Source organism: Oncorhynchus clarkii, chromosome 13 (assembly GCF_045791955.1).
Source record: "Oncorhynchus clarkii lewisi isolate Uvic-CL-2024 chromosome 13, UVic_Ocla_1.0, whole genome shotgun sequence".
Classification (NCBI taxonomy): domain Eukaryota; kingdom Metazoa; phylum Chordata; class Actinopteri; order Salmoniformes; family Salmonidae; genus Oncorhynchus; species Oncorhynchus clarkii.
The window spans coordinates 52326722-52448617 of NC_092159.1; the positions used below are offsets into that span (position 1 = coordinate 52326722).

General features: G+C 43.6%; 11 protein-coding genes across 15 annotated transcripts in view; 8 read left to right on the top strand and 3 right to left on the bottom strand.

Annotated features, from left to right (window-relative positions):
• LOC139365053 (acid-sensing (proton-gated) ion channel 2) overlaps positions 1-4449 on the top strand; it is a 503859-nt gene extending 499410 nt beyond the window's left edge. For both annotated transcript variants that reach the window (XM_071102405.1, XM_071102404.1), the window contains exons 9-10: positions 806-874; positions 1566-4449. In XM_071102405.1, the coding sequence (XP_070958506.1) occupies positions 806-874; positions 1566-1667 (171 nt within the window). In that variant the 3' untranslated portion in view covers positions 1668-4449. The remainder of the gene's footprint in view (positions 1-805; positions 875-1565) is intronic.
• Positions 4450-38846: 34397 nt separating this feature from the next.
• LOC139365054 (RNA polymerase I-specific transcription initiation factor RRN3-like) lies at positions 38847-45986 on the top strand. The gene is made up of 17 exons (XM_071102406.1): positions 38847-39309; positions 39435-39491; positions 39589-39678; positions 39777-39906; positions 39990-40049; positions 40558-40621; positions 40750-40819; positions 40908-41006; positions 41120-41215; positions 41326-41455; positions 41555-41685; positions 41796-41926; positions 42063-42247; positions 44390-44498; positions 44639-44791; positions 44933-45023; positions 45134-45986. Exons 1-17 carry the CDS (start codon positions 39214-39216, stop codon positions 45284-45286), a joined length of 1845 nt encoding a protein of 614 aa, XP_070958507.1. The 5' UTR covers positions 38847-39213; the 3' UTR covers positions 45287-45986.
• On the bottom strand, positions 45985-51809 carry LOC139365055 (zinc-binding protein A33-like). Its single transcript, XM_071102407.1, has 7 exons — positions 51753-51809; positions 48000-48435; positions 47438-47533; positions 47121-47354; positions 46974-46996; positions 46750-46868; positions 45985-46595 (listed from the first exon to the last, which is right to left on the bottom strand). Exons 2-7 carry the CDS (start codon positions 48402-48404, stop codon positions 46024-46026), a joined length of 1449 nt encoding a protein of 482 aa, XP_070958508.1. The 5' UTR covers positions 48405-48435; positions 51753-51809; the 3' UTR covers positions 45985-46023.
• On the top strand, positions 51794-54740 carry LOC139365056 (tubulin beta-4B chain-like). The gene is made up of 4 exons (XM_071102408.1): positions 51794-51976; positions 52677-52785; positions 53179-53289; positions 53390-54740. The coding sequence occupies exons 1-4, from the start codon at positions 51920-51922 to the stop codon at positions 54445-54447; spliced, it is 1335 nt and encodes a 444-aa protein (XP_070958509.1). The 5' UTR covers positions 51794-51919; the 3' UTR covers positions 54448-54740.
• Positions 54741-58206: 3466 nt separating this feature from the next.
• On the top strand, positions 58207-60930 carry LOC139365057 (tubulin beta-4B chain-like). The gene is made up of 4 exons (XM_071102409.1): positions 58207-58351; positions 59049-59157; positions 59374-59484; positions 59591-60930. The coding sequence occupies exons 1-4, from the start codon at positions 58295-58297 to the stop codon at positions 60646-60648; spliced, it is 1335 nt and encodes a 444-aa protein (XP_070958510.1). The 5' UTR covers positions 58207-58294; the 3' UTR covers positions 60649-60930.
• A 754-nt stretch (positions 60931-61684) lies between these two features.
• LOC139365058 (protein crumbs homolog 3-like) lies at positions 61685-66739 on the bottom strand. Its single transcript, XM_071102411.1, has 4 exons — positions 66317-66739; positions 65255-65480; positions 63158-63201; positions 61685-63043 (listed from the first exon to the last, which is right to left on the bottom strand). Exons 2-4 carry the CDS (start codon positions 65352-65354, stop codon positions 62834-62836), a joined length of 354 nt encoding a protein of 117 aa, XP_070958512.1. The 5' UTR covers positions 65355-65480; positions 66317-66739; the 3' UTR covers positions 61685-62833.
• Positions 66740-68488: 1749 nt separating this feature from the next.
• LOC139365059 (histone chaperone asf1b-B) lies at positions 68489-71962 on the top strand. The gene is made up of 4 exons (XM_071102412.1): positions 68489-69035; positions 69898-70013; positions 70437-70613; positions 71109-71962. Exons 1-4 carry the CDS (start codon positions 68927-68929, stop codon positions 71298-71300), a joined length of 594 nt encoding a protein of 197 aa, XP_070958513.1. The 5' UTR covers positions 68489-68926; the 3' UTR covers positions 71301-71962.
• A 777-nt stretch (positions 71963-72739) lies between these two features.
• LOC139365060 (cAMP-dependent protein kinase catalytic subunit alpha) lies at positions 72740-94218 on the top strand. Of its 2 annotated transcripts, none has more exons than XM_071102414.1 (10): positions 72740-73777; positions 83837-83898; positions 84455-84583; positions 84835-84933; positions 87170-87252; positions 87418-87544; positions 88587-88682; positions 88949-89071; positions 90436-90600; positions 90946-94218. In XM_071102414.1, the coding sequence occupies exons 1-10, from the start codon at positions 73732-73734 to the stop codon at positions 91069-91071; spliced, it is 1056 nt and encodes a 351-aa protein (XP_070958515.1). In that variant the 5' UTR covers positions 72740-73731; the 3' UTR covers positions 91072-94218. The 2 variants fall into 2 exon arrangements, with proteins under 2 accessions (XP_070958515.1, XP_070958514.1); XM_071102413.1 differs by lacking the exon at positions 72740-73777 and adding an exon at positions 81662-82021.
• A 692-nt stretch (positions 94219-94910) lies between these two features.
• On the top strand, positions 94911-101780 carry LOC139365061 (atherin-like). 3 transcript variants are annotated; one of them, XR_011626535.1, is made up of 7 exons: positions 94911-95340; positions 97534-97885; positions 98376-98570; positions 98695-98779; positions 99358-99472; positions 100099-100610; positions 100680-101780. XR_011626535.1 is itself a non-coding variant. In XM_071102415.1 (6 exons), exons 1-6 carry the CDS (start codon positions 94987-94989, stop codon positions 100246-100248), a joined length of 1251 nt encoding a protein of 416 aa, XP_070958516.1. In that variant the 5' UTR covers positions 94911-94986; the 3' UTR covers positions 100249-101780. The 3 variants fall into 3 exon arrangements, 1 of the variants encoding a protein (XP_070958516.1); XR_011626534.1 differs by having other exon boundaries at positions 100099-100587; positions 100657-101780; XM_071102415.1 differs by having other exon boundaries at positions 100099-101780.
• Positions 101781-101984: 204 nt separating this feature from the next.
• On the bottom strand, positions 101985-108711 carry LOC139365062 (very-long-chain enoyl-CoA reductase-like). The gene is made up of 11 exons (XM_071102416.1): positions 107933-108711; positions 107060-107111; positions 106197-106241; positions 105938-106041; positions 104884-104999; positions 104503-104608; positions 104204-104276; positions 103731-103774; positions 103273-103330; positions 102877-102965; positions 101985-102454 (listed from the first exon to the last, which is right to left on the bottom strand). The coding sequence occupies exons 1-11, from the start codon at positions 108092-108094 to the stop codon at positions 102281-102283; spliced, it is 1023 nt and encodes a 340-aa protein (XP_070958517.1). The 5' UTR covers positions 108095-108711; the 3' UTR covers positions 101985-102280.
• Positions 108712-110890: 2179 nt separating this feature from the next.
• On the top strand, positions 110891-115435 carry LOC139365063 (dnaJ homolog subfamily B member 1-like). The gene is made up of 3 exons (XM_071102418.1): positions 110891-111464; positions 112064-112662; positions 114446-115435. Exons 1-3 carry the CDS (start codon positions 111254-111256, stop codon positions 114674-114676), a joined length of 1041 nt encoding a protein of 346 aa, XP_070958519.1. The 5' UTR covers positions 110891-111253; the 3' UTR covers positions 114677-115435.
• Positions 115436-121896: the final 6461 nt, after the last annotated feature.

Here is a 121896-nt window from a genome sequence, read left to right on the forward strand (position 1 = left end):
TCATATCAGAGACACCCGTCTAATAGGTTACACACACATTTCTCCACAGACTCAAGGCCAATCACACACACACATATTCACATTCACATTTCAATTGTTGAGACGAAAGAGCCTTGCCATATATCTGTCTGGGCTGAGTGATTGAGGTGCGTGATCAGTCTTTTCATTAAGTCAGCTCAGCCGTTGGTCTCTCTCTCCTACTGCTTTGGTCTGCTTGGAGCTCTGCCAAGGACAAACCAGTCATTCTGTGCCCTCTGGGCTTTAGAAATACACATGAAAGTCAAACCTTTCTCATGTTTTAATGGGGAGCCTGTGCGGGGTGTTTTGTCGCAGACAGAGAGTGCTGCTGCTCTGGCTGTGGTTTAAAAGACCGCCACGAAAATAACAGCCACGGTGATGTTTGGCCTTGAGTCAAGATATTATTACAGATGCTGATGCCTAGTCACTTTACCATGCCTTCATGTATATCTACCTCAAATACCTGGTACCCCTGCACAGTGATCCTGTTCTGATACTCCATGTACATAGCTCCATTCTTGTGTATTTTATTCCTCTTATATTACTAGTTTTCTTTTTATTATTATTTTTTAACTCTGCATCGTTGGGAAGAGCTCGTAAGCAAGCATTTCATGGTAAAGTCCACACCTGCTGTATTATTTATGGTGCCAATTATAACAGTTCAAATTCACCTTCAACTAAATTGGTCATAAGTTACCACAGCATGTAAAAAGCACACTTCATGAATCATTTTGTGATACTGTATATGTCCTGATGACCCTGATGATGTGTGTTGATATGTTGTCAGATGGTGAAGGACAAGTTGCTGGACCTACTGAGCCGAGACGACGAGGAGGAGAGCCACGGAGAGGACGTGGTAAGGTCATGAGGTCAATCAGATGACAAACTGGACTGTCACACTGTTTGGAAAATGTTTTATATTGTATAGTTTTAGCATCCAGCCAAACCTCAATATGATTTATGTTATTCTGTGCCAGACAGCTATTCCAATGTAATTCTCAGTTATTGACAAGAAAGGAGATGAGATCTCTCCAACTGAATCGTGTCAAAATGTCACTCAGTGTATTTGTTATTGTAATTAACCAGGTAAGTTGAATGAGAACACATTCTCACATACAGCAACGACCTGGGGAATAGTTAAGGGGGAGAGGATGGATCAGCCAATTGGATGATTAGGTGTCCATGAGGGCAAGTTTGGGTATGTAGCCAGGACACCAGGGTTAACACCGCTACTCTTACGATAAGTGCCATAAGATTGTTAGTGACCACAGAGAGTCAGGACACCCTTTTAACATTGCATCTTAAAGATGGCACTCTGCACAGGGTAATGTCCCCAATCACTGCCCTGGGACATTTGGGATCTTTTTTCAGGCCAGAGGAAAGAGTTCCTCCTATTGGCCCTCCAACACCACTTCCAGCAGCATCTGGTCTCCCATCCATGACAAACCCTGCTTAGCTTCAGTGGCAAGCCAGCAGTGGGGTGCAGTGTAGACGTGTGCATGTGTATAAGTGTACTACACGCATATGTGTGTGTCACCCTACCTCAGAGTTCCTGTGACCCGGAGGGGAACCACTCGGAGGCCATCAGCCACACGGTGAGCGTCCCCCTACAGACCACCCTGGGCACGCTGGAGGAGATCGCCTGCTGAGTCTCCAGCCCAGCTCCACACACACACCAGGCAAGGCCACTGTGAGCCACCACCACACGGGGAGCCAGTGAGCAGAAACCTCTTCCACAGGCAACCAGGACAGAATGATAGTGACTTTGGTGGGGAGGATGGGTGGCTGGTCAGAGGAAAGGGTGGCTGGGTTGGGCTAGACTGGGCTGGACTGGGCCTCCCCTCCACACTTTCACTGCAGCACTAATGGGGATTAAGGAGCTGTCACCTGGACTTACTGGTGCTCTCTGTTACTGGAACTGTTACTGTACTGTTGGAGGAGGACAGCCACCTCCCCTCCCCCTCACATGCTCATCTACCTGACTCATAGGTCTTCTCCAGTTCACAGACAGACAAACTGCACTGTAAACCTAACGGGAAGGGACTCATCTCTGTCCTAGACATGTGTATTCACTAGTCACCCATCGGTCAGTACTGCCAGACATTGTACCATAACAGTTGCTGTGAACTGTCCAAGTTGCATGCGCTGCTTCCTCTCGGAGACGGTTTCTCTCTTTGGTGATGCTGCTTGGCTGACGCTGGACTGCAGTGTTGCTTTACTCTACATTTGCCCTGTCTCTCTCTCTCTCTCTCTCTCTGTCACTCTCCGTCTCTCTCCGTGGCCTATGGGATGAGGCCAGCTATAGAAATAGAATGTATAGATTGAACATGGTTCACTATAACATATTTCATATGACACATGCATCTAAGGCAGTTTCATTTTGTTGATGCACTGTTTTCTTAGGTGGCAAGTTGTATATCTACGGGAAGGGCTGTTGGGACTGTATTTGCATTCATATTGGGAAAACATGAGCATTCTAAAGAATCAATTCCAAAATGACTGTTTTGCATTTGGTTATTTATTTAGTTGTTTAATGCATCCGTTCTATTGATTCCACTCCTATCAATTTACCACAAGGTGAGTACCCCGAGGGAAGGCAAGGTACTGAGCTGCTTCTCAACAACATATTAAACAGGTGCCATATTCCTATGTGTAAACTCATGTAAATGATTAAACGCTTGCCTCTTGGCGGCAGTGCCTCAGTGGGGTAAAAGCACTCATTGATGACTGAGGCTGAGCCAAAACCAGAGAGGTGGAGTATGACATTGTTTACCTGGCAGAATACAAGCAGAGTACAAATGTTGCTCATAAATGAAAATGCTGAGGGGGTTTAGTTTCATTTCAGCTGCATGATGTGGGTGTGTTGTCTGGTGAGAACTGACGGACTCACAACTCATCATATTTTACATAATGGACTTGGCCCTTACATAGAGATATTCCAGCTAGAAATTGAATTGAATTGAACATGGAATTTCCATGATAATCACTGTTCTATTAATGGAAATAATGTTTGGACGATAATAATTGCACTGATGTAGATTCAGATGAGGGGAAATGATGTTCTGATTCATTTGAGGATACAGGGTGTGTTGTATTGTGGTGTTAATATTGGTGTTGTAGTACAAAAAACCAAAACGGGTACGAGACAGTGTTCTGTCCTGTCTACAGTGGACATGTTATTGAAGAAGGACTTACATGAACCAACTCATGACTGGTTGACATTTTGATTTGAAGCAAATACAAATTTGCTAACAGAGCAGGATAATACTAACACAACGGATTCAAATAATCAAGCCCAACATGTAAAGCCTGTCGTTTGCAGAAACGGTAGCCTGCAGAGTTTGCCGGGACTATTGTCCATCTCTGACTGAAAGACAATTTTCAAATTGGAGGTGATTTTAAGCCCAATATTTTTTTAATAGACGATAGCCCCAACCAAACACATTTAATAACCAATTAAAATCAAACTCACCAAACCATGGGTGGTGTGAAAACCACAGGAGGTGTTTTTCTGTTCTCAAAAAAAGTGACAAAGGACTATCCAAAGCCCTGACATGAAACGCTGACTGGTCTGAGTCCAACTCAAAAAGGATTTGGTTTGTTTCGTTAACACCCCTCCCATCTAGTGCCATCACACTAAAAAGGGCCATATTGCATCACTATGATATGACGAGTACATCCATCCAGAGTAGCATATCAATTAGCCAGACAGGCGGCAGGTAGCCTAGCAGTTAGCGTGTTGGGCCATTAACCGAAAGGTCGCTGGTTTGAATACCCAAGCCGACAAGGTGAAGAATCTGCCGATGTGCCCTTGAGTCAGGCAGCTAAACGTAATTAGCTCCAGGGGCGCCGTACTACTATGGCTGACCCTGTAAAACAACACATTTGACTGCATCTATCCGGTGTATGTGACAAAACTTCTACTATGTCATCGTTATAATGTACAGTACAGGTGGGAATGAACTCCAAGTGCTTTGTGAACTATGATTTCCTGTCTGTTGTTGACCTGCTGTGTGTAATCTAATCTCTCATGTATGGCTTATCATGTCTCCTTTAGCAGTGACCTCAGCCATCTCCAGGGGCGGACTTGCCATCTGGCATTTGCCCGAAATGCCAGATGGGCTGGTTCATTTTTAGCCTAGTGGGCCTGTCTAACGGGAAAAAAATATTTTGCTAAATTATCATTATTTGACCTTGAGGAAAAATATGGACCGGTGTGAGGACCTCAAGGAAATAAATGGGCCGGTATATTGCAAATGCAAAAGCCAATTTCCGGTCCCAGTCCTCCCCTGCTTCTCACCTACTGTATAGATCTGTCCATGGAGAGAGGTGAACTACTATGGGACACATACTGAGTCTCAGTGAAAATGCCACTGGTTGTTTCTTCTCTTTTGGTTTCTATTGTTATTGCAGGACTGCTTTTTCATTTTGTGACGCAGCGTACAGTACGTGTTTTTAATGTGAAACGATTAAAAACAAGGTTTTTGCTGCGGGGTCCTGTCGTGTTTGCCTTCTTGTGTAGACGTATCACTCATTTCTTCATAGCTTTGTAAGAGGATCCATCGTGCAGAACACAAGCACAATACTCTGTCATACAGTGCTTGTGGTTTGTGGGGAGGGGTGGGAGCTTGGGAAAAGGCATCAGCGCCTACAGTGTGTTGTGGTGTTAGAAATGTAAAGGGGAGATCCTATTTCACTTTGACATCTCTACTACACAGACTGAATGTGCACTGAAATGTCCTCCTCTCAGCTCCCAGTGATAACAGCAGTCAGGACACCAGAGGACTCCAAGCAGAGCAGTACTAGTAGACAGACTGAGGGAGATATTTCACTTGAAAGCCATTTTGTGCTGCTGGTCAGGTTCTATTTTGCATCAGCACTCTCCAGGAACTCCTGCCAGCTATTTGCTCTGTCTGTATCAGGAGCTGTGTCTGTGTCTTCCCTCTGGGTGCCCTGTTGTTCCATGAATACAAGTGTCTTATAATATTAGAGTTCAACCCCAGGATCTACAAATCATATTATTTATGGATGACAACGTCTTACACAACACAAATGTTATGCAGTTCATTTAGCTCATGCTGCTGATACAGTGAATTGTGTGTGCACTTGATTTACTTGTAGAGTATTGCCAGAAAAAGCAATCTGCCAGCAGACGGTGACCTGAGAATATTTACACATTGATTAGGTTGATGGATGTGTAATTAAGGAACTTTGTTACCTGCATAGATTTTTTTTACTTAGGTTATTGCATAGCCAGTGTTAAAATGTGTTAGCAAAAGATCTTGGTGAGGATGCACCAACACACATGGGCAAAGATGTCAGTCGAGCATACAATTTAGATTAAATGGGGAAATAGATTATACATTTTGAAACCGTTTTGTGGATGTTTTGTTCAAACCAGGGTTAAACAGAGAGAACCTGTGTGTGTTCATGACTTTGTGATGAAACAATATGACAACCATTTTTGCCCAGGAGGTACAGTATGAACACGTGAGCCAGTGTCTAAGCTGCAGTGTCCTCTCAGAGACAGAGACAGGCCTGGGTTCATCCGGAGTTCACTGGGCATCTTTTCGGCTTTAGACAGACATTGCCGGAGGTCCTTCGGTGGAGACTGTTTTCATGCAAGGCAGGGTGGAAATGTAGAGGCAATTTGCCACTGCTTAGAAACCTTGACACAGAGGCCTATAGATTTGTACAAAGTGAATGCATAGTGTGAGGCAGCAATTCTAGATCATCATGAAAGACTTAATTAGGGCTTAGATCATGAGACTGCTGTTATCATTTTTTGTTTACCATGGTGCTTGATATTTCTTTTGTTGCATATACATTTATTTTAAATCATCTGTTGGTAATGTTGAACAGCAATATTTTGCAAGCAGCATATGAAAAAAATTGTTGAATCTATCACATGCAACACATCTATTCAGGCTCTATTCAGGCTCTGACAAACAGAAGGTGTGATGGGTCCGCACTCAAAATGATGTCACATGATTTATTATTGATTTATTATTATTTTCACAGAGCGCGATAGTCCCCTTTTGATGATCTATTCAAGCTCTGCACAGAGTTAATTCATTTCCACATGGATAGAGATACCATCAGTCAGCCGAGAAGCAGGAGGCAGGGGGCTGGGGAGTTACAGAGGAGGGAGATATGTGCATGTTCCCCACTCACCTTATGTTGGATATGGGGTTTAAGATAGAAAGACATGGGGAGAAAAAGAAAAGTCAAGCTGAACAAAGCCACTAGTACAGGTCAGGCCATGCAGTTATCATAGTTTGCTAAATAAAAATAGGCAGGAGGAATATTTCAACATTTCAATTTTTTTGTGTTGTGCCTGTCAGTCCACAAACTGCCAGAGTGAGAAGTAATGAACCTGAGATACACCACCATATTAGGGTTTTCAAATACACTACATGACCAAAAGTATGTGGGCACATGCTTGTCGAACATCTCATTCCAAAATCATGGGCATTAATATGGAGTTGGTCCCCCTTTTGCTGCTATAACAGCCTCCACTCTTCTGGGAAGGCTTTCCACTAGACGTTGGAACATTGCTGCAGGTTCTTGCTTACATTCAGCCACGAGCATTAGTGAGGTTGTGCACTGATGTTGGATGATTAGGCCTGGCTCGCAGTCGGCATTCCAATTCATCCCAAAAGGTGTTCGATTGAGTTAAGGTCAGGGCTCTGTGCAGGCCAGTCAAGTTCTTCCACATCGATCTCGACAAACCATTTCTGTCTTGGCCTTGCTTTGTGCATGGGGACATTGCCATGCTGAAACGGGAAATGGCCTTCCCCAAACTGTTGCCACAAAGTTGGAAGCACAGAATCATCTAGAATGTCATTGTAGCGTTAAGATTTCCCTTCACTGGAACTAACAGGCCTAGACCGAACCACGAAAAACAGCTAAAAGACCATTATTCCTCCTCCACCAAAGTTTACATTTGGCACTATGGATTGGGGCAGGTAGCATTCACCTAGCATCTGCCAAACCTAGATGAGTCCGTCGGACTGCCAGATGGTGAAGCATGATTCATCGTGCTCCAGTCCAATGGTGGCGCGGTTTACAGCACTCCAGCTGACGCTTGGCATTGCGCATGGTGATATTAGGCTTGTGTGTGGCTGCTCGGCCATGAAAAACCATTTCATGAAGCTTCCGACAAACAGTTATTGTGCTGACGTTGCTTCCAGGGGCAGTTTTGAACTCTGTAGTGAGTGTTGCAATCGAGGACAGACTATTTTTATGCACTACGCATTTCAGCACCTGGTGGTCCTGTTCTGTGAGCTTGTGTGGCCTACCACTTTGCGGCTGAGCCGTTGTTGCTCCTAGACATTTCCACTTAACAATAACAGCACTTACCATTGACAGGGGCAGCTCTAGCAGGGCAGACATTTTAGGAACTGACTTGTTGGAAAGGTGGCATCCTATGACGGTGCCACGTTGAAAGTCAGTAAGGCCATTCTACTGCCAATGTTTATCTATGGAGATTACATAGCTGTGTGCTAAATTGTATCAGTTGTCAGCAACGGGTGTGGCTTTTATAGCTGAATCCACTAATTTGAAGTGGTGTCACATACTTTTGTATATATAGTGTACTTACTCGCACAACTGATATTGGTATCATAATAGCATTTCTTATGCAAAGACAGCTTAAGGTATGAAAGCTCTTTACATTTCCTGTTTATCAGAATGTCTGCCATTTGCATTGGGATCGAAGGAAAAATTCAAACTTGAGTCATACAACTCAAAATCATCCATTATTTACATTACACTATTTCAATTTCTCCCCGTTTGTGACTCACCTTGGCAGCAGTTCATCCTTCATGCCTGAAACCGAATGAATTCCTTTATTCAACATAACTCACTTGTGGTTTGTCAGAATGAATGAAGGATTTGTTCACCTCATCAGGCCATGACAAATAACCTCCACTATAGATAGGAACTTACCTGCCACTGGGCACAGACGTCATTTCAACGTATAGTTTTGGTTTACATTTGGTTGAGTTGTCAACTAACATGAATTTAACTTGAAATCAACAAAAATTTCACCATGTCATTGGATGTAGGTGGAAAAAAGAAATTCCCTGACATTGATGACTTTTTGCAAATCCAATCAGTTTCCCACTGTGATTCAACATCATCACATGACTTTTTTGTCAAAATGAGCGAGGAAACAACGTTGAATTAACCAGTTTTTCCCAGTGGGCAGCCTCATACTGCTCAATGTATTGTCCGTGCCTTTACAAACACCTCAGACAGTGAGGACTAGTTGGATAGCAGGTGCCTGGGAGACTGCTGTTGAATAGGGTGACTTTCTCTCAGCCATGACCACGTCACTAACCAGCCTGTGCTTACAGCCGTCCAGTGGTATTCAGCCTATCCCTTATTCCACCCAGCAGCATGTTGTCTCTGACCAGAGGTTAAGTCATATTTAATCACTTGTCGCTCCTGTTTATGGCTTTGAAGAGCTGACTTAATGGGCATCTTTATAACTTTAATCTTAATGAGGCCCAGGGAAATCAATGGCATTTGATACAGGCACCTAGCTGGGCTAATGAAGCACTCTGCTAATGAAGAAAAGGGGCACCCACTTTACCAAGCCCCTAGCATAGAAGGATTGTCACAGTCACTTTGCCTCAGGGACCATTTCTGATAATGCCAACATTAGGATGCCAATATACAAACCAACTTCGACAAAAATTCACCAATACTGGATTTTTAGGTAGACTAGCTCAGTTTTTACCTGATGCACGTTGAGAGCCCCACAAGCAGCAGTGAAAGGTTCAGGGCCTGATGACCTGGTTAGCAGAGCTCTTTGATATTCAATATTAAGATAATGAGACAAATACAAACTATCCAGTCAAACCTTTTAGTTGTTTGGTACTTCTGCCATCTAGTGGCCATCGGTCATAATGTAAGACATACATTATGAGCCTGCTAACTGAAATCCTCATTCAATTTGCAGCCCCAACAATGGGAGAGCATGAGCAATGTAATGGTTTTACTTACATATTGCTGTCCTTTTCACCAATATTCACATTTAGTGTGCATCCCTCATTTCAACCAATTTGCTGTAATATTCCCTCATGGGTCTCAACCCAGCTCTTGGTGGAATCCACAACAGATCTGTAAAACTCCTCCAGAGACTTGGTAGAGGCCACAACATCAAATTCACTCTCATCGCCACCAATAGTGTGAGGGACATGCTCAATCTATCCAATGGTGTGGTAACCATAAGCTCCAAAATGCTGCAAGGTAATTAGTGGACGTCATAACCTTGGGAGGGGCCCTTACCAGGTACTGACAGTAGGGCCAGCTGAGCCTGGGACTGGCGTAGGGCAGGGACGTCGCTCCCTTAAGTTCGTAACACTCACAAACTACCCGCTATCCAAAGAAAAAGCAACAAAGAAAGCTGTAGCAATAATGATTTATATGCAATTATATTAATAACAACAATAAAAATGTAATGTTACTTGCATAACCCAGGTTCTCTGATATTATAAATGAGATATCACACATGGGATTCACCCGAATCTCAGAAGCTCGAAGAGCCAATTACACACAACTGTTGGAAACAAACAGGTCAAGTGCCGAATGAGGTGAGCCCCTCCCCTCATAAGGAGCCAATTGCCCGCCTCCGATCATTCTCAACCATGCTGAACTTCCTCACACTCTTGCGAGTAAGGGTATGTAGTGAGATATCTCACTCATATCAGAGAACCTAGGTTACGCAAGTAACCTTGAGTTCTCTTTCAATTATTTGTTTCGATATCTCATATGTGGGAGATAGCCGACTCGCAAATCGTATCGCAAACATGCTTTCCGAAGCCAGGTAGTCTCAACATATCAACCCTCAGAGGCACTGACACTGAAGACAGTATGCGCCAAGGTGCAGTGATGTCAAGCCAGTAGAACCTCATAAATGTATGAGGGGATGCCACAGGAGGTTGGTGGCACCTTGATTGGGGAGGATGGGCTTATAGTAATGGCTGGAATGGGTTTGATACCACTCCATTCCAGCCACTTATGTGCCATTCTCCCCTCAGCAGCCTCCTGTGGGGGATGCCCAACAAGCTGCATCGCAAATATCCTGTAAGGAGATACCCTTGAACAGTGCCCAAGAGGTACTGTAGCCATACCCCTGGTGGAGTGAGCCCTCAGGCCCTCCAGAGTCTGTAACCCCTTGCTATTATAGACCAATATAATAATTCCACAATCCAATTGATGAGAGAGAGGTCTCACCCTAGCAGGGAGGGGCCCAGGACACACAGAGTTGTTGCTCTTGTTCAAAGCTCTCGCTTAATCCAGGTACATGCACAATGCATGTACTGGACACAAACAGTGGAGATGCTCTTCTACCATAGAATGGAAGGGCGGCGGGTGGAAGTCACAAGCTCCAAGGTGAAACAAATGTAATTGCCTTTGACCTTAAGCATAAATGCGAGGTTGGCAACAAGGAAACCCTGGAAAAACCCATGGCAAACTTTAGGCACGAATGGTGAACTGACTGTGCATGCAGCTGACTCACTAGCTTTGCGGACCTAATGGAGACCAGTAAAGTGGTCGTAAAGGAGAGAAAGTCAATAGACATGTTGCTGATAGTCCATCTCTATATGATCTACACAACCTAACCAAATAAAGTGTTACCCATTTCAAAAATACAATAATAATAACAGAAGGCATTACATTTTGTTTGCATAGTTTTAAAATTCCATTCAACATGCTTACGTACATCTTGGAACAAAATCCTTAATATAGCAACTCTATCTTACTTACATCTTTAACAAACTCCTTCAAATGCACTATTTTTAGGTGTCACTCTGGATACTTTTTAGAGGACCATGGCCTAGATTTAATCACATCAAGCATCAACCCCATTATTTGTATTTCTACTTTGCACATTCTTCCACTGCAAATCTACCATTCCAGTGTTTTACTTGCTATATAGTATTTACTTTGCCACCATGGTCTTTTTTTTTGCCTTTACCTCCCTTATCTCACCTCATTTGCTCACATCATATATAGACTTGTTTCTACTGTATTATTGACTGTATGTTTATTTTACTCCATGTGTAACTCTGTGTCGTTGTATGTGTCGAACTGCTTTGCTTTATCTTGGCCAGGTCACAATTGTAAATGAGAACTTGTTCTCAACTTGCCTACCTGGTTAAATAAAGGTGAAATAAAAGCATTAACCAGTGATAGCCGACACTCTTATAGCTGGGGTTTTGGCAGTGTCAGATGTTGTAACTTGACTTCAACATTAATCTGAAGACTGTTATTTATTAATTAACTAACCATGTTTAATTGTTACCCAATTAACTTAATCATGTAACGATTAACTCATTAGGATCTGGGGCACCACGAGAGCGATTCTTTAACCTTTTTGGGATAGGGGGCAGCATTTTCACTATTGGATGAATAGCGTGCCCAGAGTGAACTGCCTCCTACTCTGTCCCAGATGCTAATATATGCATATTATTATTAGTATTGGATAGAAAACATTCTGAAGTTTCTAAAACTATTTGAATGATGTCTGAGTATAACAGAACTCATATGGCAGGCAAAAACCTGAGAAAAAAACAACCAGGAAGTGGGAAATCTGAGGTTTGTAGTTTTCAACTCAGCCCCCATTGAAGATACAGGGTGATATTAGTTATGTTGCACTTCCCAAGGTGTTGTTAGGGAAGATTCAGAATTTGTTGGTAACATATGTTAGATGTTTTATATTTATCAAATGGGTGTAAGTTAATTCTCATCAGAATGGTATATTTGTGTAATTCTGTGGTGAGGTTGCAGTTATCTGTTCTATGTCAAAACTAAGTTGCCTGGGCCGCTGAGAGGGGAGAGGTCAAAGTGTCATCATGTGTAAACATATCTTTTACTCCCTACCTTTTCTAGTGGGGAAAGAAGGGTTGCATTGTTGTTTCTATCTTAAACTATAGCCTCACCCTCCTCTCCGTGAGTTTGTCCAGGAGTTTGTATTTAGAGTGGGTTGTATATAAATGACAATTTGATATATGCCTGTTGATATGGAGGATTTGGTTTATGGTTTCACGGGTTTGGGAAAGGAGACAAAGCTGAACGATGAGTTATGTCTATGCTGTCTGACTATGTGTGTCTTTGCTATTAAAGGAACTCAGTTGTATTGTAAGGGGGCTCTCAGAGAATTCATGGTTAGACACTGAATCGATCTGAGAGTCACAGGGTTGTGATAGAGCTCATATAATTAAAGATGGACTTTGATAACTAACTCTGACTTGTGTGTGTGGTTTGCTCCCATGATTTGGTAAATAGAGGAAATTTCCACGACATTGTCCACTAGATGTCAACAGTATTTAGAACCTGTTTTGAGGATTCTACTCTAAAGGAGGGGCTCATAAGGGCTCTTTGAGTGAGTGGTCTGGAAGAGTGCCACAGCCTCGGTCTGGCACGCTCACGTGGTTTGCTCCCATGATTTGGTAAATAGAGGAAATTTCCACGACATTGTCCACTAGATGTCAACAGTATTTAGAACCTGTTTTGAGGATTCTACTCTAAAGGAGGGGCTCATAAGGGCTCTTTGAGTGAGTGGTCTGGAAGAGTGCCACAGCCTCGGTCTGGCACGCTCACGTGAAAGGTAGCTACGTTCCACTTCATGTGTACAGACAAAGGAGTTGTCCGTTTGGAACATTAATTAAGTTTTATGTTAAAAACATCCTAAAGATTAACGGATCTTTTTGAACTTTTCGTCCGACGTTCGGCGCGACCTGAACGCGCTTTTGGATTTGTTTACCAAACGCCCTAACAAAAGAAGATATTTGGACATAACTGATGGACATTATCGAATAAATCAAACATTTATGGTGGAACTGGGATTCCTGGGAGTGCATTCTGATGAAGATAATCAAAGGTAAGTGAATATTTAAAATGCTATTTCTGAGTAATGTTGACTACCCAATATGGCGGGTATCTTTTTGGCTGCTTTGTTGTCTAAAGGCTGTACTCAGATTATTGCATGGTTTGCTTTCTCCTTAAAGTTTTATTGAAATCTGACACAGCGGTTGCATTAAGGAGAAGTTTATCTAAAGTTCCATGTATAATAGTCGTATCTTTATCAATGTTTATTATGAGTATTTCTGTAAATTGATGTGGCTCTCTGCACAATCACCGCATGTTTTAGAACTACTGAATGTAACGTGCCAATGTAAACTCGGATTTTTTATATAAATATGAACTTTATCAAACAAAACATACATGTATTGTGTAACATGGAGTCCATGAGTGTCATCTGATGAAGATCATCAAAAGTTAGTGATTCATTTTCACTATTTCTGCTTTTTGTGACTCCTCTCTTTGGCTGGAAAAATGGCTGTGTTTTTCTGTGAGTTGGTGGTGACCTAACATAATCGTTTGTGGTGCTGATGCTGTAAATCCTTTTTGAAATCAGACACTGTGGCTGGATTAACGATAATTTAATATTTAACATGGTGTAAAATACTTGTATGCTTGAGGAATTTTAATTATGAGATTTCTGTTGTTTTGAATTTGGCGCCCTGCACTTTCACTGGCTGTTGGGGGGGGGGGGGTTCCGCTAGGGGAATGAGGTCCCCAGTCCTAGACAGGTTAAAGGAGTTACCATCTCCCGAATTAATCTCTCAAAAGGTCTTTACCTATCACATCTATAAACAGTCAACTTATTATTCATAACCTTGTATCATGTCATCATTCTGAACAGTCATAACCTCCTTGCATCTGCAAAAACCCGAGCCTTACTTATGATTCAGTACTACACAATTAGGTTTAATTATTTATTTACTGGCTAATTAAATGGGAACACAGGATAAACATACACACTCTGCACCTGTTATTGACTGGAGACGTAATACGCTGAAAACAGCTCCCTAGCGGAATGACAACAACATTGATGCTTGTTAAAGTAGAGATGGAGAGGGAGAGAGAGGGACACTTCACATTGGTACATTCAGAAACTACTCTCACCAACAGTAACCATATAAACTCAGCAAAAAAAGAAACGTCCCCTTTTCAGGACCCGGCCTTTCAAAAATAATTAGTAAAAATCCAAATAACTTCACAGATCTTGATTGTAAAGGGTTTAAACACTGTTTCCCATGCTTGTTCAATGAACCATAAACAATTAATGAACATGCACCTGTAGAACAGTTGTTAAGGCTCTAACAGCTTACAGAAGGTAGGCAATTAAGGTCACAGTTATGAAAACTTAGGACACTAAAGAGGCCTTTCTACTGACTCTGAAAAACACCAAAAGAAAGATGCCCAGGGTCCCTGCTCGTCTGCGTGAACATGCCCTAGGCATGCTGCAAGGAGGCATGAAGACTGCAGATGTGGCCAGGGCAATATATTGCCATACTGTGAGACGCCTAAGACTGGGGGGGAATGGCCGCCTATAGGGAGACAGGACGGACAGCTGATCCTCGCAGTGGCAGACCATGTGTAACAACACCTGCACGGGATCAGTACATCCAAACATCACACCTGCGGGTCAGGTACAGGATGGCAACAACTGCCCAGGTTACACCAGGAACGCACAATCCCTCCGTCAGTGCTCAGACTGTCCGCAATAGTCTGAGAGAGGCTGGACGGAGGGCTTGTAGGCCTGTTGTAAGGCAGGTCCTCACCAGACATCACCGGCAACAACGTCGCCTATGGGAACAAACCCACAGTCGCTGGACCAGACAGGACTGGAAAAAAATGCTCTTCACTGACGCGTCGCGGATTTGTCTCATCAGGGGTGATGGTCGGATTTGCGTTTATCGTTGAAGGAATGAGCGTTACACCAAGGCCTGTACTCTGGAGCGGGATCGATTTGGAGGGGGAGGGTCCGTCATGGTCTGGGGCAGTGTGTCAGAGACGTCCTCCTCCCTCATGTGGTACCCTTCCTGCAGGCTCATCCGGACATGACCTTCCAGCATGACAATGCCACCAGCCATACTGCTCATTCTGTGCGTGATTTCCTGCAAGACAGGAATGTCAGTGTTCTGCCATGGCCAGCGAAGAGCCCGGATCTCAATCCTATTGAGCACATCTGGGACCTGTTGGATCGGAGGGTGAGGACTAGGGCCATTCCCCCCCAGAAATGTCCGGGAACTTGCAGGTGCCTTGGTGGAAGAGTGGGGTAACATCTCACAGCAAGAACTGGCAAATCTGGTGCAGTCTATGAGGAGGAGATGCACTGCAGTACTTAATGCAGCTGGTGGCCACACCAGATATGGACTGTTACTTTTGATTTTGACCCCCCCTTTGTTTAGGGACACATTATTCAAATTCTATTAGTCACATGTCTGTGGAAATTTTTCAGTTTATGTCTCAGCTGTTGAATCTTGTTATGTTCATACAAATATTTACACATGTTAAGTTGCTGAAAATAAACACAGTTGACAGTGAGAGGATGTTTCTTTTTTTGCTGAGTTTATTATTTAGTATATATAAAGACAAGATTAAATCAAGAATAATCTGATGGGTGACAATATTAGCCTATCACTTGTAAATTCTATATTATCACTTGTGAATGATGACCTGCGTAAGGCAAGAAACATATATATTTTTTAAATCAGAATCACACACCTCATGTAGCTTAGCCCACAGGCCTATAATGTTTTGACAAAGTTTGTATCACAACTAAAGTGGCCAACTAACTCCTTAAAATTAAGCACATTAATCCACTTTACAAGGGGTGTAGAGCTTAACTGGCATACCTAAGCACTGCGTGAGTTTCAAGTTTGTGGAAGATCATTTTCACGATAAAAATGCACCTTTATAATCAAAGCATTACATGCACAATTGCATTTGCAGTCACTTTTGACAATGGTGTTTTTCGCTAACAGAACATTCATGTTTATAGCCTACTGCTGCTTGCTGCGTGCGCATTGCTGCGTGCGCATTGCTGCGCTTATAATGTGAAGAAATAGCAGAATAGTTTATCAACATTTTACGCTAAACGTTCTGATCTGTTGCTGAATTTTGCTCTGCTTGGGGTACCCCTGAAGTACCCCCTCATGTGTATTTTAACAGTAGGTCTATGATCTCATGAGTCTTCTCAAGTGGTCTCATGAGTCTTCTCAAGTGCCCCCTGTGGATAGGCCAAGTGGAAGATAGGTCCTAGTACCCCTGGTTGGGAACCACTGCTCTAAATGAATCATATAGGAGTACCTATTTCTTTGTTAACCTCTCTACACAGAATAGCTGCATGTGTGCACTCCCTTAAATCGTTTGGAGAAAATATCCTTTCTATTTTATTCAGATTTGTTCAATTGTATTCTTCATACAATAAAATAATGCCATGGAATTCTAAAGCTTGTCTGCTAAATGAACTAGTGCAGCCCCCATATGGCATAGTCAGATCAGAAAAACTCAGAGTATGCTACCCTGTTCTGAAATAGACCACATTTTCTTCATATCATGTTTCTTTAGACCTGTCTAAAATAAATAATGGATTTATTGTGATGGTGTGGGATTTATTACATGGATTTATTAGACTTTTTAAAATGTAGATGTTCCAAAGGGCTGCATCAGTGACTTGTAGGAAGCCGGGAGATGCGAAATGTGTTTATGTTAATTAGTGATCAATTACCGTGAGACCGACAGTTATTTGCTTGACAATCACAGGCGGACAAAATGTCTTGACCGCCACAGCCCTATTGGGGAGTCCTGTAGGGGGAAAAGCGTAGAGCAGTATGAGAGAGTCCAGTCCTAGAGGTGCCTAACCTGATATCGATAACCTTCTCGATTCCCCCCACTACTCGGGAATGAAGTTTCCAATATCCGTAAAGGGGATTCCCTCTGGACAATAAGTCCACTCCTACATTTAGCACGCCAAGGACATGAGCCGCGCATAAGGAAAGTTAATGAGTTTTGCTCCACAAAATAATTGCCTTTGCTAGGCTTTGAACAAGTGCACACCTGGCGATTGACACTACTGCGTGCCAAGTAGTGTTGTCACAAAACCAGAATTCAACATAATTTGACTTTGATATCAGGTTTAGTACACCAACACCATACCACGGCAAAAAAGGAAAATTAGGTAGACAAAGTGACAGAATGGCACTTGATCCAGACAGATCTTTTGAGGTCAATATTACATTACGTACATTTTTCACAGATAGTATAATTGATTAATTAATGCATACATGGCTATCATATAATCAATTTGACTTTGTTTATTACAAGCTAACTACATAACATAACGACAAATTAATTTAATTGTAAATTGCTATTGATAAACTGGGTTAATCCAGATGTAGCCTAGGCCAATTCTTTAACCCTTATTTAACTAGGCAAGCCAGTTAAGAACAAATGCTTATTTACAATGACAGCCTACACCGGCCAAACCCAGACAACGCTGGGCCAATTGTACGCAGCCCTACGGGACTCCCAATCACGGCCGGTTATGATACAGCCTGGAATCAAACCAGGGTGACTCTAGTGACACCTCATGCACTGAGATGCAGTGCCTTAGACCGCCGCGCCTCTCGGGAGCCCAATACAGGTGAATGCATTTTCAATAGGAGTGTGTTCATGTATTGAATTATTCAGCTTGTTGTGGCTGATTTCATGGAGTTACAGATGAAAAAGTATCCATTTGGGACTTATGTTATTGTACTGATCAACAACATTTGCATAGAAGAAGCAATCTATTATTTTATAAAAGTGTGCGCTGTCTCTAAGACCTAATGACATTATTCACACACACAGTGAGAGAGACGGGATGTGAGGACATAGACATTAAAACCAGTAGATAGTGATAGCGTTGATGTCATCCACGTATTCCTATAGATAATTCCCGATGGCGCATGAAGCCGAAAGTATTTGAATTTGAAGCCGACCAGCAGAGCTCAGGACTTTACTCTCCAGACCAGACACTCAGAGCTAGGGAGAACAAGTGAATGAATAGGTATTTTGTCAATGACTGTATGGTTTTTGGTGACAATCAGCTTTGAAATCAGCATATTTGCATTATGGTTCTTACTTATCACAAGCAAAGTTCTGAGGTAGTGAATTAACGTTAGCTTCAGTTGTAAGTTAGCAAGGAACGTTAACCTACAAAGCTGGAAGCTACTGGAATCTTCTTGCATTGTAAAGTGTTGTAGGCTGTAATGGACATTGTTTTGTGAACAGTAATTAACAGTTGAAACATTTCTACATGCCGTGTAGCATTATTGAAGTGTGTTAACGTCTGTGCAGCATGAGTGGGGAGCTAACATGACGCAGACCAGACTCCCAGTGAGTGCAGTGGTTCCTTGGGACAGGCTTGAGCTAGCAATGACTAAGTGGAGCAGGCACGATGAGCTCACCCTATAAGGGGACATCGGCAGCGCTGCTAGAGAGACTTGATCATCTCTCAAATCAGTAGACGACATGAGACTTTTGACAGAAGTACCAAAGGTTTAGAAAAATGCTAGTACCATGTTCTAGTATAAAAAAGTACAGACGTTTCGGTATACCTTTCCAGAATGCCGTTGAAGGCAGGAGGTCTCATTACAAACTGCAGTCTGTAGCCTTTGGTAACTGTAGATAGGATTCAAGGCTTGACTGCACATGCACGCCAGTTGTCTACTGTCTCGGTGAGTAGCCAACAGGGAGGCTGACTCTCGCTCACCAGTGGTGCATTGTATTTTTGCTCTGTTTCCTTGGCAAGATGCCTGGTTGTGACAGGTGTTTTATTGAAAGAGAGTGTAGTGACACTGGGAACTGGTGACAGTGCTTTGAAGCAATTTGTCTTCCTGCCTCGGCTGAAAACAAACGAGTGGAGGGGAGAGTTGTGGCATGGAGGACACCCGGGGGTAGAGTGATCTCCCTTGGGTGGACCACAGAGTCTGTGCTCAACCCAAGAAGGAACAGTGCAGGGAACCGAATGCCTCGTTGACTGCCCCTCTCTTCCGCAGGGGGCGTACCTATAAGTCTGACACCCCTTCTTCCTGACAGGAGAACCAGAGGGGCGGGACTTGGACGTGGCTGCAGGGGATGGCCGTTTGCCCCAGTGTCACATGCTGTGTCTCTGGGGGCTTCCCCATTCCCCACCTTGGTTGGTGGAGGGCTAGCCCGGATTTCCACAGGTCTACAGGGCAGACAGAAGTTAAAGGCTTGACTTTCCTTCTTGCAGAGTTTGCACTTCTGCTGCATGGTGGCAACAGAAGGCCCAAACAGTACCTTAGGCACTACTAGAGTAGGAAGTCTTCTTTGTCCTTGTCGGATAGAACGGACCGGTTGAGGCACAAGGCTCTCTGTCCTACCACCGCAAGATTCATGACGCGGCCACAGCATTGGATGGCGCCTCTAGAGGCACGGAGGTTGAGCTCTGTGATGGCATTGGGGTTGAGGTGGCTGGCCAAACACTGTTTGGTCCAAACACATTAACAAATCATGGGATTTTATCATAGGAAATGAACACCTGTGATAAAGTAGTCTCTGCTTCCAGGCCTCAGTCACATTGTTCTCAAGAGTCTGGGGAAGTTCATATTGGAAAGGTAGGTATGAGTGGAATGCTGGCTACCAGCGGCTGCTGGCTAATTGGCTGTGATAAACACAAATTATCCCGATTAAGATCATTTACGGTGCTAGCATTGTTGCCATACTATATTGTTTTGAATACATTTTGTATATAATTTGGTTGAAAATGACACTACCCCAAGTGGGCACCAGTGAAAATGATTGGCTTTCGGTTTCAACTCTCCGCCTTTGTTCATAGCCATGGGAATTAGGGGTTGTGAGGGTGCAGCAACACCCCCTGAAAATCTGAAGAAAGAAATGACAACAATAAAGTAGTACATTGGGCCTTTAATAGTCCTGTATTAGCAGACCGATAAATCCATCTGCAGTGCCAGCAATGACAAAAATATTTGTCATCAAAAAACTACTTCCCACAGCTATACCTTTGAATGTGCCTTTTCCAAATTCAAAAAAAAGTACAGTCTCCAGCCACCCAGGCCGTTGATCATCTCTTTGCTACCGCACGGCAAGCGATACCAGTGCAGCAAGTCTGGAACCAACAGGACCCTGAATAGCTTCTACCCCCAAGCCATAAGACTGCTAAACATGACCGCTAAATAGCTTATCAAATGGCTACCTGGACTACCTCCTGTGAGGGGCAGCGGTCTAAGGCACTGCATCTCAGTGCTAGAGGCATCACCACAGACTCTGGTTAGATCCCGGGCTGTATCACAACCGGCTGTGATCGGAAGTACCATAGGGCGGCGCACAAATGGCCCAGCGTCATCCGGGTTAGGGGAGGGTTTGGCCGGAGTAGGCCATCATTGTAAAATTTTACTGACTTGCCTAGTTAAAAAAAAAAAAAAAATACCTGCATTGACTCTTTTTTGCACTAACTCTATGCACACACATTGAACTCTGCCCACACACTTACACTGACACCCCAACACACACATACACCCACAAACTTTCACACTCACCACATACGCTGCTGTTACTGTCTATTATTTATCCTGTTGCCTAGTCACTATACACGACCCCAAGCATACTTCCAAAGTTGTGGCAAAATGGCCTAAGAACAACAAAGTCAAGGTATTGGAGTGGCCATCACAAAGCCCTGACCTCAATCCTATAGAATATTTGTGGGCAGAGCTGAAAAAGTGTGTACAAGCAAGGAGGCCTACAAACCTGACTCAGTTACACCAGTTCTGTCAGGAGGAATGGGCCAAAATTCACCCAACTTATTGTGGGAAGCTTGTGGAAGGCTACCCAAAATGTTTGACCCAAGTTAAACAATTTAAAGGCGATGCTACCAAATACTAATTGAGTGTATGTAAACTTATGACCCACTGGGAATGTGATGAAAGAAATAAAAGCTGAAATAAATCATTCTCTACTATTATTCTGACATTTCACATTCTTAAAATAAAGTGGTGGTCCTAACTGACCTAAGACAGGGAATTTTTACTGGGATTAAATGTCAGGAATTGTGAAAAACTGAGTTTAAATGTATTTGGATGAGGTGTATGTAAACATCCGACTTCATCTGTACATGCTGGATCTACCTCCGTTACCTTGTACCCCTGCACATCGACTCAGTACTGGTACTTCTTGTATATAGCCACGTTATTGTTCCTCGTTATTGTTATTCTTTATTCACTGTGTATTTATTCCTTGTGTCATTATTTCTATTTGCATTGTTGGAAAATGACCCGTAAGTAAGCATTTCAATATTGTTTATGAAGCATGTGTCAAACAGCTTGGATACACTGCACCTTATTTTAGCCTCTTACTGACAAGACGTTCCACAGGCTTTATTACAGAAGAGGAGGTGAAAGCGTGATAGGGACTAATAATAAAAGGTACTATCTTGTCCCCTAGGGTGCACTATTGGCTGTTTTGAGGTCACACTGCAAATGTACAATTATGTAGGGGAGAGTTGGGTAAGCTGAGCCATTTTTTACATTCAGCATCACTATTTCAAGAGAAATATAGTATTCTTCCTAACAAAGACACTGTATCTACATTCATTTCCAGATGTTGTTTTTCCCTGGAAATAATCACAATTCATGTAAACATAACTACTTTTGACAAGCTATGTTTTCAAAACTAGTCTCTTGAAAAAAATGACCCCGGGTATGGGGTAAGTTGAGCATTAAGGAAAGGGTACGTTGAGCCACCTTGGGGTAAGTGGGTGATGGTGTTCTGTGACAGTGGGTGATGGTGTTCTGTGACAGTGGGTGATGGTGTTCTGTGACAGTGGGTGATGGTGCTGGTCGGTCAAAGTTTAATTAATGGATTGGGGGTGTGATATATTGTATATCTTAAATGCATGCCTACATTCATATATAGATCTCTGTTCAATATCACTTATCCTTCCATTTCTTGAGCAGTTGTCTGGGACAGGGATGTTGTTTTGATGTGCCAATTTGTAAGCAAGTTCTCTCCATAAAACTGGTCTGCGAGATTGACATGTTCATCAAGCTCAGACTCCGTGTCATCAGATAAGACCTGGTGTGCCTCTACTACTCTATCATAGCTCTCTTTCACACAGGTACGTGGTCCTTTTCTTTTTTGTCAATGTGCCATTCAGTCTATTTTCTCCATCTCTTGCTGCTGCTGAATGGACTTCTTCCCTTCTCTCAATTCCTTGGGGGGCTAAACGTGCTGGTTTTACATTTGTATGCACTGGGCATGACGATGTCTGCTCTTTAACAATAGTTTAGATGCATGATACATTGCATAAAACTGACAAAATGTTAGAATTTGTATGGTCTATGATGGCCATTGGCTGAACTTAACCAATGGACATTGGCTCAACCTAAGCCAAGGCAAACATATTGACTATATTAGCCCATACATGATATACTTTCATGATAGGTTTAGGATCTCACATTGTAGCAGACCCCAACTGATTTAAAAAAACAAGCATCATTAAAAAACAAGCATCATTAAACCTATAACACAATATATTAATTTAACTATGAAAATCTGTTTTTTGGACCCAACTTGCTCACCACTTTTTCCATGTTGTTTCTTCCTTCACATACTCCATGGAATGATTTAATATCTGGTGTATGGACGGTTTCCCAGAAACAAGAGGTGGCTCAACTAACTATTTGGGTCAACTTAGCCCACTCTCTCCTATCTATAACTAATGGTACAGTGGGCATACTTTACAGGGTACCACTACAGTGACAAGCATTTGTACCCCTTTAAGTACAATGTGCAACCTTTTTTTCTGAGACTGTGGGATACTGTAAGTGTTATATAAACAAACTGTAGACTAATCCAACTGGTAGAACCTGACTAGCAATAGCTGCTGAAAGCGGATTGGCATTCAATTCAGAACTCATATCCCATTGACCCACACCCTAGTACCTGTCATAGCATGCTCAGTGCATATAGAAGTTATACTGTACCGGAAGTGCATTAAGATGGCTAGTCTCTCTCTCAAACTTTCAGATCTTGTTATGTTGAGAAATCAGGCCTGGGTTAGAAAAACGGACCCTCTAGCTGATAGGCAGCTTTTCATGCAATTGAGAAAGAGATGTACTACCTCAATCAAGAAAGCTAAATCTAGCTGCTTCCTAAGTTCTATCTCCGACTCTACTGGTCGGAGATAGATATTCCTCTACTTCCCTTCTTAAGCAAGTTGTGTCAAACTCTAGCATCATAACTGAGATAAATAAGAATTGATGTTTTTAATCAGTTCCGTCAACTTCTAGTTAATCTTTGCTTTCATCACAACAGATTTGGACTTGTGATGTGCTAGACACCTTGTGCAAGATAATTGTAAAAATAAATTAAAAAATAAAACCCACAGCGGCTGATTTGCTTGATCCTTTCTTGCTGCAGCTTTCTGCTGATCTGATTACAGATTCTTTAACACTCCATTTTAACCTAACAATTATTTCTGGTATCATCCCCAGGATCTGGATTATCACCCCATTTCAAATTATCTTGCCTAGCAGCAGAAATGATAGAATTCTTTGTAAATATTCAACTTAAATCCCTTTTAACTACGAAATAAAGTACCTTCGGAAAGTATCAGACTCCTTGACCTTTTCCACATTGTTACGTTAGCCTTATTCTAAAATTGATTAAAATAAAAAAAATCCTCAGTCTAAACAATACCCCATTATGATACCCCTTTATGACAAAGTGAAAACAGGCTTTTGGAAATATTACTTAATTTATTAAAAATAAAAAAACAAATCCCTTATTTACATAGGTATTCAGACCCTTTGCTATGACACTCGAAATTGAGCTCAGGTGCATCCGGTTTCCACTGATCATCCTTGAGATGTTTCTATAACTTGATTGGACACGACTTGGAAAGACACACACCTATCTATATAAGGTACCACATTTGACAGTGCATGTTAGAGCAAAAACCAAGCCATGAGGTCGAAGGAATTGTCTGTAGAGCGTCGAGACAGGATTGTGTCGAGGCACAGATCTGGGGAAGGTTACCAAGTTCTGCAGCATTGAAGATCCCCAAGAACACAGTGGCCTCCATCTTTCTTAAATAGAAGAAGTTTAGAACCACCAAGACTCTTCCTAGAGCTAGCCCCCCCCCCGGCCAAACTGAGCAATCGGGGGAGAAGGGCCTTGGTCTTGGCCTTGGAGGTGACCAAGGAGGTGACCAAGAACCTAATGGTTACTCTGACAGAGCTCTAAAATGTTATTTGTGGAGATGGGAGAACCTTCCAGAAAGACAACCATTCCTGCAGCACTCCACCAAATCAGGCCTTTATGGTAGAGTGGCCAGACGGAAGCCACTTCTCAGTAAAAGGCACATGACAGCCCGCTTGGAGTTTGCCAAAAGCCACTGAAAGACTCTCAGACCATGAGAAACAAGATTCTCTGGTCTGATGATGAAACCAACATTGAACTCTTTGGCCTGAATGCCAAGCGTCACGTCTGGAGGAAACCTGGCACCATCCCTACGGTGAGGCATGGTAGTGGCAGCATCATGCTTTGGGGATGTTTTTCAGCGGCAGGGACTAGAGTACTAGTCAGGATCGAGGCAAAAATGAACGGAGCAAAGTACAGAGAGATCCTTGATGAAAACCTCCTCCAGAGCACTCAGGACCTCAGACTTGGGCGAAGGTTCACCTTCCAACAGGACAATGACCCTAAGCACTGTCATGACATTGGCCTGGGGGATAGGTTTATGACAGTCATAAATACCTCTTTCCCCCTTTTCCCTTCTCTAACCTACTGAGGTTACATTTAAAAAAAACCTTGGTTAAAATAGAGATTCTGGGAATATCAGTATGTGGGGGGAAAATTAACTATATTCTGGTAATCCGAACAATTGAACATATGCAGTGGTACTTAATGAATATGATGTCAGTTCGGTTGTCATCTGAGACATTCTCATCAATGATAAGATGACAAACTCTACAGAGGAAAGTCTACATATTAGAGTTATCAGATTCACATGGAATTGTTGTTCAATTTAAATGTTTGAATATGAAATTATTTGTGATGGGATGAAATGTGATTTTAGCTTCTAAAATGTGAGATTTGGATTTTCATAAGATAGGGCTACTCAATCAGTGGCCCTCCCCTGTGAAGGGACAAGGGCTATAAAACTTTTCAAACACACCCTCCATTCCCTTCCTATATAGCCCTTGACGACAACATAACTTCCTGTTCCGAGGATATGAGGGCGACGGTCCTATGTCAGAATGGTTCAGATAATACCTACAGGACGAAGCCAACATCAGCAGGAGCTTTGGTTGCGAATGGTATGAACTTTGAACTCTTATTCATACAGAAGTGATACCTCCTAGCTGTTGAGTTAGCGACCGCAGGTTAGGAAGGAACAGACAGAGTATCCCGTCTATCACACAATGACGTTACTACAACGTATCCAATTGACAACCAGAGACATTCTTCAAAGGACAGAGGACTCGGTTTGGCAACACGGCCTTCCATCTACCACCAACCTACTGAAGCGCAGCTCAGAGTAAATATTTATTGCATTTTCCTTTTCCAAATGGGCGGTAATTTAGAATGGATAAGATACTGTATTTACGATAGCACAGCTTCGCCTTTGTTCCTGTCTTCCCGCTCTTTCACTCAACCCAGCCCCTTTTCCTTTGTGTAACAAGCCGACATATCTGTTCCGCCCGCTAGGGACGTTTTCCTATGACGTAAAGAATTATCCAGGTATAATTAATTCTTTGTGTATGTGAATTCTGTGTGATTAGTTAGGTTTTTAGTAAATAAATAATTAAACCCAATTTTGTAATCTGTATATAGACTTTTCTATTGTGTTATTGACTGTACGTTTGTTTATTCCATGTGTAACTCGGTGTTGTTGTTTGTGTCGCACTGCTTTTCTTTATCTTGGCCAAGTCGCAGTCTCAACTGGCCTACCTGGTTAAATAAAGGTGAAATAAAAAAAATTTAAAAATTAAATCCACCGATTTAGGTTAATCTGCTTTTTGTTTTTTTGAGCTTCTTATGTGGAATGATCTCGAAAAGTCCTTAAAGTTGGTCCTTCTAGGGCAATTCAGGCGGATGTTAGATGGCATTTTTACTGAAGAATGTGTTTGTTTCATGATTGTATTGAGGTTTTCGTGTTTTGTGTTTGCTTTTCCATGTGTATAAACTGTCGAGATGTACAGTATAGTGTAATCGTTTGATGTTTTCATGCTGGTTTCATCTGAGAAAGAGAGCGCCGTTTCAGCATGACTCCCTGCTTAAATAAAGGTCAAATAAAATAAACACACACACACGTAACGGATGTGAAATGGCTAGCTAGTTAGCGGTGGTGCGCGCTAATAGCGTTTCAAGCGGTGACACCACTTGCTCTGAGACCTTGAAGTAGTGGTTCCCCTTGCTCTGCAAGGGCCGCAGCTTTTGTGGAGTGATGGGTAACGATGCTTTGTGGGTGACTGTTGTTGATGTGTGCAGAGGGTCCCTGGTTCGCGCCCGTGTAGGGGCGAGGGGACGGATTAAAGTTATACTGTTACACACACATACTCTCTATACAAATATTGACTGTCCACTCAAGCACCACTATTCAACAGAGTACATAAGAGAGAGGAAAATGAGTGGAGAAGATTAAAGGTATCACTAGACAAGAGAAATACCTTCCTCTCTCAATAGGCAGGTTTCCAATGACCCAGGTATATTCAACAAAAACACTGTCACAAAAATAACTTGTGGCACGTGTAATGGAAAGGGCAACTAAATAGGAGAAAGGTTCTAAAAGATCCACAAAATGTTTCTGTTTGACAGGAACTTTCTTTGATGGAAAAGTGTTTCTCTAATAAATAATGAATTATATAACACACTTATGTTTAAAATGCTCATAAAAGTGCAGTAAATGTGTGTAGACAAAACAAGCTTGTCAGTTACTACTCTGCCAGCAGGAGCTCCGGGTGCCCAGGCTGTGCGCCCAGCAGTGGTGGTTCTAGACCATTTCAACTGGGGGGGGGCCAAGCTGGTGCCAGTTGTACTGTTAGAGGGGCCAGTTACATTAGACGTTATTGTTGTCATATCGTTTTCTTCACTGCATTGCAGGCATTAGCAGGCAAAATACCATGTTCTGCGTTGCCACTGTCTAATAACAGATGTACAGAAAGAAAGATAGCAAAAATTTGTTATGTAAAAATTATTTCATACTCCACATTTAGGGGGGCCACAAGGGGGTGGCCCCTTGTGGCCGCTAGTGGCGCCCAGTGCTTGGATTATTTTGACAGCTATTTGCTATGATGGGGGACTGCAAGCTAAATGGACCTCCTGGGGTTTCTGAAATGTGCGCTCAGTTCTTCTGGAACTGGCCTATCAGGTAGTCAACTGTTGGCGCTAAAGTGCAAATTGTACTTGAATTTTTATTTTAAATCATAAAAAGTAATCGGGAGCCTGCTGGATGGAATCTGGGACTTGATAAACTGGACAGCCACATCCAACAACAGTCGAATAACGGTCAGAGGGATACACTAGCTAGAATCGTCTCACGGACCAGGTAAGACAAAAATCCGTGGCTCTGTGAATTCCCAATTCGCAACACCGTTTCAGATGCTAGCTGTGTGTAGGCCCATATAGCCAAGCCTACGACAGGTATGTTGCAGACACGTTGTAGAGATGGGATGATATAGAGCAGGGGAGTGGGAGGAGACCAAATGGTAAATGTATATTTAGGAAGGCCACCATTCTAAAACCAACTGAATCACTCTACAAACAAACCACAGGAGGCTGCAGAGGGGAGAACGGCTCATAATAATTACCAGAATGGAGCAAATGGAATGGCATCATACACCTGGAAATCATGTGTTTGATAGCATTCCACTATCACTGCTCCAGTCATTGACACGAGCCAGTTCCACCAACCTCCTGTGAAACAATAGCAACATATGTTGATAATGAAGTTTCACATGACCCCCCTTGTCCTGTAAAATAAATTGCACCCCCCCATTTAATTTATTTAAAATTATGTTTACGACCACAAATAACTATAACTAGCGACCCTGCTTATAAACGTGCATATCGACTTTGCCACTTCAGCATGCTTTGTGACACACTCGATGTCACGCAGGGCTACGGGCCAGAAGGTGGAGGTTTCGCCGACCACCATGGGCGAGCTCACTCTCGCTGCCTGTTTCATTACACTACGATGTATTACACTACGACACTATGGCTGCAGACAATGATCAGCTTCAACATTTTGATGCCATATTATTATTTATTTTTTAATTTAACCCTTTTTTAAAACTAGGCAAGTCAGTTAAGAACACATTCTTATTTACAATGACGGCCTATTTATAATGATATAAAATATATGCAACACATTTTCCCCCCACAACTTTCTGTGCCAATGCACCACACAACCAAAAAACAAAGCATACAGACTTCGGCCACTTCAATATCATGGTTTGCTTTTTCAACAACACAATAAATAGACCATGTCAATTTCGACAAACAGAAAGTACTTCCTCCCTACCTTGTAGGCCTATGCAGTATCGAATCCTTGCCTTGACAATCTTTGAATGTTAATTAACTTTGTGTTTTGTTGTAACAGATGTCTCTTTCCATTCATCAAATGGCTGTTGCACAGTTTGGATTGATTGATAATTGTATCAGGTAAAAAAAAAATATATATACGTATACAGTATACACAAAGTACACATATTGTTGTGACGGGGATTGCACAATAAAGTCGGGAATTTATTTCCATTGTGGTCCCTGCTTTTTTTGTACATAAATACATTATAATTACATGAATACAGACAAATTACAGCGGTACAGACAAAAAATGTTCGACCTCAAGTTGACTATGAGGGGGGAGTTTAAGAACAAGCTTGCTTTGTCTGGCCTGTAGCTTATTCTTTACATATTTGGGGCTGCTGGTGAACCATGATCTTCAGGCATAATCAAAGTGACACTGGACCAACACATTAGCCAGTCTTTAATAGGTACGAAGGTGTCTGGTCAGAGTTCCTGACATATCGTACTGGTCAGAGTTCCTGACATATCGTACTGGTCAGAGTTCCTGACATATCGTACTGGTCAGAGTTCCTGACATATCGTACTGGTCAGAGTTCCTGACATATCGTACTGGTCAGAGTTCCTGACATATCGTACTGGTCAGAGTTCCTGACATATCGTACTGGTCAGAGTTCCTGACATATCGTACTGGTCAGAGTTCCTGACATATCGTACTGGTCAGAGTTCCTGACATATCGTACTGGTCAGAGTTCCTGACATATCGTACTGGTCAGAGTTCCTGACATATCGTACTGGTCAGAGTTCCTGACATATCGTACTGGTCTTACTCTGTCATTACTGTCATTTCTTCCTTTTTTTCTTGTATTTTTCCTGTGGCATTATCCAAATTGTATTCTTATTCAGACTCTTGAAATATTTGCTCTATACAACCAAAATGTAATTACGGCTTTTGTAAAGACAGCAAAGATATATTGTGTATGTTTAGTACATGTTCTTTATATGCTCTTGAATAAAAATGTATGAAAGAAAAATATGTGTGGAAAGACGTAGTGCACATAGTTAACTTCTGCGGTTAAATTCCCGTGCACCGAATAAAAAACAACAAGCTAAATGGGTTTCCATCGCATTTTTATCTCTAGGCCTACTGATGGTTTTGCCACACAAAATAAATGTTGCATAGGTATAGCGAATGTGGCCACTCTCGTATTGGCATCTGTGCTCTAGCCAACAGCTGACATACAGAGTGGGTATAGCCTACATGATGAGGTTATTATGGACAAAAGTGCAAGATTATTTTTATTTATCAAACGGCACCAAACATCGATCATCATGTCACCAGAATAAGACCCTCGATATTTATTGAAAGGAGCATTAAACTCATCACCATTCACTTTCACCACCACCCTGTGAAGGTCATCATAAATGATTTAATCTGTTGCCTAATAAACTGCATGCTTTCCCATGATGTCGTGACTTTTTTTATCCAACATGTACTTTACTCGCGTAAAAAAATTGGATGGAAACCTGGTTAAAATGTTAAACCATTTTGAGGAGGCTGGAATTATATTTTGGACGATGTGCGCATGCGCATCGGATTAAAACATGTTGACTCGTTGTTTTTATGCCACGTACCACAAAAGGTAATACATTTTAAAAGTTAAATGATAAATATGTAGTCTACATGAAAGTGTTAGGTTCTATGTGCGCGAGGAATAGACCCTTGGATTGCAAAGGAGGTAGAGCGCGCATTTAGCGTTCCTGAATAACTGGACCTAACAGGAAGAATGATGATCTGCAACAGACAGCGCGTCTCAGTATCAAAAGTAAAAATACATCCAGACTGGCCTGCTACCGCGCTTTTCGAGATCTTATAAACGGTCTAGAGTAGACTCACAACTGATCAAAATGGAATGAAACATTCAAATCACAGGCCTTTGTCACCGTTACTGATCATAGCGTGTTTGTGTTAGTGATTATCTGAAATCCCACAGCTGTGGTCTTGGACTGATTCATGTAAATGTCAGAAGTTTGATTTCGAAAATGGATCTTATTGAAATTCTGGCTTCTCAAACTAACTCTGACATTTTGTTAATTACTGAGACTTGGTTAAAAAAGTATGTGCCAGACTCTGATATGTTTCTAAATGGATATAATGTTTAAAGATCTGACAGTGCTGCAGGAGTGGAGGTGTCTCCAAATTGTAATAATGCTCAACTAACATTGCTCTTAGCAAATTATCTGACTTGCTAACTATACTCATTCTGAATCTGAATTTTGGGTGATCTTATCCTGGATTGGTTGATGCCAGTATCAGATAGACTGACATATATTTGTACTGAGCTAAATTTAACTCAACTGGTAACTAAATCAGCTTGCCCCAACTTAAAACACCCTGAGAAATATACTATTTTGGATATCATTCTGAAAGTACAGAGCTAATGGAATCTTTGCTAACAAGCTCAGTGACCATTGTCCCATTGCCTGCATTAGTGATACTAAGCTACCTAAATCATGTACACGCATTATTACAAAGAGACATTTTAGAACTTTCAATTAACAACATTTCCTGTATCTCTGCCTCGGATCAGGCCCTTAAACGTTTTACCTCTCTGTTTAACTCTGTTGTAGATAAGAATCCCCCACATAGGAGATGAAGGGTAAAGGACATAGGTAACCCATAGTTCACGCATGAATTGTCAGAAATATTTAATGAAAGTCAATCTAAGGCTCGATTGACTGATTATTCCTGTGACTGGCAGTCCTTCAGACATTTGAGAAATAGATGTCTTACTCTGGTTAGATAAGCAAAGTCAATATACTTTTTTGAATTGTGTATCTGAGTGTGTTGGAAATCCAGGTCAATTCTGGAAAGTGGTAAAATCTTTGAGAAAAAAGTCCACCCCCTCATTACCCAAGCAGGTTATGACAGCCTCTGGACCCATTTGGAAAGAAGTAGAGGGTGCTCAACCAATGTGAGTTGAGGTGCAACCTAAAAATGTGTAAACATCATTGGCAAGGAAAAGGCGCATTAAAAATTCCTACTTTTATTAAGCAAGTTTAAAAGATTTACGTTTTTGGCCTTCAATGGCATTTTTCAGAATAATCACAAAGGGAATAGACAAGTTCATATGGGGCATGGGGCAGACAATTAGGGAGAAAACTCTTAAACTGGTGGCGCTAATGAGAGATGGTGTAGTAGACCATACAGGTTGATACTCAGGGTGTGGGGTACAGTGGTCAATGTCCCCACCTAGTGATGAACTACAGAAGTGGAACCAGTAAAAAAACTATTGGAAAACTGGGCAAGCTTATTTTCAACTGCAGTAGGTGTAATTGATATACAACCTTTACTATATAATACATGTTCAATATGTTGGGTATTGGAATATAAACAACAGGGCTAAGCAAAACTAGGGATAACAACAAAAAACATCAAAAGCTTAGGAAAAGAGGTCTAAAACTGGTCTGGACAACAGTTAGAGAGCTGGCAGGCTCCCTGCATGCGTAATCAACAAGTACAAATAGGGGGGGGGGGGGGGTTGTCACTTGACAAACAAAGGGATGCGGCCCTTCACAAAATAATACTATGGACCTTCTCTAGGTTAAGACCTCTGGGGACTAAAGTATCTAAGGAATGGATCCTGAACGTCTCTCTGAAACTTTGGTGTTTGTCAAAATCGCACTGCGTTTGTTTTTGCTGACTTGTTCAATTCCAAAGTAAAATTACTCACTAAGTGTCCTCACTCTATGAAATGGAGGGCCACTAGGGTGGCTGTTGGGGTCAGCACATCAAAAGGCACTTCAGTGCTCATAGATTCTAGTGCAGGGATCATCAACTAGATTCAGCCGCTTGCCAATTTTTTTTCTTGAGCGGAAGGTCGGTGGGCCGGAACAAAATTACAAATATTTTGTGGATTGCAAATTGCCTGCAAGAAGCCCAAACAAATATAATGTTTGACTAAAACATAATAATTTTAAACCTTGTTTACATTTGAGAATACAGATTTCTTAAATGAAAATCACTTGGAGCTGATTTCCTGGTGTTTTTACAGTCTTTCATGCCCCCCAAAATAATACAAAATAAATAAATAAAAATGTCTCTCAGAAAGATTTGGGGGCCAAATAAAACAACCTGTGGGCCAAAATCAGTTGGGGAACCCTGTTCTAGTGCGTAACTCCCTTGAGGTTCTCCTATGAAAAATAAGCCGCACACGTTGCTAGAATTGCAATTGATGGTACTTTAGATTTTTATGTCTCAACCCGATCTGGGGTGGGAGAAACTTTTCATATGTTTAGTGTACTGGCATTGAGTATACAATGCGTAATAATTTCTTAAAACCTATTTTTACTTTGTCATTATGGGGTGAGCAAATTGCTGAGTGGATTTTTTTATTTAATCCATTTTAGAATAAGGCTGTAACGTTAAAAAAAAATGAAAAATTCAAGGGGTCTGAATACTTTCCAAAGGTACTGTATATACATACATATATATATATCTTCGTTTTTTTTGCCTGTTTTGAATGTTATTGTGGCATTAATACGTGTCACATATCAGTTTGCAAACAATGTAAAAATTAAAAAACATTAAGTTAATAAAGCTGCATACAAACGTGGTCTCTTTTTTTGCTTTCTTGAGTAAAGCAGCTCCAAAATGCAGGTGTTTCATCCTAGCTCAGTGCTTTCTGTGGTGGTGGGGCAGCCAGCGAAAAATACAGAGCGTAGGGGTTGGTAGTGTTCTCTAGTTGCTCTGTGATTGGCTCAGTGTTATGTCACTCATGGGGACACTACGTCACTGCCAAATCTATGGGTAGAGATAGAAAATTCAAGCCCTGTGGGTGCTACCATAGAGTTACATTCGAAGTGCCCATCCAAGAAGGCTCAAGGTCATTGGCCACAGATAGAATGATGTCAAATCACATATCAACCATATCTTTTCTTGGACTGATCATGTCAACATCAGACTTTTAAAATCTTAGCTAGCAAGCTAGGAGTCATCATCATGAATCAAGTTGACAATCTACTGGCAAATCCTTTTCAATCCTTATCATATGAAATTGTAGATAAACCGTATCTGTGCTCATCGGCCATTGGACATGAACATTACACAAAAAATTGGAAATCACAAATTCAACAAAGAGTGGTTTGTAAGGAATCAGTGGCGAACTGCAAGCATTGCAAAGAAATCACTAGCCTGCTATTCAGTGGAGTGGTTGTGTGGTCCAAGTTTTCCCAGCTTAAAAGGATAAACACTCAACTTTGGCCATGCTGTCAATCCAGCATGACTTCTGCTGTGCTCAAAACAACTGGAAACTTGGAACTGGAAAATCTCAAATTTCAGTTAGTTCAAGACAGCTGTGAACTCTGAAAAAAAGGAGCTCAGACTGGGAAAATAAGTCTTGAACGATCATCCAACTCGGAATTGCAAGTCGGGAACTGGAGTCTCTTTCTAGAGCGCTGACCAGAAAATCACTGATGTCAACATGATTCAACCTTGTTTTTTTCAGAGTTCCCAGTTGTCTTGAAAGAACCATAAATCCAGAGAATGCCGGACTTTGATGACAAAGTTTGCCCAAGAAGGACCGCCGTGAGCACAGCACAACAAGGTGAGTCCAAAAATGTATTGTATGCTGCTGCATAAATAATGTAATATGCCAGGGAGATATGTATACTGTAGCTAATAAAGTAATACTAAGTGTATGTTGTGTAGTAAGCTGTTAATAGCCCATGTGCCTCACCCTAATAATTTGGTCCCTTTTCCCCCTCATAATTTAGCTTACTGTTATGACTTGGTGTACATGTAGCCTATAGCCTGTTTTAGCAAAATGTCATAATTTAATTTTGTAAGCCGTATCATTGTCTGCTTATATGCCCCTTTTATTTATCCTACAGTTCTGACTTGGTGTACAGGGAGAATACTGTAAGAAAGGTCCATGTTCTGAATTCTGTTGCTGTACATTTCAAAAGTGCTGAGCAAATAGTTATATTGTCTACGTCCATCCTACCTCGTTCATTAATGTCTTAATCAAATTACGGATTGCCTCTTATTCGCTCGTCATCCACTTATGCCATAGTTTGTACATCTCAATTGTCAGTAGAAACCACATTTGTTTAAGCAAGTCAGCCATATCAGCTATGTTGTTTTTAAAAGGCAGTAAATTAGGCTGAATTAACTGTTTCGCTGCCAGACAAGGCTCCGCTGATAGCCAGGTGTAGCAGTGGTAAGGTGTTGGGACTGCTGTTGGGACAGCTTTATGTAGGCCCTAACAGTTTGTGGGAACCATTTGTAACCGTTATAGTGCAATTAATGTATTGTTTATTGTTGTGTTGTGTAGTGGCTTTGCTGGGATGGATCTAAAAAATAATAATGTTTAGTTTGCTCAACCAAGATTTACATGCTAAAATCGCCACTGCACTGGACACAAACTGGTTGAATCACTGTTGATTCAAAGTCATCACATTGCATTTTTTGTTGTTGAAATTATTCAACCAGTTTGTGCCTAATGGGCACAACATTTTCAATGACCGAAATGTAATACGTACAGGTATGTAATGTGTACAGGTATGTCTGAGTGGATGTGTTGGGCTTTGAGTGGATGAGTAGTGTTGAGATATAGCGACAGAGTATTGAGTAGATATCTGGTAAATCAGTGGGAATAAATGTGCCTAAAGCCAATGCGTTGCATTGTAGATCTATTTTTTTATTTAACTAGGCAAGTCAGTTAAGAACAAATTCTTATTTACAATGATGGCCTACACCGGCCAAACCTGGACGACGCTGGGCCAATTGTGCACCGATCACTGTTACTGCTGCTTCTGCTCAGCCAGCATCTGGTTTGGTCTCATGCCCCAACTTGGTCTCAGTGCATTTCGTAATATTCTGTATGTAAATCCGAGACAATCCATTTAGTATGATATGTTTAATATGGTATGTATTCATTTGTGGATGTCCATGTTATGTTATATGTTTATTTGTTATGAATTTGCAAAACACACTATATGTTACGAATTTGCAAAACGCAGTATACAGTGCCTTGCGAAAGTATTCGGTCCCCTTGAACTTTGCGACCTTTTGCCACATTTCAGGCTTCAAACATAAAGATATAAAACTGTATTTTTTTGTGAAGAATCAACAACAAGTGGGACACAATCATGAAGTGGAACAACATTTATTGGATATTTCAAACTGTTTTAACAAATCAAAAACTGAAAAATTGGACGTGCAAAATTATTCAGCCCCTTTACTTTCAGTGCAGCAAACTCTCTCCAGAAGTTCAGTGAGGATCTCTGAATGATCCAATGTTGACCTAAATGACTAATGATGATAAATACAATCCACCTGTGTGTAATCAAGTCTCCGTATAAATGCACCTGCACTGTGATAGTCTCAGAGGTCCGTCAAAAGCGCAGAGAGCATCATGAAGAACAAGGAACACACCAGGCAGGTCCGAGATACTGTTGTGAAGAAGTTTAAAGCCGGATTTGGATACAACAAGATTTCCCAAGCTTTAAACATCCCAAGGAGCACTGTGCAAGCGATAATATTGAAATGGAAGGAGTATCAGACCACTGCAAATCTACCAAGACCTGGCCATCCCTCTAAACTTTCAGCTCATACAAGGAGAAGACTGATCAGAGATGCAGCCAAGAGGCCCATGATCACTCTGGATGAACTGCAGAGATCTACAGCTGAGGTGGGAGACTCTGTCCATAGGACAACAATCAGTCGTATATTGCACACATCTGGCCTTTATGGAAGAGTGGCAAGAAGAAAGCCATTTCTTAAAGATATCCATAAAAAGTGTTGTTTAAAGTTTGCCGCAAGCCACCTGGGAGACACACCAAACATGTGGAAGAAGGTGCTCTGGTCAGATGAAACCAAAATTGAACTTTTTGGCAACAATGCAAAACGTTATGTTTGGCGTAAAAGCAACACAGCTCATCACCCTGAACACACCATCCCCACTGTCAAACATGGTGGTGGCAGCATCATGGTTTGGGCCTGCTTTTCTTCAGCAGGGACAGGGAAGATGGTTAAAATTGATGGGAAGATGGATGGAGCCAAATACAGGACCATTCTGGAAGAAAACCTGATGGAGTCTGCAAAAGACCTGAGACTGGGACGGAGATTTGTCTTCCAACAAGGCAATGATCCAAAACATAAAGCAAAATCTACAATGGAATGGTTCAAAAATAAACATATCCAGGTGTTAGAATGGCCAAGTCAAAGTCCAGACCTGAATCCAATCGAGAATCTGTGGAAAGAACTGAAAACTGCTGTTCACAAATGCTCTCCATCCAACCTCACTGAGCTCAAGCTGTTTTGCAAGGAGGAATGGGAAAAAAATTCAGTCTCTCGATGTGCAAAACTGATAGAGACATACCCCAAGCGACTTACAGCTGTAATTGCAGCAAAAGGTGGCGCTACAAAGTATTAACTTAAAGAGGCTGAATAATTTTGCACGCCCAATTTTTCAGTTTTTGATTTGTTAAAAAAGTTTGAAATATCCAATAAATGTCGTTCCACTTCATGATTGTGTCCCACTTGTTGTTGATTCTTCACAAAAAAATACAGTTTTATATCTTTATGTTTGAAGCCTGAAATGTGGCAAAAGGTCGCAAAGTTCAAGGGGGCCGAATACTTTCGCAAGGCACTGTATGTTACAAATTATATCTAGGTGGCTAACCTTATGGTTAGGGAAGGATTCGCTAAATCAAATCAAATCAAATGTATTTATATAGCCCTTCGTACATCAGCTGATATCTCAAAGTGCTGTACAGAAACCCAGCCTAAAACCCCAAACAGCAAGCAATGCAGGTGTAGAAGCACGGTGGCTAGGAAAAACTCCCTAGAAAGGCCAAAACCTAGGAAGAAACCTAGAGAGGAACCAGGCTATGTGGGGTGGCCAGTCCTCTTCTGGCTGTGCCGGGTGGAGATTATAACAGAACATGGCCAAGATGTTCAAATGTTCATAAATGACCAGCATGGTCCAATAATAATAAGGCAGAACAGTTGAAACTGGAGCAGCAGCACGGCCAGGTGGACTGGGGACAGCAAGGAGTCATCATGTCAGGTAGTCCTGAGGCATGGTCCTAGGGCTCAGGTCCTCCGAGAGAGAGAAAGAAAGAGAGAAAGAGAGAATTACAGAGAGCACACTTAAATTCACACAGGACACCGAATAGGGCAGGAGAAGTACTCCAGATATAACAAACTGACCCTAGCCCCCGACACATAAACTACTGCAGCATAAATACTGGAGGCTGAGACAGGAGGGGTCAGGAGACACTGTGGCCCCATCCGAGGACACCCCCGGACAGGGCTAAACAGGAAGGATATAACCCCACCCACTTTGCCAAAACACAGCCCCCACACCACTAGAGGGATATCTTCAACCACCAACTTACCATCCTGAGACAAGGCTGAGTATAGCCCACAAAGATCTCCGCCACGGCACAACCCAAGGGGGGGGGGGGGGGGGGTGATCACATCAGTGACTCAACCCACTCAGCTAAAAGAGTTAAGGTTAGGGTTAGGGGAAGGGTTAGCTAACATGCTAAGCAGTTGCATAGCTAAAAAGTAATAAGTAGTTGAAAATGTGCTAATTAGCTAAAATGCTCAAGTTATCCCTGATGAGATTTGCACTCACAACCTTTGGGTTGGTAGACATTTGTGTTATATGCCTACCCATCCACCCTGACCAACACACTAATTTTATAACCATAATAATAACCATCTGTCTTATGTAACCATACCAAATAAAACATATAATTATACTTTGATAGTTCCGAATTTACGTTTACTATGTTATGTCTGGTGTATGAGACCAGGCTACATGCCCAGGTTGAAGCCATGTGCCATGTGGGGAGCCTGCTGGATGAACTGCTGGAAGAGACACACACTCAGAGCAGGACAAGTACATCATTAATGTTCATGATTTCACCACGTCTTGAATTGAGGTAAACGCTGTCAATTATTCACTACTGCTTGAAAAAACATTCCCTGCAATTTTATGTAACATTTATTTAACTAGGCAAATCAGTTAAGAACAAATTCTTACTTACAATGACGGCCTACCCCAGACTACGCTGGGCTAATTGTGCGCCGCCCTATGGGACTCCCAATCACGGCCGGGTGTGATTCAGCCTGGATTCGAACCAGGGACTGTAGTGACGCCTTAGACAGCTGCGTCACTCGGGAGCCCAAATGCCGTGTCCAATGTTCTAATCCCTCCCCATACATTTTGAGTGCAGTATTAGAGTCGGATTGATAAAGCTCAATCCAGATAGGCAGCGATGGCAAAGGTGACATGTTCTGATGGAACTGTTCTATCAAATATGCCTATTGCTCCGCCACGGTAGGTTGCAGTAATGCACCATAGAAGACCACGGCGCTAGTACAGGAAGAAGAATCTACCATTCATTTCCGTAAATAAAATCGGTCACCATTTTCTCTTCCTGTTGTGAAGTTAGCGGCATGGAGAAGGCACGTTTCATCGTAGCACGATCGAAACAGCATTTTGCGTTGCAAATAGAATTGTAGCTATCTGAACACGGTTTAATTTGATTTGTAAGACTGAAGCCTTTCAAATACGTTTCTGTAAACGCATTACCATCAAACTAATAGTAGCTAGCACATTTATAGCAAGCTGTAAAAAAGCTAACTGTATTGTGTTGTCATGCTTTATGGTTCACAATACTTGCTTACCACTCTGTAGCTCAGTCAATTTATTCGCGCGCTATTGTTGCCATCATTCCCTCCCCGGCGCGTGTGTGTAAAGCATGGAGATTGAGGGGAGAGATTTCATGAACACTCCCCCTTTGAAAACGGTGCGGTTTGGGGGCAATGTTGTTGCCACGTTGGCGAAATTCAAACAGGTGAGGTTTCCAATCCAGTGACACCAAACTTGGATGCCTTAGACACCTATGTGATTCACTCTGGAATGTAGTTATAACCTGGTATACATATGACAGTATTTGCTGCTGGTTGGTTGTTTTTCAAGGGAGACACCAGTGACTATGAGTTGTTGAAACATCAGCTGGCAGATCCAGATATCAAGGTAAATGAGCACGACTAGCAGTTCTGCTACATGTACAGTGTAACAAGGACATTTCCATAGGTCTTAATGATAATAGAATGTCTTCCTTTTTTGACAGGATGCCCAAATCATCAACTGGCTGCAGGAGTTCCGGAATTGTGTGACACAACTCAGCAAAGACCATGAGCAGCTGATCTATGTGGCTCTGGTGAGGATGGAACACTTGAATCAAGAGATGGTCAGTACTGCCCAGTCCAGGAACAGTTTTCTAATGCTGTATCTACCCCTTGTGTCTCTGTGAACCAGAGGCTGCCGTGGCTGGGCCGAAGCCCTGCCGTAGTGGAGGAGTATCTGTCCTTCCTCGGTAACCTGGTATCTGCCCAGACGGTCTACCTCCGGGCCTGCCTCAAGATGGTGGTCTCCAACTTCAAACCCAGTGAGTTCCTGCCTGTCTGCGTGGACATTCTGATAACTCAATATGGCTACTTTGAAGACGTATTGTTTTTCCTTCCTTTCCAGAGAGAGTGAAGATCTGTGAGGGAGGAGTGGACATCTCTGACTCGGATGATGACGATGAAAGTAGGTGTTACTGTTTCATTACTGTTTGCGATGGAAAACCAAGGTTGTTCAACGGACAGTCTCTGAAATGGTTCATTGAAATACACACTGCAGTAAATTCATAGTGACCTGAGACTGCATTTGGTAAAAGGCTGCTCCACTCGTCCTTTTAGGGAAACTAGGCTCACTTCTAAAGTCCTTGAAGAGTGAGGATGATAAGAGGGGAGGTGAGGTGTAGATAAGATAATGCACGGAGACTCTAGCACTGGGGACTTTCACTGCAGGAGTCCCACCCCTTATGGTTACTGATTAGTCAGGCTGACAGACCTCATAAATCTTAGTTTTACTTCAATGTTACAATTTTGTTTTTACTTCAAATGTTACAGAATCAACGTTCCATTCCAATATAAAGGGTATAATGACACCCAGTTCACAGATCCAACTTGTTCAACGTTGGATGTTAGTTCAAAATGGCAAATACTTTTTCCCTGCACAGTTTTAACCCTTTCTCTTCTTTCTTGATTTGAAGACCTTCCAAGAAGTTTTGACCAGTGTCACCAGGCCCTGCAGCTGATTGGCAGATATGTCCCATCGTAAGTAGCCATAAGACAATCCTACAACATGTTGCTGGATCATTTTCAGACCCAGGTCTGACCTTGGGAATTGTTGACCCCCAATGCTAACTGGTAACAAACATATTTTTTTGTCCTTCTCATTTCAGCACCAGCTGTTTCCTGATGCCCATTCTGATTGACAACTTTCCTTTTGTGCAGAAATCTTCCAGAACCCTGGTAAGCAGTGGCTGCGGTAGGTAGCCTCATGTTTCGTTTTTTTATTGTCAGATTGTTATACAGTATGGTTGTCATTCACTCTCCCCAGGAGTGTTATGTCCATAACCTTCTGCGGGTGGCGGTGTACATCCCCTCTCTACGACGAGACGTCCTGGAACTCATCATCAGTAGGATGCTCAAACTGGACGTAAGTGTGTGTTTGTTAAGCCACAGTTGCTTGTGTGTGTGTGTGTTGGCTTTCCAGTTCTTCACTGAGAAATAGGTGTTTTTTGTGTGCTAACACGGTGTGTTGTGTTCCAGGTGAGTGCTCCCCGGGGAGAGATAGAGGAGGTGGAGGAGAACGCTGTGCAGCAGGAGTTGAAAGGAGAGCAGGAGGAGGAGGGCCTCTTTGACATGGTGACTGACTAGATCTGCTATGTTTTACATACAACAGTCACTGGTGTGATAGTTCTCCATTTTGCGACTGCAGTGGTGTGACGTTTCCCTCATCTCTCTCTCACACACAGGATGAGGATGTGTGTTCAGTGAAGTCCAGTCCAGCAGGGACCAATGTGATGGTCCACCCTGTCGCTGAGAGACTGGACACTCTCATGGTTGTGCTGCTGGCCTTCATCAAGGACATGTGCCACGTCAACAGTGAGCACAGGGTCTTCACACACACTCACTAGACATATGACAAGACAGTGCTTACTCTGCTTTCTTTCTCTCTCCCCCTCTACTCTCTCTCTCTGGCAGGTTGTCTGGATGTGGAGCGGACTAAGGATCTGTACAAGGACCTGGTGTGTGTGTTTGATAAACTTATCCTACCTACACACGCCTCCTGTCACGTCCAATACGCCCTCTTCTACCTCTGCAGCTTCAGACTGGTCAGTACTCGCAACAGTGTGCATCCGTGCGGCTTTATAGTAGTGGCATTTTATAGAACGGTTGAGTGGGTAACTCGATTGATTGGTTGTGTGTTTGACCCCTCTCTCAGGCTCTGGCGGAGGCGTTTCTGGAACACCTGTGGAGGTTACTGCAGAGCCCGTCTCACCCGGCAGTACTGCGCCAATCTGCCGCTGGCTACATGGGTAGCTTCCTGGCCCGTGCCAACTTCCTGCCCGTTGCGTGAGTCACACTCTACTTTTGCTGATCAGAAAGGGCTCCTTAGAGCATGTTGGGGTGTGGTTGGTTCTACGCAGCATACTCTCTGGTCCCTCCTAACTCCCTAACTAAGATTCTCTGACTGTTCTCCGTCCTGCAGTACGGTGCGTGCGTGTCTGGACCTGCTGGTCCCCTGGCTCCACCTATACATAGACAGCCAGGACTCCGGCTCCCGGGCCTACTGTGACATCACGCTACACGGGCCCTTCTACAACGCCTGCCAGGCTGTCTTCTACACACTCATCTTCAGACACAGGAGCATCCTGGAGGGCAACATGAAGAAAGGTAGGGGATTACACATGCGTGTAAAACACATACTTGCACAGATACAATAATTAAAAAGAAGTTTATATATATATACAGTATATCTCTCTCACTGGCTTGGCAATCTGTGTGTCTGTAAGGGGGGCTCTCTACCAGTTTCCAGTATTATATAACTGTGTGTCTGTAAGGGGGGGCTCTCTACCAGTTTCCAGTATTATATAACTGTGTGTCTGTAAGGGGGGGGCTCTCTACCAGTTTCCAGTATTATAAAACTGTGTGTCTGTAAGGGGGGGCTCTCTACCAGTTTCCAGTATTATAAAACTGTGTGTCTGTAAGGGGGGGCTCTCTACCAGTTTCCAGTATTATAAAACTGTGTGTCTGTAAGGGGGGGGCTCTCTACCAGTTTCCAGTATTATATAACTGTGTGTCTGTAAGGGGGGGGCTCTCTACCAGTTTCCAGTATTATATAACTGTGTGTCTGTAAGGGGGGGCTCTCTACCAGTTTCCAGTATTATAAAACTGTGTGTCTGTAAGGGGGGGCTCTCTACCAGTTTCCAGTATTATAAAACTGTGTGTCTGTAAGGGGGGCTCTCTACCAGTTTCCAGTATTATAAAACTGTGTGTCTGTAAGGGGGGCTCTCTACCAGTTTCCAGTATTATAAAACTGTGTGTCTGTAAGGGGGGGCTCTCTACCAGTTTCCAGTATTATAAAACTGTGTGTCTGTAAGGGGGGGCTCTCTACCAGTTTCCAGTATTATAAAACTGTGTGTCTGTAAGGGGGGGCTCTCTACCAGTTTCCAGTATTATAAAACTGTGTGTCTGTAAGGGGGGGCTCTCTACCAGTTTCCAGTATTATAAAACTGTGTGTCTGTAAGGGGGGGCTCTCTACCAGTTTCCAGTATTATAAAACTGTGTGTCTGTAAGGGGGGGCTCTACCAGTTTCCAGTATTATAAAACTGTGTGTCTGTAAGGGGGGGCTCTCTACCAGTTTCCAGTATTATAAAACTGTGTGTCTGTAAGGGGGGGCTCTCTACCAGTTTCCAGTATTATATAACTGTGTGTCTGTAAGGGGGGGCTCTCTACCAGTTTCCAGTATTATAAAACTGTGTGTCTGTAAGGGGGGGGCTCTCTACCAGTTTCCAGTATTATATAACTGTGTGTCTGTAAGGGGGGGGCTCTCTACCAGTTTCCAGTATTATAAAACTGTGTGTCTGTAAGGGGGGGGCTCTCTACCAGTTTCCAGTATTATAAAACTGTGTGTCTGTAAGGGGGGGCTCTCTACCAGTTTCCAGTATTATAAAACTGTGTGTCTGTAAGGGGGGGCTCTCTACCAGTTTCCAGTATTATATAACTGTGTGTCTGTAAGGGGGGGCTCTCTACCAGTTTCCAGTATTATAAAACTGTGTGTCTGTAAGGGGGGGGCTCTCTACCAGTTTCCAGTATTATATAACTGTGTGTCTGTAAGGGGGGGCTCTCTACCAGTTTCCAGTATTATAAAACTGTGTGTCTGTAAGGGGGGGGCTCTCTACCAGTTTCCAGTATTATATAACTGTGTGTCTGTAAGGGGGGGCTCTCTACCAGTTTCCAGTATTATAAAACTGTGTGTCTGTAAGGGGGGGCTCTCTACCAGTTTCCAGTATTATATAACTGTGTGTCTGTAAGGGGGGCTCTCTACCAGTTTCCAGTATTATAAAACTGTGTGTCTGTAAGGGGGGGCTCTCTACCAGTTTCCAGTATTATATAACTGTGTGTCTGTAAGGGGGGCTCTCTACCAGTTTCCAGTATTATATAACTGTGTGTCTGTAAGGGGGGGCTCTCTACCAGTTTCCAGTATTATAAAACTGTGTGTCTGTAAGGGGGGGCTCTCTACCAGTTTCCAGTATTATATAACTGTGTGTCTGTAAGGGGGGCTCTCTACCAGTTTCCAGTATTATATAACTGTGTGTCTGTAAGGGGGGGCTCTCTACCAGTTTCCAGTATTATAAAACTGTGTGTCTGTAAGGGGGGGCTCTCTACCAGTTTCCAGTATTATATAACTGTGTGTCTGTAAGGGGGGGGGCTCTCTACCAGTTTCCAGTATTATATAACTGTGTGTCTGTAAGGGGGGGGGGGCTCTCTACCAGTTTCCAGTATTATATAACTGTATGTCTGTTTCCCTCCCAGGGCTGGCGTACCTGCAGAGTCTGAACCTAGAGAGGATAGTGATGTGTCAGCTCAACCCTCTGAAGGTCTGCCTGCCTGCCGTCACTAACATGTTTGCTGCCATCACCAGGTACAGTGGTACACCGACCAACCACCCTTTAAGCCAGTCGCACATCAATTACACTCTGCTACAGCACTGTGTTAGTTTCTGTCTGCTTCTAAAAATGTGAAGTGGTTGTTTGACCCAGACGTGTATCCATCCATCCACAGAAAGTACCAGTTGGTGTTCTGCTACACCATCATCGAGAGGAACAACCGTCATGTTCTCCCCGTGGTCCGCAGCTCCGTGGGGGGCGACTGTGTGTCCACCAACACCAACCCCCTGGACAGTTTCTTCCCCTTCGACCCCTATGTGCTCAAGAGGTAACCCATGAACCCTTCTCAGGGACCACTTATCAGTAGGCACAAAACAGGAGAAATTGGAAATGGCAGTAGTGCAACCTGAACTCTAAGAAGAGAGTTCATTTTCCATTTCTGATCATGTTTTTCTTCTCTCCTCTCCAGGTCAAGTAAACTCATCGAGCCCCTCTACCAGGTGTGGGAGGAGCCAGCAGACACTGGGGTGGACACCGTCACCACCAAGAGAGTCAGACCGGTAAAATACAGACAGTCTTGTATTCTCTCAGGCACACACATGATTGGATGCTGTGTGTCTCCCTATTGGTTGTTTTTGTGGTTTGATTGGCTGTTTTCTCTCTGTCTCAGTGCTCGGATGCAGATGAGGATGACTTCCTGCGAGGGGAGACGCCAGAGACAAAGGGGGTGATGGGTATGACCCCTGGCTCGTATGAGTCACACCTCCACAGCCCCAGCAGTGTGGGCTCGCCGCCCATCTCCTTCCTACAGAGACCCTTCTGACACCCCTGTATTTAACATGGACTCATCCACAACCCCCTGAAAAATGGACTATTCCACAACCCTGAGCGCCTTCATACAGAGACACCCAGCTTTAAAGTTTTCAAATGGAATATTAAATGATCTTACCATAGACCAGTTTAAAATGGACGGGTCCATCCTTCCCTATCATCACTGAAGAGAAGTATCAGTCGGAACCATCTATAATCACCACCCCATCAAGAACCTACTCCAGGATACAAAAGATTAGGAACACAGTGTACAATGCGTGGCTAGAGCTATTCATTTTATAATAATTGTTCTATGTTAAAGCAGTTAACATGTTATAACTGGTTAATGGTGAATAAGTTCATTTAACTCAACTATGGAAAGAAAATGTATTTGTTTTATCTAGGATGGGAAACTCTAAAGATTTGTGTTCTCAGCGAAGGTAACTGTATTTACAAAAACAAAATATCTGACACTTTCAATGGTTCATTGATTTTGGTTGTCTCTGATCTACAATTTGTGTCATGTTCTGAACAACACATATTTATATTTTACAGATTGTAAACATGTTCCCTTATTGAAATTCTTAACCAGAACAGATACTTGTAAGAAAGGTCACCTGCAGTAGATGGAAAAAGGAAACAGGAAACTTGTGCTTGTATGTATGGAGTATCAATTTCATAGTTGGCAAACTGTAAATAAAAGTCAAACTATTTGTGGGTTGGCAGATATTAATTTATTGTAAAATATTATCAGTCAGGAACTGTACAGGGATGTCCTGTCCCACTCTGTTGCACTGTAACACACATCCTCTCAGGTAGGATTCTCAGAGGGTGTTTGCTTTGCGTATAAAAATACGGAAACACTTTCTCTGTGAACTTGTGTGAGAAAGAGTAAAGGGGTGTATCGTCATCAGCACGGTCAAAGAAAGACACTTGACCCTTGTCCCAGTCCAGCTGCACTCTGACCCTCTTGAGTTTCTCTGTGACTGTCATGGCTGTTGGGGGTGAGGTCATCGCTCTGTACTCCCTGTCTCGCAGACACATGGTCCAAAACCCGTTCTCCGGCCGGGCCTGGACCTCCGCATTCCTGGTGACAGACGTACAGGCCACGCCCAGAATCCAGTCGTTGTTACATCCTGTATCCACTACCCAGCAGTGGCTTCCTGAGCAAAGCCCGGTCATGCCCAGGACCTCTGCACTCATGTGGAAGCGTTCAGGGTTGTCAGGGAGACGGTGGGGCTGGCTGGTGTACTGAAGGGATGTGAGCTCATGTGACAGGAAGAGGCAGGGGTGGGCTGTGTTTGGGTCCAAGGTCACAGGAGCTGAAGAGGAGGAAATGGGCCAGAGACTGGGTTAGAGACAGGAAAAGGGTTTGGGTCACTCACCACTGTTTTAGCTTCTCTCCGCCAGGTTAAAATGCTGTGGGAGTTAACCTCCTTATCTCCTCATCTCTGTTAACCATTGAAATTGACTTACTATATTCAATATGCAGAATCATTTTCTTCCAGACTCTGTACTTGAGGTTACAGAGGTGCTTGGCCACATCAATCAGCGCCCCTGAAATCCTCTCCGGGCCCTGCCCTGTGCACTGGGCTCTGAAATGACAAAATAATACAATTGTCCTGTTCAATATTCCAAAGCAGAAAGAGGGAGGAAAAAATAGAATGATCGACAGAGAGAGGTGGGGGATTTCAACATACCTCTCTATAGTGGCTTTACAATTCTGAAAAACAAAGAAAGTGTAATATTGTGGCTGAATAAAAAAATAAATCCCATCCTCTCCTCAAAAACAATTATTCTGGCTTTTTCAAATTTGTGTGCAATGTGTAAATTGTGCCAGTACAAACCTGGAGCAATGCCATGTCGTCAGCATCAGTCATCTCCTGTGTTATGACTGTTATAGTCTCTTTAAGGTATAACATCCCTGCTGCAGCCTTTGTCACCATACTCTTCATCAGCCCTATCTTCTCCTCTTCCTCCTCCTTCAGAGCAGCTAGCCTCGCTGCCTCTTCCTCATACAGGAACTGGTGGAGTTCCACAAACAGATCCTTTATCTGCCTCTCTGTCTCCAGGGCCTGATTCTGAGGGGCAGTTAGAGCACAACTTGATGGATTTGAGTTCATTTTAATGAAAAGGAAACTGAGATGACATCTGTAGAGATTACCTTAATGGACTCGGTCATCTCTTCAGAGGTTCCCTTCAGTCTAATGAGGGAGTCCAGAGTATGCTGTAAGGTTTTCAGTGCTACGTTGAGCTCATCCTAGAAGTCAGAGGGTATTCTAACATGAGGCTTCTTATGAAAGCAGCAAGCTGTAACTCGGTTAAACGTCTAGATTTAATTATGTGAAATAAATTAACAATAGGGTCAATGCCAGGTGTGTCGGTTGACTAAAATAACCCTTTCAATACCTGAGATAATTTATTATGTTTAAAGATGTTTTACTCTGCAAACACACTGTATGTCCATCAACACCACTCACTGACGTACAACCAGCAGATCAGATATAATACTTTACACACTTTGGAATTTCTCTGCTATATTTCTCTGCTAATACTGTACACTCACATATACTGTCAGGATAGACCTGATTAACAGCATTCTACTGCCAGGGGCCACAGGCTCCTTACATGAGAAAATGGCAACGTTAACTATGAAAACAGACGTTGCCAAATTATTTCATGCATATACATACTAGAGTCATTTCAATTATTATTCAGTCTCTTACCTTGCAATCCTGTGCTGCCTTCTCTGTGGGTACGCAGTCATGGTTCTTGTGTATTTTCGAGGCTTGGCACACTACACAGACAGGCTGCTTGTCGACCAGACAGAAGAATCTGAGTCTCTCTCCATGTAGACTACAAAGTACATGGTTCCTCTCGACTGAGCTCTGAATCCTGCTCTGTTGCAAAGCTTCACAGAGGTTCTTCAGAGCCAGGTTGGAGGGAGGGGTGCGCTTGGAAGCTCTTCTCCTGCAGACAGGGCACTGTCTGGGGGCTGAGGTGTTCCAGTAGCATTGTAGGCAGGTCTTACAAAAGCTGTGGCTACATGGTAGGAGGACAGGGTCCCTGAAGATGTCACAGCACACAGGACAGGAGAGATCCTCCTCTGGGAGACACACACTGGATGACATGTATGTCTTCACCTGATCAGGTACCGGGAGTCTGTGAAGAAGATATCCGCTGGCTTAAATAATACTACATTCCCATGTCAAGCATATAAACGTGGAGATTATTTACTTTGTCTTTCAGAAATCACCTCCCTTTTGATTTTCAAAACAGATACTCAAAGTGCCTATTCTTCCATTGTTCTTGTTGTAATGCCAGACCTTAAAAGTGCAGGCTGTTTTCCTGTCTGTTGAGTTGTGTTTGTGTGTGACTCCAGAGACACACAGTACTGCGTGACAGACAGCAACGTGAAACAGGAAGTCGAGCCCTATTGGTCACATGTGGAATAGCTGCAAACTGGTTTAGCCTAGAACCTGTTACATGTTTTGAATAGCAACATTGTTAAAGGTTGTGGATAGAGATACACAATCAATAACTTTAAAAGCCTTTAAAAGACTGAAAAGTGAAAGACGACGGTCAAGATATATCTCATGAAGCAGGATGAAAATATGATCAACCAAAATTATTGGTAAAATCATCATAAATAAAATTGGCATCACATTACATTGTGTTCCTAAAACATATGTATTTACATGTTTATAACAAAGGCAGGTACAATGTAGGCCTAACGTAAACACCATACACATCATTACCTATTGTATACAACTGTTATACCTGTTTGTACCTTGCACTATATTAATTATTTGCAAATAAAACTTACAATGGGGATAACTGTGTAATCTAAAGCAATAATTATATGGCAGTGCTTTTGACACCAATGATTGCTCATATAGAGCAAAGCTTCAAAAGGTATTCTGTAGGCCTAATCTTCCCCTTACACAACCTCAATGGCAAACCAAGTTTCTTCCGCAAAAGCCTGTGCAGTTTCATTGCATTTACATTAGGAAAGGGGATGAAGAGGGGTTCACAGGGGGAGAAAGGGGTTTGGAGGGGCTAGCCTGTGTTTCCCTTGAAAACTCAAGGTTTCAGGATATTGGTTAAAAACGAATCAACCATTTGCCTCCGCCTCCAGTGTGGTATTTTAAATATTTGTTATTGTTGCTTGGTGTCAATATCAGAGGAAATCAAACTTGATTTGTCAGATGCACCGAATACAACAAGTGTAGACCTTACCGTGAAATGCTTACTTACAAGCCCTTAACCAACAGTGCAGTTCAAGAAGAGTTAAGAAAATATTTACCAAGTAGACTAAAATAAAAAGTAATAATAGAGCCTTTTGGTCCTAGACTTGGAACTCCAGGACCACTTGCTGTGCGGTATCAGAGAAGACACTCCGGGTGACCGGAGTCTCTGACAATTTTATGGGCTTTCCTCTGACACCGCCTATTATATAGGTCCTGGATGGCAGGAAGCTTGGCTCCAGTGATGTACTGGGCCGTTCGCACTACCCTCTGTAGCACCTTACGGTCAGATACCGAGCAGTTGACATACCAGGCGGTGATGCAACCGGTCAGGATGCTCTTGATGGTGCAGCTGTAGAACCTTTTGAGGATATGGGGACACATGTCAAATCTTTTCAGTCTCCTGAGGGGGAAAAGGTTTTGTCGTGCCCTCTTCACGACCGTCTTGGTATGTTTGGACCATGATAGTTTGTTGGTGATGTGGACACCAAGGAAATTGAAACTCTCAACATTAGTCCACAGTGTGTGGTTTGTAGCAATCACTACATGTGATTGTGACCACTTTATATTATTGGGGAAAATCTTATGAACATTCATTAGTGGCTTGATGACGATGATAATTTCAGGCTACTCACAAGAGATGTTATTGTAGGATGCATGCAGCTATCACTACACCACTCAAATCAAATCAAATCAAATCAAATCAAATTTTATTTGTCACATACACATGGTTAGCAGATGTTAATGCGAGTGTAGCGAAATGCTTGTGCTTCTAGTTCCGACAATGCAGTAATAACCAACAAGTAATCTAACTAACAATTCCAAAACTACTGTCTTGTACACAGTGTGAGGGGATAAAGAATATGTACATAAGGATATATGAATGAGTGATGGTACAGAGCAGCATAGGCAGATACAGTAGATTGTATCGAGTACAGTATATACATATGAGATGAGTATGTAAACAAAGTGGCATAGTTAAAGTGGCTAGTGATACATGTATTACATAAGGATACAGTCGATGATATAGAGTACAGTATATACGTATGCCTATGAGATGAATAATGTAGGGTAAGTAACATTATATAAGGTAGCATTGTTTAAAGTGGCTAGTGATATATTTACATCATTTCCCATCAATTCCCATTATTAAAGTGGCTGGAGTTGAGTCAGTGTCAGTGTGTTGGCAGCAGCCACTCAATGTTAGTGGTGGCTGTTTAACAGTCTGATAGCCTTGAGATAGAAGCTGTTTTTCAGTCTCTCGGTCCCAGCTTTGATGCACCTGTACTGACCTCGCCTTCTGGATGATAGCGGGGTGAACAGGCAGTGGCTCGGGTGGTTGATGTCCTTGATGATCTTTATGGCCTTCCTGTGACATCGGGTGGTGTAGGTGTCCTGGAGGGCAGGTAGTTTGCCCCCGGTGATGCGTTGTGCAGACCTCACTACCCTCTGGAGAGCCTTACGGTTGAGGGCGGAGCAGTTGCCGTACCAGGCGGTGATACAGCCCGCCAGGATGCTCTCGATTGTGCATCTGTAGAAGTTTGTGAGTGCTTTTGGTGACAAGCCGAATTTCTTCAGCCTCCTGAGGTTGAAGAGGCGCTGCTGCGCCTTCTTCACAATGCTGTCTGTGTGAGTGGACCAATTCAGTTTGTCTGTGATGTGTATGCCGAGGAACTTAAAACTTGCTACCCTCTCCACTACTCTCAGGGACTATAGTCGTGTAACTACGCATCTCTGGAACAATCTCTTCATTCAAAGACTCAATCATGGACACTCTTACTGACAGTTGTGGCTGCTTTGTGTGATGTATTGTTGTCTCTACCTTCTTGACTTTTGTGCTGTTGTCTGTGCCCAATGTTTGTACCATGTTGTTGTTATGTTGTGTTGCTACCATGCTATTTTGTCATGAGTTGCTGCCTCGCTATGTTGTTGTCTTAGGTCTCACTTTATGTAGTGTTGTGTTGACTCTCTTGTTGTGATGTGTGTTTTGCACTGTATTTATATTGTATTTATTATTATTACTATTATTATTTATTTTATCCCAGGAGGCCTTTTGCCTTTTGGTAGACCGTCATTGTAAATAATAATTTGTTCTTAACTGACTTGCCTAGTTAAATAAAGGTTAAATAAAATAAAATAAATAAAATGGCGAGATCCAAATCACAGCATCCTATCCGCTCTCTCCACGAGCCTAGGACGATGTATCCCACTTTTCCTCCAGTCTTTCGTTACCATGGGGATGACGTCAGGTTGCACCACCGATTCCGCCCAGTAGTAGCAGGAGAGGCGTGTCCATCAGACAGTCAGCTGGGTAAGAAGACAAAGAGAGTCCTCCAAGCCCAGTACCTTCTCGTTCCACCGTCGAATCCTCACAGCTAACGCCCTTCCTTCCATCCAAAATGCGCGAAATAGTGCATCTGCAAGCCGGACAGTGCGGAAACCAGATTGGAGCCAAGGTATTACTCTTCTCTTGTTTGTATATCAATAAAATAGATTGCTTCATTTGGGGATTGCATGCGACCTAGATAAACCTCTCGTTCTCTCTGCGTAGTGCGTAGCTAAATTAAGAATGGCCGCTTGTAATCCACCCATAAGACTGCATCCTCGATAGGCTATAATAGGCCTATAGGCTACCATGGACGAAAAATGCATGATCATTCCGTGCACAAGATAAACTCATTTTTAATCGATGTGTGATATGACATGCCCTGATTTAAAAAAAACATTTTTTATTTTTATTGTTTCCGCTGATTCATTCCCACTGGTTATTTGGGGTCCTTGTAATATGGGCGTTGAAGGGAAAGATATGGTAGCCTAGTAGAATACCTTACCTTATGACATTACATATTCAACACGATTAATATTTCGGTCATTTTAATGCTTAATTTGAAACATTTAGACGATAACATAATTATGTAAAGGGAATATTTAATGCAAGTCATGCTATTTGTGTTGCTCTTGAAAAGGTAAATGTCCACGCAACAGAAAATACACATTGCATTATCTATTTATTTATATTCTAACTTATTTATTTATATTCTATTCTAACTAACGTTTTAAATGGATGCTTCTGTGTATTGCTATTGACTTGCATCTCCTCCCCCTGTACCCTCCCTCGCTCACTCTCTCACTCTCTCTCATTCTCTCTCGTCTCAGTTCTGGGAGGTGATCAGTGATGAGCATGGCATCGACCCGACTGGAACCTACCATGGAGACAGCGACCTGCAGCTAGACAGGATTAATGTGTACTACAATGAGGCCTCAGGTACTGTATGCACATTATATAGCATTTCATACATTAACCACATAATGTCTCCAATTATTGAAACATGCCCAATTAAATTAACTGCTGTTTTAATTAGGAATAATTAACTGATTACACTTATACAAACAAATAATACATATATAAAACATGTACAGCAACAATAGTTTCAGTATGCCCAACATTTCCCTCTTCTTATTTTATGTACATATTCTTATTAATTCCTTTACACTTGTGTGTATAAGGTAGTTGTTGTGAAATTGTTAGATTACTTATTAGATATTACTGTATGGTCGGAACTAGAAGCACAAGCATTTCGCTACACTCACATTAACATCTGCTAACCATGTGTATGTGACGAATAAAAATGTATTTAATTTTGATTTGATTTTTCAGGTGGGAAGTATGTCCCCCGTGCCATTCTGGTGGATCTGGAGCCGGGCACCATGGACTCTGTCAGGTCTGGCCCCTTCGGACAGATCTTCAGGCCAGACAACTTTGTCTTCGGTGAGTGGTTGGTGTGTTCAGTGCAGACATGAGATTTGTTGGTAGGCTACTTCTAAAATCTTGTCCAGGAAATAATGGGTTATGACACTTCTGTCTGCAGGCCAGAGTGGAGCTGGAAACAACTGGGCCAAGGGCCACTACACAGAGGGAGCAGAGCTGGTAGACTCTGTCATGGATGTAGTGAGGAAGGAGGCAGAGAGCTGTGACTGTCTCCAGGGCTTCCAGCTCACCCACTCCCTGGGTGGGGGTACTGGCTCTGGCATGGGTACCCTGCTCATCAGCAAGATCCGCGAGGAGTACCCTGACCGCATCATGAACACCTTCAGCGTGGTGCCCTCTCCCAAAGTGTCCGACACAGTGGTGGAGCCCTACAACGCCACCCTCTCTGTGCATCAGCTGGTGGAGAACACAGATGAGACCTTCTGCATCGACAACGAAGCCCTCTACGACATCTGCTTCCGCACTCTCAAGCTCACCACACCCACCTATGGAGACCTCAACCACCTGGTGTCAGCCACCATGAGTGGAGTGACCACCTGCCTTCGTTTCCCTGGCCAGCTCAACGCCGACCTCCGCAAACTGGCTGTCAACATGGTGCCCTTCCCCCGCCTGCACTTCTTCATGCCCGGCTTCGCCCCCCTCACCAGCAGGGGGAGCCAGCAGTACCGCGCCCTGTCCGTGCCTGAGCTCACCCAGCAGATGTTCGACTCCAAGAACATGATGGCGGCCTGCGACCCCCGTCACGGCCGTTACCTCACCGTGGCCGCCATCTTCCGTGGCCGCATGTCCATGAAGGAGGTGGACGAGCAGATGCTCAACGTCCAGAACAAGAACAGCAGCTACTTTGTGGAATGGATCCCCAACAACGTGAAGACCGCTGTCTGCGACATCCCACCCCGCGGCCTCAAGATGTCTGCCACCTTCATCGGCAACAGCACAGCCATCCAGGAGCTGTTCAAGCGTATCTCTGAGCAGTTCACTGCCATGTTCCGCCGTAAGGCCTTCCTTCACTGGTACACCGGAGAGGGTATGGATGAGATGGAGTTCACTGAGGCTGAGAGCAACATGAATGACCTGGTGTCTGAGTACCAGCAGTACCAAGATGCCACTGCTGAGGAGGGCGAGTTTGAAGAGGAGGGAGAAGAGGAAGCCGCCTAAACCATCCCGTCACTCAACTGCCAAACAGTCTATCACTCCCCTCCGTCCTGTCCCCAAAGCACAACTTGTTAAGTTAATGTTAAAGAAAAGGAAACTCAGATTTGTGATAATTAAATGAATGTGCTCAAGCATCTCTTCAGCGGTTCCCTTCAGTCTAATTAGTATCCTGTAAGGTTTTCAGGTCTCATCCTAGAAGTCAGAGGGTATTCTAACATGAGGTTTCTTATGAAAGCAGCAAGCTGTAACTCGATGTCTAAATTGAATTATGTGAATAAATTAACAATGTGTTCCAATGCTTGGTGTGTTGCTTTACTTAAATAAAATTTTCAATACCTGAGATAATTTTCAAAGTTTACAAAAAAATATATATATTTCTGTAAAAACATCAGTCCATCATTTGACCTGCTGGTTGTACGTCAGTAAGTGGCACTGACGTACAGCCAGCAGGTCAGACATCTCATAGGAATGGTAGATAGAATACTTTACACACTTTGGACCATGGTAGGTAAATTATGGTGCATTGGGAAACTGTTGTGTGCCGGCAAAGAACTGCTGTATTTCGAATGATAGTGTAATTCCTTTCCACAGAAGACAGTACCGTACTGTATTTTTGGAGCGCCAAAACCTTTTTATGGGGGTGACCAGTGAAATATACCTAAATTCTATGGTATTGTACCATGTGTCATTACACAGTACTCATTTTGACACTATTTACATTGCAGTAGTTCTACTGCAATATGAAATACATTAACTTACTTACCCCTAGCTCCCTGTAAATTACTGTTAATGTTACAGCAACACCTTTACAGTGTACACAACATCAATGCCAAACCAAGTTTCTTCCTGTGAAACCTGTGTAAATTGTTGGATTTACTTAATGGGAGGGGGCTTCACAGGAGGGACTACCTGTTTGATCACACTTGCAGGGTGTTTCTCTTGACCACAGTCGGTTTCAGAATATTGATTTAATAATAGCCTACTACCATCCGCCTCAATCTACCGTATGGTATTTTAAATATGTATTTTTTTGTTTGGTGCCAATATATCATCAGTCCACAGTGTGTGGTTTGTAACTTGTGCTTCACCACTCGTGATTGTGACTACTTTCTGTTACTTTGGAAAATCTCTCATGAACATCATTAGTGGGTTGATGACAATGATACCTTCAGCTCACTTACGATAGTCTATTTTACTGTAGGATGCATGCAGCTATCACTACACCACTCACTCAGTAGGGTCGGGTGACTGCGCATCACTACACCACTCAGTCAGTAGGGTCGGGTGACTGCGCATCACTACATCACTCAGTCAGTAGGGTCGGGTGACTGCGCATCACTACACCACTCAGTCAGTAGGGTCGGGTGACTGCCATCACTACACCACTCAGTCAGTAGGGTCGGGAGACTGCGCAACACTACACCACTCAGTCAGTAGGGTCGGGTGACTGGGCATCACTACACCACTCAGTCAGTAGGGTCGGGTGACTGCGCATGACTATACCACTCAGTCAGTAGGGTCGGGAGACTGGGCATCACTACACCACTCAGTCAGTAGGGTCGGGTGACTGGGCATCACTACACCACAGTCAGTAGGGTCGGGTGACTGGACATCACTACACCACTCAGTCAGTAGGGTCGGGTGACTGGGCATCACTACACCACTCAGTCAGTAGGGTCGGGTGACTGGGCATCACTACACCACTCAGTCAGTAGGGTCGGGTGACTGGGCATCACTACATCACTCAGTCAGTAGGGTCGGGTGACTGGGCATCACTACACCACTCAGTCAGTAGGGTCGAGTGACTGGACATCACTACACCACTCAGTCAGTAGGGTCGGGTGACTGGGCATCACTACACCACTCAGTCAGTAGGGTCGGGTGACTGCCATCACTACACCACTCAGTCAGTAGGGTCGGGAGACTGCGCATCACTACACCACTCAGTCAGTAGGGTCGGGTGACTGGGCATCACTACACCACTCAGTCAGTAGGGTCGGGTGACTGGGCATCACTACATCACTCAGTCAGTAGGGTCGGGAGACTGCGCATCACTACACCACTCAGTCAGTAGGGTCGAGTGACTGGACATCACTACACCACTCAGTCAGTAGGGTCGGGTGACTGGGCATCACTACACCACTCAGTCAGTAGGGTCGGGTGACTGGGCATCACTACACCACTCAGTCAGTAGGGTCGGGTGACTGCGCATGACTATACCACTCAGTCAGTAGGGTCGGGAGACTGGGCATCACTACACCACTCAGTCAGTAGGGTCGGGTGACTGGGCATCACTACACCACAGTCAGTAGGGTCGGGTGACTGGACATCACTACACCACTCAGTCAGTAGGGTCGGGTGACTGGGCATCACTACACCACTCAGTCAGTAGGGTCGGGTGACTGGGCATCACTACACCACTCAGTCAGTAGGGTCGGGTGACTGGGCATCACTACATCACTCAGTCAGTAGGGTCGGGTGACTGGGCATCACTACACCACTCAGTCAGTAGGGTCGAGTGACTGGACATCACTACACCACTCAGTCAGTAGGGTCGGGTGACTGGGCATCACTACACCACTCAGTCAGTAGGGTCGGGTGACTGGGCATCACTACACCACTCAGTCAGTAGGGTCGGGTGACTGGGCATCACTACACCACTCAGTCAGTAGGGTCGGGTGACTGGGCATCACTACATCACTCAGTCAGTAGGGTTGGGTGACTGGGCATCACTACACCACTCAGTCAGTAGGGTCGGGTGACTGGACATCACTACACCACTCAGTCAGTAGGGTCAGGTGACTGGGCATCACTACACCACTCAGTCAGTAGGGTCGGGTGACTGGGCATCACTACACCACTCAGTCAGTAGGGTCGGGTGACTGGGCATCACTATATCACTCAGTCAGTAGGGTCGGGTGACTGCGCATCACTACATCACTCAGTCAGTAGGGTTGGGTGACTGCGCATCACTACACCACTCAGTCAGTAGGGTCGGGTGACTGCGCATCACTACACCACTCAGTCAGTAGGGTCGGGTGACTGCCATCACTACACCACTCAGTCAGTAGGGTCGGGTGACTGCGCATCACTACAGTCAGTAGGGTCGGGAGACTGCGCATCACTACACCACTCAGTCAGTAGGGTCGGGTGACTGCGCATCACTACACCACTCAGTCAGTAGGGTCGGGAGACTGCGCAACACTACACCACTCAGTCAGTAGGGTCGGGTGACTGCGCATCACTACATCACTCAGTCAGTAGGGTCGGGTGACTGCGCATCACTACATCACTCAGTCAGTAGGGTTGGGTGACAGCGCATCACTACACCACTCAGTCAGTAGGGTCGGGTGACTGCGCATCCCTACACCACTCAGTCAGTAGGGTCAGGTGACTGCCATCACTACACCACTCAGTCAGTAGGGTCGGGTGACTCCCATCACTACACCACTCACTCAGTAGGGTCGGGTGACTGCCATCACTAAACCACTCAGTCAGTAGGGTCAGGTGACTGCCATCACTACACCACTCAGTCAGTAGGGTCGGGTGACTGGTGACTGCGCATCACTACACTACTCAGTCAGTAGGGTTGGGTGACTGCCCATCTCTGGAACACTCATTGATGAAGACTTTCAAATAACAGCATCCTATCCGCTCTCTCCACGAGTTTAGGATCCCTTCTCTCCTCTGGTCTTTGGTTACCATGAGGATGACGCCCAACGATTCGCCCAGTAGTTGAAGGAGAGGCGGGCCTATCAGAGAGTCAGCTGGGGAAGAAGAGAAGAAGCGTCCTCCGGACCAAATCTCGACTGCGGTCTCCTCACTGCCTACGCCCGTCCATCCATCCGTAATGCGAGAAATAGTGCATCTGCAAGCCGGTCAGTGCGGTAACCAGATCGGAGCCAAGGTATCATTGTTGACTCCTTTGTATTTTACCAAGAAAATAGATTGCTTCATGTGAATTATTGCAGGCGAGCTAGATAAACCACTTTTCTTTTTTTTAACCTCTGCGTAGAAAGACCGCTGGTAAATCCACCCATAAGACTTGTAGGGGAAGCTGGTGCAGAACTGCATTATCGATTGGCTATAACATAACATGCATGAAAAATGCATGGTCATTCCGTGCACAAAATAAATATGTGTATAAGAGAAATAGGCTAAACAATATCTATATCCGATTACTATCAGTTTGAATCACTGTTGCATATGAAATGGGCAGATTTGTTATTGTTGCTGCTGACTCATTCCCAATCGTTATTTGGGTCCCTAAATGGACGTGCGGTGGAAGGGAGAGATAACGGTACTAGAATACCATCCTCTCTTTTATGACACAACATATTTAACCTGATAAATATTTAGATGTAAATGGCATTTTAATACATCATTTAAATCATTTAGAGGCTTACATAATGATGTAAAGGGAATATTTCATGCAAGTCATGCTATTTGTGTTTCTCACAAAAAGGTAAATGTCCACGCAACAGAAAAGACATCGCATTATATCTATTTATTTATATTTTATATTCTAACTTGCATTTTAAATGGATGCTTCTGTGTATTACTATTGACGTGCATCTCAACTCCTCTCTCTCTCACTGTCTCAGTTCTGGGAGGTGATCAGTGATGAGCATGGCATCGACCCGACTGGAACCTACCATGGAGACAGCGACCTGCAGCTAGACAGGATCAATGTGTACTACAATGAGGCCTCAGGTACAGTATGCACATTATATAGCATTGCATACATTAACCACATAATGTCAACGATTATTGAAACAAACAGAAACATACACAATTGATTAAATAGAATCTTGTATTAACAATGAAAAAAAATACTGGCATTCAGAGGTACCCTATTATCACAAATACAGTGCAAATATGCACAGTAATAATTGGTTCAGTACGCCCAATATTTATTTTATTTTTCAGGTGGGAAGTATGTCCCCCGTGCCATCCTGGTGGATCTGGAGCCGGGCACCATGGACTCTGTCAGGTCTGGCCCCTTCGGACAGATCTTCAGGCCAGACAACTTTGTCTTCGGTGAGTGATTGGTTTGGTAGTCAGTGGAAATATGAGATTTGGTGGTAGACTACTAATGTAATCTTGTCCCGTCAGTGAAATTGTGGTTTATGGCACTTGTATGCAGGTCAGAGCGGAGCTGGAAACAACTGGGCCAAGGGCCACTACACAGAGGGAGCAGAGCTGGTAGACTCTGTCATGGATGTAGTGAGGAAGGAGGCAGAGAGCTGTGACTGTCTCCAGGGCTTCCAGCTTACCCACTCCCTGGGTGGGGGTACTGGCTCTGGCATGGGCACCCTGCTCATTAGCAAGATCCGTGAGGAGTACCCTGACCGCATCATGAACACCTTCAGCGTGGTGCCCTCTCCCAAAGTGTCCGACACAGTGGTGGAGCCCTACAACGCCACCCTCTCTGTGCATCAGCTGGTGGAGAACACAGATGAGACCTTCTGCATCGACAACGAAGCCCTCTACGACATCTGCTTCCGCACTCTCAAGCTCACCACACCCACCTATGGAGACCTCAACCACCTGGTGTCAGCCACCATGAGTGGAGTGACCACCTGCCTTCGTTTCCCTGGCCAGCTCAACGCCGACCTCCGCAAACTGGCTGTCAACATGGTGCCCTTCCCCCGCCTGCACTTCTTCATGCCCGGCTTCGCCCCCCTCACCAGCAGGGGGAGTCAGCAGTACCGCGCCCTGTCCGTGCCTGAGCTCACCCAGCAGATGTTCGACTCCAAGAACATGATGGCGGCCTGCGACCCTCGTCACGGCCGTTACCTCACTGTGGCCGCCATCTTCCGTGGCCGCATGTCCATGAAGGAGGTGGACGAGCAGATGCTCAACGTCCAGAACAAGAACAGCAGCTACTTTGTGGAATGGATCCCCAACAACGTGAAGACCGCTGTCTGCGACATCCCACCCCGCGGCCTCAAGATGGCTGCCACCTTCATCGGCAACAGCACAGCCATCCAGGAGCTGTTCAAGCGTATCTCTGAGCAGTTCACTGCCATGTTCCGTCGTAAGGCCTTCCTTCACTGGTACACCGGAGAGGGTATGGATGAGATGGAGTTCACTGAGGCTGAGAGCAACATGAATGACCTGGTGTCTGAGTACCAGCAGTACCAAGATGCCACCGCTGAGGAGGGCGAGTTTGAAGAGGAGGGAGAAGAGGAAGCCGCCTAAACCATCCAGTCACTCAACTGCCAAACAGTCTATCCCCAACTCCATCCCTTCATCCTTACCATCTGCTTTCTCTCAAGAAGGCAGATGTTCCTAAATTAATTCAATGTTTTTCCACATTAGACAGTGATCTTACCAGATAGTAGTAAACTGTTGACATTTTGTTGTTGTTGTATGTTGGAAATCCACTGAATTGTTTCCATCTTCCTACATTAATCTCATCATTGCTTTGCAGAATTAAAAGCAAGTGATTTTAAAGATCAAATTAAATTGGTACTTACTCTATGTTTTTATTGTTTTTATTTGATGGGTGTTATAAATAATTAATATGGTCTTATATAGACTTGATTACTGTACAACATGAAATTGAAATGACACACTAGGTTAAAGTTAGCATGTACAATTACAGTATGTTCACATACTGTAAATTATATGATTTTGAAGCCATGAGCCCAAAATGTCAAAGGTAAAAGCAGATTTACAAACCAGAAAAGGCCAACCACAGTTGGAAACTGGGTTTGTGAGGGAGCATTAACTATAGGCTGAAGACAAACTGCACTGCCCACTATGGGTTCATGCCAATGAGTTAGTAGCAATATACTGCATTGGAATGCATTCCTAGAATGTAACAACAGGTGAAATGAGACTGACGCATAGTGACCGTTAAAGACAGAAAGACTTGGATTCATTGTTTTCAGCAGTCATCACTTCCCAGCTCCTGCAGTCAGTTGCCGCTGGCTAATAATTCTGACTGAAGCTATTTTGTCAATCACAGCTTCACCGAAAGCTGACTAGTAAGGTCTGCATGCTGAGCAAGTGCGTTATTTCTCATACACTTCACACTCACCATTTTAGGGATGTCTGATACATGATGTCAGCTTATACGATGCTCTGTCTTCTGCTTTTGCCCTCTTGTTAATTCCTCATAGAAGTCTGGTTGTGTTTTCACAAGAGAGAGAGAGAGAAGCAAGTCTTGACATCATCTGATCAAAGTCCAGCACTGATTATGCAAAGAAAATCTACTGAGGTGGCCAATTCTAAAAATGACTATTGGTATTTATTTAAAATGTAGGCTACAAAAGATAAATATGTCATGACATTGTGTAACAACTCTACATGATGAGAATTGAACCCCATCATAGGCTTTTCAAAATACAAACAGCGTACTGGTAAGAACACACATAGAAGATATGATCTAATGTAGTATCACATTTCAGCCAATGTTAAATTAATGTAACAATTCTGAAATACTACAATACAATTATTCAAATGTAAACAATCATTCATTTTGTGCTTAAATATTATTAATAATGACATAATTATTTGTGCACACAGTAGATAATATTAGCTTACAGTGTCATTATCTGTAAAGCTGTATACAGGACTGATACAGGACTGATTCAGTAGTGAGACATGTAATTGAGGTAAGTAATCAGTGTAAAAATCTAGACAATGAAATGCTTTTCTGACAATAAATAGTGGTTAAACAAACATTATTGCACGCTATACATTTAAGTAATCCATAAGGAATTTATACAAACATTTACATTACATTACAATATAATTTTTTACATGTATCATGGTAGCACAGGTAACAGCAGTCTGCTTACGATTATAGCAGTTAGACTGTATCCAGTCTTTTTGTAGCTGTTGAGAGAGCCAAATTGCCTAGACAGAGGACTGAAATACTCAGACTGAAATGTATTTACCAAAGACGAGTATGAGCAGGGACTGAATACTGGTCCTCTTCCATCTAGTGCAGGTGATGGTTTGTTTCCAGTATGACCATTTGAATGATTGTGTACATGTCTATCCCATTCAAATATTCCAGTGCTATTAAATAACACACCATAGAGAAAGCAGTCAGAGCCCCATGAACCTTAGTTCTAGTTGTTCTAGTTACAGGCTGTGGTATTTGCTGTAGCTATCCCAACGTCTGTGTCCAGGTCCTGTTCTAGCACTAGTCCATGTGCTTGCAGTACGTACAGTACACAGTGCCTGGGCCCTCTTCTTCCAGGGCTAGGTGCTGTGTACCTCTTGTCCCATCCTGTATCTGTCAACATTGTGTCATGACCCTCTAATATCTAGGTAATCATCAGCTCTTTAGGTGGAGCTTCTACAGTCATCAGGATTTAGCTGTTGCTTGGATGTACAGGACAGGTGTTGAGAGACTTCTGAGAGACTAGGCTCAGATGAGTCTCTCCTCCTTGGGCAGTTTGAGTGCGTCTGGTGTCTCAACACTGCTGGCCCCCGTCTGCTCCTCAGCACTGGGCCGGTACGTCCCCTCCGTCTGCCTCTTCTTCCTCACCACGCAGAAAAGCCACACTAGCACAGCAGCTGCTATGGCCAGCAGCCCCAGTATAACAGTCGGGGCCACAATAGCTGCAATGTTGGGTTCCTTGATGCAGAACAACACAGGGGTAGTAGTCATTCTCAGAAATAAAGCTCTGGATACTTCTGGTTTAAGTTCCTCTAACAAAAACAGAGATAAAGATAGCAGCAGTTTACTCACTGGGGCAGTTGTGTTAGAGGGTAGACTATTAGTTGTGTTGTCCCCTGTAGAAAACATTCAAGATTACCACTCAGGTCATTGTAATAGTTTGCTACAAGAATACAAATAGACCCTCTCTTTGATCAATGTAGCATAACACAATAGGATTGAACAATGTGGAAAAACAGGTCATTTTAAAATTACACACTGTATACCAAGTGCAGGTGATAGAAATGACACGTGTGGTGCTCTGAGGCAACAACCTAATGTCCACACATGACCACATACCAGAACAACATGGACATGTAAAAGCATGTATATGAGTATTGTTTGTATTCTTTTTTAGTTGTATTGTTTGTATATCGTTGTATTTTAAATTTGTGACTGTATCAGTGTTTTGTTACTTTTCATGTTTTGTGTTTTTTTGTGGACCCCAGGAAGAGTAGCTGCAGCTTCTGTAAAAACTCATGGGGATTATAATAAACAAATAAGCAAATGTTTTAACACATCAAGTTATTTAAATACAGTTAAGAGTAATTTAATTACAGCCTAGGGGGAGGGGGAAACAAAACAGAAAGGTGGAAGTTGATGTCATTTTTAGATTGATAGATTGACAACACTTTCTGTCGCGACTCCCGCCGAAGTTGGCTCCCCTGCCTGTTCGGGCGGTGCTCGGAGGTCGTCGTCACCGGCCTACTAGCCGCCACCGATCCCTTTTTCCCTTTTCTATTAGTTTAGTCTTACGAGTTGCACCTGTTCCTATTTGTGTTTTATTGGTTTGCTTTCCTATTTAAGCTTGTGTAGCCCGCCCTTGTTTGTGCGGGATTGTATTACATTCACGTCTCGGTTCGGAGGCGTTATTGTGCTCCGGACAGTTGCTAACCTGTGTTTTGGGTTGGTCTGTGGTTTCCGCCCTGTGTTTTGAGCATGATCATTTTGTGCCGGATTAAAGTGCAATTTTCCGTGAACCGTCTGCTCTCTGCACCTGATTCCTACCTTCCCCTCCTAGTCAGCCGTGACACATTCTCCATGACAAGCCATGTGATTACTCTGTGACATCCCGCACAGTAACTACTTGAATGTAGGAGAGGGGGGAGGAGAGGACTTGGAATGCGGACTTTGCCCGTGGTCAGTGAAGCTCAGCCCCTGAACAGTTTTACGAGTTGAAGTATCCGGAAAAGCACTATTATATTTTGGTTACCATGTCAGTGCGGTGTCAAAGTGATTATTGACTATTAATTCACAGTGGATGTCTTGCTTAGAAAACTTCAACGCCCATTTAGGGATGTCAAACTAAGTTAATGATTGGTTAATGCAAATAGTAAAAGAGTAAACTCCCCCAGGGGCAAAAGTACACCTTAATAACTAAAAACAAGGGTAGGTTGTTTGGGGGAGGGGCACAACTTTTGCTCAAAATGAGACACAGGAAAACTCCCTGTAGCAGTGACAGCCTGATACGTTTATTGTAGCAAACTAACTACAGTTGACATTACAGCTTGGAGGTGTCTGCATTGGAGTGCAGCCATTGTTCAGTGTTGTCCCATTACCAGAAAATCAGAAGAGCACTCAGAACGACCACTAAGGGCTGCTTTATCTATTGTTTCTTGCTGGGTAATATACAGCTATAATGCATTGTGAAAACGTTCTATAAGCACATACAACCCACTTATAACATCTTACTATCATCTGATAATGATCCTGACTAACAGTTCAGTGGACTGACAAATAGCAGTGTAAAATATAACATAGAAGGGCTCATACGTACTTTATAACAAGTAATAAATCATTACAAATACAAGCAGAGAAATCACATGTCCGCATTAAGAAAAGTGGGTGTACCAGAGCTTTTCATACCAATGGTTCCTACCCAAAGCTCTCACGCATTACGAAATATTTGTACAACCTGTTGGCAAGTTACTGCATGCTTTAGTTTTAATTGAGTAATGCCTAGACTTGTGTGCAACCTGCTTTTGTGTTTTTGTGCATATCGTTCCAAGCAGTCGTAAAGTAGATTGTTTGTCTGTGGTCAGAGACAATCCAGTGTGGTGGTGATGGGGTTATTTCACAAGAAGGATGGGGGGGGGGGGGGGGGGTTGTAGAGGTGGTGGCATGACTCACCCACAACCCAGGAAGGATTACTCCCCAAAACCAGGAGTAGGACACTCCCAGCCAGGAGACCAGGCCAGGCCGCGATGTCTGGGAGCAGTGCCATCTCCATTCAAACCAATGGGTTCTAAAGAGGGTAGACCATCAGCAAGGGGACGCCTGGACATCAGGTCGGGGCCATATCATCAGGAGTAGTGCTCAGCAGACAAGCACACCGGCGTCAGTCTCCAGGGCCGCTCTAGAGAGATGAAGGTGATGGTGTTAAAGAAAAAATAACCGTTCATAAGGAGCCACACTGAGCCTGAGTCTCTATTGAAACCCCAATGTTATTGAGTCTGGTTCATAAAGTGACATAAAATGTAAGAGAAGATGAAATCATAACAGCTTTCTATATTTCATTCTGCATAGAATCATTGTAAGTCCCAGGAGAAACAATTATCCTATACCATGACAATACAATAGAACATAATTAATCAAGTTATTATAAACATTTCCGACTGTCAGAAACTGTCCAACCGGAAATTGATAGGGCTGCAGGTAGTCTAGGGGTTAAGAGCGTTGTGCCAGTAACTGAAAGGTCGCTGGTTAGAATCTCTGAGCCGACTAGATAAAACAATCTGACGATGTTCCCTTAAGCAAGGCACTTAACCCTGATGGCTCCTGGAAGTCGCTCTGGATAAGAGCATCTGCTAAATGACTAAAATGTAAATTTGACCATAGACGCAAAATTACAATTGTGATTAATTCAGCACCATGTCAAAACGTGAACAATTGCACCTGTTCAGGGAGGTGGGGAGGGAGTGAGGGAGGGCATTGAGATAACAAATGACAATTCATAAATCATATTCTTAGTAAATGTTGTGAAAGTAGCATCCTATCGAAATAAAAGTAAAGTATTATTAAAGTATTGTAAAGTATACGATTTATAGTGCCCCATAATTAATTTCCAATACTTCCAAGCCATTTTATGTAAAGAGAAACTGCACTCCTGCTCCACAACAAATTAGTCGATCTAATAATAGAAGAAGTATATAATTGTATTATAGACAGACCTGTACAGATCATTTTACACACCTTTTCGCCGAATAATGTTGATATCTGTTTTAGGCAACGGGGATCAATCCAACTCCTTGCGGGAAAAAAACAACGTCTCGCTTCCGCCGCCTCACCTAAACGAGTGAGTTGGTGAACCGAAACTGGATCATATGTCAGGACGTGTTTATGATTAAACCTTTCCCAACAACGTCTGAAAAAATAATCTGTAAACTAAATCCGATCGCAAAGCCGTTTTACTGGCTGAATGGGTTTATTTTGATATATATCACCGTAGACTACCTGTATAGATTTAACTATGTAAAACCGTTTTTTAAATTCCCTCTTCACGTCGCCCCTATGGTCACATGGTTCACTTCAGTCTCGTGTTACAGTACCTGAGCCCAGTGGCAACCTATGGCACAGGAGACAGATACCCTTTGTATGATGAGGCACCAGACTAGTGGACAAAAATCCACCTGCTCAATGGAGCCTACTTCCTCCCATTGCTCATGCTCTCTCACTCATTATGGATCCTTTACTATGAGGGTTCTATGGGACCCTTTCTCAAGTTCTACACTGTTCTATTGATGTATGTCTGAAGCCTTGAAAGTGTTCATCTACCTTTTTTCCATCTGCAAAAGAAAGATAAAAGGCTGTGGAATATGTTCAGGCCCAATGAGTAAACACTGAACAGTTTGAGAAACTTTGGGCTGCATTTTTTTTAATCTTGTATTTTAAGGGACACATGTTTCATGTGCATGGTGAGAATTTGTTTGCCGTTTTAGGACCTCTAGTGGAGAGCAATTATATTTTTCTAGCTGACCCTATCCTCAAAGCAAGATAAAAAGAATCCTGAAATACCATAAGCACAGCTAATCATGGTCCCTTAATCCTTGCCTAATCGCAGTTTCATCTAGGCCTATGCCAGAATGTGACTGAAGACTGGCATAGAAAACACAATCTGATCAATGTATGATTCTATTTCCATGTTTGTATTTGGTGTGGTTGATTGTCAACCCATAACCACCCCAATATTGTATGTTATGTAGGCCTACATTCTGCAGTCTGCAAAAAGCACTGATTAGTCACATCATTATGTGTGCAGAAAGTATCTCTGCCACATAGGTCCTTCGGTTAATGGTGTCCCATGTATTGACGCACACAACATAAACTTGAAGTATGCATCATCAATTGCTAGAGCCCTACACATATACACAAATCCACTGAAACACACACAAATGTGGTGTAGACATTACGGGACCAAAAATGAAATAGTCTTGGGACTTTCCTCTTCACTCCAGACTGGAATGTAGACATGTTTCCATCTAAAAGAGTGGCTGAATTTGGTAGAGTGGTTGTGTTTGTTTGCTTTGGCCAAAGCAGGAGAAGTACTCTAGAGATAACAAACTGACCCAGCCCCCCGACACCAAAGCAGTGCTACCCCACTGCTTTGGTGTCGGGGGGCTAGGGTTAGTTTGTTATCTCTAGAGTACTTCTCCTGTCTTATCCGGTGTCCTGTGTGAATTTAAGTATGCTCTCTCTAATTCTCTCTTTCTCTTTCTCAGAGGACCTGAGCCCTAGGACCATGCCTCAGGACTACCTGGCATGATGACTCCTTGCTGTCCCCAGTCCACCTGGCCGTGCTGCTATGGAACCCTGACCTGTTCACCGGATGTGCTACCTGTCCCAGACCTGCTGTTTTCAACTCTCTAGAGACAGCAGGAGCGGTAGAGATACTCTTAATGATCGGCTATGAAAAGCCAACTGACATTTACTCCTGAGGTGCTGACTTGCTGCACCCTCGACAACTACTGTGATTATTATAATTTGACCATGCTGGTCATTTATGAACATTTGAACATCTTGGCCATGTTCTATTATAATCTCCACTCGGCACAGCCAGAAGAGGACTGGCCACCCCTTATAGCCTGGTTCCTCTCTAGGTTTCTTCCTAGGTTTTGGCCTTTCTGGGGAGTTTTTCCTAGCCACCATACAGCACTTTGAGATATCAGCTGATGTAAGAAGGGCTATATAAATACATTTGATTTGGGTACATGGGGGAGCAGGGTCGTGTCATTTGAATTTCTACCTGAAACGTTTTGTAATTGCACGCGGCTTGTGGCGTTGTTCGAGCACTACGTGCTTGTTGCTTGCCAATCCTAGCATTACTGTTGTTCTACCCAGCGAATCATCGTTTAGAACAGAAACACCACCCGCCCCATTTCCTTCCGACATTTTGGTGGCTTTGTGAAATTTACTGGCGGGTGGTTTTTGAAATAGTTGTTTTGAACAAAACTAGTCAGAGGAATATTCCAGATAACAGTAAATACAAAAAAAATTAATGGCACTTTCTTTAAAAAATACAATTTCTGTTGAAATGATTGGCTCATATAGCAGACTATCATAACAATAAGATATCTACCTAGTAATTTCAAAATTACACTAAAGCGTAGCTGTCAACCTGTAAAATCAGATGCATTTTTAAATGCAAAAAACTAATTTCTTCAGTATTAGAAAGTATCTTTGTGTACGCTGCGTGAGAACATTGCTTGCTATTTGCTACATTGTTGAGGCCTGAAACCTTCCCCGGGAAAATTTGCTAGCCACTCTCAGCCAGGGTGTCTGTCACTCGCAGCAGGAGCGGCAATAATGGCGAAGGTTCAAGTACTAAATGTCGCTGTCCTCGATAACCCGAGTCGATTCGGAAACCCATTTCAATTCGAAATAACATTTGAGTGCATGGAAGACCTGCCAGAAGGTAAGTGTTGTGCTCACCTGTCGAATAATTACTTTGTTTATTCTCATATAACGATTTATGGCTAGCTTGCTAACGTTAGCTCGCTAGCTAAATCTCAAGACGATGTGGGGCTAGTTTGCTAAATCTGACGATTTGGGGCTAGTTTGCTAACGTTACCTCGCTAGCTAAATTCTCCGTTTGAACATGAAGTAACTAGCCTAGTTGAGAATCTCGCTAGTTAGCTCTGAGATTATCAACTAGGCTAGCTACTTCATGTTCAAACTGGCAATTTAGTTAGCGAGCTAACGTTAGCAAACTTGCCATAAATCGTCAGATGAGAATTAACAAAGTAATTATTCGACAGGTGGCAAACAATGGTTAATTAATCACTTATGTCTACTGAACAGAGGTGTCTCGTTTAAAAAAAAGTGTGTGTGTATATATATATATATATATATATATATATATATATATATATATATATATATGTGTATATATATATATATATAAAAAACGCATTGTACTTTGTGATATTGCTTAGCTACACGATGGCGTTAGTTGATATTGCTAGTTAGTTGGCTACTTTGCCTATAGCTGGCTAGTTTAGCCAGAATGGTGTCCAATTTTTGTTTGTATTTTGTTGGCTGCGGCGGGGAATTCTGACGGAGGTAACTAACGTTAACTTCTAGAACACGCATTGACATGTCCACTTGCCTTTTCGCGTTATCTACCCAAACAATCAAATAAATTCACAGGTGTCATTGATAACATCATTCTGACCAGAGCAGTCTTCACAGTCCAGCAATTTCCTTGCTTTCTCCAAAATTTCGAACCGAGTTTGTGGGTCCGGAAGACAGTGATTTGATACTTTTTTGTGTTGCAGATCTTGAGTGGAAGATCATATATGTGGGTTCAGCAGAGAGTGAAGAGTATGACCAGACCCTTGACTCTGTTCTGGTTGGCCCAGTACCAGCCGGGAGGCACATGTTTGTGTTCCAGGTGAGTTGTTTTATTTATTTTTTATAGATGGCAGTAACTAACAATGTTATTTCAGCAGTAGTCTGGCTGCAGCTTTCCTTGCCCCTCTTCATTTCTCTCTCCCAGTGGACCTGCTCTGACTTGGGGCCAAGGCCAGGCCACTGGTGCTTTTAAGATATAACAATGGCCAACTGTGAACATGGGTTAACACCTTCACAAAGCAACTGATTTGATGATGCAGTGGTTGTTGATTCTGTCCTTAGTGACGGCGCTAGCGATGGAAACCTTTCCCAGACAATAACACTGAGCTTATAACATAATCACTAGCGACACACTGGTGCTGTATTGGAGAAATCAGATATAGAAACTACACTTTCCCCCTTACCCCTCTCTTCTCCTGCCTTCCTCCTTGCACCTCATCTACTGTATGTTATCCTTCAACAGGCGGATGCCCCAAACACGGGTCTGATTCCAGAAAGTGATGCTGTCGGCGTAACTGTGGCGCTAATCACCTGTACATACCGCGGACAGGAGTTCATTCGTATCGGGTACTACGTCAACAACGAGTACACCGACCCAGAGCTGCGGGAAAACCCACCCATAAAACCTGACTATGGACAGGTAAAGGAGGAAACTCAATGGGTGTGCTTGACTGTGTTTCCTTCCAGGAAGATGTTCAAGTTTTATTAGTCGTATGTATAGGATACATAAGGTATACACTGTCCAACGAAATGCTTACTTGCACTTTACTTGTTCTCTCCCATCTGCCCTTGTTCACTACCATTCACAGATCTGACAGGACTGTTACGTTAATTTGAGTAAACTAGGTGGAGCTATTGCTTACACCTACCAATTTCTATCAGATCTATTAAGGCAATGAATGATGGCAGAGGAGAGGGGACAACTTTTTGGAACAAAATTAAACCTTTGTGTTGTGGAAGGGCGAAATATCCATTAATACATTGGTCTTAAAGTGCAAACTCTGCTCACTCATCAGGGGCACGTGTGCCACAGTACTGCTCAGGCTTTAGTATAATGTAAAAATGGAACATGTCTTCTGGCAAATATAAGTACATCTACTGAATAATTTCCCTCTTGATGCTGTTTGTCTTCCAGCTCCAGAGAAATATTTTGGCTTCAAACCCACGTGTAACAAGATTCCATATCAACTGGGAAGGGTGTGCAGAAAGGATGGAAGACTCAGAGAATGTGGATCCTGCCCCCAACTCTATGCTGCCCCCATCTTGCCTCCCGGGCAAGGCCCCACCCATAGGGTTGCTACCTGACAACTCTATGGACTGCTTGTAGAGGGAAACATACATATACACATAATCTTCGATCAACCCAAGCACTATAAGCAGAAGAATGGACATGGACATTCTGACTTGGATGTACAGCCAGCTTTGCCTTACAGCTGCCTTTATTTCCCAGAAACTGTCAACAACACACTCCCACCTTGGACTACAGTATCTTGCAACCAAGACAATCTTTCTGGAGTAATCTTTATTATCTATTGGAAGTTTTGCACTTTCGTGTATATAACATGGTGAAAAAAAGTTGTGAAACTAATTAATCCCTTCATTTTTAATACTATCAACAGGGCAACAGCTGAAGTATCCAAGTTTCCATAGATGGTTAGCAGCCAATTGGCAGAAATACTGATTCACACCAACTAGTCAGCTGTTAATTATGTGATGTAAATACCAACAGAGGATTATGACACTAGTGAAGCAAAATGGAGGAAGAAATGACTCAAGTTGCAGGAAGGAAAATAATGGTGGTATGTGTTTTGTACTTTCTGAGCCATTGCGTTTCAGTGGTAATGGTCCTTATAGCATTTGAGTTACACTTTCCCTGTTGGTGTTTTGGGAGACTTTTGGATGGGTGGGGTGGGTGCTAATAATGGTATGTACATACGTTTATTTTCCTGTGTGCCATTTTGTTTTTGAAATAAATATATTTTTATTATGTAACGTGTGTGATTGTCCCTGACAAGCTTTGAGACATGATGAAAATGGCAGATGTTGGAACTCTAGGAGAATCACCTTTTTTTTCAACTTTGAAAATATTGAGTGGGGCTTCCTCGACTTTTTGTTACATTCATAAATATCTGTAGTGAAGTATGCTCACCTGTAGTGCACATTTTGAAATTGGTAGCCTGGCTTGCTTGTTGCCATGCAATTTGAATTACAGCTGTGTTCAAGACAAAATTGTGAAAATGTTAACATGCAAATCTCCCCTTTTCACTGAATCATGTTCTCTTGTCATTGACTTCAGAGTTCATTGAATGTAATTGTAATCCTTTAGTGAACGGTTTGCTGAAAAAAACATGCATGTATGGACGTTTGCAATTATGGTCAGCTATGAAATGTATGGCTGTCATTTTCTGCATAGGAGATAATGGCAAAAGCGGTATGTGAATGTGGGCTGTCTGGTGGTAAAATCTGATATCTAGGACGATTCATGCAATATGAAATATAACTAAATGACACTGGTTTCCTTACAAGTCATACTAACATTTACATTTTTGTCCAATTGAGCTGTTTTAAGGTGCATGTAATTCGCTCTGGATAAAAGCGTCGATCTGCTATATTACTCAATATAAATGTACATTTACCGATATAACTTGGAATGTATCAAGTGGTTTACTCCGAGATAATCCATATTTATTTTAGATATTCTGAAAATGTAGTCTCCGTGTGCGTTAAATTCTAACCAACTTTCTAAAAATAGCCCGTCTTGACGTCACACAACCAATCACGGATTAGTCGGGCGGGAGGGGTCGGTATAGGGCCAGTTTGCTACAGGCCTTGCTATTCGATAATACTTTATTATGCACGAATAAGACGAACTTTTGGAAGCGGTGAATCACACCTGAATTTCTCGACCATTGAGTTAAACCAAAATCAGCAAGGAAAAACCAACCATTTGGCAAACAAGAAGAAAATAATAGATGACGTTATTAGCTGGTCTGAGAAGGCGGGCTAAAAAGACAATTTGACAGATACCAATAGACAAATCACAACATCACAACGATTGGATTTACTGATGCATATCCAATCAACAGTTGTCTCGTACTGTCTGTCACATAAGTATTGACCAATGAGGTATATTCAGGGGGTGGATCTCTGAAGCAAGGGTTCGTCTCTCTGTAGTCTGAGGATTAATGGAGGGCTGTTGATTTTGGCAAGTAAACCACAGCTGATCGGATCTGAAACCTGAGAAATCATCGGACCTGAGCTACAGGAAAGGGAGGGGCTGCTATCGATTTGCAATAATAATTACTTGGAAAAGTGGATATATAAGCTTTTTGTCTCGGAATACATTGGAAAGTAAATGGCCTTTAGTGGGGTCTGTAAGTGACTGACTGATAGATAGTTAGCTAGGAAGGCGACGATAGCTAGCGAGCCAGCCAGGCGCGCCGAACCGGTTCGACGTTCTGGATTGTACCAGGTAGAGAGAGCTAAGCAACATTCGCAACAGAATTAGAGGGAAAACCGGCTAGCTAGCTAGGTTGTTGCCTAGCCATTGGCTGGCCAGCTAGCTAGCCTGTGCAGCTAGCTAGTTTACCCCCCCAACCCCGGATAAAGGAAAAGTAGTAGCGGAGTACAATTGACTGTTGGCTAGTTAGCCATGATAACAGCCAGCTAGTAGCCAGCTTCCTTAAATACAGAACTCAAAAGGCTACTGAAAACTCAAAAGTAACCCAGATCCAAGGGATCCCTATCGGCCTGCAATCATGGGCAACGCGCCCACCGCCAAGAAGGGCAACGAGATGGAAAGTGGTGAGTTGACTTTGCTTCCTACTAGTAACTTAGCTGCTTGACAACTAACAGTAACTAAGGTTCGTTACATGTCTGCATTGCTACACGGGAGGGATGAAAGTAATATCCAATATGCATTCAAGATCCTCTTGTGGCTTAGTCATTACATGTATGTATTCTCTCCCGTCTCCAGCCTTGTAAGCTTATATGATCAATTGTACGCGCCCCAGACCCCCCTTTTCACTTTGGACTCTTGTTGATAAGATTGTGCGCTTATATATTATTATATAGCTATTGAATATTGACAAAGGTAAAGCCTTTATCTTGAATTTCCAAAAGGTTAGTCTGGTTGTAGCCAGGAAACCCCCCAAAACCAGACGGGCAACTTGAGACACGCCCATGTCAGCCAATTACCACTACACATATCTACCTACTGAATCCCATTTTCACAACAAATGCTAGGCCTAGGATACCACCTGTCATACCTAGGGGTCATGTACAACAGTTAATAGTTCTCTGCAGGACTGTCAATACTGAGTTTGATGTGAAACTCTAACTGAATTGACTACTACACTGCTCTTTCACCTGTATGTTTGGTAGTACTGCATCTTTATCTAGGCCAGGGATGGGCAACTTTGATGGGGGTGGGGGCCTCAACAAATCTGAACTCTTCATTTGGGGCTGCAGTGGCTCGAGGGTCTGCGTAACCACATCGATACCCACACTTGCAGGCAGAGGTCTAGGCTCCAAAGAATGCCTTTTGGGGGGCCCTAAGTGCTAAAGCCTTTTGGGGGGCCCTAAGTGCTAAAGCCTTTTGGGGGGCCCTAAGTGCTAAAGCCTTTTGGGGGGCCCTAAGTGCTAAAGCCTTTTGGGGGGGCCCTAAGTGCTACATTTAAGTTATAAGAGTTAATTTCCTGTAGTTCTACACATTTTGTCATGGGACGTAGAGAAACTGTTGCAGGTTTACGGTCGAGAGAAATGTTTTTAATATATGACTGAGAGTGACTAACAAAATTGATGGGTCGGTAATTCAACCATGATTACAACCAGTTTAGATAGTTTACCGCTAGGCTAACTTACCAACCTAAAAAATGTTAACTTGAATAAGAGAAACTGCTGATGACCAACCACATTTTGCAATTGCACCGTGTGTATTCTACTATTGTGCTAAAGGCTACAGTTGCGGCTTTCAAGGAGCGGGACACTAATCCGGACGCTTATGAGATATCCCGCTATGACCTCTGACGAGGCATCAAACGGGCAAAGCGTCAATACAGGACTAAAATCAAATCATACTATGCCGGCTCTGATGCTCGTCGGATGTGGCAGGGCTTGCAAACTATCACAGATTACAAAGGGTAATTTAGCCACAAGTTGCCCATTGTCACGAGCCTACTAGACCAGCTAAATGCCTTCTATGCTTGCTTTGAGGCAAACACCATTGAAACATGCATGAGAGCACCAGCAGTTCTGGATGACTGTGTGATTTCGCTCTCTGTAATACCGACGTTTCAAACAGACCACCATAGTCTCTGTACCCGAGAACGCCAAGGTAATCTATTGCCCCGCAGCACTCACATCTGTAGCCATGAAATGCTTTGAATGGCTTGGCGCACAGCAACACCATCCCAGACACCCTGGACCCACTTCAGTTCGCATACTTCCCCATCAGATCCACAGATAACGCAATCTCTATTGCACTTCACACTGCCCTTTCCCACCTGGACAAGAGGAACACCTATATGAGAATGCTTTACATTGACTACAGCTCATTGTTGAACATCATAGTGCCCTCCAAGTTCACCCCCCCCCCCCCCCCCCCAGATGGTGAGGTTAGACAACACACCCACCACACAAACCCTCTACACGGGGGCCCCTCAGTGTTGCATGCTTACTCCCATCCCGTACTTCCTGTTGACCCACGACTGCGTGGCCGTGCATGACTCCCAACATCTTCATTACGTTTTCTGATGAGACAATGGTGGTAGTAGACCTGATCGCAGTCAACGATGAGACCGCCGTTAGAGAGGTCAGTGGCCTGGCAGTGTGGTTCCAGGACAACAACCTCTCCCGTAGCGCCAGAAAGACAAAGGAGCTGATTGTGGACCACAGGAAACGAAGGGCCAAACACTCCCCCATCCACATCTGTAGTGGAGCAGGTCAAGCACTTCAAGTTCCTGGTGTCCACATCACTAAGGAATTAACATGGTCCACACTAGAGGTAGGCCGATTAATCGGAATGGCCGATAACAATCGGAAATCGGTATTTTTGGGCGCCTATTTGCTTTTATTTTTATACCTTTTATTTAACTAGGCAAGTCAGTTAAGAACACATTCTTATTTTCAATGACGGCCTAGGAACAGTGGGTTAACTGCCTCGTTCAGGGGCATTTGTCAATATTACAAATAAATTACAAAATCGGCCGATTTAATCTGTATCGGCTTTTTTGGTCCTCCAATAATCGTTATCGGCTTTTTTGGTCCTCCAATAATCGGTCGACCTCTAGTCCACACACACCAACACGTTGTTTAGAATGCACAACAAAGCCTCTTCCCCCTACAGGAGGCAGAAAAGGTTTGGCATGCGCCCTCAGATCCTAAAAAAGTTCTACAGCTGCACCTTTGAGAGCATCTTGACTGACTGCATCACTGCTTAGTATGTTAACCCCTTGGCATCCAACCACAAGGCGCTACAGAGGGTAGTGCGTATGGCCCAGTACATCACTGGGACCGAGCTCTCTGACATCAAGGACCGCTATACCAGTTGGTGTCAGAAGACCGTAAATGGTCAGATTCCAGCCACCCAAGTCAGACTGTTCTCTCTGCTACTGCACGGCAAGCGGTACCGATGCACAAAGTCTGGAACAAACCGGACCCTGAACAGCTTCTACCCTCCCTAAGCGATAACACTACTAAATAGTTAGTCCAGGTAGCTATTTGCTTATCTGCATTGACCCTCTTTGCACTAACTGTTTTGACTCATCTCACATGCTGCTACTATTTATCTATCCTGTTGCCTAGTCACTTTTTATTTTACCTTTACCTAGGAAAGTCAGTTTAGAAAAATATCATTTACTATGACAGCCTAGGAACAGTGGGTTGAATGCCTTGTTCAGGGGCAGAACGACAGATTTTTACCTTGTCAGCTCAGGGATTCGATCTAGCAACCTTTCAGTTACTGGCCCAGCACTCTAACCACTAGGCTACCTGGCTACTTTATATATATATATATATATATATATATATATATATATATATAAAAAAATAAAAAAAATCTCTCAATTACCTTGTGCCCCAGCACATTGTCTCGGTATTGGTACCCTGTGTATATAGCCAAGTTATCCTTACTCATTGTGTATTTATTCCTTGTTATTAATTTTGTCTATTTGTCTATTTTTCACTGCATTGTTGGGAAGGGCCTGTAAGTAAGTGTTTCACTGTTAAGGCGCCAGCATGCTTCTGTTCGGCTGGCGCCTAGCTGAACGAGGATGCTTGCATATTCCTTTAAGACCTTTGCTTGAAAAATGAGATGTGGCAATAGTACTATTTGTCCTTTTTGAGACACCGTAGCCAGTATACACTTCCTCAATTATAATTAATCTAACTCAAGAATTCTGTCAAATGTTGACGTTTTTGCAGCGTTCTTAGTCACGCAATTTTACATCTAAGATGTTTGGTGCAGTGATTTGTCATTAAAAAATGTGCATGAAAATGAGTTTATTTCGTTGAATGAAAAATACTTTATTGAAGAGTCCCTACTGTTGACCAATCACCGACGGGGCTCTGAACTCTGCTTGCTTCCAGAAAAAAAATTGTGGGCCCGAACAGTCGGGGAAAAACCTTCTCCGAAGACAACGTCACAATGTCGTCGTCATATATGGACAAACTCTTCCAAACTGTTTCGGCTGGGAAGCATGCAGACCCCTTTAGTCTACACCGTTTGTTTACGAAGCATGTGACAGAATCCAATGTTATAACGCTCAAATGTAAGTTCAGACTCTGCCTGAGTCCCCCCTCCCCAAAATATTATATATTATAAAAAAATTGTTTGGTGGAAATTGATCCAAGGGGTGGCCACAGACTGCCAGTTGCCCTTCCCTGGTCTAGGCCAATCGGTGCCACTACAGAGGCATACCTGTCAGGTAGCAGGGTGAAGATCCTCTACTTTCAGTGTAAATTGCTATGTATAGGACTTAAACACACTGCAGATGTCCTTTTTGGATGCAGCTTTTCAGGAGAAATAGTCAGCCTAGTTTGGAATAGAGGATAGAATGGTCCTTGTTATGTTCCTCTTTTTTGGGTCTTCAGTGTTTATCCCTGCCCCAGCCTATACAACTTTAAGAAGCCAAACTTTGCCAGATGTCTGACTGTTTATTTATATAATGGATGTTACTCGGGGGAACCCCAATGTAAACACAGTAGTGGTCATCAGCCTTGAATCCCACACTGTACTTGACTGAAGGAGAGAGGAGGGTGTGGTGGGACACTGAAGGCACAGGGGCGGGGTCATATGATGCGGGTGGTGTGATCCTCTCCAGGCTAAACCGTGATGCTGAGGAGTCTCTTGAACATCATGTGATGAACAGCATTTAGAACAAGAACACTCTGTGTGCCCTCCTGCCCATCTCTGGGTCGCGGCTCCCTCTCAAGCTGCTCTGCACAGCTTTTAGCCGGTGCCATCCATTTTTTTTCCCCGCTGCTTCCCTTTTCCTCCACTGTCTCTCTGCTTCCCTATAAGTGGTGACTGTCTCTCCCTCATTGATATCCTGGTCTTTTAACCCTCTGTAACTGAAGTCCCGGAGTGGCAGTCCCGGAGCAGGTTTGGAAAAACAGTGTAGTGTAGGCTATGCATCCATAACACTAGCTGTTACATTGGCGTGCGCTTGGTTGGAACGGGTGTCTGTGAAATGAGCCTCGGCTGCTTGTGGAGCATACATGTGAAGAGCGGACCAGCCTCGTAGCATTAACCCTTGTCTTTGGGTCTGTGTCCCACTGAAACGAGGCCGCCCAGAGATCACTGCTCCACCGCCTCTCAGTTGTCTAAGCACACAGCTTTGTTTTTAAATGGTATTGATGTAGTATTAATGGAGGGATTAGCGGAGAGCTGCACACTGCTAAGATCCGACCCCTGGGCGGGGGCAGAGGAGGTCCCAGAGCCGTCAGAGGTTTGTCCACATGCCATGCTTGACATCCTTATCGGCCTGGATGGCCTCGCTATGGGCCCGCCCTGATCCCCAGAGACAGGTGCAGACCGGGGGTTCAGACGCTTACGCCCGGCACGGCAGCTATTTTCAACTGGACAACCAGAGGAAAAGGACAACATGCAGCCCCCTCTGAGAGACGAGACTATTGAGGACGGTGAGGCTTAAGGTCCGGTTCAGGTGGACCCTGTCTCTCAGCCCGGCCTGCCCTCTCTTCCCTGATACAGACAGACATAGCGGAGGCGTTGCTGTGGAGAGCTGAGCCAGGGCCCACAGGAAGGAGCAGGGTGGACAGTGTATGAGCTCAGGCAGGAAGTGGAGGAGCCTCTGGATTCATTGCTGCAGAGTGTCAGGCTTTGTCTCTACCTACATAACATGGCAGGACAGCTTCAAGTCTAGTCAGATATCCAACCTCCTATACAGAATCCTCCAAGGGTCGGTGGTGCTCCACTTGTCTCGAAGTTCAGGGCTCCTCTCTGAAGGACACTTTTTCCTTGCTAGTTGCTACAGGTCCTAGGCTGGTACCATGTCGATGCTGCACAGGCTGGCGGGGAGGCTGTTCCAGCACGCTGGGCCCTGTCTGGGAAACACCAGCGGTGGGGAGGGCAGACACTGCCAGCCACAGGAGAAGCCAGAGGCCCACTGCTGGCGTGAGTGACTGACTGAACTGACTTGACTGGAGCAAGGGGGCGGAGCCTGTTCAGACGACACTCACGAGGGAGGGGCGTGATTGGTGGGAGTGGCTTGAGGGGGGCAGGGGGATGTGACTGGGTGTGTCAGCCGTCCGTACACACAATCGCACGGTTTTCCAGTTCTCTTGTCCATTCTGTGCTCTCTGTGTGCGTTTTACTATACTTGTGAGTACTAAAAATTCTCACATGTTAAACCAACTAAAATTCTGAAGTGTGGATGTTTTGCTGATTCTCACTTGTAAAAAGGCAATGTTGGGGTTAGAATTAGGTTTAGGGAAAATAGGATTTTGAATGTGAATCAAATGTTTTTGTCCCCAAAAAGTCGTCACATGTATAGTAAGACATAGCTGTGTGTGTTGGGCAGGATGACTATGCTTTGGTCCGGGTTTTACGGAAGTAGACTCAATTTGATTAGCTTTGGTTTTTGGCTAGGTTAGTTGTTTTTGTACTGATGTTGTGTGGCCAACACACAAAGCTCTTTTTGATTCAGCACCTCGTGTTTGTTCTGTTGCCTGGTGTCGGCTGCGTCACAAAGTTCCAGGGAAGCCGTTTGTTTGTCTCCCGGGAAACCTGTCGGTGTGTCTGTCCAGCGGGGTTCCCTCTATGTGCTCCGGGCCACATGTGTCTGTCTCGGGGACAAGATGTCTGACTCACCCTAGCTTCCTTCAATCTGGGTTTGCATATCTGAACATGTCATTCCATTGTTGTCTACAGTCCCTCTGTGTGGGTACTGCTCAGTCAGTCCCTCTATATGAAATGACATGCATTTGGCCCTGTGACGCTACACTGTCAAGGTGGAGCTTTCACTGTGGCTATAAATATGTGGGTGGCTGGCGGGGTGGTTTACGCTGGCTTGCATAACAGGGCCAGGCTGGTATTTGTATAGCACAGCACTTCTTGACTCTTTTTAAAGGCACTTTGTTCTTCTGGGCATGCTCAGATACTCTTGTAAGAATGCCCAGTCACTCTCACCTCTTGTAACTCCAAGTGCTGACTGAACCTAAGTACCTGACAGTACAGTGGCCAGAGAAGCAAACCACGAGGACTGTAAGGACTGAGGTCTGTGAAGTGGCTGGGTTGTGGACTTATCGCTCATTTCCTCTGGACTCTCTCACACACCCAACGGATGTCTCTCTGCATCCTCGTTCTCTTTCACTTCCTCTCTCACCATCTCCCCCTCTCCCTTCACTATATATATAAAATATATATCCCCCCCCCCCCCCCCCCCCCCCCCCCACAAGTGTGGCTTTCTGTATCATCCCCCCCCTCCCCCACATCTCTATGTCCAGCTCCACTCGTCCACTGTCTAATGCGTTGCCTGCGGGCTGTGTGCTCTATAAATTAGGTCTGATGTGGACTGGATGTGGTTTGGCGGGCTCCAGAGTGAAATCTCGGTCAGCGTGCCCCAATCTAACCCCCTGTGCCTGCGTCACAGGGTCCCAGCCAAGCCCAGGGGAGAGATGGGATTGATCGGGACATCGATCCTGGACGCAGGGGCACAGTGGTGTGTTGCATTGGGCACTAGAGGGGATGTGTTTTAGCTGTGGTTGGTTTGTGACTGTTGTGGTTTTTCTTTAGAAAAGCTCTTTCGAAAAACATCTGAAATGGTTTCACACCGTCCTGCTGTGGCATCTCACATGGGTACTTACATAGACCCAGGAGGTTTTCCTGATCACATGATCTGAGCAGAAAAACCCCTTGGTTTACTGATGGGTTGTGTTGATGAGAGTAATATTGATGGTGCCAGGAATTCCGGTTGATCTCCTGGTTTGACAGAGCAGAGGACTGTCATGACTTTTTTTTCCATAGGAGAGATCCTCTCTGGGCTTCATAAATATAACCCCTGGCTGTGGTGATGCCCCTCCCCCTGGTGACCAGGCCCCTGCTGTTGATGTGTGTTTAAAGGATAGGGAGCAGGAGGTAGAACTGTGTGCAGAATAAATATAGATACAAACGGCGCACAGGTCCAATTGATCTGTGAGTTGTTGTAACGAGAGCACAGCACTGTGGGCTTTATTTGGCTCTGGACTACCAGGGGCTCTGGCTGCTGAATGAGCTCTGCTCTTTGCCAGGACACAAGACAGACAGATGAAACTGGAAAGTGAATGTAGAAGGTGAGAGAAGAAACCAAGGAAGTTGAAGGTTGTCTGTGTTTCTGGACGTAATGGGAGAAGGGGCGATGAGCCAACCACTGTGAGGAAGAAGAGGCAGGTCGCGACGTAGAAGGGCAGGGCTGATGTCAGGCTCAGACAGCCACAGGAAGAGCTCCAGGAGGCATGGTAGCAGGAAGAGGGAGTCTGGGTCCACCTCTGGCTCCGGGGCTGCAGAGGCTGCGGTTGCAGCACCAGAGATGCCCATAGTGATCCCTGACGGTAAGGGAGGGTGGCAGTGGAGAGGAAGGCTAGGAATCATCTTCCACCCATCAGATGGTATTCGTGGCAGCCAAGCCTCTCAAATCTAACAAAAATGATGCACTAGATCAAGTCAATTCCACTTGGACCATTGTTGGTTTAACTGTTGAGCTGTTTGATAGCTAGACATAACTTCCCTCCTTAGTTGTGGCTCTAGGCCTACAGTATGGAAGGAGTGTCCTCTATGGGAGACTATGTTGGGGTTTACTTAGCTGGGAATAAAGGAACAAACTGACTGAGAAATGTACTCTCCCAGGAGACTAGTCTGCTTTTCTTCTCAATGGCTCTGGCATGGGAGCAACATGGTTGTAGTCATGTTTATATGAACTTTGGTCAGTGCTGCTCTCTGGTCTTCCTCTTCTGTTGGAGTTCTCCAGAGAGAGCTGCTAGAGGGCTGGGTAGGTGTGTGTTTATAGCCCCTTTGTGAATGGAGAAAAGCAGAACCACTGAGGAGATATTAGTGCTGATCACAAGGGTCTTTATGGCTTTGAGGTTTTGACTGTTAGTGATGCTCCAGAGGTTTTGTATAATTTCATCCAGTAGTCTTGAGTTGTTTTCACGAGCCAAAATGGTTCCCCAACAATTGTGTACAACGTCATCCATTTTGTATGATATGTTACGAATTCCAATTCTTACAATATATTACGAATTAAGTGTTTTTACTATGAAAGGGACAAGCACGCAGCTCGCCAGAACAAAAATGTTTATGGAATGTAAGGATTGCGTGGCGTTCTCCAGATTACATATGGTGTATTAGGTTATCCATGTGTGAGCCATAAATTGACACAGAAGATTTTCAAGATCTGTTTAATCTCTTAATTTAAGGAAAATTGCATACTGGTTTAAGAGGGTGACAGATTTAAATGTTCAGCTTTCCTCTGACAAACCCATCGATTTACTGTAGTGTACGTATTCTCCCCTCAGCCCTCTGTATCCTATAGTAGTATTAATAGTACTGCTTACTAGTAGCAGCCTGCCAGCCACTGTCCCCAGTGTTGAGTGGTAGTGATGTAAACTTACTAGTAGCTGGCAGACAGCCAGCCAGCCAGTGTTGAGTGGTACTGGTACTCTCATACAAGTAGCAGCCAGCCACTGTCCTCAGTGTTGAGGCATAGATAGCTATGAGCAGGGATTAATGAGGAAGGGCTGGTATCTACATGTTCCCACAAAGCATAGTGATCAGCCCAATAAAGATAGGAGGAAGAGATGTGCTGCACTTCTGCATGTGATGCCGTGTCTGTGTGCATTAGAGCTAGAGTGTGTGGCTGTATAAAGGTTATGATAAGTCGCTTTGGAGAGGATAAAATCTCTCACACATTCACTGGCACAGAGACCGTAATGCGTTCACACACAATACATTCACATAGACTGCCTGTATCGATTGGCTCTCTGCTCTCGTTCTGACATGGCTGGAGGAGTAAGTATTCGATAACCTGACCTCAGTTGATTTGGCTTCAACATCAGTGGAAATAAGCCCTGTCTGTGTGGCCAGAGTAAGGGAGATGGACAGCCTTGGGCTAGGCTACACATGGGATATACTTGTGCCACCGGTAAGGTACACAAGACTCATTCTAACACACGCTCAAGTTAATCTCCAAAATATCACTATTTAGCCTTACAGAGAAGTTTTTATATTATACCTCTGGTCAGTGGTTATAGACGTGAACCTCTGCTGAACTGTATCACAACATCCTCGTTCTCATCTAAATGTGTCTGATGGAATCAGTGTGTCGTGAAGTAGGGTAGGTGCTAAACCATCTGTTTGCTCTGTTACAGTGAAGGAGTTTCTTGCCAAAGCCAAAGAGGATTTCCTCAAGAAATGGGAGAATCCAGCACAGGTGAGTTAGGAAAGAGGGAAGTGTGAGAATGAATGACAGGCCTGCACACGCTCAAAGACCCCAGCATACCAGCCCAGCCCAGTGTCAGTCACGCCTGGGTGAGAAGGGAAGTGGGCCCTCTGCTGGATCTAACTAGAATCACATTTGTTGGAACTTCATATTTTTATGCTTTGGGGCACACACAATAAATGAGCCGGGTCTAGAATAGGATGATGTCTTTACTGATTATGTGCAGCATTTAGCACAACACTTTCCCTCCTTTTTCTTTTAGCTTAACACAAGTTTAATTTGCTATTGTAGTAATGTAAGAATGACTCATACCTTTGCTGCAATATGTGTGCACTGGCAGGACTAACAGTTGCCTGACGCATTGCACTTTCTGAATGTCTCAGAATCTGTATCACATCCTGCTTTTGCCTGTTTTTTTTGACAGGACAGTGTGAAGTTTGATGGGTAGTTTGAGTCCAGTGTTGCTACTCAACCTGACTCTGGCACCCTGATAGGCATTCTGGCCGGTGTTGTTTCCCTGTTCTAACTGACATGTTCTCCTCTCCAGAACACCGCAGCCTTGGATGGCTTTGACCGTCTGAAGACCCTGGGCACGGGCTCGTTTGGTCGAGTCATGCTGGTCAAGCACAAAGAGTCGGGCCAGCATTTTGCCATGAAGATACTTGACAAACAGAAGGTATGGTAATGTGGCCTAGGGAGTTTTCAGAGCTGGGTTTGATTTCATTCAGTGAATTGACTCCAAGTCCTCTTTTACAGTACATGTAGATATTTTTATATTAATGAATACACATTTATATTAATCTTTTGATTTATGTGAAATGGATCTGACCCCCTCAACCCTGGTGCTGTTACTGTCTCTTAGCCCATTAGTCAGAGATGTAGGGGGCTCTCCTTGCTTAACAAGGTGTCCTGGTTTGTTCCCCTCAGGTGGTGAAGCTGAAGCAGATAGAACACACGCTGAATGAGAAACGCATCCTGCAGGCCGTCAGCTTCCCCTTCCTGGTGCGTTTGGAGCACTCTTTCAAGGTACTGCTGGACACGCGTGTGGGTGCATGTGTTCATGTGTGTGTCAGGGTTTCCATTAGCCGGTAATAGCCAACTTTTGGCTGCGTAGTTTTTGTTCTTGTATTTTTTAAGGTGTGACGTAAAATTGGCACTGGACAATGGTCTGGGAGAAGGAAAAAAAATACCCTTTGCAAATATATATATTTTTTTGCCTATTCATTGATGTACGTACCAGTTGATGTAAATGCGTTTGACCGATTATCGGTATGTGTTCATCTGCATCATTTTGTGGAATTAAATTGGCACGTGTGTATATTCATTATGTCTCTTATCACACGTGCACAGCATACCGATACAGAACCTTTGAGAGGAAAATCTGTCATACAGAGCTTTTATAAGCCCAATCATTGCGCAATAATTCTAAATTGTGTGTTAAAAATATTTAATGGGCCATGATTAAAAATAGCTAATATTTCTGTTTCTCAACTGGAAGTGTGCTTCCTGTTCACCATTCAAATGTATAGGCAACAAAGGCAGGCTTCAGCAGTGCGTTTAAATTGTAGTTTGCATTTTGAGAACCTATAGCTACTTGATTATTTGAAATGTTTTAGTACATATGAGGCATGTTTTACCTTGCTTCAAAGTAGCCTAGGCAAAATCCCACCATATCCGTGCAGGCAGTTATTTAATAAAGACTTCCATATAGCATTGAAACCAGTATACTATTTCTCTCATGATCTATTGGTTTTCAACTAGTTTTTTATTGTCCGGTAGCCAAATGCCCGTTCTCATGTTGCCTTGGTGCATTGCTGCGCTAATAATGTTAATAGTTGATCAACATTTTAAGCTGAACGTTCTGATCTGTTGCATCACATTAATTTCTGTTTTTATGTAGATAGGCCTACTGGTTATATGAATTTGGGCTCTATCGTCCCACAACTGTCGCAGAGTCTATTTGGGCTATTTCTTTCTCGACAAGCTGACCAATAGAGTAGGCCAACGATGGGGGATAGTAGATGGACATGGGCTCATAGGGGGTGTGTCCAAAAGGCTAGGGGAAGCTAAGCTTTCCCAAAGTAAATTGAGTTCAATTGCCAAAATGATTATTGCCTAATTGGCCTACTCCTGTCTACACAGAAATAAATAAATAGTCATTCAAATGAGGCTACTAAAGCATGAATTGGCCACAGAGGAACATTAGCTTCCCCTAGCCTTAAAAAAATAATAAGTTGTGGATTGTTTTAAATTGCATTGCCTACAGTTGGAAGGAAAGGCAGCGTGCGCAATTTGGGTTGCCACTGTCATTGAAAAGTAGAGGCCCATCTAGGCATATTGCAATATTTCCAAACTCAATTGTGGGGAAAACACAGTTTGGGAAGCATATGGCTATTTCTGTAAATAGAAGACAATGAAAAGACTCGACTGTCTTTTAGTTATCAAAATTCAACTTAGGTTTACTGTTTATCTTATTGGCAACAGCGGAGAGCATCGGCCATATCACCGGTGACTATGCACTGCTCATATTCACTCTATCATTGTTGGGTCAGTGCTACTTAAGTTATTTTTATTTTTTTGGACAATCATTTCCTCCAGTTTAGCTTGCCCTCCTCCTATTTGTCTCCCCTTCTGTCCGGCCTATTCTATGGACAACGTTGTTTTTATTCATCTGTTTGTCAATGGCAGCAGAGTAGGCTACCCTGTCATTTGTGGTGTTAAAGATTTTGCTTATGTCTCCAGTCACACAAGGTGTAGTAGAATTGAATGAGATGTTTTTCCCATGCAAAGAAAGAAGGGTGTCTACTGTAGCCCAGGCATCTACGCTATATGCACACAGCCATTCATTCAACTCTTTATACAAACATTTGATTGAGTTGTATTATTAGCCTAAATTATGACTATCCAATATGCTCATCGCATTACAAATGGCCTATTTGTTACTGGTCTTGTTGGCTGAGGAAAAGTACATGTGGACAGTTATTCTAGCATCTTCAAAGTGTGCAGTAAGGGGACATGTCATTGCATCCTGGGCTTGCATGTTCTGTTATGATTAATTACCATAATCTAAATGTGATTCCTGCCATTCTGAGCACCGTGGGTGGACCCCCTAATCAGGTTACGCTCCCAATGCAAATGTGTCTGGTCAATTTTAAATGCGGTCAAATGTCCGGCGCCACATTTTCCTAACGGAACATACTTCCACGTTTGTGTGTGAAGGTGAGGTTCACAACTCAACTGTGTGAAATATTTCTCTCTGTAGGACAACACTAACCTGTATATGGTGATGGAGTATGTCCCTGGTGGTGAGATGTTCTCACATTTAAGGAGAATTGGCAGGTTCAGGTGAGTCTGTTTACTGGTCTCCCACTGTTGGAAATATAACCAAATAGCTACAGTAGTTAACCCTCCCTATTTTCCATAGACCATGACTCCACAACAGCCTCCTAGTAAATATATTGTGGTGTCCACGTTACCCTCTGACCTCTCTCGCTCTCTCTCTGCCTGCAGTGAGCCCCACGCCCGCTTCTACGCCGCCCAAATTGTTCTGACCTTTGAATACCTTCACTCACTGGACCTCATCTACCGAGATCTGAAACCAGAGAACCTGCTCATTGATAACCAGGGATACATACAGGTGAGAACACACACATAGTCAAATGGCTAGCTAGCTATACAGGTAGGACTAATGGAGAACAAGCATGGGTGTGTTGAACATACTACACATGAAATGCATTATACATACCCTGATTTTGTAGATGCTCTTAAATAAATACACCTTAGTACACAATTTAATTTAAATTCGGCCAAACTGAATGATAAGGAGGGTGTTTTTAATTTAGAAAGACAATAGTGTAATGATGAGTTTTATGTCTATCAGAAGCAAATCATTTAACTGCGCTCCTTGCTGGTTGAAAACATTCTCTTTTACGTTTTACTTTGTAAAAGATGCCGTTATGGAACTGATTTATTTACTATAACTATTACTAATGTATTGTAAGGGAAAGAAAAACATGCTATGTGTTGCAGTAGGCCTTTAGAAAAATGCCAAACATATCCTTGACTCTATCCAAGGAAGCAAATGATGCCAACCCACTGAATGGATGACAAATGGGTGAGAATTGTGCAAGTTACTTCACAATCTAATTGAAATTAGGCCTAACTGAATTATAAGGGTGAAGCAGTTAATTTAATCTAGAACAACAATGGTGTAATGAGTTTGTTATGCTTATATATCAGCATCGACGCCCATGTTAATCATTTGACAGTGCCTTGCAGATTGTTACAATTCTCTTCTACGTTTTACTTTGTGCTTATGTTTGCTACACCTTGGGGGTTGATCTGCGTCTGATACATATGCTGAAGGGAACGCACGGCAACGGTCTCTAGCGGCTGCTGGTAGGCTGAAAGGCCAGGCGGTTCAAGTGTTAAAGGGATCACATGCTAGCTGATGCCATAGATTTTCAGTGATTATGCTAAAGCTAGTTAACATTGGCTCGCAAAACTACCTCTAACTTCCTTCATACTGGACACAGAAACATAAAAATGGTATCCACAAGTTCATCTGACTCTGGGGAAGTAGATAAAGGGCATCATTGCCAAAATCCTGGAAGTATAACTTTAAGCGAATGTCAGAACTGAACTGTTTGTCATTGCTGAGACATCTGTGTTCCTCTTAGGTAACAGATTTTGGTTTTGCAAAGCGCGTGAAGGGCCGGACCTGGACGCTGTGTGGCACTCCGGAGTACCTGGCCCCTGAAATCATCCTTAGCAAAGTGAGTGGTCACCACCAAACCCCCGGCCTGCCGTCGCACCTCGTATCCATAACAACACTGGGTTTTTACCATAACATAGGGGTCATTACCATGACACAGCAAATATCATGTCACTACAGCCACTCACAAACAGCTCTGACCATGATTACAACCGCTGACTAGAGAAGAGCTTATGTATGACACGTTCCATTTCTTTTTGTGCTTAGTTCTGCCTCTTTCCCTGGGAATCTAACACTCCTCTTTCTCTCTACCCCCTCCCCCCCCAGGGTTATAATAAGGCAGTGGACTGGTGGGCTCTGGGCGTGCTGATTTATGAGATGGCTGCTGGCTATCCTCCCTTCTTTGCTGACCAGCCCATTCAGATCTATGAGAAGATTGTATCAGGGAAGGTGAGTACAGAGTACATCAGACAGAAACCCAGATTACGCTCTTCCTTTAAGACCTGCTTTCAGTACCAGTCAGATAAGGAAGTTCATTGTAATTTACCTCCAAACTAATTAGCTGTCTGTAGCTAGGTTTCCATCCACTTTGAAACAGATTTTCATGTGAGTGTTCTAAAATATGCATAAAACAATATGCAAATTTTCCCACCAGTGATGTTGCTATCAAATAGACTTGTGGTGAATAAAAGGCTGTGCGTGATGACGTATTGCACATAGTAACTTTTGAGGTCAATTCCCATGTCCCGAAATGGAAAGATCCATGTTAAGTACTAAATGGGTGGCGCAGTGGTTAAGGGCGCTGTACTGCAACACCAGCTGTGCCACTCTGGGTTCACGCCCAGGCTCTGTCGTAACCGGCCGCGACCGGGAGGTCCGCGACGCACAATTGGCCTAGCGTCGTCCGGGTTAGGGAGGGTTTGGCCGGTAGGGAAATCCTTGTCTCATCGCGCACCAGTGACTCCTGTGCCGGGTTACCAGGTGCACGGTGTTTCCTCCCACACGTTGGTGCGGCTGGCTTCCGGGTTGGATGGCGCTGTGTTAAGAAGCAGTGCGGCTTGGTTGGGTTGTGTATCGGAGGACGCATGACTTTAAACCTTCGAGCCCGTACGGGAGTTGTAGTGTTGAGACAAGATAGTAGCTACTATCTAACAATTGGATACCACGAAATTGGGGAGAAAAAGGGGTAAAAAAAAAAAAAGATTCCAACATGTCCAACAAACGAATTGTCTGTTTGCATTTATAAAATTGCACTGGCATTTCCATCATCCCGGTTGTGACTTTTTTCATGTCAGGTAATTCATCTGCATTAAATGGTTGGATTGTTATTGTCCTACTGTGCCTTTCCTGCTTTTGTTGCTATATTCACATTAGCATTACTCTCTTCTGACCCCTGACCTTGGTGTCTTCATATATACACAGCACTTTGTTAGGCTGAGTTCTAGCTCGGACCTGTTTTCCAATCCCCTCTACATAGATCATCATGCCTCCACAGCCCCACTGTAAATGTATTGTGGTGTCCACATGACCCACTGACCTCTCTCAGCAGTGAGCCACATACATGTTAAAGAAGTTTATCATAAGCTGTTCCTAGATCTGAGCCTATCTAGCCCCAATCTTAACCTTAATCATTAGGGGGGAAAGACTGAACAGGCCCTGTCAGTCTATGGGCAATCTCTGGTCTTCTGTAACGGAGTCATATTTGTTAGGAAAAATTAACATTTCTGTAACTGATGACTAGAGTTCCTCCCTCCTTTTTTTCTGTTTTGGAAAGTTTTCTACTGAACACAACCTTGACATGTCTCTGTCCCCAGGTGCGCTTTCCCTCCCACTTCAGCTCGGACCTGAAGGACCTGCTGAGGAACCTGCTCCAGGTGGACCTGACCAAGCGCTTCGGCAACCTGCGCAACGGAGTCAACGACATCAAGGGACACAAGTGGTTCGCCACCACTGACTGGATTGCCATTTACCAGAGGAAGGTGAGAAGGCCTGCTTCCATGGCTCTTCTATTGTTCACTGTATCGCCACTGGAGAGAGAGGCAGGTTTGGTTGGGACAGAGAGATTGGGTTGGGGAAAGGGAGAGATGATTTAAGCGGTATGATTCAGAGCTAATGCCATTTGGCTTGGTCTTGTTTGGAGACATGTTACACATGCATTACTCACATAGTTTTACATAGTTGGAATGGGGTCCACTTGACTAATAACATGTTGTCCGTAACCAGTGAATGACCAGTGACTGTCAAACCGCATATGTCAGAAACTGAGGAGGAATGATACTGTGAAAGCTACAGTAGCAAGAATCTGAGCATTCTCTGTGTTTCAGGTGGAGGCACCGTTTATTCCCAAGTGCAAAGGCCCCGGTGACACCAGCAACTTTGACGACTATGAGGAAGAGGAAATCCGAGTCTCCTTCACAGAGAAATGTGGCAAGGAGTTTGCCGAGTTCTAGGCCCAACCAGGAGTAGCGGAAAGAGCCAGGGATGTAGAGAGAAAAGGCGGGAACAGAAGGAAATGGGAGGAGAGGTGATAAGCTGGACTGCTAACTTGCATTTTGTAATTACGACATCAACAATGTAACAACCCCACCCCCCAAATGAAGAGCGAGTGAAAAAGAACGAGAGAAAAGACCTGAAAGAGCCAGCAGTGTTGCCTTTTCTGATTGTTTCTCACCTTGTTACTTATCCATGTCCTGTTTTCCCTCTTGTGTTTGTGGCGAGGGTAGAAGGGGTAGGGGCTAACCACCTCTCTCTTCAGTTGGTTTGTATCTTGGCAGAGGTGTAGCGACACATTTTGAGTCATTGCAGGCAGGTTGAGGCATTGATGTTCTGGTACTGAATCGAGGCTCCTCCTGAGTGGGTCCTCTCTACAAGCTTCTCAATGAATGAGGGCATCTCATTCTTGTTTTGTGATTGTCCACCCACTCCGATCTTGTTACCCCAATTTCCCCCCAACCCCCCACATCTGTCTCTCCATCCTGAATCTGTCCAAGCAATACCAAGTCCAACAGACGTGCCTATCATAATGCCAACTGGTTGCAAAACCGTGTCGAAAGCATTGGTGCAGAGCTTTGGCTATTGGTGGCATCAGCCCTTGTGCCCTTTCTAGTTGAAAGCTTGACACTCTCTGCACACGCCTTCTGTCCGCTTGTTGTGGCATGATTATTGGTTTCAGAGGATTCTCTCATCGCTTGCAGTTCAAGCAGTGCTGACCACTTTTTGATCAGAGAAACTATGATTTATCTCTCTTCATTTAGGTCTCACTACCTTTTTTTCGGGACCTGTGAAATTGTGTACATGAGCATTTCTAATGTTAATTAAGTCTGTCTTTTCCTCTTCAACTGAATTTATTAGAGCATTTTAAAACCCTTTTGAGGATCATTGTGTCCTCAAGTCAATCTGTGCTTGTGTGTTAGTGTTGAAGGGTGGGTTAAAAAGCAGTGACTAACATAATGATCACACTCTTCTCTGACTAGTGTTTATTTAATTCATAGCACATTTATACATGTTGATATATTATAGAAAAACGTGAATATCCATCTTTTTTTTCCAAAGTTGTCTCTTAGCTGTGAAACCGAAATGAAGATTTCAGAAATAAACAAACAAGTATGAATTCTGCCAAATTCGCAAAGGTAATGACATTGCTTACGCAGACATGTTTGTCAGTTAACTATGAAGGTGGTGGTTTTTAATGCGCAGGAAAAAGTAGCAAAATGATGCATGTTATTTTTGTACAATATCACTTTTAAAAGAAAAAGATGTGAAAGGAGTAAAGCTCTGGTCGTGGTGAGGTATCTGAAACGTTCAAACTGACTCTCACCTGCCCCTTTTGTATGATGGATCGAGGCCCGCTTTTTATCTGGCAGAAGAAATCATGTCATTTCATTCAGTGTTCAGTTAGATGTGAACGGTTAATGCTGATTTAATCATGTTAATTCACCAGCTCTGTTCAACCTGCTGCCGGCCTGTTTACTCCTACATCCCCTGAATTCATCATCTTCAAATGGACCCTTTCACAATGTATGACTGTTGGAAGTCAGGATGTAAATTTGTCCAATGATTTTCCTTTTCCTCATGAGAAATGTATAACAATCTGATTTATGGATTTTGAAAAGCTATCCTGTGATTATTTTATTTGCAATGTCATATTTTTGGATGCGAGACAATCGCAGGCCACATCTCACCAATGGCTGGTTTGTAGACCGAGGTGTGGTGACGCAACACATTGACATGGTTTAGTTGAGTTTCAGCAAGGCTTTGTTTTCCCACAAGCTTTTATTTTGGGGTAATGAGGTTATATTCATTTCTTATGTAGACACTAAATGTTGAGTGATTCGGACCCCCACCAGCCTTCATTAGGCACCACACCTTGTGCACCTCGCAAATGCATTTCTTGTGTTTAATAATATACAGTATTTATCCTTCAATCAGTTTTGTCATTAAGTCTGTTGTAGTATGGCTTATTTCTACTGAATGTTCCCAATCAATTTTTGAAAGTGGTTCTTTTGGCAGTCCTAGAGGTTGCATCTGAATGTCTGGAGCGGTGTGGTAAGAAGGCTACTTTACAGAAGAAAATTAACGTATCGAGTGGAGATACAGACTTCCAAACTTGTGCTCTTTGAAGAAGAAATGTTATGTATTTAAAAATATTAAAAAATCACAGTTCTTGCATGTGACGAAAAACAACAAATGCAAGATGTCCAAGACCCATGACATGTTTTAATGACTATTTCAGATTTGCAAACATTCATATACCACAACCAACTGATATTTTGCTTGTTTCATTGTTTTGCATCCCTCTGGTCTTTCTAAGCATCGTTAGTAGTAAGGGAGGGTCAGTGCCAGCTACAGGTATCCAGTCACCTCCACTGCCTTGCTAGGACCCTTTGAAGCACACCTCACTTCTCCAATCATGTCTCTATTTAATGTTTTTTTTTAAAGAAATGTGATAATGTAAGCATAAGTTGTGACTAGAAAGTTGGTCAATTGGTGTTCAGAAAACAATTTTTACCATTTGGTCCTGCAAACATTTACGGTTGTGCTGGAAAAGTCACTCAGTGATTAGAGGCGGGATAAGCTCCATGAACCACTGATGTGACAGCTTTTAAAAATGTAATTTGGCTTTCCTAACCCATGACCTCATGTCTATGAAATGTTTGTTCCTGTTTCTACTGACCGCCTCCCACTCCCATCATTATAACCCTATCATCAGCTTTTCTGTGTTCATCTTTTCTCTCTGTTTGATTGCCTTTGTTAGCATTCTAGTTTTACATATTCTTCACATTGAACTTCTCCATTTTTTTTTTTTTACATCATGGAGAAAACTTTGCTTTAATTTTCATATTTTCTAAGTGTATTTTCAACAAACATTTGAATCCTTTTCCTTCCCAATTTGGGTACGGTGATGGTGTAGTCTATTGTACCCCCCGGGAAACAATACTGTATATCTATCTGCCTTTGACAGTCTTAATTATCTTACCTTCTGGAGAACTTGACGGATACCCTTAGGACACAACAAGTATGTTTAAAAAAAAATAATAATAAAGTCATATTTTGCAACATGTATCATTCCAATAAAGTTTTACTTGTTAAAATTAAAATTGTATGAGTACATTTTGTAGATCATACTGACTGTTTTGTTAACAATGTGTGTATGTTGGTAGAAAATGTATTGCTGTTTGTACAGTACATTTGGTTGTTTGTAGGAACATCTTGGTGGAGAGGATGCCATGATAAACAAATAATGCAAGGACCTGATTTGAACCTGTGTGTGTGTGTGGGCCTACACCTCCTATACAAATATGTATGTCAAACTGTCTATTCCTCAGGGGCTTTCCAGATGAGTGTTCAGCCTCTGGCCATCTATCCAGAAAATGTCAGATGGGATGAAGATGAAAGAGAATAGCTTCACTGATAAGATGGCTCCTGGCTATGTGTCTGGGCTGGCCCAGCTACCGCCATGGTAATAACAGCATGCCCCCCATATCCATCTGCATCATGTAGGCCTACAGTGCTATCACATACAATATCACACCCTGGGGAAAAGGGAGTTTATCCTTAGACTCACCGATTGTATATTTATATGAAACATATTTGTTTACCCAAATGTATTATAAGTATTAAACGTTTTGTTTTTAAAGTGATGATAAATGAACACTTGGACGCCTCGTTAGTCCTAACTTCGAAATACCACCTTAAATATCTCCTGTAGCGCTTGATTCTATCTCCAGTGGGTCACCTTAAAAGCGCACAACAACGCAAGCGTACAGCGAGGTTTCAATTTTTTCTCTAAAGCCGGACTCGGGCCGCGGATCGCAACAAGGTTGACGCACTGAGGCAAAAACGAACGAACGACCCCAACCAGGAGAATGTCTGAACCCATGTACCGCGATTGGATTTTGGACACTATTGACTCACTGCGGTCGCGAAAAGCCAGACCAGACCTTGAAAGAATTTGTCGAATGGTCCGGAGACGACATGGATCAGCGCCAGAACAAACCAGCGAGGAACTCGAGAAACTGATCCAAGAGCAAACAGTCTTGAAAGTTAACTACAAGGGCTCGATTTCCTATCGAAATGCAGCCAAAGTAGTCAGAAGAAGCAGGAAAAAGGATGATCACACGACCAAAAGAACTGCCGTGGAAGAAGCTAACCACTCCGATTTGAGCAACGGAGACAGCGCGCTCGGTCCCCTTGACCAGGATGAGACCGAGCATTTGGAGGTAACGCAAGGCAGCCTGTTTCAGTGACCCCGTGCCGTGACACACCGTCCATCTTCCCCAGAGAAGATAACAGACCCACGTCCTCACTATTATAATGAGTGGGCAGGCATGTGGTGTAGCAGGGGAAATGGTGTTGTAGAGCGGGATTCTCTATTCAGGGAGGGGTGGCGTGATGAATGCAAGTGCACCGAAACAAACTGCCGCAGACGGGGAGCGGCTGTAGCTACCTCGCGCGACCGAGGTGAAAAATAGCCTACCAATAACAATGGAAGCTGCGCTTGCAATAATACAAAAAAGAGGTTGTGCGTAGAAGTGAGTTTGTCCGGGCGCTGTTTGCTCTACAGCTTTAATCGACACAAAAACTCGCACGATTGACAGAATTGGAAACAACCACAGCCTAAAGCCGAAGGCTCTTTTCAAGCCCAAACTCAGCTTTTCAGTAAAGGGGGGCCGAAGCGAAAGTCATACCTCGGATGTGCGTGACCGAATGGGGGACATTGTGCTCGGGTTATTTCACTAAGGGGGTGACGGTCGATGTATTCATAAGTAACACGCCGCTAGATATGAAGCCACGTTATTTAACGGGTTTCACGAGCGTCTGTCGCAGGAAAAAATGACCCAAAGTCAAAGTAGCCCCACTGAAGGTATTGCTGCTATAGAGAGAGCTTCGTGGTCAGAATTGGTCACATCCGACTAGATTCGGGAGCGCTCTATCTGACTGAAGTGGGAAGTCTTTCGTGCGACTCCTCCATTGCGCACTTTTGTATTAAAATTGGAGAAAAGGGTGACGTTGTCCACGCTCTGTTGTAGCGTATTACATATTCACAAGAAAAAGTAGCAGATTGCGTCAAGTATTATCCTTTGTGCCAATATATCTAATTAAAACTATTATTGACAGATCCAAATAGCATATTCTGCATATCCCAATAATGGATCTCATGATTAACCGTCAAAATATGTGAATGGTAGTTAGGCCTATTCTTCAATAAAATAACTTTAATGTCTGACTCAAGCGTCTCTGAGGTGCGGGGCGGGCTCTGCTGAGTTGAGCGCTCGTACTCGCGCCTCCGCTAGTTGTAGCTTTGGACACGCACACAGGCTGAAGAGGCTAATTTCTGCGTTTATATACAGTCATCGACGACAAAGCGAGTGCAATATACCGTGTGCATATGTGAATAACACTTATAAACTTATATGTGGCCCATATTAAGCTATATTGGAATGAATCATTGTGGTTGGAATACCGAACACAATGTGGGCGAATAGCGCAGCTGTAGTTCCAAACAGAGTGAACATCCTGTGTGCTCAACGGGGACAAGGCCTCCAATGGCAATTATTGTCGACAGCGGTCATATGAAGACTGGTTATTGCGACATCTGTATGAGCGTGGCTTTATGTCATGTCTCCTATAATCAGGAGTCGACTCGCGCTAATGCACACTATGTGCGCTCTAACACATTTTCAACCCGCTGATTACAGTTTATGGCACGCTCGTGAGTTTCTCCTTTCAGGTGTGGGCATAGTTGTGTTCAAAATCGGCCAATGAATGAATGTTTGTCTGACTGCGGCTCTAGCGAAAGGTCAGAAGAAAATGTGTAGGTATCATGGCTCAGTTGACATGATATTCAGTTTAAATTAAATCATTTGAATAATGTTTATTTAACTTAAGTAAAGAATGCCATTGTACACTTCTATCCAATCATTAACTTACACTACAAAGTGTGTGTGTGGGGGGGGCACTCTCTCCCCAATAGTTCCCTCCCCCAGTAGCCTACTGTCCCTTCCCCCTCCCTTGCCTGAGTAGGCTATGTTGCTTCTCCTGCTGTACTTATCACTACCAGCAGAGCTGTTGTTGTCCTAGTTGATCTAAACGGGTCAATACTTAAGGATGTAGACTAGCCTATAGCCATTGTGCTGCCAATCAGATTGACACTCCCACTGTATTGTTAATTTATGAAAAATGATCTGAATTAATATTCTCTGTGGTTTATTGAGAATATCAATTGTCCTTCTGTTACTCTCAAGCATGTTATTAGTGATTAATGTCACTGACGTAGTAACCAACTGATCTTTCTTTTTCACACTATAAAGTGGGGTGGATCATTTTGGGGGAGTATGATAAGAATGTTTTCACACACAAAAAAAAAGCTCAACGAATTTTCAAATTGTTATGTTGCAATGGTTGTGTTCCAGAATGAGCTGCCAGTGTCAATGGAGACAGACAGCACCATGGAAGAGGAGGAAGAACAGGAGGGGGCTGATGAAGATGGCCATGAGGGCTCCTCTCCCTCTCCTGGGGGTGAGGATGCTGTGCAGGGGAGGTCTGGTGCTGCCCCCCCCTACTCTGCCCCCTGCTCCCCCAGCGGCTCTCGCCCTGGCCACAGCCCTGTGTCTGACCGCCCCTCTACCTGCAAGACCAGTAAGAGGTCCAGCCCTCTGTCCCCCTCTAGTCCCCTGGCCCTCAGGCAGAATGACTGTGTGTGTGACTCTGCCTTCTGCCCTGCTGACCATGGACCCCCAGGGATGCAGAGAAACACAGGAACTGGTTAGTATGCTGTGTTAACAGATCATACTATGTGTATAAGTGTAGCCGATGTGGAATGGCTAGCTAGTTAGCTGTACAGCCCAGTGGTGACATCACCCGCTCTGAGACCTAGAAGTAGCCTAGTTGTTTCCCTTGCTCTGCACTGGCCATGGTGTCTGTGGAGCAATGGGTAACAGCGTTGTGAGTGTGTTGTGGTGTTGGGAACAGAAGATTGCTGGTTCAAGCCCAGTGAGGGACAGACTATCATGTAACACATGTTTCGGAGAAAACACTAACATATAATTGTGTTTGCAGTTGTATCTTAATGTTGGGTAGAGACCGTGTTTTAGGAGTAAGTTTGCATTGTATTGACTAGAAATGAGTTACAGTATAGTGAGTGAGTAAGCATCCAATGCCAGGAGACAGTTTCAAGCTGATGTGTGTGTTTATGCCCATGTATGACTGGGCATTTCTTTCTTTCTTTCTTTCTTTCTTTCTTTCTCTCCTTCAGGGGCTTTAAAGACGATAGTACAGCCATCGGGGACCTGTCCCTGGGTTCAGAAGAGCTTGGTGAAGAGAGAGAGAGAGGATGGGGTGAGGATGGAGGAGAGTGGCCTCACTTCTGACCAACTGGTTCCTGACTGTGTGGATGAGACCATGAAGGGTTCTGACAGACAGCCCAAGACGTCTTTTCCCTCTGACGACTGTGGGTTTTCTCCTCTATTCTATGTCCGTCTCTCGTATTAGTTTCTCATATTTCTATTTTCATCGTGTTCCCAGTGAGGATGTTTAGGATATATATTGTTTACCGGCCACTGTATTTATTACAGGTGCTAAATACAAGAAGGGGATGGACGTGGCCTCTTACGTGATGGCTCAAGACGATGTCAAGAACGATGTGAAAAACAGAGAAATGTGAGCCTCTTAATGTATTAGACACCAGCTTCTACACAGGGGACAAGCTGGTGCACTAAGTACCTTATTACATGTTGGTTACACTGTTGTTAACCCTCCCACCCCAAAATACACCCCCCACCCAGCTACATTATTTTTTTTCAATTTAACCTTTGTTTAACTAGGCAAGTCAGTTAAGAACAAATTCTTATTTACAATGACGGCCTAGGAACAATGGGTTATATGCCTTGTTCAGGGTCGGAACGACAGATTTTTACCTTGTGAGCTCGAGGATTCGATCTAGCAACCTTTCGGTTACTGGCCCAATGCTCTTAACCACTAGGCTACCTGCCGCCCCATATACCTATCCCTTATCCCTCAACCACCACCCCTTAAGTCAACATTTTCCTCCCCTCCTCCGCTGTCAACTCACTTCAATGTAGACATCATACAGACATAACCAATGTGCATCCATATCTCCAAGGGACACAATCAGCCTCAAATAGCACCTTCAAACGAAACAGCGTCAACCAAAGGACACATGTCTTGTATTTTGTCTGCAGTGTCTCACGCTATCTCCCCCATCCTCTACCCCATAGCTCTGTGAAGAAGGAGACGCTGAGGCAGAACCTATTGCTGTGGAGCGTGGCGGACGTGGCCACCTACATCTCTGCTGCAGGCTTTCCAGAGCAGGCGGTAGCTTTCAGAACACAGGTCAGTGCAGTCCCTCAAACTGCCACATGGGGGTGGTATCTGTACACTCAGAAAACCACTCAGACCGAGTCCCTGTCCAGAGACAGCCTCTACCTAGCCAGAGACAGCCCCCAGGCACTCCTGGAGATGTGAAAGTGTTGGGTATATTATAATCAAGATGGTGAACATTCCACGTAGCCTATCAGTGGGCAAGGTGAAGATTTGACCTTATTGCATTACAGTACCACCTATCCAATTCTTAGTGATCTGTTTGAAGTGACGTTCCTATGGGCTAGTGCAGTGACACTTTAATGGCAGCGTGCGGGATTCCACACAGACCCGTGGCCCATGACCTCCTGTTGATTTCTAAAAGTGTCCATCTTGTAAAATGTATTTGGTGGTTGTTTCTTGACCTGGGTAAATGGCTTGGGCAAATAAAAGTTAAATGGTATGAAAGCATACATGAAATATATACATGACCTGTGCATTGCTTTCATTAAAATATATGAAAGTGCTCATCCATAAACCAAAGCAACAAATCCTGTACCCCTAGACTAGGAGGCATTTGCTTTGATGTAACTGGTTCACACCCCAATCCACATTTAGATGTTAGTTCAATCACTCCATCTGTTCTCCGCCCGCAACAGGAAATTGATGGAAAGTCCTTGCTCCTGATGCAGCGCAGTGACGTGTTAACTGGCCTGTCCATCAGACTTGGGCCCGCCCTAAAGATCTACGAGCGCCACGTGAAGATGCTGCAGAGGACCCACTTCCTGGATGAGGAGGATGATCTCTGACCATGGTTGGGGGGAACAGAACAACACACTCCTCTGAGGAGCAGATGTATTCATACAGTATACAAACATACTGTGTTCACTGGATCTCTAGAACCTTCTGTAACCATTCAAGGAGGTGTGGGGAAAAGGACACCGTGGTCATGACTTGGGCCTTGACAGTGATTATCAACATGTGTACGTGGGCTTCCATTCCACCTCTCTGTGGTACTGCTGTCACCTGACCCATTCTGGTGGTATTGCTTTTATAGGACCCCTCTCTAAACTCATATAGGAATGTTAGGATCCTGCCTAATGACGCTATAGAAGTCAAGTGGAGGTCTGCCTGTTCTGTAAGGGGAGGTCTGCCTGTTCTGTAAGGGGAGGTCTGCCTGTTCTGTAAGGGGAGGTCTGCCTGTTCTCTAAGGGGAGGTCTGCCTGTTCTCTAAGGGGAGGTCTGCCTGTTCTCTAAGGGGAGGTCTGCCTGTTCTGTAAGGGGCGGGTCAGTGAGTGCAGCCAAAGACTTTCTCTGGATTCCTCAGACTCTACACTTGGCTACCACTGGAGCCTCCTTTAAAAGACTGGTTTCTGTGCTCCCTGAGTCAGTTCCACAATAAAATAATAACATGTATACTTGGAATATCTGTTCCAGCAAATATGGTTCTAACATTTCTTCAATGTTTACTCAGACAGTATTTTTTTTAAGACATGTCATATGGTACCCTCCATTTATCTAGAAACTCAACGTTGTTTATCTTTTATGATGACAATGTGAACTGATTTCATTTGAGAATGTACAGTATGAATTTGTTGATTCATCAAAGGTCAGTGATGTTGTCAATCTCTCATTATACCAGCAAAGGAAATGGAGCTTAGTCTCCAGATGTTCTCATGGCTGCACCAGTACTGACCTAGGTTTTATTACTGTTGTTATCTGTTTCACTAACATTTAGAAATAGCAATATGTAGTACCTGCTAAACTAAGGCAACATAATATGTTCATTGTATGGTTGCCTTCTGCATTCCTCTTCCCTTAATTTATGTTCACGTAATTTCTAAACATTTTAGATTAATCTAATTTCATCTACTGTGGATGAACCTAGATTTCATCTACAAAATTAAAACAGTTTGAAGCAGAATTCTAGTTGAAATGGGCTGGCAGACCAGAACCAACGTAGCTCAAGGCCCCAATGTTTCTGCCTGCTTCAGTTTGAGGGGAGAGAAACAACTGAATTATGGTCTTTTTTTAAGGGAAAATTATCCAACCAAAAAATTAACTTCATAACTTTAGGAAGTGTCATTGTAGCACTAATACGTTTTCTTTGTTTACAACCTCAACACAGCAACACAATTCCCCACGACATGGTAGACATCTTGATCAAATTCAACATTGTTGTTATCTGAGAGGATTACAATGTCTCTTAATTTTGCCTTGTGGCTTCTGCTTTTGAAACAACGTCACATTCCATATTTCCATCTGTTATGTGTTTGATGTCACACTGTTAATTGCTATGTTGGCCCTGTTTCCAGGGGGGGAATGAAGGTATTGTCTTTTCCACTCTTGTAGTGTGATATTTATTATCTCTTTGTATATAATAAGCGGTAAGACGAATATGTCAATGGGTTAGTGTTACTGGCTGGAACCCAACCATTACACTGTGTGAATGCTGTTAGATTCAACTTACTTGAAACAATGACACGTTCAATCTTGACTCAAACGACAAGCTATAACATGCAACAAATAATACAAAACCAAACGGAACAGTTTAGTCGACAGTTAAGTCACCACTTTAGTAAAACAAGTGCATTTCTTTCCATTCATTTGTGCCTCCACACATTGACATGTACAGTAGATACCGGTTGTACACATTACATCGGATTAAGACTCATCTGCATTTAAGTCATCAAAAGGGGGGTTTCAACTCCCCAAAACCAGTCACAGTGTAGTTAAACTATTCCAACGATTCCTTCCAACCTACCCAGTCAGAAGCACCAGCTGTATACTGCGGTGGGGCTGAAAGGGGTGAAGTTATGTGTGGGACCAGCCCCTCTCTGACTAAAGGATGAAGGGCAGTATAGGGGAGCGCAGGGTGGGGTAGTCACGGAACTCCTTGCGGTAGTTTCGGTGCTTTCCCCTGGCCCACACCGTCATCAGGACAAAGCCCACGATGGTGAAGAAAGCCACCGGCAAGCACTGGGTCATCACTGTGAAGCCCATCCACGACCCCAGCTGCAGAGGACCAGATACACTGTTACACACTCCTATATATTATACATGTAGGACCACAGGAGGCTGGTGAGAGGAGGACAGATGACAATAATGGCTGGAATGGACTAAATGGAATGGTATCAAACACAAGGAAACCATGTGTTGATGTGTTTGATACGATCCATTTATTCCGTTCCAGCCATTACTATGAGCATGTCCTCCCCAATTAAGGTGGCACCGGCCACCTGTGTGTAGTACACACCAACTCATCACTGTAGTACTGTTACATCGCTTGATACCTATTGGCCAGAAGGTGGCAGCATCACTATATCTCCAAACCCCAGGAGGGGAAGTGAAACACGGGATTTCAAAGTGTTTCCAGTCTAAAACGTGCAAATATAAATATTTCAATCAACTCACCATTCTTTACTAGAAAGCCTCACCTCGTATGTATAGTTGGGACAAGACACCAACGCGAAGATCCAGGTGAATGGGTTCTTAGTTGGGTGTGGGATCTTCTTGACCTTCGAACCTGGGATAATATGAGAAAGAATGGAGAAAAAGAGGGTAACATGGAAAGGGTAACATGGGGGCTCCTGTAAAGCAGTGCTCGTCAATTAATCAGTATATCAAATGTATTTATTAAGTCCTTTTTCACATCATCAAAGTATACAAATACCTAGCCTAAAACCCCAAAGAGCAAGCAATGTAGAAGCACAGTGGCTAGGAAAAACTCCCTAGAAAGGAAGGAACCTAGGAACCTTGTGTGCTAACTTTCAAAGTACATATCTGGTAATGGACTGCATGAATAAGATAAGCAAGAGCCTATGGGAGCTCACCTGGACATTTGAGGTTGCGTAGAGTGATGTTGATGGAGAAGTTTCCGACCTGACAGAACTGTGAGGATGAGGAAAACACAAAACCATGACAAAGGGCTCAATCAGCCACAACTCTAACCAAAAACAAAAGAAAACCTGGTGACATTTCCTGGTGAAACTTTACATTAAGTTGCTCTTATACTTACCTAATAACAATGTGATAACTTTAGTAACGCCATTAAGATATTACTGTTACTCTGCTGGGAATTACGATCTAAATTGCACTGATGTTAATGACGTTATTATTGTGTAACCTCGTCCCCAGACTGAACGTGTCAGGTGGTGAGACTATTATTTGTGCCTAATGGGCCTACTGTGTAGCCTCAACTCCACTACAAAGAAACAACTAAATTAATATATTACAACATTAGGTATGAAAATAAATATATTCTTCATTACACTAACTAAAGCATACTTACTAAGAATATAATGAGTGCTGTCTTCACTTGCTGTTGCCCATAGTCTGTAAACACACAAGCAGGTGTGATGTATCATGGGAAAGGACATTGAAAGTCATTAGGGATTATGGAAAGATCCATCTGCATTCTGTAACATTCTGGCAACCAGCAGACAGAGTAGAGATGACCATCTGTATTCTGTAACATCCTGGCAACCAGCAGACAGAGTAGAGATGACCATCTGTATTCTGTAACATCCTGGCAACCAGCAGACAGAGTAGAGATGACCATCTGTATTCTGTAACATCCTGGCAACCAGCAGACAGAGTAGAGATGACCATCTGTATTCTGTAACATTCTGGCAACAACCAGACAGAGTAGAGATGACCATCTGTATTCTGTAACATCCTGGCAACCAGCAGACAGAGTAGAGATGAGTGTGCATTAGATGGGTTAGATGTGAGTGACATCACCTCAGGGTAGACAGGACTTACAGGGTGGTGTATAGAGGGGATGGTTGATGTAGTAGGCCATCCATGCTGCGAAACACCAGTAATAACTGCAGTTCTGGAAAAGAAACAGGACCAGTTTTTGTACAAGTCATCAGAATAATAATACATTAATTAGACAATCTGTTTACCCCTGAGAATAAGTTTAGAAACTATGTCACATGAAAGTAAACCATTAAATAAAAGGATAAACAATACTGCTATTATCAGATATAACTGGATCAAACGGGATCACAAATCCTCTTTAGAATCAGATTGGAGATTCCCTTATTCAATCTTCTCACCTTGAAGATGTTTCTCAGTGGCATGGTACCATGGGAGATACGGTGGATGAACAGCGTCTCAAGGATTCTCTTCACATAGTGGAAGGAGTGACACATGCAGGCCAAACTGCAGCGGGAGGGGAAAAGTGATCATAGTATAGATTACGTCTTATTATCATCACATATTTAGCTTTGATTACAACATCATTCACTCACTGGTCTCTATGACAGTCCGAGAGGGCTGTCATGCTTCTCTGATGCAGCACACACATTATCTTCACTGTCAACACCATCACCGGTCAACCAGACCTAATTATGCCACTGTAATCATCACTTGGAGAGTGTGTGGTACAGTGACAGAGATAGAATAGACCCTTGAAAATGCAGTAATTTGACACTCACTGTACAACCCAGTGCTTGCTGCTGCTAAAGTCATACTTTGGGGCATAGATGAAAGGCAGGCGGAAGTAGAACATCAAGTAGATGAGCAGTGGTCCGTAACACTCTGATAGGAAGACCTGAGACGGGGGGAAGACATAAAGGTGAGACAAGTAGGTGCTGATTGGATCGGTAGGTGGTACTAGCTTCCTATTGCGTTCTGATAGGCTGGATGGAAGTTTTATTATATTGCTTTTACCTATCCGATCATTTCAGATCTACAGGAGTGCCAAGGGAGGAGGGAAAGTAGATGATTTGTAATTGAGCATTAGAGAAAACAAGTGAGCATGTAACACAAGCATTCCCCTAGAGATGTGGCAGCTTAGCTGACAGTCAGTTTGTGATGAAACAGATCTCTGAATCAACACCTCTGGCATGGGTCCAGGCCCAGCACGGGTGACTGATCGCTACTGTTGATCTCAGCTATGGTGCCAGGCTGCAAGGAGTACATTGGACCCCGCTACCCCCCAACACTGGCATCACCCTATTCCACTGGGGGTTCAGACACAGGTGGATGAGGGGTGAGAGGATTGAGGATATGGAGCGTGGTTACAGCATGTGGTTGGTTGTGGAGAATGGTTGAGGAGGCTGTGGCAATGGAGGGTGAAAAGGAGGTCAGGGGGATAAACACCTGTGGGGGAAATAGGCCCATGAGATTATGTGTCCTAGGACAGAGGATACAGGAGCTAGGAGGTGATAGAAAACCGAGCCAGAGGACAGTGAATCTATCTGTCAGTGTGGGTGTATATTTATATGCAAGGCTATAGTTTATTAATTGAGGGAGTGTGGCTGTGTATATTTAAATGCAGTATAGACATGTCAAGATATGCAGTATAATGTGTGTGTGTGTGTGTGCCTGTTTGTGTGTGTGTGATTGTACACATGAGTGCATTTGTGTGTGTGTGCACTTGTGGGTGATTGATTGTGGGTGGGCATATGTGCGTGCGTGCGTGCATTAACATGTGTGTGTGTGTGTGTGTGTGTGTGTGTGTGTGTGTGTGTGTTTGCATGTGCTTACAGTGCCCCAGGCGATCTGGGCCCCCAGGTCAAAGAAGTAGAAGCTGGCTGTGGTTCCAACAGGAAGTGTCTGCAAGACATCCTCATCCTTCAGACCCTTACCCTCTGTGGAGCAAGACAGAGCACAATGCTATAGTCAGCCATGACATTGTGGACCATTTCACAGAAGATAAGACCTTTATATTGGTATAGCAATATCTAGCACTCATTTGAGTCTGTGTAAGTAGTTGAGGCATCATGCATGGGAGGTGTGGGCTTACTAGGATCCAGGCGTAAGGACTGTCTGGCTGGGTACCACTGGGGATCTGACAAGAAGATATAAGTTAATTAAGCTTAAAATAGCCTCTATTTCAAGGCTTCCTTCCAGTAGCCGAATGATTAACTAGACTTGGAAAGATGGCATTGCGAGACTAACCTCATAATTATCATGACATATTGTATATGCATACATATCTACACTCTTTAGAAAAAAGCATTCCAGAAGGGTTCTTCGGCTGTCCTCATAGGAGAAACCTTTTGGGTTTCATCCATGTAGAACCCTCTGTGGAAAGGGTTCTACATGGAACTGAAACGGTTCTACTTGGAACCAAAAGAGTTCTACCTGGAACTAACCAGGGTTCTTCAAAGGGTTCTCCTATGGGTACGGCCGAAGAACCCTTTTAGGTTCCAGAAAGCACCTTTTGTCCACTGGCCTTTTGAAGGCCCTCGGAACAATTTCCCTCTCCGCCCCATGACAAAATGAGTAGAATTGCATGAAATGAATTATACAATTGCAAAATCTTCTCTCCGCCACATGGCAAAATGTGTAGAATTTCAGCAAACTTGCTTTAAAACTGCAACATTTCTGTTACGCCCCATGGCAAAATGTGTAGAATTGCAAAAAGGAACTCTAAAACTTAAATAATTTCTCTCCGCTGTCAAGAGCAACTGCGGCCCCTCTTGATGAGTTCAGATGTTTTGGGGCCCCCACCCCCATCAAAGTTGCCCATCCCTGGTGTAGAGTGTAGATCACGTTACAAAAGTGTTTTACATTTCATGTTGTTACATCACTGACTGAAAGTTGATCTGGATAAGAGCGTCCGCTAAATGACTATATTTTAACTGGACTTTGTCACATACTCACTTGATTTGTGGAACAAAGCCTTAATATCCAAAATAGTAGAAGTTGGCTCAACCTGTTCAGAAAGACAATCAATCATCCATAGGCAAACATACTGCTAGTGTTACTGCCATGGGTCTAATACATGTATCCAAGATAGATTTATTGACTAAAGCTTGATATTTGTTTTCAAGTTGTGAAATTAGTACCATACCACATACTGTACATATGTTATAACACAAACATATTTATTCCCACTGCAAAGACAGTCAAGGCAAATTAAAGAAGCCTACAGTTACAGGAAACTCTATCTGTTTTCATAATAGATATCTTGAAGAAATTGTGAGACTATGATGCAGCATTTCAACTATAATTAATTATCATTGCAACACAAATGTTCACATTCATAAAAGCCACTCAACACATGGTGCTTGCTGTTGGCTTCAAGACACCCACTGGCTTCAGGACACTGAGCTGACACATAACTCATAACTCGCCCAGAAGATTCCTATAAGATCAGGGGGAATTTTCACCTCCTAACTGCAACACAACCTCTGTAGAATCAGTCATAGCGTCTGTGAACTGTAAATTAGCCGGCTGTACGATCAAAGGGATGACTCTATAACTTCTTGAGCTAAAGCAAACAAGTGTCTTCTGACTTCAGACAGTATTATGGCTTTTACTAGGACTGTAATTAGACCTCAACTGATGATTTCAAACTTTTAAATGTAATTTCTTCAGTGTACAGTATCAAATACAATATTGAACATGGACAGTGACTGATGAGACACAGTGACACAGCCAGCCACACACACACACACACACACACACACACACACACACACACACACACACACACACACACACACACACACACACACACATACACACACTCACTTTGTCCAAGAGTAGTAGCTTCTCCTTTGTCTTTGCATCCACGATTTCTACCTCAAAGTAAACAATCCTTTTGGCCTTTTTGGGTGGTTTAGGTCTTGGTCTTGGGGCTGAACTTTTCTTTTCTTGTCCAGTTGCCTTCGCCTCTAAAGCCAGTGTATCCATGACCCCTTTTGAACTACGACCTCAATGTGCCTCCGCACTAAAATGAGGTCCCTCCAATGTTTTGCAAAAACCTAGTTAGTGTTCTCTACTTGTATCAGATTAGAAGCTGTAGTCTAACACTGCTATGTCCTCTGTGACTGTTTTTCTTACTATCTGTACCCTCCAAATAGCCTTCAAGAATGGGAAACGACTATGTCACCATAAACAGCCTTTTCCTGTGTGAGGGTGTGAGAAAGAGGTAAAGAAAGCAAGAGGGTGGGAGAGAAAGTGAGAAAGAGAGAGAGAGAGGTTGCCTGTGAGATGTTCATAGAATGAGAGGGGGTTAAACGTCAGTAACCCACCACCTCCTCACCTGAAGAGAGGCCTCCCACTAGTTACCGGACCCCCTCCACACCCACAAACGTACTGAAGGCGAAACACGAGACGCCCAAGACATAATCCGTAGCGCGCATGTCGCAAGGCTAAATATAAGAAGCCCGATTTGCTCTGCACTGTTCTGCAGTAGCTCAGTAACCTTGGTCAGCCACACACAACCCTACTCAGAAACAGATCCCTCTCTGGTCTCAGAAGAGCCTAGACACATCTCTGCTGAGCTCTGCTCCTCACTCAGTCACACTGTCTCACACTGACCCTCCTATAGGCCTTATCCATGTGGACAGCCAGGCCTCTGCATACCAACACTTACCCCTCCCCCAGGCCACCTGTGACATTTTTTTTCTACCACTCTGACCTCGAGAACTAACAAAAATCAAAACAAACACATGTTTATTTTAGAGTGTGTGTATTCTCCCAATACCTTTAACAAACATTAAGGCCTAATACTGTCCTATCATTTTCCAATGGAGTGAGAGCTGTCAGCTGTAGTGCTCTCAGAGCTATGAGGTGCTGGCTATCAGTTGGGGGGCTTGGAGATGTTGCCCAAGATATCAATCAGACAGGGATCATGTCCTTCAGATTTGACTAAAAGGAGCATCTCAACACACACAGGCAGCAGATCTGTATTCTATATTTACAATCAGGTTAGGCCACCGAGCAACATACATCAGACAGCAGATCTGTATTCTATATTTACAATCAGGTTAGGCCACCGAGCAACACACACAGGCAGCAGATCTGTATTCTATATTTACAATCAGGTTAGGCCACCAAGCAACATACATCAGACAGCAGATCTGTATTCTATATTTACAATCAGGTTAGGCCACCGAGCAACATACATCAGACAGGAGATCTGTATTCTATATTTACAATCAGGTTAGGCCACCGAGCAACATACATCAGACAGCAGATCTGTATTCTATATTTACAATCAGGTTAGGCCACCGAGCAACACACACAGGCAGCAGATCTGTATTCTATATTTACAATCAGGTTAGGCCACCGAGCAACATACATCAGACAGGAGCACAAAGGGGTACAAGAACACAGTAAGCTTTTCTGATCTGCATGGATTAACATGTTGTGACATATTAGTTGAGTAGCTCAGCGGCCTAAAGCACTGCATCTCAGTGCTAGAGGCATCACTACAGACCCTGGTTTGATTCCAGGCTGTATCACAACCGGTCGTGATTGGGAGTCCCATAGGGTGGCACACAATTGGCCCAGCGTCGTCCGGGTTAGGGTTTGGCCGGGGTAGGCTGTCATTGTAAATAAGAATTTGTTCTTAACTGACTTGCTTAGTTTAAAAAAAGTTATCTCATAATCTCCATTTAACATCATGTTCAAGTTTGTTTTTTTGGACGTTGTGATATGCAACAGATGTTATGGTACGGTGGGCTCGTATTATTAGCCTGGAATCCAAACTGATACTGGAGCATATCAGGTTATCATGCTATGGGGCTCTCCAGTGAAGCGTGAGAATAATGTTACAGTTTCCGTGATTTAAGAAGCTGCAATGCTGCCCCTCTGTGGTAGTCAGCGTTATTATCACTTCACTTTGCAAGTTATCTCTTCTTTATTTTCCAGAAGCCCTGACATGTAGTCATTTTAAAGCCAATATTTGTCCATATCATGAAAGATATGTAGGATATGTAAGATATATAATTAGGCATTGCAAGAGGAACACTATTATATTATTCTACCGTGTGGCAATTTAATATGCAACATATCAATAGTCTTGTCACAATATGCATTCATTTTATTTTAGCTAATGAAATCATTTATAAAGCTTTACCACAGATACCCACAATGTGAAGAAATTATTATCTACATCAGTGATGGGCAACTTTAATTGGGGTGGGCGCCACAAAAAAATATGAACTCGTGATTCTGCAGTGGCTCGCGGGTCTGTGTACCTACATCGTAATGCAGTCAGAGTCGGCCCTCTCCTTTTACCCGATACAATTGCAATCAGTGGGTCAGGCGGCGCCCTACTTACTGTTCGATTCATATCGCGTGATTTCTGATGATTCTCGATTACATCGACTGATTGGTTCTGTATGGGGTGACCCTTTTGGGGGCACTAAGCTAAATTTGGTTGGGCCGCTAGTTGTCCATCCCTGAACATGCAGTTTATCCCTTCTTATATGTGTAAGCAACTGCTGCCAGGGAGTGGTGGGGCGAAAATCGTAGTTCTTGATTTTGACAAGGTTAGTGATATTCGGAATCCTTGGGACGTCCTTACCCTAAACCCTAACGCCAAGCATAACCCGTTGTCACGCCTGGTTCTCGGCGAGGCTACCCTAACCCGAACTTTAACCATTCATACAGTTCAACTTCAATGGGGTAGGGACGTCCCAGAGATCTTGAAAGCACAGACCATTTTGAAAGCATGACGTGGAAAGGGGCGGAGATGTCAGTCAATGTGGAAATGCTATAGTCACAGCAGTATCAGCACCAGTACTTCTGGAAGTTTCTTACATGGTGGCTAGCTAGCGACATGGTGAAAAGCGTATTCTGAGTAGCCACGATATCTCGGCTCATAAATTGATTTATTCAGCAGAGAGCGGGATATATTTATGTAACTCCATAGTTTAATAGGTCAAAAAAATCGTGGCGGGTCGGATTTGTAGCTAGCTTACAGCTGTCAACTGGTTAAGTAGCTAGCCAGCTGCAAACACTACATTTCAGTGTGGTTGGTTGACGGCCTTTGATATAAGATTAACTGGTGCATTGACTATGTTTTTTTGAATATCAAGCGTTACTTGACAGATACTTGTAATGGGTAAAGACTATTATAAAGTGTTGGGTATACAGAAAGGCGCCTCTGAGGACGAGATAAAGAAGGCGTATCGAAAGCAGGCCCTGCGATATCACCCTGATAAAAACAAGTCCACTGGAGCTGAGGATAAATTCAAAGAAATCGCCGAGGCCTATGATGTCCTCAGCGACGCAAAGAAAAAGGATATATATGACCGATATGGAGAAGAAGGTAACGCATCAACTTTTGGTTCCACACAGTGTGGTGCACTATTGTAACCTAAACTGTCTTGCGCAATCGACGTTGTCAGGTTTGCCAACTATGTAACGTTACTAGCTGTATCAGCCGTGGTCGTTGTTGACAACTTCTAGCTAACCTTATTATTTAAATGTTACTGTTTGTGTTTTTCTTTGAGTGTAGCCCTAGAAACTATTGTAGTTATTATATTGGAAGCAACTGAGCACCGGAAACAGTCAGAGGCACTACAATTATCTCGAGAACTTGCTGGAACTTTCCTGTTTATTCTTCGTTCAAACTGGTGGGGCTAGTTTGTTCACATCACAACGTTAATTTCTTCGTTCTGTCACGTCCGCTCATGGTTTGTGACACATCGCAGAACACTTTTTCAGAAACACTGCTCTGTCAGTGACCCCTGAAGAGACAGGTGGAAATGTAACATGCTTTAGCATTATTTATTTAGAGAGATGGTATGTCTGGAAGTGTTGAAAGTGTGTTATGGATAAGTGATTCAAAGGGATTTAAAATAAACATTTTGATGTTTGTTCTTGTGTTCTAAAATAGTAATTTTGATGTTGTGTTCACTCTTACAGGCCTGAAGGGGCACACAGCCGGCGGGGGTGGTGGTCCCAATGGCCCCAACAACTACAACTACACCTTCCATGGAGATCCTCACGCCATGTTTACAGAGTTTTTTGGTGGCCGCAGCCCTTTCGACCAGTTCTTCGCACGCAACGGGGACGATGACATGGACACTGATGACCCCTTTGCTGCATTTGGTATGGGGGGTATGCCGGGTGGAATGGGAGGGTTCCACCAACACCAGAGGTCCTTCAAGTCCCGACCAGGGGGTCCCCACGGGGGCCGCGAGAAGAAGAAAGATTCTCCGGTGGTGCACGAGCTGAAGGTGAGCCTGGAGGAGGTGTTCTCCGGCTGCACCAAGAAGATGAAGATCTCCAGGAAGCGGCTGAACCCGGACGGCTGCAGCATGCGCAGCGAGGACAAGATCCTGACAGTGGACATCAAGCGAGGCTGGAAGGAAGGGACCAAGATCACCTTCCCCAGGGAGGGAGATGAGACGCCTACTAACATTCCTGCTGACGTGGTGTTTGTGGTCAAAGACAAACCCCATCCTGTGTTCCGCCGGGATGGCTCCGATATCATCTACCCTGCTAGAGTGTCCCTCAGAGATGTGAGTGCTTGGTCTTTGTGATTTCTTAAACATTGTGTCAGTCATAGACGTAACCCACTAAACTCTTTCACTTGTGTTCTCTGTAATCATGGTAATGATATTTCTCTGCTACTCTCAGGTAGGGTTGGGCGAAATGACCTAAACATCGAATGTCGATTTGTTTTGTAACTTATGGGCGATTCACAATGTATATTAAAAATATATATATTTTTCTCTAAATAAGCTTTGTTGCACCATTTTAAAGGTCAGTACACTGCATTTCAAACATTTTAAACAGTCAGGAATAATCTAATGAATTCATGGCTTGTAAAATTATACCTAGGCTAAATGTAAGTCTTACACAACCCACTAATAATTATATTATAGCAGTTTAACTTGCTTTTTTTGCAATAATCACTGATCTGGCTTTTGTCTGTCTGTATGAAAATGCCCTTTTTGTAAAAAATGTAACCAGAACCATGCATATCCACTAATAATGAGTAGTTAGCTAATCTTTATATTTAAAGTCTAGCCATCTTGGATCTATTTACTTGCTAACAAGTTCGAACAGTTGAACTGTTATGAACACACCCTCCTGTCAGTCGCCTACTGTTTGAACAAAATGCTAGCCTGTCCACTTTGTGGCCTACCTACATGGATAAGAAGATGCTTATTTCTCAGAATGAGAACAAGTTGCCAATACGGTATGAAAGTACTAGTATTTACTACCTCCTGTTGCAAGTCCCGTACTGTGATTTTTGAATGGGCTTCAAGCTTATATAATCACATTTATGAAAACAAGGTTGTGTGTGTGTGAGAGAGAGAACAGACCATCTCTGACTCTCCACAGTCCTATTAGGGTGATTTCTCCCCTTCTCAGCTGTCTGTCACAGCCTCTTGGTTTACACCAATTAGAGTGCCCGAATGCACATTTGGACTCTGACCCCAACCCACTCCAGGTCAGAGTGGCTATCGTTGTCGGCAGATGAAGACGCAAGTTTGGCTGCCGACCAAGTTATGTGTGTTTATTTTAGTAAATTTGTGGGCACAATGCATCCAAGAAAACCACAAGTCCATCCTCTGTAAACTGAAGATTTCTGTGTGTGAATACTATACTGTGTGGTGGTGAAGATAAAAGTCCTAGACTAAGAAGCATTCGTACTGTTCTTGCAGAACAGCATGTAGCGAGTCAGAACCAATTATCAGCATTACGTTCTAGCGGGTAAGGGCGTTCATAGCCGACCGCTCAGACTGCTCCAGCTAGTTGTTTTTACAATATACACTACCGTTCAAAAGTTTGGGGTCACTTAGAAATGTCTTTGTTTTTGCAAGAAAAGCAAACAATTTGGTCCATTAAAATAACATAAAATTGATGGGAAATATAGTGTTGACATTGTTAATGTTGTAAATGACTATTGTAGCTCAATGTCCAGAAACTTTCTTCTGAAACTCTTTAGTCTATTCTTGTTCTAAGAAATGAAGGCTTCCATTTGAGAAATTGCCGTTGTGAGGGGCGTGTGTGTGTGGTTGTGAGAGGGGGGGGGGGGGGGGGGGGGGGGGGGGGGGGGGTGTAGGTGCACACAGCACGGAAGGTGCAAAGGAAACAAGATCGAAAAGACAAAGTCATGAGAACAAGCGGACATAGACGCTCCTAAAAACAAAAATCTTACGATACAGGCATTTGGAACATCGCACTAAAACATAATTTCTAATTAATTCAATATAACTCCCAGGCCTTGTACTCTTTTTAACTAAAAATATAACACACCTAATTGTGACAATCTGTATTTCTCTCTCCCATCAGGCACTGTGTGGATGCACGGTCAGCGCTCCCACTCTGGACGGCAGGACTGTGACTGTGACCTCCAGAGACGTGGTCAAACCTGGGATGAAGAAGCGTATCGTGGGAGAGGGACTACCCCTGTCCAAGTGCCCAGAGAAGAGGGGGGACATGGTGCTTGAGTTTGTAGTGAAATTCCCTGAGAATTTGGGGCAGAGTGCCCGGGATGCACTGACTCAGATTCTTCCTCCTTGAATGACTAAAGTGGCTTTTGAAGACGCCTAACAAACACGAAGACAGACAGTCGTCTTTCTCCATTACAGTTGTCCTTACCCTAGGCCAAAGAACATAATAGTTGTTTGGGAATTATACTTGTTTATTTTGATTCAACCTTTGATCCAAATTATAATTCAGTTATATATTTAACCACCATGAGATATTGACAGAGTAAGATGTTGGTCTCTGTTAGCTGTTCTGTTTGGTTCATAATTTTTTCCTGTTAAATATTAAAACATTTAGATTTTATTACCTACATGTCCTATTGACAGTATTCCATTTCCCATTGGAAGGGAAAATAAAGACATTTCTGGGGGGACCCAGTGCTAGACATTGGATAATAATGATTGAGCATAGGGCAGGGGTTGGTCTGGCCCTGTAGAGATGACTGGTGCTGGTTGTTATAAGGTCTGAGGGATACGTAGAGTTGAAGATGCCTGTGGCAAACAGAGCACTGATGTGGAATTTGTGTGGTATCCAGTTGTTTTGATAGTGCTTCCAGAATATTTGTTGCAGGCAACTTATCAACTATATCTCTCAGGAGCAGTGACACACACCTGAATGTAGATATACTTATACATACAATGCATACAGTGCCATCTGAAAATATTCAGACCTCTCGACTTTTTCCACATTTTGTTACGTTACAGCCTAATTCTAAAATTGATTAAAGTTGGGGGTTTTTTCTTATCAATCGACACACAATACACCATAATGACAAAGCAAAAACAGTTTTTATTTTTAGAAATGTTTTAGAATGGAAAAAAAACATCACATTTACATAAGTGTTGTGACCCTTTACTCAGTACTTTGTTGAAGCACATTTGGCAGCGACTACAGCCTCGAGTCTTTGGTATGATGCTACAAGCTTGGCACACCTGTATTTGGGCAGTTTCTCCCATTCTTCTCTGCAGATCCTCTCAGGCTCTATCAGGTTGGATGGGGAGCGTTGCTGCACAGCTATTTTCAGGTCTCCAGAGATGTTTGATCGGGTTCAAATCCGGGCTCTGGCTGGGCCACTCAAATCAAATCAAATTTTATTTGTCACATACACATGGTTAGCAGATGTTAATGCGAGTGTAGCGAAATGCTTGTGCTTCTAGTTCCGACAATGCAGTAATAACAAGTAATCTAACTAACAATTCCAAAACTACTGTCTTGTACACAGTGTAAGGGGATAAAGAATATGTACATAAGGATATATGAATGAGTGATGGTACAGAGCAGCATAGGCAAGATACAGTAGATGGTATCGGGTACAGTATGTACAAATGAGATGAGTATGTAAACAAAGTGGCATAGTATAGTATAAAGTGGCTAGTGATACATGTATTACATAAGGATACCGTCGATGATATAGAGTACAGTATATACGTATGCGTATGAGATGAATAATGTAGGGTAAGTAACATTTATATAAGGTAGCATTGTTTAAAGTGGCTAGTGATATATTTACATCATTTCCCATCAATTCCCATTATTAAAGTGGCTGGAGTTGAGTCAGTGTCAGTGTGTTGGCAGCAGCCACTCAGTGTTAGTGGTGGCTGTTTAACAGTCTGATGGCCTTGAGATAGAAGCTGTTTTTCAGTCTCTCGGTCCCAGCTTTGATGCACCTGTACTGACCTCGCCTTCTGGATGATAGCGGGGTGAACAGGCAGTGGCTCGGGTGGTTGATGTCCTTGATGATCTTTATGGCCTTCCTGTGACATCGGGTGGTGTAGGTGTCCTGGAGGGCAGGTAGTTTGCCCCCGGTGATGCGTTGTGCAGACCTCACTACCCTCTGGAGAGCCTTACGGTTGAGGGCGGTGCAGTTGCCATACCAGGCGGTGATACAGCCCGCCAGGATGCTCTCGATTGTGCATCTGTAGAAGTTTGTGAGTGCTTTTGGTGACAAGCCGAATTTCTTCAGCCTCCTGAGGTTGAAGAGGCGCTGCTGCGCCTTCTTCACGATGCTGTCTGTGTGAGTGGACCAATTCAGTTTGTCTGTGATGTGTATGCCGAGGAACTTAAAACTTGCTACCCTCTCCACTACTGTTCCATCGATGTGGATAGGGGGGTGTTCCCTCTGCTGTTTCCTGAAGTCCACAATCATCTCCTTAGTTTTGTTGACGTTGAGTGTGAGGTTGTTTTCCTGACACCACACTCCGAGGGCCCTCACCTCCTCCCTGTAGGCCGTCTCATCGTTGTTGGTAATCAAGCCTACCACTGTTGTGTCGTCCGCAAACTTGATGATTGAGTTGGAGGCGTGCGTGGCCACGCAGTCGTGGGTGAACAGGGAGTACAGGAGAGGGCTCAGAACGCAACCTTGTGGGGCCCCAGTGTTGAGGATCAGCGGGGAGGAGATGTTGTTGCCTACCCTCACCACCTGGGGGCGGCCCGTCAGGAAGTCCAGTACCCAGTTGCACAGGGCGGGGTCGAGACCCAGGGTCTCGAGCTTGATGACGAGCTTGGAGGGTACTATGGTGTTGAATGCCGAGCTGTAGTCGATGAACAGCATTCTCACATAGGTATTCCTCTTGTCCAGATGGGTTAGGGCAGTGTGCAGTGTGGTTGAGATTGCATCGTCTGTGGACCTATTTGGGCGGTAAGCAAATTGGAGTGGGTCTAGGGTGTCAGGTAGGGTGGAGGTGATATGGTCCTTGACTAGTCTCTCAAAGCACTTCATGATGACGGATGTGAGTGCTACGGGGCGGTAGTCATTTAGCTCAGTTACCTTAGCTTTCTTGGGAACAGGAACAATGGTGGCCCTCTTGAAGCATGTGGGAACAGCAGACTGGTATAGGGATTGATTGAATATGTCCGTAAACACACCGGCCAGCTGGTCTGCGCATGCTCTGAGGGCGCGGCTGGGGATGCAATCTGGGCCTGCAGCCTTGCGAGGGTTAACACGTTTAAATGTCTTACTCACCTCGGCTGCAGTGAAGGAGAGACCGCATGTTTTCGTTGCAGGCCGTGTCAGTGGCACTGTATTGTCCTCAAAGCGGGCAAAAAAGTTATTTAGTCTGCCTGGGAGCAAGACATCCTGGTCCGTGACTGGGCTGGGTTTCTTCCTGTAGTCCGTGATTGACTGTAGACCCTGCCACATGCCTCTTGTGTCTGAGCCGTTGAATTGAGATTCTACTTTGTCTCTGTACTGGCGCTTAGCTTGTTTGATAGCCTTGCGGAGGGAATAGCTGCACTGTTTGTATTCGGTCATGTTACCAGACACCTTGCCCTGATTAAAAGCAGTGGTTCGCGCTTTCAGTTTCACACGAATGCTGCCATCAATCCACGGTTTCTGGTTAGGGAATGTTTTAATCGTTGCTATGGGAACGACATCTTCAACGCACGTTCTAATGAACTCGCACACCGAATCAGCGTATTCGTCAATGTTGTTATCTGTTGTTATCTGACGCAATACGAAACATCTCCCAGTCCACGTGATGGAAGCAGTCTTGGAGTGTGGAGTCAGCTTGGTCGGACCAGCGTTGGACAGACCTCAGCGTGGGAGCCTCCAAATCTAATCAATTGAATTTACCACAGGTGGACTCCCAAGGACATTAAGAGACTTGTCCCGAAGCCACCCCTACGTTGTCTTGGCTTTGTGCTTAGGGTCGTTGTCCTGTTGGAAGGATAACAACCCCTTTGCCCCAGTCTGAGGTCCTGAGCGCTCTGGAGCAGGTTTTCATCAAGGATCTCTCTGTACTTTGCTCTGTTCATCTGTGCCTCGATCCTGACAAGTCTCCCAGTCCCTGCTGCTGAAAAACATCCCCACAGCATAATGATGCTGTCACCACCATGCTTCACCGAAGGGATGGTGTTAGGTTTCCTCCAGATGTGACTCTTGGCATTCAGGCCGAAGAGTTCAATTTTGGTTTCATCAGACCAGAGAATATTGTTTCTCATGGTCTGAGAGTCTTTAGGTGCCTTTTGGCAAACTCCAAGCGGGCTGTCATGTGCCTGTTATTGAGGAGTGGCTTCCGTCTGGCCACTCTACCATAAAGGCCTGATTTGGTGGAGCGCTGCAGGAATGGTTGTCCTTCTGGAAGGTTCTCCCATCTCCTCTTAGGAACTCTAGAGCTCTGTCAGAGGGACCATCGGGTTCTTGGTCACCTCCCTGACCAAGGCCCTTTTCCCCCGATTGCTCAGTTTGGCTGGGCGGCCAGCACTAGGAACAGTCTCTGTGGTTCCAAACTTCTTCCATTTAAGAATGATGGAGGGCACTATGTTCTTGGGGACCCTTTTTTGGTACCCTTCCCCAGATCTGTGCCTTGACGCAATCCTGTCTCGGAGCTCTACGGACAATTTCTTCAACCTCATGGCTTGATTTTTGCTGTGACATGCACTGCAAACTGTGCAACCTTTTTTATAGACAGTTATGTGCCTTTCCAAATCTAATCAATTGAATTTACCACAGGTGGACTCCCAAGTTGTAGAAACATCTCAAGGATGATAAATGGAAACAAGATGCACCTGAGCTCAATTTCGAGTCTCATAAAAGGATCTGAATACTTAGGTAAATAAGGTATTTCTGTTTTCTAGGTAATACATTTGGTAACATTTAAAATAAAATAAAACTGTTTTTGCATTGTCATTATCGGGTATTGTGTGTAAATTGCTGAGGATTTTTATTTAATCCATTTTAGAATAAGACTAACATAACACAATTTGGAAAAAGTCCAGGGGTCTGAATATATCTTTGGTGTTACTGCTATTATTTTGTAGTGAGGTATGCGAGAGATTCTGAAACTGAGTTATGTTGGGGAACTAGAGCAAATAGAATTCAGAAAATTCTTTCAGCTTAAATGGGAGGGGCAAAACTGGGGATTCCTGAGCACAACTTGCAAATCATGTTCAAACTAACCCAGAGAATGAGGTATGCACTACATGGCCAAAAGTGAGTGGACAACCCTTCAAATGAGTGGATTTGGCTATTTCAGGCACACTTATTGCTGACGGGTATATAAAATCGAGCACACAGCTATGCAGTCTCCATAGACAAACATTGGCAGTAGAATGGCCCATACTGAAGAGCTCAGTGACATTCAATGTGGCATCGTCATAGGATTCCAACTTTCCAACAAGTCAGTTTGTCAGATTTCAGATTTCTGCCTTGCTAAAGCTGCCCCAGTCAACTGTAAGTGCTGTTATTGTAAAGTGGAAACATCTAGGAGCAACAACAGCTCAGCCCCGAAGTGGTAGGCCACACAAGCTCACAGAACAGGGCCACTGAAGCGGGTACAAATCGTCTGTCCTCGGTTGCAACACTCACTACCGAGTTTCAAACGGCCTCTGGAAGCAAAGTCAGTACAATAACTGTTCATCGAGTGCTTCATGAAATGGGTTTCCATGGCCGAGCAGCTGCACACAAGATCCCCATGCGCAATGCCAAGCTTCGGCTGGAGTGTGTAAAGCTCACTGCCATTGGACTCTGGAGCAGTGGAAACACGTTCTCTGGAGTGATGAAACGCGCTTCACCATCTGGCAGTCCGATGGACAATCTGGGTTTGGCGGATGCCAAGAGAATGCTACCTGCCCGACTGCATAGTGCCAACTGTAAACTTTGGTGGAGGAGGAATAATGGTCTAGGGTTGTTTTTCATGGTTTGTGCTAGGCCCCTTAGTTCCATTGAAGGGAAATCTTGATGCTACAGCATACAATGACATTCTAGATGATTCTGTGCTTCCAATTCTGTGGCAACAGTTTGGGGAAGGCCCTTTCCTGTTCCAGGATGACAATGCCCCCGTGCACAAAGCAAGGTCCATACAGAAATTGTTTGTCGAGATCAGTGTGGAAGAACTTGACTGGCCTGCATAGAGCCCTGTCGTCAACTCTATTGAACACCTTTGGTATGAACTGGCACGCCGACCCAGGTCTAATCGCCCAACACCGGTGGCCGACCTCACTAATGCTCTTGTGGCTGAATGCTGCGGGGACTTGCTTCCAATGTTCCAACATCTGGTGGAAAGCCTTCCCAGAAGAGTGGAGGCTGTTATAGCAGCAAAGGGAGGGACCAAGTCCATATTAATGCCCATGATTTTGGAATAAGATGTTCATCAAGCAGGTGTCCACATACTTTTGGCCATGTAGTGTAGCTTCTCTATAGATTTTAGTTATTCAAGGGCGCGTTATCTATTTTGTGCAAAATGTTACGTCACGCATGCGAGATTGACCTTGTTTGTGTGTGTGTGTGTGTGTGTGTGTGTATAGACAAACAAGCACCATCTTATTGTGAAATACTATAAGAAGATGGTGTGATGTTTTGACCTCTGTAGGACCCCTTACATTTAGCTTGAGGATCACTATTGTTGTAAGTATAATGGACTTGTATGCCCATTCTCCAGTGAACCTTGTAGGTGTGTTTACTCTGCAGTGACACTCTAGAAGCTATTCAAAACAGCAGTGCATTTTACCTGTTTAAATTCTCTCTTTAACTCTGTTAAAAGCTGTGAAACTAATATCTACTGCTACTTCGGAACCTCTATGCAAACCATTCCTGTTAGGATAATCTTCATCCTTTTTATTTTGTCATCCTGTACTTCTTACACACTGCAGAGCAAACAATGACTTGTCTAATATGGCTGCGTTTAGTCGGGCCCCAATTCTGAGCTTTTTTCCCCCACTAAATTGTATTTTAACCAATCAGATCAGCTCTGAAAAAGATCTGATGTGATTGGTCAAAACACCAAATGAGTGGAAAAAAGATCAGAGGTGGGCTGCCTGTGTGAACGCAGCCTACAGTATGTAGTGAACTGATTTTTGAAGCACATTGTTTGAGGTAAAGCAAGCCTAGGCATCTGTGGTAAATAAGAAAATAATTCCAAAAATGACAGTTGACAAACTGTAAAATAGCCAAGTAGTGCATCAGTTGTATTATTAAAATATGTCGGAATTATTTGAATAATGTTACATTTTCAAGTACTTGAAATACATATTTTAACCTGGGGTGCATTCATTACGCTGATTCTGTTGCAAAACGTTTAATCTGTTGCACAAAAGTTTTACGCCAAATGGAAAATGTTTTGTAACAAATTGTTTTTATTGGACAAATTCAGGTAGGTCCTGCATCGTTTCCTGCTGTTTGGTTCTCAAATGCTAAACGGTTTCCGTTGCGAGATGTAATGAATTTGATTGATTGTCATTGAGGTTGTAATGATCAGTCAACACTTACCCATCTATCATTCCACTCCAAGTGGAGTTCCACTATTATTTAATTTTAA

Bases quoted from the DNA above. Each gene is read 5' to 3' on its own strand.
- LOC139365056 (XM_071102408.1), top strand. From the start codon at position 51,920: ATGCGCGAAATAGTGCATCTGCAAGCCGGACAGTGCGGAAACCAGATT. The intron at 52,786-53,178 runs GTACTGTATGCA...TTGATTTTTCAG, and splicing joins GTACTACAATGAGGCCTCAG to GTGGGAAGTATGTCCCCCGT. The intron at 53,290-53,389 runs GTGAGTGGTTGG...TTCTGTCTGCAG, and splicing joins GCCAGACAACTTTGTCTTCG to GCCAGAGTGGAGCTGGAAAC.
- LOC139365057 (XM_071102409.1), top strand. From the start codon at position 58,295: ATGCGAGAAATAGTGCATCTGCAAGCCGGTCAGTGCGGTAACCAGATC. The intron at 58,352-59,048 runs GTATCATTGTTG...TCACTGTCTCAG, and splicing joins GTAACCAGATCGGAGCCAAG to TTCTGGGAGGTGATCAGTGA. The intron at 59,158-59,373 runs GTACAGTATGCA...TTTATTTTTCAG, and splicing joins GTACTACAATGAGGCCTCAG to GTGGGAAGTATGTCCCCCGT.
- LOC139365054 (XM_071102406.1), top strand. From the start codon at position 39,214: ATGGAGATTGAGGGGAGAGATTTCATGAACACTCCCCCTTTGAAAACG. The intron at 41,456-41,554 runs GTGAGCACAGGG...TCTCTCTGGCAG, and splicing joins GGACATGTGCCACGTCAACA to GTTGTCTGGATGTGGAGCGG. The intron at 45,024-45,133 runs GTAAAATACAGA...TCTCTGTCTCAG, and splicing joins CCACCAAGAGAGTCAGACCG to TGCTCGGATGCAGATGAGGA.
- LOC139365058 (XM_071102411.1), bottom strand. From the start codon at position 65,354: ATGGAGATGGCACTGCTCCCAGACATCGCGGCCTGGCCTGGTCTCCTG. The intron at 63,202-65,254 runs GTGAGTCATGCC...TGTTTTCTACAG, and splicing joins TAATCCTTCCTGGGTTGTGG to GGGACAACACAACTAATAGT. The intron at 63,044-63,157 runs GTGAGTAAACTG...TTCTGCATCAAG, and splicing joins CCTCTAACACAACTGCCCCA to GAACCCAACATTGCAGCTAT.
- LOC139365063 (XM_071102418.1), top strand. From the start codon at position 111,254: ATGGGTAAAGACTATTATAAAGTGTTGGGTATACAGAAAGGCGCCTCT. The intron at 111,465-112,063 runs GTAACGCATCAA...TCACTCTTACAG, and splicing joins TGACCGATATGGAGAAGAAG to GCCTGAAGGGGCACACAGCC. The intron at 112,663-114,445 runs GTGAGTGCTTGG...CTCTCCCATCAG, and splicing joins CTAGAGTGTCCCTCAGAGAT to GCACTGTGTGGATGCACGGT.
- LOC139365060 (XM_071102413.1), top strand. From the start codon at position 81,886: ATGTCAGGCTCAGACAGCCACAGGAAGAGCTCCAGGAGGCATGGTAGC. The intron at 83,899-84,454 runs GTGAGTTAGGAA...TCTCCTCTCCAG, and splicing joins AATGGGAGAATCCAGCACAG to AACACCGCAGCCTTGGATGG. The intron at 88,683-88,948 runs GTGAGTGGTCAC...CTCCCCCCCCAG, and splicing joins CTGAAATCATCCTTAGCAAA to GGTTATAATAAGGCAGTGGA.
- LOC139365062 (XM_071102416.1), bottom strand. From the start codon at position 108,094: ATGGATACACTGGCTTTAGAGGCGAAGGCAACTGGACAAGAAAAGAAA. The intron at 106,242-107,059 runs GTGAGTATGTGA...TCTTCTTGTCAG, and splicing joins GGCTTTGTTCCACAAATCAA to ATCCCCAGTGGTACCCAGCC. The intron at 104,277-104,502 runs GTGAGAAGATTG...TTTCTTTTCCAG, and splicing joins CACTGAGAAACATCTTCAAG to AACTGCAGTTATTACTGGTG.
- LOC139365059 (XM_071102412.1), top strand. From the start codon at position 68,927: ATGGCGAAGGTTCAAGTACTAAATGTCGCTGTCCTCGATAACCCGAGT. The intron at 69,036-69,897 runs GTAAGTGTTGTG...TTTGTGTTGCAG, and splicing joins CATGGAAGACCTGCCAGAAG to ATCTTGAGTGGAAGATCATA. The intron at 70,014-70,436 runs GTGAGTTGTTTT...ATCCTTCAACAG, and splicing joins GGCACATGTTTGTGTTCCAG to GCGGATGCCCCAAACACGGG.
- LOC139365061 (XM_071102415.1), top strand. From the start codon at position 94,987: ATGTCTGAACCCATGTACCGCGATTGGATTTTGGACACTATTGACTCA. The intron at 98,571-98,694 runs GTGGGTTTTCTC...TATTTATTACAG, and splicing joins GTCTTTTCCCTCTGACGACT to GTGCTAAATACAAGAAGGGG. The intron at 99,473-100,098 runs GTCAGTGCAGTC...CGCCCGCAACAG, and splicing joins CGGTAGCTTTCAGAACACAG to GAAATTGATGGAAAGTCCTT.
- LOC139365055 (XM_071102407.1), bottom strand. From the start codon at position 48,404: ATGTCATCCAGTGTGTGTCTCCCAGAGGAGGATCTCTCCTGTCCTGTG. The intron at 46,997-47,120 runs GTTTGTACTGGC...TTTGTTTTTCAG, and splicing joins ACGACATGGCATTGCTCCAG to AATTGTAAAGCCACTATAGA. The intron at 46,869-46,973 runs GTATGTTGAAAT...TTGTCATTTCAG, and splicing joins TGTAAAGCCACTATAGAGAG to AGCCCAGTGCACAGGGCAGG.